Genomic DNA, 130,021 nt, shown 5'->3' on the forward strand with positions numbered 1-130,021 from the left:
TTTGCTGAGTTACAAGGCTTATCTGCCTTCTCTCAATGGGTCAATTGTATAGCTGATGGTCCTTAATGGGCCTCAAGCAGGCTAGGCAGAGCTAACACCAACTTGTCTGGGGTGTCACCCAGAAGCACAGCAAATTTGAAATAAAGACAGTATAGAGCCAATACTCATAACTTCAACTACAAAATGACACATGCACACAGACAGCATAATCATAACCAGCAACCCATAACCTGGTCTTAGACACCTTATATGACCCCCTTTTACATAAGATTTGGTGCCACTACAGGATCTTGGTTGCAACCATGTTCTATATGGTTCCAGATTATATCAATAATGTCACACCCTTATCTTTTCTCTGTATCTAATTTGTATAAGCATATGTAAATTAGACTTTCCAATCCATCATTCTGCCAATGCCTCATAGGTGCTCAGATACTACAGTTATAGGCAACCTTATAGAAACCTAGATGGATCTGTTATTCCATGAAGGTTTGGCAAGAATCTCAGCAGGTATGATAGAATGAGGAGGTAGCAATTCATACACAAAAAAGTAGTTGTAGAGTATGTGAAATCAACATTCAGGAGCTAGCTGCTATTTTTATTTTGAAGACAGAATCCCTCTTACTCAATGTGGTTTTTATTATTTAATTTCATCTTGACCCATCATTGCCATTTCTGTACATCATTAGCACAAAACATTATCAAGGAAAGCCCTAACGGGAGGGGAGGTGGGGAACACTTCAATAACATGAGCTCCCATGCAAGCATTTGATTGTCTGTCTGAGGATCCAATGGCCACCAGTTTCCGATTCTTGGCTTGGCCCTGCTTGCTATGAATCCATTACCCAGCAACAGCTCTAGCACAGAGTCTATGATGCTTTCTCTCTGTGCTTTCATCAGAAACTGTTGCTTTCAGTCCTTCATCCCCCTTTCAGTGACCAAACCATTCAACCAGTGCAGACTCAATGGACTCAGGTGGATTCTCATGCAAGGTTTTAACCCTCTAACTGCACTGTATCAAAGGTAGTGTAGAGATGGTGGGAGCCAGGGAGAAATTATATTTTCAGCATTAATTTGTTGGAGTAAATATATTACATCCTGGGTAGTAGCACTGAGGACAGGAGCATAGTGCAGAGAAGTGCAGCACGGCTCTACCCATGTACCTTGATCCTTGCTACTCCAGTCTTGGTCTCCCACTTACCTCTGCCAGTGCACCTTAATGCTGACATACCGTCCCTGGAGAGACTGCCAACTTTGTGGCTGTTTTGTTTTTATATAGACATATATTGTTTTCAGCCTGGAGGGTAAAGAGCATAATACACATAACTTCTATTGACAATGAGATAAATGCAGAACTGCTGTTAACTGAATGGGGACTTTTGGAAGCCTGGTGTAGCTTGTTACACAACAGGCTAAAAACAAATACCTATCTACATCTTAGATGTTTGTCAGGAGGCAAAGGATTGCATTAAAATCTCAATATTTCTCCTGGTTTAAATGACTTCTTTTCCATGCTGGAGGGGATGACTGGGGTTAATCTAATTTGAAATCTGTCCCAGCCTTGCTGCTTTGCATCAAAAGCATCTGCTGATCTCCTCCAGCCTTCTTTCTCATACCTCAACCCTCCAGAGGCCAAATGTGGGACCAATGTGACCCCTCAGGGAGGAACAGAACTCACTGGGCAACTCCCACCAGCCAGGAAGCCCTTCCTCTGAGGATCCAGGAACATGCCACCTTTTCTCCCCACCACAACCTTTAAAGTCATGCTCCCCAGTTCTTCGGAGATTTTAAAACAAAGGGAACAGAACAATGCCAAACCATGTGAGACAGGCAGTCAGAAATCTGATCCAAGCCTGTCGGCTTCAACGAGCTTCTCCAGCAAAGTTTCTGCTTCCAAGAGATTTCTCAGCCACGGTTCATGAGTAGGTGGAATTAGCCTCTTGGCATTGCAGGATGATGTCTCATGCCTGTGGTGTCCATGGAAAGTTCACTCATGGCCAACTCTACCTCCCTACAGTTCTCCCTCCACAGTCACCTTCTGTGTCCTTTAAGTTTCTCCTTGCTTTGGAAGGCCATCTTTCCCCCCTTTGGAGGGCTGTTGTACAGAATCATACGTCCATTCTGAAAAGATTTTGCGGTTCTAAAAGCTTTTGTTTTCTCCCACACACATGCAGCACAATGCTCAAGATACAGCCAACGGGTCAGAAAACAAGAGACAACCTGAGACTGTCAGCTGGTTATAAAACTAGATTTGTAGCTTTTGGGTACTGTGTCAGTTCTACATAAAAGCGTTGTCATTCGGACGGCTGTGCAGAGCTGTCCTCAGGCAGATCACATTAGAAGGAGGGATCTAAAAGTGAGAGGGAGAGAACATGAGGGTTGTCAATATTAGAATGGAGACCGTTTGGAAGGCATACAGAGAAGAGCAATCAAAAGTGTTAAGGGGCTGGAAGGAGTGATTTATGAGGAAAGATTACATTATCAAATGAGCCCAATTCTTTCCTGGTGTAATCTCACTGGAGGTGTGTTGAATTGCACCAGGCATGAATTTAACCCAGTACATATAGATTGGCTAAACGATGACTAAGGGGAAACATGATGATTAGAAAGTACAAGCTCCTCAGTGTATGTCTACACTGCAAGCAGGAAGTGTGACTGGATCACACATAGGCATATCCGAGCTAGCTTTGATCTTCTCCAGCCTTCTTTCTGGTACCTCTCAACTGGGATCAAGCCAGCTCGCTGAAAATTGCAGTGTAGTTGCAACAGCCTGGCTGCTGGCACAGGCCAGCTACTCATGTACAGACCCAGGCTCTGGGATAGGTTTGTACTTGGGCAGCCAGCCGGTGCTTCTCTGAGTGCCACCATCACTTCACTGCTGTTTTTTGTGAGCTAGCTCCATCAAAGCTAGCTCAGTGAAGACATACCCAAAAAGGAAGAGGCATTACTTAGGGTGTCACAAAGGAGCGTAAGTAGAAGTAACGGGATGAAATCAACAAAGGGAACATTTAGGCTGAATATGAGTGAGCTGTGCCAGAGCCTCCCAATGGAAGTGGTGAGAGATCTACCTGGGGCATTTATAATTACCTGGAGAATATACTGTAGAGAACAACCATGCACTGGCCCCTAGGGGCATGGCCTAGTTGTGACCTAATTGATCTTCTCATCTCCAGTTCTTCAGTCCTGTGAGAACAAAACTATGTTCTGGGAATACAGGTAGGGTATGCTCAAGGGCTCGCTTGACATTTGATATTCTTCATTCAACGTTAGTACTTTAAACCTGTGGCTCAGTGAAAAGTAAAAGCAGGCCAACTTCATCTCTGCTGTAAATCAGTGGAGTTGCACCGGAGAGGAATGAGTCAGTCTGTCCATACTGACAAGATTGGAACTTAGGAGGCTTTCCCAGCCCAGGATTTCTCTGTGACTGATGCAAGTAACCTCAAGGCTGTATAAAAGTGTTAGAAGCAGGTAGAAAATCCAATGATTTTCCCCAGGATCATTCTAGCCTCAAAAGTTTCTTATTTTATTTTGTGGAGTACACATATCGTGGCTGGGATGCTGAATATGCTTTGCAGAAGTAAAACAAAAGTGTCTCTCCAGAGATTTCTGGAGATAAAGAGTCTCTTGAGAGACTAATCTGTTCTGTGACCAGGGCACCTGGCCTAAATTTATGTATGACTCTTCCAATCTGTAAGAATGACTTGGATTAATTTCATACCTGTTGTGAGTTGTTGAATCATGTCATGGTACCATGAGCTATTATTCACAGCAGGCCAGATCCTGAGGTCTATTCATTCATTCTTTAGTCACCGATTTCAGTAAGAGCTCTGCCTGAATGCACACTGAGTTAGAAACGGAATAATGTGTGCTGAATGCTAGTGCCTTCCTTTTCCTACCCAGACATAATCCCTGCCTCATCATACCCATTCTCAAACAACTCCACTGGCTTTCTTCCATTTCCGATCTGGATTCTGAATTATCCCCTTGAGGAACTTACTCCAGCCTAGCTCATGTCCTTCCCTCTCTGTGCTCACCTTCTCAGCTGCTTTGTCCATCTAGCCCCAGTTTTCTCCCTATTGCTTCAGCCAATCTCACTATGGCTGGTGCAAGAGTCTTCTCTCCTACAGCTTCTGCCATCTGGCGGAGCTTCTCTGTGACTCAACCTCATTAGATCAACACTAGATGTCTCTTTCTAAAAAGATATGCTCTAGCCCAGCCAGGAGTTATGGGCTTGATACAGGCAACAGTGGCTGTGTAATGACCTGTGTTATGTGGGAGATCAGATTAGCTAATCATGATGGCCATTTCTAGCCTTGAAATCTATGAATCTCCATCTGTTTTCCAATCTCAGCTGAAAGCCTCTCTCCTCTGCTTCTTAATTTCTATTTCTCTCGGACTCTCTTGGTCTTTGTAGATGTATTATTGAACTCAGTAAAGCACTCTGGGTAAACACTACTCAATATAAAGTTGCACTGAACTGGCAAATAATGCCCCATGGTAGCCGGTTGCAAGATGCCCTGGTGGCAATGAAATGCTTTCTTACATCACACACACGGGTGGTGCACAGAAGATGATGTGCCAGGAGCCATCCATAGTGTCAGAAGGGACCACCAGATCATCTAGTCTGACCTCTGGCATATCATAGCCTGCTACCAGCACCCACACACTAGACCCAATAAGTGCTCTGAGTTTTCTAATAACCATGAGCAATCAGGACCTTGGTTTTCTCTCTCATCTTACAGCTGCATCTCCAGCATCACAGGCCCTCTAGCACAGCATTGGGGCATTGGGATCAGCACAGACTGAGTGTGCCCCCTACTGAGCCCACCACTCTGCTCCCTGTGGCACCTTGTTTATTCTTGGCGTCTCCCATCTGAATACGAACCATCCTTCAAAAGATTCCAAATTTGCCCCAACACCACGGCATCGGAGCTCTTCCCAATCTGTAGTATGTTTATCCTCACAACCTCTCTGTGAGGCATTATCTCCAATTTGACAGATGCAGACTGAGGCAGAGAGACTAAGAGACTTCACTTTACCTTTTATGATAAGCATGGCTTTGCTGACCGCATGGCCCAATCCATTGGTGGCTTCCACCTTGTATTCTCCTTCATCTCTCTTCGTGACACCTGGGATCACCAGGCAACAGACACCAAAGTCATTTGTGCTGAAGAAGCTGGGGTCTTCTGAGAGATTCCTGTTATCCTTGTACCAGGTGATCTTAGGTTTTGGGTAGCCACTCACTGCACAGCTCATGTGACAATCAAATGCTGTGGTCACCACATGGGGCTTCAATTGGACGAGGAATCTTGGGGGCATATTTTGATTCACCCTCCTGTATTTGGGTAGTCTGACTTTAAACTCATCTATAAGAGACAAATACACACTCAGCGACTGCTCCAGGGGACTAAAGGCTGGGTGCAGAAGCAGCCTCCAACCATCACACTTAATAATTGCATTTGGCATCCACCCTTCAAAATTGGCAGAGCCTGGCTCCCTAGGTCAGGGTTCATGGCTCCTTCTGTGAGTTGCTATGCAGTGGCCATATGTGTAGGGCCCTGGCTCTCTCTGCTGTATTATGACCCCAGTTACTGTTACTGGGAGATCCTTTAATCCAAGCATTGAGACTCAGTAAAAGGGGACAGAACTAAAAGCTTTGTTGATCCAGTCTGTGCTGCATGTAGCACCCAAAAGTCCTCTCCTAGAATGCAATAGGCTCAATATAAAGCCTGAGCTGTATTCTCTTAAGTTTTCCAAAGTCCCAATCAGGAATCTGGAGGGGATCATTAGGTCTTTGGCATATGGACAAGGCCATGGCTCCTTCTACAGATCATGAGGATTACACAGTACCAGTCTAGCTCCTGCAGGTCACCTGTCCTTCCCAAATGGCGTGGGGTCCTCAACTCCTGCAGGTTGGATTCTGTGGCTCCTTCTTAAAATTACCAAGTCTTCACCATTGAGGTCATAGCCCTTGGCTTCTGTAGAACTCATCGAATTTCAGAGTTTGCTAGGAATTAATTATCTTGGAAGCTCTTACCCATATGAGTAATATGAGCCGGTATACTGGTGGGAATGGAGAAGCCAAGCTTCACTGTTCCCACTGATCCGTAAACATTCATGTCCAGGAGGGGACATCTTTCCTTGCCCAACAGTATTTCTTGGGGATATCTCAGTGGGCTCTCATTTGGGCAGACAGCATACATATGGGGATTGGGACACACTGACAAGGATTTATTAATGGGATAGTTTGACTGAGACCCAACAACACAGGTGCACTGATAGATTTTTTAAAGGCCTTTTTACCCTTTTCCTTTTGCATGATCCAGGGCTGCACCGTTTCAGATGGATCACTGGTTCCCATGTAATTTTTGGCCACAACCCTAAAGTAATACCCCCGGCCAGGGATAAGTTTGGTGATGGTAAACTTGTTGGTGTAGATCAGGTCACCCACCACTTGCCATGAGCCCTTGTTGGAGTCACGTTTCATGACCACATAGTACAGGTTACTTTCCCACTTCTCTGTCGGCGAGGGCTCCCAGATCACTGTCACTGTATTAAGGATTTTCTCTTGCAGAAGAATAGGGCCGGGGGACTGTGGGATATCTGCAAAGTGAAGACAAATAGTATGGAGGCAGTAGAGAAAGTGGTAAGTTTAAGATGTTACAACAGTTCTGCAACCCCATAAACTTCATGGAGGTCAGATATTTTGAGCATTGTGGACAGCTAAACTTGATGATCTTTAGTGGGAAATGAACACTGATCCCTTTGCTCCAAATATACGGGTCCTCCCATTTGGATTAAGGGAAATCCAGCATTAACTGGACTGGCATTAGTGACACATCTCTTTCCCTTCTATTGGATAGCTGATACAGCTGTGTTTTTATAAACTGTTAGTGAAGGAGCTGAGAGGGCTATAGAGTTCTTATGGTTGGACATGGGTACTTTGTTCCATTTGCTAACTGACTTTCACAGAGCCCTGTCATGGACTGAGACACCTGGCTGTGCTATGGACTGTATAAATTGGCCCTCCGATAGCTTGTACTACCCTAGTCCTCCCAGAGAATACGGCTGTGTCTCTGTTGGTGGTACCTGGCTGGGTCTTGGATTGTAATTTAATCAATGGATGACAGTATTCTGTAGACCTGCCCTAGACTATACCACCTGGTCTTTGGACTGTGATCTCATGAAAGACTGTATTACCTAGCCCTTTCCTTGTCCACAGTGCTTAACCCCATCAAAACTCACACTCCTCTACTCAGTCATGGACTGGATCCTCTCCCTTAGCATTTTATTCTCCACCAAACCTGCTATGCATGTTACCTGCGACTTGGACTTGGAAGCTGAAGGATTCTTTTTTCTCCCACTCATTTTGAAGTATGATGGTATAGAGCCCACTGTCAGAAAACTCAGCTGATGGAATCAAGAGTTGGCTGAGGCCATCTCTGGTGCTCACTATGGCCCTGCTGGGTAGAGGAAGCCCATCTTTTAGCCAAATCACTTCTGGAGTTGGGGATGCCTATTAAAGATAAACACCAGTTATAAATCAATCTGCTTTGCCTTTGTATTTGTATCCTGTGGTAGCTTCCTTGCTTTGTCCTCAAATGTTTCCTTAGCTCTAACTTGTTTCTTTGCCCCTGGAACCATGGCCAACAAAGGGTGTGTTGCCCTAAGCTGTTTCAGTATCACTAAGTCAGAAAATAATTATTAGCTCACAAGTTGTAGTTGACAGATAGGCAAGAGTAGCCCTATTAAAAGCATCTGCTGCTTTTTGGAGGGAAGACGACTCCTGTCTGGATGATTGTTCCATTTTTCCTTCTGGTCCCCTGCCCTCCTGATGTCACATTGCAGTGACTTTCTTTCAGCCTAGGTGAACTGGATGCAGCTCCCTGTAGAGCTCATCAATGCCACCTTGAGATCAGCCAGAAGGTTTGCTCCCCTTCTCTTCAGTAGGGACCAAACACCGGATCTCACCCATAGTGCTCCCAGCCTTTGCCAACCTGTAAGAGTCAGAGGCTAGATCTTGGAATCAAACCTGTGCCTTTCACATGATACAACCAAGCTGCACCACTCCTTTTGCTGTTTAGTTGGATGAACATACTCAGCAGGGCCTTGTTAATTCTCCTACCTTCAGTCCTCACAAGGAAAGCAAGGGATGGGCGGGAGGAGTGATTAGTTGACACATTAAAATCTGAGAAGTTGGTGCTAATTTTACACTTTTTGGTGCCTTCCATCATCAAGGATCTAAAGTGTTTTACTTTACACACCTTAATGAATTATCTGAACTTCACAACTCCCCTTCCCCATGAAGGGAACCATTACTATCCTGATTGTACAAATGGGGAATGTATAGAAGATGCAAACCAATTAGATGACTTGCCTAAGGTCATATGAAAATTCTGCAGCAGAATGAAGAACAGAACCTCAGTTATTGTAGTTATTTTTACAACATGGAATCGTATGGAGGACATCTTACAAACATGCTTCAATGCTTACTTCAAAGGGCATGTGCACTCGGATACAACTTCCCGCTTTTATAATCATAAAGTTTTTCATAGTGTCATCTCTTAGGAACTTGGGATTAACTGGAATGCAAAAAATAGTGAACACAATTAAAAGCCACATCTTGTTACAAGGTTGCTGACAGATTTTAAATCACCTACATTCAAAATAGCATCTCCCGTGTTCTAAAGTTCTCTCCTCCTGCTGGCTTCCTGACATATCTCTGGCAGCATGATGTCAATGGAGCTCTTTCACTGAGTGAAAAAGTGCCAGAGCACTTGCTGAGCATCATCTTTCTGTATTTACATAGTGCTGATGACTTAAAAGGGAAATACTGCAAAAAAAGGTATTCACAAATGTTTGTTTGAATAGAAACCATGAAATCTCCTCTACATCTGTGACCCCTCTGACTCAGTTTTCACAATCATGCAAATTAACTTTTGTTCACAGTAATGTTTGTGGAAAAGGAAAGTGTTGTGAACAGTCTGTTCACAAGAGCATTGACTTCAGTATTCATCTGGACAGCTCTTTGAGGGCTTGGGAGTCAGCCAGTCAGCTAAAACAATATCATGCGACCTGGATGTCCAACAACACACTGCAAATAGTGCATTAGAAACAGTGAATAGTCAAAGCGACAGCCACAGGAACCAAGTTCTGAGTGACCCGTGGGCTGAAGCATGTTCTCAGAAACCATTGTTGAATCATTTCAAACAGCAAACAAGTTCATACAAAATCAAAGACAGTTTGCCGATAATTTATGAACAGAAAAGGAGTGAAATTCACTGTTTATATTGTTTGCTGCCCTCCTGAGCATGAAACCCCATTGCTGTCTCTGCAGCAGGAGGAAGAGAAATAGCTACTCAAGTACAGACCCACTTTCCCCACATCTCCTAGTATGTGGCACAGGGGCTGAGTCACTGAATCATTTTGAAGAGCTTTAGTCCATTATGTCAGAGTGAAACTCCTTGCCTCCCCTTTTTCCTGGCTCATTATTTTCTCATTTTTTGTTTATATTGTGGAGGTACAACTGAGACTGGGGCTTCATTGTGCTAGGTGCTGCACATACACATAGATCCCGCCCCTAAGAGCTTGCTGTCTAGATAAGTCAGACCAAGAGTAGGAGGGGAAAGGGAGGCATAAAGAACTGAAATGATTTACAGCAGGTGGAAAAAAAGCCCAGGTCTTTTGGCTCCCAGCTCAGTGTCCTGGACCGGATCACACTCCCTCATTAAAAACATATATAAAAACTTTTCCATTTGTCTGAGGTTTTTTTCTTTTAAAGGCTCTGAGTGTATGGTAGATCCAGCCTTTTAATGACAGACAACTGAAAGTGCCACCTATAGCTGGCTGACTGGCAAAGACATTACAAAAAATGTGACTCTTTTATTGAAAGTTTCCCAGCGCCAGGCTAAAAATTGGAATGAACATGGGATCTGGCATATGAGATCATGTCACCGGTCCATCTGATCTGATATCCCTGCTTTGGCAGGGGCCAATGGTTGATGCCTCAGATAAAGGTTAAAAACCTCTGTAATATGTTTGACCAATGCTGAACACAAGGTGAAAAATGTCACAGCCTGTGCAATGTAATTAAGCCAACCTAAGCCCCGGTGTAGACACTGCTCAGTCAATGGGAGAATTCTTCTGTCAGCCTCTCGGAGAGATTGGTTTACTACAGCAATGGGAGAACACCTTCCGTCCCTGTCATCTACACTACGGTGGTGCAGCTGTAGTGCTGCATCTGTGCTGCTGTAGAATTTCTACTGCAGATGTACCCTAAATATCTGAAAAGGGATAATATTTGAGATGCTAGAATCACAGTGAGCTTCCAACATGAGCTGTGGTCATCTCAAATGGAACCCTCAATTTTCCTGATTCAATAAGGAATATAGGAGCGAAATTATCTGTGTCTGCCGCCTACAGCCTGAGATAATCATCTACAACAGGCTCCTGTGCCCTACAATCCACAGATTGACTGGCCTCAGCTCAAGGTTCAATTTGAATCTCCAACAGTCAAAGGTGCCTTTGGATGGAGAGCCCATGATTTGTACTTGCAGGACTATGACATCTTTTTAGGGGCAGCACATTTTGACTCACCAATGGGAGGCGCGGCTTGGATGCAAGTGTCCAGTGCTAGGGCTTCCCCTAGGCCTCCCTCATTGATGGCCCTCACGCGGAGGAAGTACATCGCTCTGGCTTGCAGACCTTTAACTGTACAGGTTGTCAAGCCTATGGGGACAGTGTTACAATGGGTCCACTTGAGGCTGTCAGAGGATCGCTTCTCCACCTTGTAGCCCTTGGCAGACCCCCCTTCCTTTGAATCAGGTTTCATCCATGCCAGAGTGATGCTGGTGTAGTCAGTATTGGTCACCTTAAGGTCCCTCACTCTACCAGGAGGCTCTGGAAAGGGAAAGTTTATTTAGACTTCATTGTCCTAGGATTCCTGCCCCCACCATCAGTGCACTGCATAATCCATCCCCAACATGCTTGCATTGGGTATCCATTCAGTCAGGCTCCTTGCAGTGTAGAATCATCGAATCATAGACTTTAAGGTCAGAAGGGACCATTATGATCAACTAGTCTGACCTGCACAATGCAGGCTACAGAATCTCACCCACCCACTCCTGTATCAAACCTGTGTTTGAGCCATTGAAGTCCTCAAATCATGGTTTAAAGACTTCAAGATGCAGAGAATCTTCCAGCAAGTGACCCGTGCCCCACGCTGCAGAGGAAGGCAAAAAAACCCCAGGGCTTCTGCCAATCTGCCCTGGAGGAAAATTCCTTCCCGACTCCAAATATGGCAATCAGCTAAACCCTGAGCATGTGGGCAAGACTCACCAGCCAGACACCCAGGAAAGAATTCTCTGTAGTAACTCAGATCCCACCCCATCTAACGTCCCATCACAAGCCATTGGGCATATTTACCACTAATAGTCAAAGACCAATTAATTGCCAAAATTAGGCTATCCCATCATATCATCCCCTCCATAAACTTATCAAGCTTAGTCTTGAAGCCAGATATGTCTTTTGCCCCCGCTACTCCCCTTGGAAGGCTGTTCCAGAACTTCACTCCTCTAATGGTTAGAAACCTTCATCTAATTTCAAGTCTAAACTTCCTGAGAGCCAGTTTATATCCATTTGTTCTTATGTCCACATTGGTACTGAGCTTTAATAATTCCTCTCCCTCCCTGGTATTTATCCCTCTGATATATTTATAGAGAGCAATCATATCTCCCCTCAGCCTTCTTTTGGTTAGGCTAAACAAGCCAAGCTCTTTGAGTCTCCTTTCATAAGACAGGTTTTCCATTCCTCAGATCATCCTAGTAACCCTTCTCTGTACCTGTTCCAGTTTGAATTCATCCTTCTTAAACATGGGAGACCAGAACTGCACACAGTATTTCAGATGAGGTCTCGCCAGTGCCTTGTATAACGGTACTAACACCTCCTTATCTCTACTGGAAATACCTCGCATGATGCATCCTAAGACCGCATTAGTTTTTTTCACAGCCATATCACATTGGTGGCTCATAGTCATCCTGTGATCAACCAATACTCTGAGATACTTCTCCTCCTCTGTTACTTCCAACTGATGCCTCCCCAGCTTATAACAATAATTCTTGTTATTAATCCCTAAATGCATGACCTTGCACTTTTCACTATTAAATTTCATCCTGTTACTATTACTCCAGTTTACAAGGTCATCCAGATCTTCCTGTATGATATCCCAGTTCCTCTCTGTATTGGCAATACCTCCCAGCTTCATGTCATCCGCAAACTTTATTAGCACATTCCCACTTTTTATGCCAAGGTCAGTAATAAAAAGATTAAATAAGGTTGGTCCCAAAACCGATCCCTGAGGAACTCCACTAGTAACCTCCCTCCAGCCTAACAGTTCACCTTTCAGTACGACCCGTTGTAGTCTCCCCTTTAACCACCTTTCCATTTTCATATTGATTCCCATCTTTTCCAATTTAGCTAATAATTCCCCATGTGGAACCATATCAAATGCATTACTGAAATCAAGGTAAATTAGATCCACTGCATTTCCTTTGTCTAAAAAATCTGTTACCTTCTCAAAGAAGGAGATCAGGCTGGTTTGGCACGATCTACCTTTTGTAAAACCATGTTGTATTTTGTCCCAATTACCATTGACCTCAATGTCCTTGACTTTCTCCTTCAAAATTTTTTCCAAGACCTTGCATACTACAGATGTCAAACTGACAGGCCTGTAGTTTCCCGGATCACTTTTTTCCCCTTTCTTAAAGATAGGAACTATGTTAGCAATTCTCCAGTCATACAGTACAACCACTGAGTTTACAGATTCATTAAAAATTCTTGCTAATGGGCTTGCAATTTCATGTGCCCGTTCCTTTAATATTCTTGGATGACGATTATCTGGGCCCCCCAATTTAGTCCCATTAAGCTGTTCGAGTTTGGCTTCTACCTCGGATGTGGTAATATCTACCACCATATCCTCATTCCTATTTGTCATCCTACTATTATCCCTAAGCTCCTCATTAGCCTCATTAAAGACTGAGGCAAAGTATTTGTTTAGATATTGGTCCATGCCTAGATTATCCTTAACCTCCACTCCATCCTCAGTGTTTAGCAGTCCCACTTCTTTCTTTGTTTTCTTCTTATTCATATGGCTATAGAACCTTTTACTTTTGGTTTTAATTCCCTTTGCAAGGTCCAACTCTACGTGGCTTGTGGCCTTTCTCACTTTATCCCTACATGTTCTGACCTCAATAAAGTAGCTTTCCTTGCTGATCCCTCCCATCTTCCACTCCTTGTAGGCTTTCTGCTTTTTCTTAATCACCTCTCTGAGATGCTTGCTCATCCAGCTTGGTCTACAACTCCTGCCTATGGATTTTTTCCCCTTTCTTGGGATGCAGGTTTCTGAGAGTTTCTGCAACTTTGACTTGAAGTAATTCCAGGCTTCGTCCACCTGTAGATCCCCAAGTTCTTCAGTCCAATCCACTTCTCTAACTAATTTCCTTAATTTTTTTAAGTTAGCCCTTTTTAAATAAAAAACCCTAGTCACAGATCTATTGTTGTTTATCCTTCCATTTAGTTTAAACTGAATTAGCTCATGATCGCTCAAACCAAGGTTGTCCCCTACAACCATTTCTTCTATGAGGTCCTCACTATTCACCAAAACCAAATCTAAAATGGCATCCCCCCTTGTTGGTTCAGTAACTACTTGGTGAACGAATCCATCAGCTATCGCATCTAGGAAAATCTGAGCCCTATTATTATTACTAGCACTTGTCCTCCAGTCTATATCTGGGAAATTAAAGTCTCCCATGAACACACAATTCCCATTAGTACTTACTTCATTAAAAACATTAAAAAGGTCTCTATCCGTATCCAAATCGGATCCCGGTGGTCTGTAGCACACCCCAAGGGAGCCTCTAGTAGCTTTCTTTCCCAACGTGATTTTTGCCCAGATAGACTCTGTCTTATCCATTCCATCCCTTCTTATTTCTCTACAGTCTACCTCATCATTGATATACAATGCTACTCCACCACCTTTGCCTTTATTTCTGTCTTTCCTAAACAGCACATACCCTTCAATACCTGTACTCCAGTCATGACTACTAGTCCACCATATTTCTGTTATTCCTGTAATATCTGGTCTCACTTCCTGCACCAGTAACTCTAGTTCCTCCATTTTGTTACCTAGGCTCCTCGCATTGGTGTACAAACATCTTAATTTTTGCTGTTTGGCTTCACTGACATTCTTTACCCAATTAGGCACAGACATTCTACCACCAGTATCACCTATTAGACTGGTATCTACACTACCCTTCCTCCCTATGTCCATTCTCTTACCCATGGCTGTATCCTTTCTTTCTTCGTTTTCCTCCCTCTCAATGTTAAAATTGGCGTGGAGATTACCTGGACATCTCCCAACCATCTCCCCCCCAATTCCTAGTTTAAAGCTCTCTTAATCAGTTATGCCAGCCTCCATCCTAGAAGTCTATTTTCCTCCCTACTCAGGTGAAGTCCACCCCAAGAGAACAGTCCTCTGTCCATGAATGCTTCCCAGTGGCTGTACATCCCAAAGCCCTCCTTATAGCACCACTGCCTGAGCCATCTGTTGATCGCCATAATCTTGTCACACCTTTGTTGCCCTTCTCTAGGAACAGGCAGAATCCCACTGAAGATCACCCGAGCCTCAATTTCTTTAAGAGTCTTCCCCAGCCTGGGGCATAATCTCCCTTGATACGTTCCAGCGAGAATCTAGCCGTATCATTCATTCCCACATGAAGGACAATCAGCAGATTCTTTCCCGTTCCCGTTAGGATCCTCTTCAGCCTCAGGTCCACATCCCATATCTTAGCACCCGGCAGACAGCACACCTTTCTGTTCTCTGGATCATCTCTGGTTACAGGCCTGTCTATTCTTCTCAGTAAGGAGTCCCCAATCACGTAGAGCTGCCTTTTCCTGGTGACAGTGCGATTCTCCGGTCTATCCCCTGTTCCCTCTGGCTGCAAGTCCTCTCGATTCCTATTCACCCTTGCAATCCTCCACAACCCATTCCGTATCCTCCTGAGGCTCATGTTTGGTGTCATCTCCATTGACTCTTCCTCTCTTCTTATAGGACTAGCTGCTCTTCTCTTCTTCCTTGCTCTCTCACCTTCCGCGACCACCTGCTGTCCCCCTTCTTTATTTTCCAACTCCGCAAACCTGTTCCTGAGCTCTATTTCTCCTTCACTAGCCCGTCTTTTCCTCTGCCTGGTTCTCTTAGTCACATGCTTCCACCATCCACTTTCCTCACCCAGCAGCCTCCACTCAGAGTTCTTTGGTCCTGCTTCCACCTGCAAGTCTGAGCTTCTCCCTTTAGCCTCCTCATGTCTTTGCTCCATCATCCGCTCAAACCCCCTTCTAAACTCAACCAGAGTTTCCACCTGCATCTCCAATCCTCAGATCTTTTCTTCCATCAGCTCTATCAGGCGGCACTTCATGCAGACGAAATTTTCTAGTACCCCCTCCAGGATCATGTACATGCCACAGCTTCCACATCCAGTCATCTTCATTGTGTCTTCCACTGCTTGGGTCACAACAACTGCTGCCTCTGTATCTGTCATATGCTTCCCACCTAAATCCCGTAAATCTGGGAAACACAAACCAAACCAAAACACCACAACCCACAGCAAAACAAACCCCCAATAAGCACCAAACCACTGCTAGAACACCGCACACTCCCTTCAGTGGCCTGTCTGTTCCTCTGCCTGCCTCTCTTAGTCTTCCCCCAAACTCCCCCTGCAAACTCCCACTCAGACTCCCATTTATAGCTCTGTTTGCTGGCTCCTGTGCCGCTGCAGCTGTCCCCATTCCTCTGAATTGTACTGGGAATCCTGCTCCCATCCCTTCTGCAACACACTGGGAAGCCCACTCCATGTTCCATGCAGCGCAGGGAAATCTCGCCCCCAACCCCTGCAGCACGTTGAGGTGCCTGCCCCATATCACCCTCCTCAGCATATTGAGAATACCATCCCACTCCCTGCAGTGAATTCCTGATTTTTTAATATTATTCAAGTATTTTATTCTCCCACACATACTTTACAGATGCTCCCTGAGTTACGTAGACCCAACATACGCAAATCCGAGTTTACGGAAAAAGTTCCGTAAGCTAGAAATAGGAAAGTTGGGGCGGGGGGTTGTGTAATGGTCATAGATAAGTTTCCGACGTATGCAAAATTTGAGTTATGCAAGGTGTTCCGGAATGGAACGCTTGCATAAGTCGGGGAGTGTCTTGTATACACATTGCTTCCTGGATTCACATACTTCCCCAGATTCACCTTCTTGTCCAGTTACCCCTCTCTCCACAACCCACACCCAATGGGACAAGTGGACAACCCACTTACTTATGGGATCTCGAGCAAAGACAGCATCTGATGGTGCACTGGCCTCGCCCACCCCTGTGGCATTGACAGCAGCCACGCGGAATTCATACTGCAGTCCCTCCTTCAGATTAGTCACCATCCACTTCCTGTCTGTGGAAGGAAAAGATAAGGTTCCTCAGTGAGCTCAGGCTCAGATCTGCAGTCCCCTCAGTAGGATACATTGGGACTATAGTTCGGTACATTAATTATACCACATGGAATTGCACAGTATACCTACCTAGAGGAACACATATGGAGTACCCAAATGCTGTCCCTTTTTCTCCTGTCCTTCCCCACCATTAGCACAAGTCTCTCCCATTGTACTCCTTCCTCCCTTTCAAATTAAATGCCATTTGAGATACTGAGGAAGTCATAGAAAGAGCAAATAATGCTTTCCTCGCAATGGCAGCCCTTCTAATACAGAAGATAAGAAGATCTTGGGTGGATCTGAAAAGATCATTGACATCTATAGGTGAACACAATTTTGAAGCCCTCAGAGATATCAGTTCCATCTCTTTATCTTCCTTGTCCCTGGAATGTCCCCCTGTATGCCCAGTTCCCAGCTCCATAAGCTAAGAAAGCAGTTCCACAACTGAAGTGCAAGGTGCCAGATTGCTGGCCCTCAGTTTATACACAGAACAGCACAGCCAGGCAGCAACAATGCAAATTTCTCCATTCTTTTGCAGCAGATTTTTATTTACAACCTGAAAAGGAACCACCTCTGGAAATAAGAAGAAAGTCCCACCCCAGTGGTTTATTCAATATTTTGGCATTCTGCTGAGATACCCAACAATGGTGCCAATTGTGATTTTTGTACCAGCAACTAGGAGCTGGACTGAGATCACTGATTTGTGTCACCACACAGAAGTCACCCAACATCCATCAGACAGTGAAAACTTTTGGTCACTACCAAACTAAACCATATTTGAAGCAGTGACCTAGAGATGAAAGAGTCAGCATCTCGTTATGCCTTGAGCCATCTAGTCTTCTTGCCTTCTTAGAGTCTTTCAGCCTGTTCCAAGCTTTCAGCTGCGTACCGGTTATTGGCAGGTCAGTGATAGGTGTCCAGATGTTGCTGCCTTTCTTGCGTTTCTCAACAATATACCCTAGGATTCTGGAATTGCCCGTTTTGGGAGGTGCTTTCCAGGAGAGCGTTATGGACTCTTTGTTGGCATTGACAATCTGAGGAGGCGCAGGAGGGTCAGGGAAAGCTAGGAAAAGATTAGCCCTTCGTTATTAACAGGTATTTCTTTTCCATCATGTGACAAGAATGGGTTCTCAAGGGTTATTTCTTCCAGGATTCCCCAAATGTGTGTTCAGATAAGACACCTTTTGAAGGTAGATGTGAGATCTATGACTCAGTCTTTTACTCTCCAGTACAGCTACATGCTGGGAGCCTAGAGGGGGAGCATGTCCACACTAAGGGTCAAGATATTATGCATCTTTCATGAATGAGCCCCTCTTGCCAATGCTGAGAATGACGTTGACAGTCTGCAAAGGGAGGCATGTGCCCAATCTTCTTACAGGGAGAGAAAGCCACTGTTCCTTCTATTGTTCCTGAGGGTTGAAACAGGAGTCTTGATTGGCTTCTACTTCCCTCTGCTCCACCCATTATTGGAGGATGTAACAAGGTGTGTGATGAGTCAGGAGCTGACTCAACACCCTGTCCATCCAATCCCCATCAGTACATTAACTGGGACCTGAATGAAAGTTAGGCCGTTCAGAGAGGGTGCCAATTTTTTGAGTAGAGACACAACTGAAGGGCTAATTGGGTGGCAGTAACCCCAGCAGCTGAGCCTATATAAGCAGACAGGAAGGAAGTGCTAAGGAGAAGAGTAGAGAGCCTGAAGAAAAGCAGGACTGGGTGCCGCTAATATCCTGTCTGTTCCCGAGAAGCAAGTGGGGGAAGCGGGCTATTGACTGTACACTATGAATAACATTCCAGGCTGTGGCTTGCTGAAGGGATATAATAAAGCACAGTGGTGCTTGAGACTGCTGGGAGATACGGTGATCAGCTACTACGGTAGAAAAGACTCTCAGGGGACCACCCCATGACAGAGGGCAAAACAATCATCCATTAATACAAAAAAATGTTTTAAAAGTATCTTGGCACAAAATGCGATTAAAAGGGTGAATAAAAAGGAAGGACAGAGAGAGGGGTGCTGGGGTGGATGTGAGGAAGGAAGGAAGGATGTGGAGGGAGGGATAGCTCAGTGATTTGAGCATTTGCCTGCTAAACCCAGGATTGTGAGTTCAATCCTTCAGGGGGCCATTTAGGGATCTGGGGCAAAAATCTGTCTGGGAGTTGGTCCTGCTTTGAGCAGGAGGTTGGACTAAACCTCCTGAGGTCCCTTCTAACCCTGATATTCTATGATTCTAAGGCAAAATGAATTAAATGTTTTCTCTGGTTGTACTTTCATGTTTGTGCCAAAAGCAGTCTCTAGTACTTGGGTCCACCAGCAGGGTTATAGAGTAGAATGGCTGCTCTGTACTTAAGGAAATGAAAGGATACTACTGAATAGACACAATCAATGAATGTCCCCTTGGGAGACTCATTTACCTATGGAGTAAATTAAGGTAAAAGCTTAGCAGGTTCTCTTTGCAGTGACATGTGGGAACCTTTTCTTTGGCTTCAGTCCATGCATGGTTTCCACTGTGGATGTTGCTTCGAGGTTTAGACTGGATTGTACCCAAAAAACTCAAAGCAGATCGCACTCAGAATCACCAAAACTCACAAGAAACTTGTGGTCTCGACCTAAAACCTTAAATTGGCCCCAGATTCATATGACACCATGTTCACGTTCGCTTGACAATTGAGTCAGGCTTGCAAACCTTCTGTTCAAACTGGACAAAAGTACAGATTTGTAACAAAACCCAAAATGAGAGTTTCACTTGATTTCAGCTTTCATAATAGAAGTCTCACATGGCTATAAGATGTGTTTACACAAAGCTCTTCCTCTTACCTTTGGGTGCAGCCATCACCTCATCTGATTCCAGTGCCTTGCTCTTTCCCTCAGCGTTCACTGCTCGCACCCTGAAGCGATAGCTTTTGTCTTGCCTCACTTTGCTGGTCGTGAAAGTGCTGTTGTTTCTGCTGGTTTCTCCCAATGTTACCCAGGTTTTTCTGCCCACCTGCTGCTTCTCTATGATGTAATTCTGCACTGGTGTGCCCCCATCATCCTTTGGGGGCTTCCATCGAATGGTTATGCCAGTTGTGGAACTATCCACCACCTCTATGGGTCCAATGGGTTTCTGTGGCTTGTCTGAAAGGAGGAGAAAAACAGGGAGCAAAAGGTCCCACATCTGTTCTTGATATCAGAGGGGTCACTATCTCTCACTACTCAAGATAGGCAACTCAGTCTCCGTTGGTATAGTACTTACAGGGTAGAGCAGCAGAATTAACGCTAGCAAGATTGCTTGAGTAAACATCCATTCATCTACTGATCTATGAGAGTGGTGCAAGAGGAAAACACTTGGCTCATCCAATCTGTCCTTCCTATAGTTCTGGGATGGTCAAACTTACTGACCCTCCAAGCTGCATACGAAAATCTTCAGAAGTTCTTAGAGCCACAAGACACACACAACCTGCCCCGCAGAGTGGCGCCTGCTGGGGCGCAGGGCTTTTGCCTCAATGCAAGCCCATGGGGCTAAAGCCCCAAGACCCCCCTTCTCTCAGGGCAGAAGCCCCTAGTCCCACCAGCTCGAGCTCTCGCCCCCATCCAGTCTGGTAGGCTGAGAAAGGAGGAGGAATGGGGGGCACCACGAGGCACATTTTAACTTTTAAAGAGCCACATGTGACTCACAAGCCCTAGTTTGGTCACCGCCTGCTATAGTTGATCATTCCCATGAATACTGCATCAAAGTCAGACCTGGATGCAACTTTCATTGACTTCCCATCTCCTTTAGGAGTACTGATGGTTCCATACTGGAACCATTTATTAACCTCACCCCAAACCTGAGGTGTTCAGGCAAGATGAGACCTGGACCCGATTTACTTCCACGTTTGGTTTGCAAAAAAACAAAACCCAATGGAGACTCTTCCAAACCAAAGCCAAACACACCCTTGTTGAGTCCCATTTTTTAATCAAATACAAATGGATGAAACCCAGAACCAGGTACTCAACAGTCCTCTCTGCCACCCTAAATGTAGGTGGTATGGATTAAATGGGATCCAAATATAAACTAACCTGATTCTGAATTTTGGGTTTCTCCATCTTTGTTTGGGAATCTATCCCACTTTCTGTGCACATCCACCTTACACAGATATGCCATATGGCACCATATTGCAGCTGGGAAGTTAACTTGGGCCTATTATTATTGTGAATAGAATGGCAAGATTCCCCTGACAACTTTAACATTAAATTGCTTTTGTGATCAATAGAGCAGGTTGTACAAGTCAGATATTGAGCTCCATCAGCTCAGAACGAAATGGCTTTTGCAGAATAATTTACTCTATAATGAGCCATGTGATCACGACAAACCAGGATCACAAAACCAGAGGAGAAGGACAGGGGAAGGAATATGAGACAAACTAATTATTTATCTTACTGATTTATTACCCTAGTGTAATTATTTGGACTTTAATAGGTGCATTTGAGCTAGTTTGCATCTTTAGTTAGTGTTTTTCTTCTTGGAGAAATGTTTGTTCTTCATTTGACTTTTATATTTAAATTCCTGCAGCTCTCAAGGAGCTGTGTTTCAGTGCAAAAAGATGGATGCGCAAGTAAACTGTTTAATTTGGAAAATGAGGGAGATTATCTTTATTTGGCTACTCCACCTGGAAGTCTTTAATCTTCTGTTAATCACTAGGAACGACAAAGCTAAGTCAAGTGATGTAGCATTGTCCTTCCCCAGCAGACCACACTTCTGGTCTCATCAAACTGTTGCTCAGTTGGGAACAAATCCTGCCCCTTTTTCACAGCTGCAGAGAACTCCAGTTGAAGCTAAACCAGTGCAGATCTGCTGTGCATGGTTTTCAGGTTTCAGACCCCACATAGGTAAATCAGGAGACAGGCCGGGGTGAGCCAATAAAGGAGCAAGGATAGGACTAGTAGATTTACAACCATGTGGATCCTTTTGCCATTTGAGCCTGGAAGTCACTGAGCAGCTCCTGAAGGTGCCAAGTGGCTCATGTCTCATTAAAGTCCATGGGAGCTGCAGGCATTCAGCACTTCTGGGAGTTGCTCAGCACCTTGTCTCCTTTTAGTTTATTGTGGATGAGATGGGAAAGAGTGAGCCCAGCCAGCTCTCAGATATTCTTACGAGCAGTGTTCTGTAAAAGCACCAATGAAGAGCTGCTTGTGTGTGCGCCATGGCTCTAAACTAGGGATCTCTGGAGAATCAGGAAGAGAGATACCAAAAACAACTTACAAGGACTTCCCACTGTGCCCAAAGTGATGGACTGATATCATGAGGTTCTCACCTATCACCTCCAGCTTTAGGTTGGCTTCTAGGGTTCCATTCTCATTCTTCAGCTTCACTTTGTAATCCCCACAGTCTCTCCTGTTGGTGCTGGAGATCGAAAGCCGGGTGAAGTTGTCCGCCTTGTCGATATGGATCCTGGCATCATTCAGGAGCTCATCCCCGTCCCTTAACCATGTTGCTCTGACTGGCTTCCGGCCCTCAAATGGGATTTTGACCATGGCATTCTGCCCTGCCTTGACTATCACAGGCTCCTTCATCAGCTTTTCCAGAAGAGCCTTGTCAACATTTGGAGGATCTAAACATAAAAACTAAGCCATTCATAAATAGAATTGAAAGAGAAAAAGCTTACTTTGAGAGCAGGGCTGCTCAGGGCTGCTGGGGTGGGGGGGCAGTGGGGCAATTTGCCTCAGGGGCCCCCACGAGAATATTCTATAGTATTGCAACTTTTTTTTTTTATGGAATGGGCCCCCGAAATTGCTTTGCCCCAGGCCCCCTGAATCCTCTGGGTGGCCCTGGGGCTGCTCTGAATTAACTGCTCCTGAATAGTTTCAACATTATTTAACCTGGTACTATTGGGCCCAATCCTAACAAAAATCACTGGATCTTAACATGTGGCAGGTGGGGCTCAGGATCTCACAGGATCTTCGATTGTAGCTGCATATTTACCGTATGCTGTGTATGCATACATGCACTGCAGGGTAATTCACCCTGTACAGAACAGGCACCAGGCCCCACTTACGCCCTCGAAACATAACATAAGTGAGGCCTAGACTTTGTTCTTGCCCCTGCACTGGGGTGAATTTCATCCGACATGCATAAATTCATTTGGAATTCAGTAAGCATACATGTGAACTAAGGCAGTTTTTAATTAAATCAGCTGGTCAAACCTTTGAGATAATGATACAGCACACTTAGAGATGCGTATATTATAGAGATGTATTTGCTTGTTTGAGAGTGACATCTTCAATTCTTATGAGGTCTTTTGGGTATAAAATTATTCACTTTGCAATGGCTAAATCTACCGCTAGCGAGTGCCTGTCATCTTTTTTTTCCCCCCATTTCCCTGTTTTTCTTTATAGTTTCCGCCTTTTTTTCCACCCACCTCCTCATTTCTTTACAAACTAAAACCTGAGATATTAAATGCAATAAAAACTTTGTTCATGCAAGATTAAGGCTTCACTATAGATTTGCAATTAGCTAGGAAATGCACCATCTCCTTCACAAAAATCGGGGTTACAGCCAAGAATCAAACCCACATCTCTTACAATCCCCTTCATTTCTTTAACCACAAGGCCAGCCTTCTAACCAAAATACTGCATTGTAAGATAATGCATTACATCAGCGGTTCTCAAACTTCAGCAACTCGAGGGCCCCCATTTTGATTTAAAATGAGAGAGCCCTTAAAGAGACAACACCTCTTTCCGTCCAGATAGCTGGACAAAGAGTTTCCCCTTTCTTTACTTCTGACCAGGGATTTCCCTACCCCGCCCCCATGAATTTCCTCAACACCCCCCCCCCCAGTTTTGTGAACTAGTTACATGCCAATTTAGTGATTGTTTGGAAATCTGAATTGAAATATTAATACACACTTTAAAAGCATATACAGTGTATGATAAAATATGTGTATCTGAAAAAGTATAATAGATTTGAAAAGTATGAACATAGACTAGATTCCTTATACAGCTGTTGTTTTTTATGACAATGTCAGTGCATTCATTTCGGTGATGTTGGCCAATGTAATAATTTCAAATGATGATTTGTAAGCAAGGTTTAAATGAGCTCTCCCTGACAGCTAGTGATGAGCTGGGGGAAAAGGCTTCAGGACCAGATTGTATTTACATTCACACCTAATCTACCTGGGTATCCAGCAAACAGAGCTGTGTTGCCCAAGTGATAGATTTTGGCTGGGGTTGGGTTACAAATCATTTGAATGTGGGGGGAATGTTGTTGTTCTTATTGTATGAGTAAAGGGCAGTAGAACTGTACTTAACCAGTACTGATTGAGGGCATCAAGAGAGAGGGTGGGGACAGGTGTTTTGCTTGATGGTCTGTCTGAGTCCTGCCCCTCACCACTGTTTAAAGACAGAGCTGATTAGGCTCCATAGATAGTCTTTTGTTTTGTTAAGTGACCACTACAGCTGAAATCACTGATAATCAGGTCTAAGTGCTTAGTCCTCCTGTGGGGACAATGTTCCTGTGGGTACAGTGTTTTTGTGTGAGAGACAGTCCAGTCATCTGAAATCACTGAGAGCTGGGTGGAACCTCAAGAGACCAACTCGCAGAGGTCACAGTGGCAGGTGGCAGCAGAAGGTGACGGCGCAGGGCCATTGGCAACAAAGCGATGGAGTGAACGGTGGCACAATGAACAACAGTGGCCAGAGCGAACAGTGAGCAGCTGGAGGAACAAGCAAGGTGCCTTCTTACCCCCCCCCCCCACCTGGAAGGTGAACTCACATGAAACCACCTCTGAACTCTGAGTCTCCACTGACCAAGGACAACACCGGCAAGTGGGGTGCAGTGGAGGAAAAAGTGAAGGGCACGTTAAATAAACATTTGTTTCTTGGACGATATTTTAATAACTTTTCTCCAGAATGCTAGATTTATGACTGGGAATGGAAACTTACATAAATGTGTTCCTAGTAGGCCAAGATTTTTAAAATGCGTTATTTCCCAAGGTTGTGTGACAAAGTTCCTCCTCTGCCTTGGTGAGTCCTGTGTTTTTTGGTGGATTTGCTCACCTCAGAGGTTCAAGGCAGCCCTCAGTTTGGCTGCTTCTGCTAGAGGCTCAAACCTGCTGTTCACTCAGCTAACCTCTTCGCTGGCCAGCATGGGGGAAATAGAGAACAATCCCAGCAGTCTCTGTGTCCCACCTAGTGGGTCAGGGACAGGCCAGATTCTCTTTCCAAATTAGACCTTCCCTTCCGGTGTTTCTCACAGACCAGGTCAACTCCTCCTATGTCTGATCAGGGGATGGGGGGAACCTGGGCCCATCCTCTACACTGGGTTCCAGCCCAGGGCCCTATGGATAGCAGCTGTCTACAGTGTTTCCTGTATCAGCTGCGTGACAGCTACGACTCCCTGGGCTACTTCCCCATGGCCTTCCCCAACACCTTCTTTATCCTCACTGCAGGATCTTCCTCCTGAAGCCTGATCATGCTTGTATTCCTCAGCCCTCCAGCAGCTTCTCACTCCCTGCTCCTTGAGCGCCCTCCACTAACCGATGGGAGGTCCTTTTTAAACCAGGTGTCCTGATTAGCCTGCCTGCCATAATTGATTCTAGTAAGTTCTTAACTGGCTCCAGGTGTCTCAGTTAGCCTGCCGGTCTTAACTGGTTCTAGCAGGTTCCTGATTGCTCTAGGGCAGCCCCTGCTCTGGTCACTCAGGGAACAGAAAACTACTCATCCAGTGGCCAGTATATTTGCCTTCGACCAGACTCCTGTACCCCACTGGTCTGGGTCTGTCACAGTTGTTATCTCACATCATTGCTATCTTAAGAGGTCATTATGTTGGGGAGTTTCTGTACTAAACATTTTTATTATAATTAATTTTTCATAAGAATGGTTATACTGGGTCAGAGCAGTGGTCCATCTAGCCCAGTATCCTGTCTTCCAACAGTGGTCAAGGCCAGGTGCTTCAGAGGGAGTGAACAGAACAGGGAATCATCAAGTGATCCATCCCCTGTTGCCCCTTCCCAGTTTCTGGCAACAGGCTAGGGACACTCAGAGCATGATACTGCATCCCTCCCCATCCTGGCTAATAGCCACTGATGGACCTATTCTCCAGGAATTTATCTAGTTCTTTTTTTAATCCTGTTATAGTTTTGGTCTTCACAACATCCCCGGCAAAGAGTTCCACGGGTTGACTTTATGTTGTGTGAAGAAATACTTCCTTTTGTTTTTTTTAAAACCTGCTGCCTATTAATTTCATTGGGTGACTGCTAGTTCTTGTGTTATGTGAAGGATTAAATAACATTTCCTTATTCACTTTCTTCACAACAGTCAAGATTTTATAGACGCCCTATCATAATCCCCCCTTAGTCATCTCTTTTCTAAACTGAAAATTCCCAGCTATTTTAATCTATTCTCTAGTTTCATACCCCTAATCATTTTAGTTGCTGTTAAGAATGCTGGAGACACACAGTTCATGCGAACAAACATGGCTGTGGCATCATACTTTCTATTTAAGCAAGAGATAACATTGGCCTCCAGTTTGTAATGTGTAGTAAGTGCATTGTCACTTGTTCATCCTGAAGTTGAACTCTGGTTCTGAACAAGACCAGCAAATGCTCACTATCTTTTTGCAAGAAACTCAACTGATGGGCTAGAAGCATGTGGTGCAACAGTGAAAGACAACAGTTGAAAAAGTGAAGAACTCTCTCACCACATTCAAAAAAAATTGCATACATGGCTGATAAATGCACCAATGCAAATGGGCATCAAGTATTAAGTCATTGTGTATGTTATCTTGATGTCAGTGGTAGGCCAGTAGATGAATTTCTAGATGTTCAAGTTATAGAAAACACATCGGCTGCATCTGTGACAAGCCACATCTTAGAAGAGTTAAATGCTTGTCAATTGGACCCCAAACAGATGGTTGCTTGTGCATTTGATGGATCTTCAAACTTCTCTGGAAGACATGGTGGAGTACAAGCTTTGATCAGAGAAAAGTGTAACCCTAATCTCTCCTATACACACTGCAGTAGTACTAGCTGCAGAATCCAACTAGCACTAGTACGAGCTGCAGAATCTTCAAAAGACATTAAAAAAGCTATAAATTTAATGTCTTCATTATATTCTTTTTTCAGCAAGAGTCCAAAAAGACTGAATATCTTGGAAAATATAGAAGATACACTGGGACTGAAGTTCAAATTAGTCCAACCTGGGAAAACTCACTGGCTTTCTCTTGAGCGATCCTTGGCTGTTGTCTTAAAATTACTCCAGCCATTATTACTGGCTTTGGAAAGTATCTACCAAGATGGGATGGATCTAAGTAGTGAGGCTGGTGAACTACTTTTGCTACTACGTTCAGAGAAGACTATTGCCATTCTCTCTCTCGTAAATCTACTGTTGAAAACACTTGGGTCAGTAAACAATGCCATCCAGGCATCTGCTACAACAGTAGTAGATCTTTGTCCAGCAATAGAAGCTACATTTGGATCAATCAGAGCTATTCATTGAAAAAGTACTGGAAGAAGCAAAGATTTCAGTCCAGAAGTTGACTAATGAAGGCATTTATATTGAATCCTTAAGAGAAGAGGACAAGAAGTGTTTGTTAAGACAACTGAAAAAGTACACAGACTTGATTCTTAAAAATCTACAACAGCGATTCTACTCAACCTCTAAGTAGCTTTTACAGATGCCTGTGACCTGTCCTATAAAACACCAACAGTTGAGTGGAGTGAGGCACTACCAGCAATGGAGCTGCCATGTGCTCAGGACAGAATAGAGAATTTAAACAGAGTGGAATATCATACGATGAATGAATGAAGATTTGACTTCAACTTCTTTTTTTTTTTTTTTATCATCACTAGTGGCTCGACCGGCTCTTTGTGCTATGTTTCCTGGGATGAAAGAAGTAGGAATTCATCTCTTGCTACTCCCAGTCACAACAGCTACAGCTGAGCGTTCTTTCAGAACACAATATTCTATTCAATGATGAAAAAGAAGTCGCCTTCCACCTGATCATGTGAATGAACTACTGAGCATATAAACTGAAGGAATAAAAGTACCGGACACATGAGAAGCCACCGAAGATGAATGCATTGCATTCGAGAAGCTCATTAACAGAGTTGTGCAAAATTATAACAAGAAACCAAGAAGGATGTAGACAAAGTGCTTCATAGAATGCTTGAGTAGCCAACTTTAATTTGTGTGATTTTAAAACATGAGATAAATCTAATAAAATGATCATGAAACATTTTTCAGCTTTTACGATGGTGCCATACAACCTACCTTCACCCTCACGTTTTCACCCCTCTTCGGCCCTGACATACACACCCCTGTAAATTCAAACACCACCCCCTAATTTCAATTCCTGGGGAAAACACTGCTTCTGACTATCTGAAGAACTAGTTTTAAGAGAACCCTCCAGCAAAATCAGTACCTTAGTAAGATATAAAATCCTTTGTTATGCCTAAAATCTTTGGAAACATATTTTATAAAGTTGCTGAAATTTCATAAACCTGTCTATTGTTATGGCAATCACACTAAGTAAATTAGTGTTCCCTTTATTCTAAAAGCAATGACACTAAACCTCTGTGACTGATAATTCAAAATAACGTCTTTGTTTCAGTGAGTTAAATATGTAGTAATCTGGAATGATTACTTTACGAAGGCTTAAGAGTACATTTAAAATATAAAATCAGCTTAGAAATACTGATTAAGAAAATGTAAAACAGAGAAGAGCTGCATCATGTATTCCATTATATTTAATGTTGTATTCAGCAGGACAGCTGACTCACACTTACTACAAAGTTTTTGCAAATAAATCTCTGACAAACTTCAGGGCATATCAAAAAACCTGAGACTGACATTTTTTATTCCCAAGTTTAGTGCTTTTAATTAGGTACCTTCTGCATGTCCATTCTGCATGAGGGAGCGGATACATGGGTCTCTGCAGGGAACTGTAACTCTCCACCACCATGAGGCGGACCACGTCTCACTGTCCTTTGCTCCCTCACTCCCCCTGCCCCGCCCCTCTAGGCTGCGAGCCCGGGCTGCCTTCGGGCATAGGGGCACCAGTTTAATACTACTACATAGGGCACCATAAATCTTAAGGACAGCTCTGCCCCCCCGGAGTACCCTTGTGGCCCCCCCAGGGGTCCGTGGACCCCAGTTTGAGAAACTCTGCACTATATGTCAAGCACATGCAGGCTAATACATTGCATTAGGAACAGGAGCATACATACTGCCTTTTTAACATCTAGGCAATGAAGCAATTTGAACAGACTTGCCTTCAACCAAAATAGATGCTTCAGTTTTGACACCTTCAGCTTCAAACTTGTATTTTCCAGCATGACTATCTTCTACTGTGTCTATCAGTTTGTGGACCAGGCCATATTTTTCAGAAGAGACTTCATCCAGGCCTGTTAGCTGCTGTGTAAAGGACAGAGAGACATTTTTTCTTTACAGGAACTATCAAATAGTTTGGCAGGACAAATGTCAGATGGGACTTTCTGGTTTATTAATATGGCTATTAAAAAGAAAGACTGGCAAACCAAGAAGATAACACACTAGAGCTGTTTGGAAAATGACTGTTCAACTGAAGAGAAATTTTCACACACACACACACACACACACACACACACACACACCCCTTTTCATCAAAAAATTTTGGTTTGTTTTTTTTTGCAGAGTGGAGGAAAAGAAAATTTGGTCAACATTTTTAATAAAAAAAAATCATTTTCCATGAAAAATGTTGAACACATTTTCTTCAGAAAACTGAAAATCCAAACTTTTTTATGAAAATTGATTTTTTGTTTTTGTTTTTTTTTGTTTTTGGTGAAAATTTCCCTTCAGTTGAACTGTCATTTTCCATAAAAAAAAATTTGAATGGAATTTTTTTATCATCACTATAAAACACTCCCACAGATATTTGGGACTATTTAGAAAAGCTGGACGAGCACAAGTCCATGGGGCCAGATGCACTGCATCCGAGGGTGCTAAAGGAGTTGGTGGATGTGATTGCAGAGCCATTGGCCACTATCACTAAAAACTCATGGCGATCAGGGGAGGTCCCAGATGACTGGAAAAAGGCTACTGTAGTGCCCATCTTTAAAAAAGGGAAGAAGGAGGATCCAGGGAACTACAGGCCAGTCAGCCTCACCTCAGTCCCTGGAAAAATCATGGAGCAGGTCCTCAAGGAATCAATTCTGAAGAACTTAGAGGAGAGGAAAGTGATCAGGAACAGTCAGCATGGATTCACCAAGGACAAGTCATGCCTGACTAACCTAATTGCCTTCTATGAGGAGATAACTGGGTCTGTGGATGAGGGAAAAGCAGTGGATGTGTTATTCCTTGACTTTAGCAAACCTTTTGATACGGTCTCCCACAGTATTCTTGCCGGCAAGTTAAAGAAGTATGGGCTGGATGAATGGACTATAAAGTGGATAGAAAGATGGCTCAACAAGTAGTGATCAATGGCTCCATGTCTAGTTGGCAGCTGGTATCAAGTGGAGTGCCCCAAGGGTCGGTGCTGGGGCCGGTTTTGTTCAATATCTTCATTAATGATCTGGAGGATGGCGTGGACTGCACTCTCAGCAAGTTTGCAGATGAAGCTAAACTTGGAGGAGTGGTAGATACGCTGGAGGGTAGGGATCGGATACAGAGGGACCTAGACAAATTAGAGGATTGGCACAAAAGAAACCTGATGAGGTTCAACAAGGACAAGTGCAGAGTCCTGCACTTAGGACGGAAGAATCCCATGCACTGCTACAGACTAGGGACCAAGCGGCTAGGCAGCAGTTCTGCAGAAAAGGACCTAGGGGTTACAGTGGACAAGAAGTTGGATATGAGTCAATAGTGTGCCCTTGTTGCCAAGAAGGCTAATGGCATTTTGGGCTGTATAAGTACGGGCATTGCCAGCAGATCGAGGGACGTGATCATTCCCCTCTATTCAGCATTGGTGAGGCCTTATCTGGAGTACTGTGTCCAGTTTTGGGCCCCACACTACAGGAAGGATGTGGAAAAATTGGAAAGAATCCAGCGGAGGGCAACAAAAATGATTGGGGGCTGGAGCACATGACTTATGAGTAGAGGCTGAGGGAACTGAGATTGTTTAGTCTGCAGAAGAGAAGAATGAGGGGGGATTTGATAGTTGAAAGCTGTTACCTGAAAGGGGGTTCCAAAGAGGATGGATCTAGACTGTTCTCAGTGGTACCAGATGACAGAACAAGGAGTAATGTCTCAAATTGCAGTGGGGGAGGTTTAGGTTGGATATTAGGAAAAACATTTTCATTAGGACGGTGGTGAAGCACTGGAATGGGTTACCTAGGGAGGTGGTGGAATCCCCTTCCTTAGAGTTTTTTAAGGTCAGGCTTGACAAAGCCCTGGCTGGGATGATTTAGTTGGGGATTGGTCCTGCTTTGAGCAGGGGGTTGGACTAGATGACCTCCTGAGGTCCCTTCCAACCCTGATATTCTATGATTCTATGATATCACAAACCTGCTAATTTTTCTGCCTGGCCAAAGCAAATATTGTGGTCTTCTTAGCTTGCTTGCAATCTTTTCTCCTGGAAGCCAGGTAGCACACCAAACATAGCAGCCAAATATAATGAAAGTGCAAAATTTCAAAGTATTTGGATGATCAAGTGCAGTTCAAAATATTAACAAAAGATACAAGGAAACATTTGATTTTTTTTAACTTGGGAATTGGACTTGGGAAATAAGAATGTTTGATGTGTCAGATGAAACCAAATACAAAATCCAGGTGTGACAAAGTGGGAATTTTCTGTAGTATTTTTATGATGCCTGTGTGTGCCTCAGTTTCCCCCTACATAGCTTTTCTACCGAGTGTGCGAAAAATGATTAAGTTTGCTATTGGTGCAGGCAAAGAGATATGAGGGGGTGGGGGTGTGCCACTTGGCTGTCTGAGTGGACTGAATGGGTCATCAGAAGGACTGGTCAAGGTCAACCTTTATCAAAAATCTGAGAAGAATATAGAAAACCCCAAAGACCATATCACTGACACCTAGCAATCAACAAACCAGAGGAAATAGTTTTCCCCCACCTCTCACCCCTGGGTTTGAACTCAGCATGGACCTACCTGGAAAACAAAGGACTGGGAGGTGACCAAAAGAGAATAAAGAGTTGGTTTCTGGAAGAGGCTGAAAGCTCTCTACTGGGACTGACTAAGGAAGTCAACAGAGTCTGAAAAGGGAGTTAACTATAGCTTGGCTAGTGAATTACTCTGGCTTGACTAGAATGGACTATGCTTTAACCTTCGTTTCTCTGTGCTAACCTAAGGACTTCCAGAGCTGTGTTCCAGTTGACTAATATATCCTGCTCTGTTTTGAAAACTCTGCTTGAGTGTCACCCCAAATACTTGCTGGGGTGCATTAGTTCCTGAAGTGTGTACAAGTCTCTAACTAGGAGTGCACTTCAGTGGGACTCGCTGAGGAGAGCTCACAGGAGTGCTGAAACTCAGAGGCTCCAATCTAGGAGGCGGTGAGGCAGCAGGGCCTACCCTGAAGGACAAGTGGGACTCCTTGAAGGTCTGCCACACTGCCACACTGACTGGGTTACCCCAAAAGATTGTCTAAAAGCTGAGGTGTAGCACAGATCCTCTGTAGCAACAAGCAGCTCAAAACAGGGCATTTCCTCAGCTGTGTCCACCATAGCTCATCATTAATCCCCAGGTAAGAGCCTATGTCTTGATCACTATAGCTTAATTACTATGATATTCTTTGATTATTTAACTAGTAACCCTTTATGTAAGCACTGATGGACCAATATATGCCCTACTAAGGGCCTGATCCGAAGTCCATTAAAGTCAATATGCGTCTTTCCATTGACCTCAGTGGGCTTTGGATCAGGCCCTAATATATCTAAGCTGTCTCCATTCCTCTCCATCCCTACTCCTAAAACCTGGTTCCATGCCTGGTTCATTTCTCATCTGGACTCTCATCCTCAGTGGCCTTGTGACCCAAACCATTCTCCTGCATTGTATTGAGACATTGCATCTAATTTGTCTGATCTTAAGTGGTGCTGAGCATTGATTTCAATGAGCGCTGTGGATGGTCCACACCACACCTGAACTTCCTTGGAGAAGGCACCTTGGTTTTCTTTGTGTTTCTGAATGCACCTAGTACGTCTATACATTCTAACTAATCAGTAGTGGGAAGAAGAGAGGAGGCTCTTCCCTTCCCTGCCCATGTCAAAGAAAATGAGATGGGAAAAAACCTCACAATACCCTCCGAGTGTAGATGTAAGAATGCAAATGACCCTGCAGTGGGATTGGGGAGGAATCCTGCCCAATTCCCCATGGGAGGCTTGAGCCAAACAGGATCGGGTGCAGTCCCACATAGGTCAGACTCAGTGGCCAGGGAGACTAGTCTGCTGCCTTTCCTTACAGTGGAAACTGGGGCACCACTGCACAGGACCCTGATTCTCAGCCACAAGAAAGTGGGGCAGAGTGAGGAAACACCTTGCCATAATATTGCATGAAAGTTGTAGCCAGCGAGTGAAATAAGTCCTTGGTGTCCCAGGAAAACAGTGAGCTATTGCACCCTTACCTTGAATTCATCTTTAAACGAGGTTCCCTCCACCTGATCGTTATTGAGGCTGCAAGACAGCACAGCGGGGTTCCCTTTCTGGGCACTGACATCAGACAAACCTTTGTCGAAATGGCAATGTGATTCTGAACATACAGAGAGGAAAAGAGCCCACATTTGAAATGCACTGATCATTTGTTACACAAGACAACATACTGGGGGAGTAACATCTGAGCACAAAAATGCCTGTGCAGATGGGAAGAACAGGCACCACTCTTATAAAAAGAAGTTCTACAGTAATAATCCCAAAATTCTATTGGGCCGGATCCTCAGATGGTGTAAACTGACACTGACTTAATTGGGATCATGCTGATATACATCAACTGAGGATCAGCCAACATTCTGCATGCAAGTCAAGTCAATATAATGGACAAGTAGACACACTACAAGCCTGATTTCAAGTGTATGGTATTTAAGTGATCACATGTATCCCAATCCCTCATTCCCATAAGAAACTCAGCACAAAACCAGAAATATCTGGCATTATAGGCCTGATCCATACTCAGTTAAGTAGTCTTTATTTTCATGAGCAGCCTCATTGACTTCAGTGGTGTTAATCAGATAAGGCCAACTAACATGAGTTAGAGTTTTCTGCATTGGATTTTATGTGCATTTTCATATAACAGAAAATTTGGCACTGAATGGGTCTCAGGGCTGTGGAAAATGGAGATATTTGCACTGGACATTATTAGAAACAATAAAGTAAAAGGGTCTGTTTTGAACTACTGGGAGATGGTAAAGAAATATGGACACCTTACTTGAAAAGATATGGAAACTAATTTTTTTTGTGAACTGGATAATGTCTATTCCTTGTGAGCTTTTAGTCTGTTTATTTCATAGGAAGGAGTTAGAAGGGCTTAGAGGGGGTTCCAGAGAGATGTCACAATTATTCTAACAGCTATCATTAATATATACCAGTTCTATCACAAGGATCTCAAGGCACTTTAACAGACAATTATAAATCTCGTCCCAACCTCCTGGAAGCGGTGAAGTTACTATCTCCATTTAAAGATATGGAAGCTGAGACAAACATTTTCAAGTCTCCCCTTCCAGAGGTGTTGAGCACATGCAGCTCCATTGACTTCAGCTACAAGTTGGGAGCATCAGCACTTCTGTAAATCAGATCCAAGTTAGGCACCCAAAACAGGAGAAACCCAAAATCAGTGATCACTTTAAAAAATCTGGGCCTGAGATTTACTTAAGATCACAAAGGAAATTTGTGGCACAGTCACAGATAGAACAAGTATCAGAGGGGTAGCCGTGTTAGTCTGGATCTGTAAAAAGCGACAAAGAGTCCTGTGGCACCTGATAGACTAACAGACATATTGGAGCATGAGCTTTTGTGGGTGAATACCCAATTCATCTGACAAAGTGGGTATTCACCCACAAATGCTTATGCTCCAATACATCTGTTAGTCTATCAGGTGCCACAGGACTCTTTGTCGCTTTTTACAGATAGAACAGAAAGCCTCCAAGTTCTCAGGCCTAAGACTCAACCACAAGATTATCCTTCTTCTCTAAAATACTAGAGCAATAGTACCATAAAAACCTCAATGACAAGTGAATACCTCTTGCTTCATCTTGGAGAAAACCTCCTCTTCTTTTCCAGTCTCTGTTTTTCAAGGTTTCTTCTGCACTTAGTCCCATGGCATTAAGGCCTGGCATCTGTCCTCTTCTGGCATCAGCCTGGACTCCACCATGATGGCCTGACATCTGATCATAACCCAGTGACCCTTCACCATGAACACCTGGCATTCTCCCATCAATGGAGCCATCCTGTAATTTGCCTCCTGCACCAACAGCTGCTCCACCAAGGGCAGGATCCCTGCCATAAAGGGAACCCAAATGTCCTAAACCACCATTATCACCACTGGCAACTGCTCCACCTAAGATAGAATCTCTGCTGTCAAGTGAACCTATGCCCCAAGCTCCTATGAATGCACCACCAGTGCCAGGCCCTGCCCCACCTAGCACTAAACCTTTGCTATGTATGGAATCCAACACACCTGCCCCACCTACTCCAGCACCAGGACTGGTGCCACCAAACATACCATCCTTATCATAGAAAGACTCCATGCCTTCTGCACCAGGCCCTGCTCTACTTACCTTACCATCCTTACCATAGAGAGACCCTATGCCTCCTGCACCTGCTGCTACACTTAGCATAGAATCCTTGCCATCAAGAACACCCATTCCACCTGCAACACCAGCACCAGCTCCACCTAACATACCATCTTTGCCATAGCAAGAACCTGCACCACCTAAGCCAGCACCAATCCCGGCACTACCAGTGCCAGCTCCCTGTAGCATAGCATGTCTGACCCCAGCACCATCTAGTCCACATCCAGCACCAGCTCTACCTAGCATAGCATCCTTGCCAGAGAGAGAACCCATGCTTCCTGTCCCTGCTAATCCAGCACCAGCATGACCAACACCATGTCCACCTAAAATAGGATCCTTACCATAGAGAGAGCCCATCCTGCCTGCATTAGCTAAACCAGTACCAGCTCCATCTAGCATACCATCCTTACCACAGAGATAGCCCTCACCCCTTGAATCACCTAGACCAGCACTGTGCATACCATTCTTGCCATAGAGAGAACCTGTCAGACCCCCTGCTCCTCCTAATCCAGCATCAGCTCCACCAGGTATAGCATCCTTTCCAGAAAGAGTTCCCATCCTCCCTGGGCTACTTACACAAGCACCAGAACCAACAGCCCTGGAGCCAGTTCCACCTATCATTCCATTCTCACCATAGAGAGACACCATGCCCCCTGCACTACCAAAACCACTATCAGCCCCAGCAGCACCTGCTCCACCTACCGTACCATCAATACCATAGAGAGACCCCATTGACCCTGGACTACCTAAATCATCACCACCAACACCAGTACCAGCCCCATCTCCACCTAGCATACCATCCTTACCATAGGGAGACCTAAATCCTCCTGCACCACCAAAACCAGCACTAGCACCACCAATCTCAGCCTCATCTCCACCAGCCACAGCCCCAGCAGCATCTCTCATACTGTCCTTACCATAGAGAGACTTCACGCCACATGCATCACCTAGACCAGCATCACGAGCACCAGCCCCAGCAAGCATATCATCCTTATCATACAAAGACCTTATGCCTCCTGCACCTGTTGATCCAGCACTGGTTCCACCTTTCATACCATCCTTACCACAGAGGGAGCCCATGCTCCCTGCACCACCTGAGCCAGCACCATCAACATCAAATGCACCTAGGATAGCAGATCTGCCACCAGGTGTACCCATGCCTCCAGCACCATCTAGTCCAATACCAACACCAGCTCCACATAGCATAACATCCTTGCCATCGAGGAAGCCTGCACCTTCTGCACCACCTAGACCAGCGAGACCAGCACTAGCTCCCCCTAGCATACCATCCTTACCATAGAGAGAACCCATGCCCCCTGCACCACCTAGTCCAGCACCAGAATCACCAGCTCCCCCTAGCATGCCATCCTTACCATAGAGAGAACCCATGCCCCTTGCACTACCTAGTCCAGCACCAGAACCACCAGCTCCCCCTAGTATAGCATCTCTGTCACCAAGAGCACCCATGTTTCCAGCACCATCTAGTCCAATACCAACACTGGCTCCACATAGCATAACATCCTTGCCATAGAGGGAGCCTGCATCCCCTGTACCACCAAGGCCAGTGCCAGAACCACCCGCTCTCCCTAGCGTACCATCCTTGCCATAGAGGAATCCTATACCCCCTGCTCCTCCTAATCCAGCACCACCAGTGTCAGCACCACCTTCCATGCTATGGAGAGATCCCAACTCTCCTGAGCTTCCTAACCTAGCACCAGCACCACCAAGCACGGAATCTCTACCACCTAAAGAACCCAACCCTCCTGCTCCTCCTAATCGACCACCAGAACCAGCTCCACCCAGCATAGAATCCTCACCATAAAAAGAACGCAGATCCCATTCTTCTATTGCACCACCCATACCAGCTCCACCTAACTTCAAGTCCTGGCCATGAATCTTTCCCACACGTCCACCTTCATTACTAGCCAAACCAAATTTATTCCCATTTGCCACTGAAACTCCATCTGTCCCTGCTTCAGAAAACTGGCTTTTCCCCATCCTTCCATCCTTCCCCACCCTTCCAGTTAGCCCATCTTGTCCCAAAGAGCCATGTCGCCAATCAACATCCACTGAGGAGCCATAAAGTTCTCCACTACCGTCTTGGTTACTTCCATACTGTCCATCTTTGCCCGTTCTGGTGCTTTTAAGGTGATTTTGATTCCCAAGGCCTTCTCCCTGTAGAAGTTCCTTGGCACCTTCTTCATCTGGCAACATAGACTTATCTGTCTGCCATCCATTTTTATCTGTTCTGTCTCCTTCAGTTTGTCTGCTCTTTCCTCTGGCAGCTGCATTGTAGATGCATTGTTTGTTGATTGGAGAAGAAGCCATTCACAGGAAAGAAAAGACAAAAGCAATAGGAAAACTGTGAATAAAAATCTCACATGACGCTGCAGCCACCAAATGAAATATCATGCCATTGTAGTGAGAAATGCATGAAAGGGATGAAAATGAGAGCATTCAATTTTGCACCACGATTTTTATGATTTCATTCCAGGACATTTCAAGTACAGAAATTTAATTTTTTGCATAAAGGACATTTTCACACCCAGAATATATAAAACTCTTGCATGTTTTCAATGGAAGTTTCAGTCAGAATTTTATGTTTCTCAGTCAAAAACCAACATTTTAAGTAGAAATGGGTTTGTTTTCACTCCAAAAAGGGAATTAAAGCTGACATGAAAGACAGTGCAACTTTTGCAGCTCCATTTTGTAAATTTCAAAATGAAATGGTAGTTTACAGAGTTTTGTTTAAATTATTTTACCCACCCAGCTTTTATTTACTCATTTAGTTAAATGCATAAAAAGGGTGCCTAACTTATATGCACTAGGCACCCCTGATAAAACTTATATAGAATCATAGAATCTCAGGGTTGGAAGGGACCTCAGGAGGTCATCTAGTCCAACCCCCTGCTCAAAACAGGACCAAACCCAACTAAATCATCCCAGCCAGGGCTTTGTCAAGCCTGACCTTAAAAACCTCTAAGGAAGGAGATTCCACTACCTCCCTAGGTAACCCATTCCAGTTCTTCACCACCCTCCTAGTGAAAAAGTTTTTCCTAATGTCCAACCTAAACCTCCCCCTCTGCAACTTGAGACCATTACTCCTTGTTCTGTCATCTTCTACCACTGAGAACAGTCTAGATCCATCCTCTTTGGAACCCCCTTTCAGGTAGTTGAAAGCAGCTATCAAATCCCCCCTCATTCTTCTCTTCTGCAGACTAAACAATCCCAGTTCCCTCAGCCTCTCCTCATAAATCATGTGCTCCAGCCCCCTAATCATTTTTGATCGCCATAGTCCTACTGAAGAGGAAGGCTGAAGTTACTTTCTAATCTGCTTCCCACTTTCCCAGATAGCACTCCAGAGCCCCCAGCCTAACAATCAACTCCTAACAGCAATCCATGTCTAACCTCCCCTTCAAACAATGCGATACCCTCACAATCACAATTCCTTCCCATTTTCATATGTACCCTGATGCTCATCAGATTCAGATTAGTTTGCACCACGGGAAGAGTAGAAGGCCCTGAGAGCAATAGTCTCTCAACATTTTATTTTTGGGGTGAAGCGGTGTTTAGCCTAAGGATGGGCAGACCCAAAGCCCCATCTAGCTTTTCATCCGCTGGGGGATGCTGTGGTTTTCAGAGGTACAGAGATAGCTACTGCTGAGAGGAAAAGGGGCCTGTTGGAAGTAAATAAGAAAGTCCGTTATGGCAGATGGAGACGAACATTTAATGCTCCTCCCCACATTCCACACCCAGCTCTCCCAACTCCCCTCTGCTGAGCAGCAGAGACCTCCTCAGGGGACTTACACAGGGGAGTCTAAACACACCAGTGGGACAGCCAGTAAATGGAGACAATCAGAGGCCTCTCAGAGGAGTTTGCATGGAGCCAGCAGCCAAGGATAGTGGGCCAGCACAGACTCACAGAGATCTCTGGGTGTCTCTTGGTCAACACTGGATACCAGCAATAGCTAGCAGACATCTTAGACCACACAGGGGTTGACAGCAAACCTGATTGATCCTAAAGACATTTTAGGGAGGCCCTGTCTCAGTAGCTCCATGGGGCTAGGGTGAAAGGCCACTTCTGGCTGAACGTGTATCTCTGGCAAGTTTAACAGGAAGCCTTCCCTGCAGACTAACCCCTGGCCCTCTGCTGGAGGGGTTTGTCCATCATCACTCAACAAGATGAGCTGCTTTGAGGGAGGTCTAAGTAAAATAGCTGAAAACACTATCCAGGTATCCTGAAGTAGCTTTAAACCTTGAAGAGGCCTGGCTCTGAACCTACCAGATTAGGAAGGATCAGTCAACCCCACAGTTCCTGTCATGAGAGGTTGAGGGGATACCATGGACTCAAAGGCAACGTCTCTCTTGTACCTAGCCCTCTCCTGCATTCACCAAAAAGATGATGTACTCAGTGGCTAACAATCCCCACCATACTCCAAAGCACAGGGCCTACTAGTTGAACTGCAGGTTTGGGGCCCTGCCCCTCTAAGTCACCCACCCAAGGAGTAAAGACTCCAGTCCTATATATAGGTTCATATTTACCTAAATTTTAGTTGTTCCTTAGGTGAGTTAAATAAGGATGTACACTACCAATTGTAAATATGGTTAACAGGTCAGAGATCTGGGGGTTCAAGTTTCCTCATCTGGTCCCAGTTGGGTTGAAGGTCAGCAACTTAATGAAGACAACAGATAGTTGATTTGGGTATCCTAATTAGGAGGACTCTACTTTAGAAATAGCAGCACTTGGATAGGAATAGTAGATTTTCAGGTCAGAAAGGATAATTGTCATCATCTTGTCTGATCTGTTGTGTAATCCAGGCCAGAGATTTTCACCCTGTAATTTCTTCATCAAGCTCCTATCTTGCAGTGGAATTGGGGTGTATTTTTAAGAGAGATCCAGTCTTGATTTAAAGTCTCCAAGCGATGGAGAATCCACTACATTGTAACAAATGAGTCTTATGGTAATAGGGAAAATGAGAGCTTGCAGGTTTTGTCAGTGTTCATAAGAAGGGGAGTTATTCTCTGATCGCCATAGTCCTACTGAAGAGGAAGGCTGAAGTTACTTTCTAATCTGCTTCCCACTTTCCCAGATAGCACTCCAGAGCCCCCAGCCTAACAATCAACTCCTAACAGCAATCCATGTCTAATGGGAGGCCACCTGGTGTCAAAGTTAGGTCCACCATAAGAAAGCAAAACCAAAGCTAAGGGAAGAATAGAGTGTTACTCACGTTCCACCTCAAGCCATGCACTAGAGGAGCAGATTCTGATATCGAGGGTGTAAGTCCCTTTGTCAGTGAGCTGTGTGTTTTTAATCACCAGCTGGTGGGTCAGGCCATCAGGAGAGATGGAGATTTTGTACTTGTCATTCTCCTCAATGGGATGTTTTCTATATAGCCACACGGCATCATAGCAGGGGCTGTATAGGCTGCATTCAAAGATGGCATTTCCTTGCTCATGGCAGTGCACTTCACTAAGCAAGTGTCGGAATCCCACAGGAATGACTGCAATGGCAAATCAAGGGCTATCAGTCGTGTAACATATTCTCCATGACAGGCAGCTCAGGTCTTTCAGGGAGAAAAGCTATGCTGGAGCCTAGGGAAGTCTCCTACACTCTGGGAGGCTGTGGGAAGAGTGTGTTACATGCCCCCCAAAACGACTCTCCCTTCTATTATATTTTATACAGGAGATATACAAAACATATCTTGAAGCAAAATAATGTTGTTTCCCTCCTATTGGAGGCCACTATGGAAAGTTACAGTGGGACAGCTGCCACCTCCAGTCCCTCTGCAAGTCTTGGATGGGATGGCTCATTTCCCTTACAAGGACCAAAAAGGAACAGCCCACTTCTACATCCAATGACCAGGGTAGGATAGTGCCCATTCCCTTGTAAGGACTCAGTTGGGACCCCCAAGGAATGGTCTCTCCAAGTTAGGGTTGAGACCTATTGTCAGGAAAGTGTGGGTGAAGGGGTTGCTTGACTCACTAAGACTAAACACGGATGGATGGATGCATGGATGGACGAAAGAAGAAAGAAGGAAAGAAAAAGAATTTGAAGCCAGTGAGCTTTTGCTCAGGCAGAAAGAACAACTACCCTGAGATGTGCACCTTAGTCTACTTCTGAGTGGTACAGGAATATATTTGTTTTTTTATCTAACTAGATACCTATATCTCATCACTGTGGTGTCTGAGCAGTTCACAGTCATTCGTGGACTTTTAGCCTTACAACATCCCTTTGAGGACGGGGATTATTATCCCCATTTTACAGAAGGGGAATTGAGGCACAGGGTAAATTAAGTGTCAAGCCTAAAGTCATTCAAGAAGTCTGTGCTGAACTGAGAATTGAACCCATTCATCCTAAAACCTAATCCAGTGCCCAATCCACGTGACCACCTTTCCTACCCTTTCTGTCTTTATCACAAGCGTATTATTAGAGAGTAAGCGCCTTTGCCTGCATAGACTTCAGTGGCTATTGGTTTCCACTGATGAGTTTGGAATTTAGTCCCAGATTAGATTTCCCATCTGAAATGGGTTCTTTACACATCCTGGCAAAGTGCATGTTTATAAAGCTCAGGTTCCTACAGTCAGCTTCTAACTCAGTTGAGAAGACATCCACATCCTCCACTTTGATCTGGTACACGCCGGCATCTTCCAGCTGCAGGTGGTTGATGGTGAAGTTGTACTTTTTCCCTGCCTGCCTCAGACAGTGCTTTACTTTGTCATCATTGAATCCATAATTGATCAGCTGGCCATCCTAAAGGGAGAAAAGAGGCAATTTGCTGAGTTAGAGCAATGCACTTGTTTAAATAGAAAGACATTAAATGGGTTTAAAGCACCAACTCAAGACAACATATTGCATTTAGGAATTCAGGTAAAGTGTGAAAACTTGATTTCTAGCATATGGAAGCCCCAGAGGTCCAAATCCCTTCAAACACATTACACCAAATTCATCCATGGTATAACTCCATTGATGTCAATGAGTTATACTGGGGATGGCTAAGAACATAAGAATGGCCATATTGGGTCAGAGCAATGGTTCATCTAGCACAGTATCCTGTCTCCCAACAGTGGCTAATGTTTCAAAGGCAATGAATAGAAGAGGGCAATCGTCAAGTAATCCATCCCGTTGTCCATTTCCAGCATCTCGCAGTCAGAGGTTTATGAACATCCAGAACATGGTGTTGCATCCCTGACCATCTTGGCTAATAGCCACTGATGGACCTAACTTCCAGGAACTTATCTAATTTTGTATTGAATCCAGTTATAGTTTTGGCCTTCACACATCCCTTGGCAATGAGTTCCACCGGTTGACTGTACATTGTGTGAAGAAGTACTTCCTTTTGTTTATTTTAAACTGGCTGCCTATTAGTTTCATTGGGTGACCCCCTGGTTCTTGTGTTATGTGAAGGGGTAAATAACACTTCCCTAGTCACTGTCTCAACACCATTCATGATTTTATAGACCTCTATCATATCCCCCCTTAGTTGTCTCTTTTCCAAACTGAATTGTCCCCGTCTTTTTAATCTCTTCTCATATTGAAGCTGTTCCATATCCTTAATCATTTTTCTGTTCTTCTCTATACCTTTTCCATTTCTAATAAATCTTTTTTGAGATGGGGTAAGCAGAACTTCACACAGTACTCAAGGTGTGGGTGTATCATGGATTTATATAGTGGCATTATGGTATTTACTGTCTTCTTATCTATCCCTTTCCTAACAGTTCCTAACATTCTGTTAGATTTTTTTAATTGCCGCTGCACATTGAATGGATATTTTCAGAGAATTATCTGAAATGACTCCAAGATTTTTTTCTTGACGGGTAATTGCTAATTTAGACCCCCATCATTTTGTATGTATAGTTTGTATGTATAGTAATACATATTACTTTAAGTTTGCATTTATCAACACTGAATTTCATCTGCCATTTTGTTGCCTGGTCACCCAGTTTAGTGAGATCCCTTTGTAACTCTTTACCGTCAGCTTTGGATTTAACGATTTTGAGTAATTTTGTATCATCTGCAAATTTTGCCATCTCACTGTTTATCCCTTTTCCAGATCATTTATGAATATGTTGAACAGCACTTAGTCCTAGTACATATCCCTAGGGAATACAGCTGTTTACCTCTCTTCATTCTGAAAACTGACAATTTATTCCTACCCTTCCTTCCCCACCAGCTTTTAACCAGTTACTGATCTATGAGAGGACCCTCCGTCTTATCCCAGGACTGCTTGGTTTGCTTAAGAGCATTTGGTGAGGCACCTTGTCAAAGTTTTTTTGGAAAGTCCTAGTACACTATATCCACTGGATCACCTTTGTCCACATGTTTGTTGGCCCTATAGCAGGGGTCGGCAACCTTTGGCACGCAGCTCACCAGCGTAAGCACCCTGGCGGGCTGGGCCAGTTTGTTTACCTGCTGGGTCCGCAGATTCGGCTGATCGCGGCTCTCACTGGCTGCGGTTCACTGTCCCAGGCCAATGGGGGCGGTGGGAAGCGGCGGCCAGCACATCCCTCAGCCCGCACTGCTTCCTGCCGCCTCCATTGGCCTGGGACGGCGAACCATGGCCAGTGGGAGCCACGATCAGTCGAACCTGTGGATGCGGCAAGTAAACAAACCAGCCCAGCCCGCCAGGGTGCTTACCCTGGTAAGCTGCATGCCAAAGGTTGCCGACCCCTGCCCTATAGCCTATTATTGCTGATAATGGGCAGTTGCTGCTCATTGCTTATGAAAACTGAGTTCACAATGAACCCTGTACAGAATTCTCTTAAATGAGGAAAAAATATTTATTTGCCTGATTCACATGGCATTTTGAGGCTTAATTAATTAGTTTCTTATTGTAGCTTTGAAGATGTAAATGCTCAGGGTGCTTAGACTCTCTCCTAATGTGGATGGAATAGCTTGTGATCAAACTGCCCTCCAATTTGTGATTTTACTCACAATCTCTGCTACCACTTGTGGCTGCCTGGACCACTTCCTCACCCATTTGTTTCATAGCTTCACATAGCTTAAGGGCAGAAGGGACCATTAGATCATCTAGTCTGACTTCCTCTATAACACAGGCCGGAGAATTTCCCACAGTTATCGCTGTGTCGAGTCCAGTAACTTGTGTTTGGCTAAAGCATATCTTCCAGAAAGACATGCAGTCTTGATCTGAAGACTTCAAGAAATGGAGAATCCACCACTTCCTTTGGCAATTTGTTCCAATTGTTAATCATGCTCACTGTTAAAAATGTGTACAGTATACAGAGGTAAACCCACCTTGCTACTACTGCTCACTACTCCTTGTTCATACAGCCAAAGATCCTGTTATCTCTTTTTGATACACGTTGCACTGAGAGTTCATTTGGCACTGCATAAATGTCTCTAAAACAGCTATAAAAACTGCATACATAGGAAAGGCATATTAGGAAAATATTTAATGTATTTTTAGCTGTTTCTGAATGCAATGTAGCAGCAGGAAATGAGGAAGAGGACTCAGCACCATGTGATCATCCTGTTGTTCATAAATCACCTGCACCACCAGTGATCTAATGACCATGTCTGTGAACTTCTGTAACTAGGTCTAATTTTTTATTTCCTTGAGAGTCCTCTTTGAAAGACGACAGGGACACAATGCCCATCAAAATGAATTAGACTAGTTTGAATTTGCTGATTTGAGACTGCAGGCATCAATTTATTGACTGTGGGTTTCTTGAATTTCCATGGAGGACCCTGATGGACTTGAATCTTTATTGTAACCCCTTCATCTTCTGCGCTTCAGGTCTCATGCCACATCCACCAGCAGAGGACGACTGGATGGGACTCCCACTTCAATTATGCTCCTTAATCAACCAAAGGGGTTGCTATTGAGAGACACATTATAAAGCAATTCTTACACACACAGGTGCTGCACAGGGAAATGGGCATGTTATGAGTCAGATCTAAGAGACCACTGAAATCTCAACATGGCTTGATCTAGCCACTCCATCTCCCACCTTACCTTGTACAGGTAAATTCTGCTCTCAGGATTTTTCAGGTCCATCTCTAGATGGAATGTAGCATTCCCCTCCTTATTGACCTTGATGTGTTTGAGGTTTGTGACACTGTAGATATACTGTGAAGGACAGACACAAGCACATGGTATATGATAGGGCTGGCTTTGGTAGATCTTCCATTAGATTGTCAAAATGATGTGGAATGGTGTAGCAAAAGGAACAGCACTAGCCCTCCACTTTTTGCTGCTTTAGGCAAGCTGGATAGTACTGTCACTCATACACAAAGCAACCACCATTGGTCCAATTTTCAAATATGGTTGCCGGTATTGGTTGACCTAATTCTACATTTGAGTGTGTAAATCAGCACTTAGGTGCACAAGTATCTGTCACAGGCACCCAAATACAAAATTCAGCACCCAGGTTTTAAAAAATGGGCTCCCTGGTACCAATTTCACCAATACCTTGCAAAGTGAAGTCCACTGAAATTACAGGAGTTACACACAGGTCAGGCTGGAATCGAGCCTTCTTTGTTGTATTGCCACTAATGTTTTGATGCCCTTGGGTAAAATGTTCAAAAGCATCTAAGTGACTTAAGAGCTTAAATCCCATTTTCTAAAGTGATTTAGGCCCATAGGAGCTTAAGTCTCATTGAAATCCAATGGTTTTCAAGGTTTGTCTTACCTGTTGTTGCTTGTCCTCTCTGTCCTTCTTCATCTGCTGAAGCTTCCTCAGCATCCCACGGAAGTCAACAATCCCATGCTTTAAACAGATTTTCTCATAATCCTTCCTATCAGCATTCAGCAGCAACTGCCAGACCTGTTCCATGTCAACTTCCTTCTTCTGTGCAGGTAGTGGAGTTCTAAGGAACAGTCACAGGAGGAGAAGCTGGGAGTTTAGATAGGCAACAGGGAGCACCTCTTTCCTCTTATAGAATCATAGAATATCAGGGTTGGAAGGGACCTCAGGAGGTATCTAGTCCAACCCCCTGCTCAAAGCAGGACCAATCCCCAACTAAATCATCCCAGCCAGGGCTTTGTCAAGCCAGACCTTAAAAACCTCTGAGGAAGGAATTTCCACCACTTCCTTAGGTAACCCATTCCAGTGCTTCACCACCCTCCTAGTGAAAAAGTTTTTCCTAATATCCAACCTAAACCTCCCCCACTGCAGCTTGAGACCAATACTCCTTGTTCTGTCATCTGGTACCACTGAGAACAGTCTAGATCCATCCTCTTTGGAACCCCCTTTCAGGCAGTTGAAAGCAGCTATCAAATTCCCCCTCATTCTTCTCTTCTGTAGACTAAACAATCCCAGTTCCCTCAGCCTCTCCTCATAAGTCATGTGCACCAGCCCCCTAATAATTTTTGTTGCCCTCCGCAACTTAATTTACCCCTCTTTCATTCTTCATCCCCACCCTTTCTGGAGGTCATATCCACCAGCAGATGAAGACTAGACAGGATGGGACTCTTTCTGAGACACATTGATGCTGCTCCTTAATTGGCCAGAGGTGTTACTGTTGAGATACATGCCACATGTCTCTGTACCCTTTTTCAGCCATTTCCCCAATAAGTTCAGTGTGAGCTAAAATTCAGGAACAGAAGAGACACAGATCCCTTAAGGCAAACTTTGTGATACAAGACAGTATCAGCAGCACAACCTTGTAGATGCCTCCTACTGGAGAGTGCTGGCACCTCAGCCCCAGAGCCAGTCGCAGAGCACCTTCCACGTGGTGACTCCAAGCAAGCAGAAGCAGGTAGTGTTGCCTGGATGGTCTGTGAAGGGTGGATAGTCACCCCTGCCACAAAGGCTAAACAAGTCTCTTTTATGACACTGTTCCTGCCCCAGGGCCACTCACCGCTTCCTTAACATTTTCCTGTAGTCCTGCAACTCTTTCTTCAGGTCTGTAAGAAAAAGAAATGGCAGGATGTGAAAATGGAATCACCCAACAGGACATAACACAGAACCAAAAAGAGCTTTAGAAAAATGAAGGCCACCATGATGCCTCCACTAATAGGTGTCCAAATTGATAAATCTTAGGCCACTTCTGAAAATTTATCTGAAAACGCACTCTTGCGGCTAAATGGCGAGCTGTGTTTTAGATCCCTTTTAGTCCCTCTAGGGCACCCTTTAGGTGACAGGCCTGTCTTCCTCTCACCTTTCCCGCTGGGACTGGATCTCTGGGTGGCAGCCCCCTTATTTCCCAACCACATTAACACAACAGGTCCAACTGGGCTTGGCACCTGTAAACCATTTTTCTCCAGGGGCTTGTGAGTGACTCAGAAACGGCTTCTTCAGAAACAAAGCATTATTTATTCACCCAAAGGTACATAACAAGCAGAGAAAAGGGATAAAACAACAAAAGGCCGATACACCTGGATCTTACCTAAACTTTATTCTTTTCTTGTAAGTTTTGGCTAAGTTCCACTCAGCTCAGACACCCCTTTTCCTGAGAAAGACAGACAGCTCCTGAAGCATTCTCTGTCTCTCTCTGTCAAAGGTCCATCTCTAGCCTCTACTGCCTGCTCATCCCCCTTCCTTTCTAGGCCAGAGACTTTAATAGTTTAATATCCCCTTTGATCCCAGATGTGGGTCTGAGAAAAATAAATCTTGCTAGCTGAGTTGGAGCCAGACGGGTGGACATTCTCTTATTATTAGCTTCCCCACTGTTTCTCTCTGATGGTACCTTTTCTTTGCCATTGTTCTATTTCTTGTTTGTTTCCCCTAACAATCTCCTTTGATTCTGCTTCTTGCAGCCAGGCTGGATAATATCAAGCAGGTTAACTGAAGTGCCTATGATATTCATAGAACATAATACAGATAGCTCTCCTGTTCTCCACACTTACCCTCCTGAGACTCAGTGGGGAATGGTTTTGTTGTTTTCTTGAAACTAACTGATGAGTTGGGAGAGGAAATAGAGTAAAGAAAGAAAAGGAAAAAAAATCATTAGGTAACAGAGTCACCATAATAATAATACTAACAAGCCTTAATACTTATACAAGTGTCTTCCATCCCAGAATCTCTAATCTGTGAAAGTCAAAGGGAAAAATCCCAGCCTGGATTTGTGTGTCCAGGTGTCATGGATTCCCAATAACTCCCAGTTATTAGTAAATATTTAGACTCATAGACTTTAAGATCAGAAGGGACCATTATGATCTTCTAGTCTGACCTCCTGCACAATGCAGGCCACAGAATCTCACCCACCCACTCCTGTAACAAACCCCTGACCTATGTCTGAGCTATTCAAGTCCTCAACTTGTGCTTTAAAGACTTCAAGGTGCAGAGAATCCTCCAGCAAGTGACCCGTGCCCCATGCTGCAGAGGAAGGCAAACCCCCTCCAGGGCCTCTGCCAATCTGCCCTGGAGGAAAATTCCTTCCAGACTCCAAATATGGTGATCAGCTAAACCCGGAGCATGTGAGCAAGACTCACCAGCCAGACAGCCAGGAAAGAATTCTCTGTAGTAACTCAGATCCCACCCCATCTAACATCTCATCACAGGCCATTGGGCATATTTACCGCTAATAGTCAAAGATCAATTAATTGCCAAAATTAGGCTATCCCATCATATCATCCCCTCCATAAACTTATCAAGCTTAGTCTTGAAGCCAGATATGTCTTTTGCCCCCACTTCTCCCCTTGGAAGGCTATTCCAGAACTTCACTCCTCGGATGGTTAGAAACCTTCATCTAGTTTCAAGTCTAAACTTCCTGAGAGCCAGTTTATATCCATTTGTTCTTGTGTCCACATTGGTACTGAACTTAAATAATTCCTCTCCCTCCCTGGTATTTATCCCTCTGATATATTTATAGAGAGCAATCATATCTCCCCTCAGCCTTCTTTTGGTTAGGCTAAACAAGCCAAGCTCTTCGAGTCTTCTGTCATAAGACAGGATTTCCATTCCTCAGATCATCCTAGTAGCCCGTCTCTGTACCTGTTCCAGTTTGAATTCATCCTTCTTAAACATGGGAGACCAGAACTGCACACAGTATTCCAGATGAGGTCTCACCAGTGCCTTGTATAACGGTACTAACACCTCCTTATCTCTACTGGAAATACCTCGCATGATGCATCCTAAGACCGCATTAGTTTTTTTCACAGCCATATCACATTGGTGGCTCATAGTCATCCTGTGATCAACCAATACTCTGAGATACTTCTCCTCCTCTGTTACTTCCAACTGATGCCTCCCCAGCTTATAACAATAATGCTTGTTATTAATCCCTAAATGCATGACCTTGCACTTTTCACTATTAAATTTCATTCTATTACTATTACTCCAGTTTACAAGGTCATCCAGATCTTCCTGTAGGATATCCTGGTCCTTTTCTGAATTGGCAATACCTCCCAGCTTTGTGTCAGCCACAAACTTTATTAGCACATTCCCACTTTTTGTGCCAAGGTCAATAATAAAAAGATTAAATAAGATTGGTCCCAAAACCAATCCCTGAGGAACTCCACTAGTAACCTCCCTCCAGCTTGACAGTTCACCTTTCAGTACGACCCATTGTTGTCTCCCCTTTAACCAGTTCCTTATCCACCTTTCAATTTTTATATTGCTACCCATCTTTTCCAATTTAGCTAATAATTCCCCATGTGGAACCGTATCAAATGCCTTACTGAAACTGAGGTAAATTAGATCTACTGCGTTTCCTTTGTCTAAGAAATCTGTTACCTTCTCAAAGAAGGAGATCAGGTTGGTTTGGCATGATCTACCTTTTGTAAAACCATGTTGTATTTTGCCCCAATTACCATTGACCTCAATGTCCTTAACTACTTTCTCCTTCAAACATTTTTCCAAGACCTTGCATACTACAGATGTCAAACTGACAGGCCTGTAGTTACCCAGATCACTTTTTTTCCCTTTCTTAAAAACAGGAACTTGTAGCGAGGAGGCCTGGTTCCCAGCTGCCCCAGAGGGGGACGAGCCCCTCCGGACGCCAAAGTGGGCAAAGCCAGTGGAGCTTGCACCTGGCCCCCAGAGGGCAGGGTGCAGAACAGGAAGTACAAAAGCCCAACCCCAGAGCTCACTAGGGCCCCGGCCGCCAGAGAAGCCAGATGCCTGTGGCCTAGCTCCCTGTGGTGAGACTCCTACAGTCTGCGATCGACCCAAGGACTGGCCAGATCAGCCAAGGCCTGATGCCAACCAGACCCCACAGAAGCAGTTAAGCCTGCTGGTGGCAAGCTACGCAGAGGAGCTACAAAGCCTACTGCTTGCTGAGTACCCCGAGGAGCCCATCGTGCTTGATTCTATGGAGGACACCATCACGATGCAGGTACCTCTAGAGGGGGAGGTAGGAAGTAGCCCGGGGGCAGCTGACCCTAGTCTGGCTGCATCACACCCAGAGCCAATGTCAGTGTGTTGCGGTCAGGATCCCCACTGACACTGCAGCAGGTCTTCAGCCACTGCTAGGGCCTCGGGCTGGGATGCAGTGGAGTGGGTGGGCCTGCGTCCCCCCTGCCACCCAACGTGCGGGTGGCAGTCTCCCCCTCTCCCTGGTCCTTCGAAGCTAGGACCTGGGCGTCCTGAACCTATTTGTTTGCTCAGCCTCTGCTTGAGGGCCTGAGCTCCTTACTGTTTGCTGCCCTGCCCTGACCCAGGGCCTGGGCTTGTTACTGAATTGTTTGCTCAGTCTCTGCTTGAGGGCCTGAGTTCTTGACTGTTAGCTGCCCTGCCAGGCTAATTCCCTGATTAACCGGACTTAAGTCCAAGGCGGCCTGGTTCCCAGCCGCCCCGGAGGGGGACGAGCCCTGGACGAACCCCTCTACAGAACTATGTTAGCAATTCTCTAGTCATATGGTACAACCCCTGAGTTTACAGATTCATTAAAAATTCTTGCTAATGGGCTTGCAATTTCATGTGCCAGTTTCTTTAATTTGTATTATAGCAGAACCTAGAAGCTCCAACCAAGATCAGAACCCCTTTGAGCTAGCTGTACATACACATGGGAAGAGGCTGTCCCTGCCCCAAAGATCTTATAATCTAAATTGATAAAGGAAATATTACCACCCCCATTTCACAGATGGGGAGCCTAGGCACAAGAAGACTAAAAGTCTTGCCCAGGGTCACACAGGAAAACTGCAGTAGAACCAGACACTGAACTTGGGGCTTTTGAGTCGCAGGCCAATACAAAAACCACACGACCAATCTTTGTCTGTCTGTTATAACAGGTGACTTCTATCCATCACCAAAGTAGGAGGAGCGACTGAAGAAGTCCAATCTCCTGTGTGTACAATACTCCCTCTCCTAGAGAAAGGAAACCTGGACAATGCTTTCAGCAACCACCAGCATAGACTGTTCTCTGTGAAAGTCAAATCAGAACATTTTCACACAGGACCCAGCCAGTCCTACCTTGAATGACCTTGAGGCCAGCAGCGCATGCAGCTTCCCCATACTCATTCACAGCAGAGCAATGGTACAAATCAGTATCTTCTGCAGTGAGTTTGTTTATCTTAAAAAGAAGAAGATAGTATGAGCTGGCAGCAGTGGTGAATGAGGAATCTCTCCCAGATGCTCATCTCCTTATGAAGTAGCTGCAAAGTATCATCCTTGGTCCTCTTTCTGTTCCCAGGAGATTCCTAAAAGCTTTGTTTTCTTTAGTGCCATGTGTTATTGCAGATTCAATGCCACCCATACTCACTTCCAACCATGATCCATCTAGACAACTGTGCTCCTCTGGGACAATTCAGTTTACAAAGCCCATGGTGAAGTTCCTTTAACTTGACTCTATACAGATCCTCCAATGCACCCCAGTCCTGACCTCCTAGTCCAGTCCTGAGTTCCTTGTACAGAGATCTGCTGATCCCTTCAATCCTGAGCTGCACTACTTTCTGCTATTCTTGTCCTGGGTTCCCCACACACCTCTGTTGATATCCACAGCCCCCCTGCTATCCCAGCCTGGGTTTCTCTCTTCCTATCTCTTTCTCTCTGCTATGTTGGGCCCAGTATGCCATAGCTGACCCTTACCTGCAGGATGAACTCATTTGTAATGCCATTGAAGGACATTTGGTATTTGTCAGGATTGTTCATTTCTTTTTTGCTCCGCTTCCATATCACCTTGGGTGGGGGTTCACCCTTAACCACAGCCCTGAATATGGCATTTTTACCTTTCAAAAGAGGCAAAATATTAGTCACTTAGGGGAGGAGGCAGGAGCTTGGATAAAATAGGACCAAGCAACAGCTGAGCTGCCTGCTTTTCAAAAAGCTGACTTGAAAAGTATCTTTCAGACTCATCCACTGACCAATATGATTTCTTCCCTGAATTTTTATTTCTAGGCAGAAAATGCATTTTTTGTAGGACTGATTTTAATCCTAAAAATTCAGATCTAGATCTGGAGTCAACCACACCAACATTTGTGGGGTGTGGAGTGGATTTGGAGTTCCACTTCAGGCCCAACTTGATTTTTTTCCACATGTTAATGTTAAAAAAACCTTAATGTTCTGTTTAAAAAGTTTGTTGGGGAGGGGGAGAGAGTACATAATCTATTAAAGATGTTGCATATGAATTTTAGGGATCTCAGTTCAAAACCTTGTCTCACACACACACACACCCCCTACTGATGAGAGCTCTGCTATTTAGCCATGTCTGGCAACCAGTCTGGCAGATGCACCACCATCAGGAAATAGCACCAGTGATTCCAGTCATCAGTGGCTATAAAGGGAAAGGACAATTTTAAAGAAGAGAGAGATCCCTAATCCAGCACAAAAACTCTATTCAGTATTTGGAATGTATGTTCTCTTAACAGAGAAATTTTCATTAACCCTTTATGAGCAATCAGGCCCTATCCTCAGCGCACAAGAGTTATGCCACATTCCCTGCATCGTCTCAGCATCTTGTCCATTTGGCTTCTGCTGACTCCACCCAGCTCCCTCCTTTTCTTTTCACCTTGAGAGACACATTGGTTACTTTTGCAATCTTCCCAACACACATGCAGTAAATTATCCCAAGCACAGACAGTAAATTTGTGACCACTAAATGTTAGTTTCTGAGAGTCCCTTTAGCGTAGTAGATGTGAGGACAATAGAGGTGGTCAGAAAATGTCTTTGTTTCCAGAGAAAAGTTAGATTTTTTTATTGAAAAAACAATTTTTCCAGCTTTCAGCCCCAAATAACCAGAAACTAGAAATTGTTTTCCAACAAAAAATGGAAACTTTTCATAGAAAGCAGCCCCTTCCCCATGAAAGTTTTCATTTTGTCCAAACTCCAATTTTCAGTTGGAAAAAAGTTTCAGTTGAAAAATATTGACTAGCCCTAAGCAGGGACCATCTTTTTGTTCTGTGTCCATACAGTGCATAGCACAACAAGGTCCTATAGTCCATGACTGGGGCCTCTGGCATTATGTAAATACAACTAAACATAATAATAAAGGACCATATTTATTGCGAGGTGGCTCTGGTAAAAATCTGGGGAACCACTAGAGGGCATTGCATCCCTCTATAAAATGCACAACAGTCTATGGACAAGTGACATGGTTGTATGGAAAGAGAGGAGAAAACTGAAAGCTGCAGGTGCTGGAAATCTATCCATCCTGCAGAGTTAGGGGCTTTACACAGGCTTTGCCACATTCTGCAGAATCCATACATACAATCTGAAACACTGCTCTAGGGCCCGATCCAAAGTCTATTGAAATCAATGGGAGTCTTTCCACAGATGTCAGTGGGCTTTGGATCAGGCCTTTGGTGATGATGAACTGGCCTTCCTGTAAATACCACACACTGCAACCCAGAGTCAGATTTACACCTGACGCGCTCCTAGGCAAAGCATGTTCAATGCTCCCCCTGCCAACAGTGGACATTCATGTTTTCCGTAAAAAATTAAACACAAAGAAATATAAATACAGCCTCCCTGGGAAGGCACGAGACCCTCCACCATGCACGTAGGGTTGCTAACTTTCTAATTGCACAAAACCGAACACCCTGCCCCGCCCCTGCCCTGAGGCCCTGCCCCTTCTCCCAGGCCTCAGCCCCTGCTTATAGACTCATAGACTTTAAGGTCAGAAGGGACCATTATGATCATCTAGTCTGACCTCCTCCACAACGCAGGCCACAGAATCTCACCCATCCACTTCTATAACAAACCCTGACCTATGCCTGAGCTATTGAAATCCTCAAATTGTGGTTTGAAGACTTCAAGCTGCAGAGAATCCTCCAGCAAGTGACCCGTGCCCCATGCTGCAGAGGAAGGTGAAAAACCTCCAGGGCCTCTGCCAATCTGCCCTGGAGGAAAATTCCTTCCCGACCCCGCTTGCTCTCTCCCATCCTCACTCAAACTGGGCTGGGGCAGGGGGTTGGGGTGCAGGAGCGGGGTAAGGGCTCGAGCTGGGGGTGCGGGCTCTGGTGTGGGGCCAGAAATGAGGGGTCTCATGGAATTAACTGTTTCAAAACTGACAATTAAATCAATAGTTTTCTCATGCAGGCAAGGCCTGAGATCAAGAATCTGGCTCTGTGAGATTAACTGTTTCTTAAGAGCATCTCACCTTCCTGTAATGTTAGGGTGATGGGTTTTCGCTCAAAGTCAGGCGTGCTACATCCTTTTGGAATAACTTCAACAAACTGCTTGATGGTCACCCCTGGGATGGCAGATTTCTTAGGAGGTTTCACTGGAGAAAAAAAAAATTAACATGAATTCAAGTTACATTGTGAACTCTTCAGGGCAGGGAGCGTCTCTTAATATGTGTATATATGATGCCCCATACAACGGGGCATAGCTCGTAGTTGGGATCTCTAAGCATAAGCACTACTGTAATACAAATTCATAATAAGAAATAGAGGTCTGAACAGCAACAGTCAGATGTGGATCTAGACATTCCTCAAGTTCTGGGTGTTTAGATCAGAGACTTTAATTTGACCCCTTGTAAATTAGTGGCCAGGCAGCTGGTTTAGGTACAAGGTTTTTGTCCAGGCATGCGTCTCCTCATAGACAAAGCAATTATGCCTACTGATCCTTTGGAGCTATTCAAGCTTTTGGACATTGTCAATCGTGGGGTGATTATTCAGAATTCCACATGCTGATCAGTTGGAGTTTTGAATCTAGGAAAGGATTGTGGCAGAGATGTACAAAACCTATTAGACCAGTGAGTCCATCCCATTGCAATGGCAAGATACAGTTCCCTGACGGAGGACACATCACATATTAAACGCAAGCTACAAGAAGGCAAGACTGGCTCATTTCTGATGAAGATCACAGGTTGAGTTCACAGTTTCTTGGTTTGTTGTTCTTTCTCACCTGCCCTACGGCTTTCCATTCTGAAGGTCAGCACTACAGCTTAGTGGATTCTCCTGCAAAATAGAAAATAGTTTCATTGCTTGGAGAGGTTCGTAACTCATGGGGTGTGTGGAAAGACCTAATGCCCAGAAGCTATTTAAAATCTTTTCCTTATTTTGCCTGCATCAGTTTGCCCCATCCTCAGTTGCTAGACCCCAGCACTCCAGAGGAGAAAGCCTAGTTCATTAGCATACCTCCACTGCTTATTCCTCAAAGAATCACCTCCAGGCATCAAACTCCACCTCCACCATCTTTGCTCTTTTCATTATTGCTTATAAACTATCAGTACGTTATGACTGAAGTAACCAAGCAGTTAGCAGGACTAAACCGGATTATTTATTCAAGCCAATTTACACATACAATAACATTCCACCATTGCATCTTCTGCCTCCATACTCCCTTGATTCCTTCCCCCAGATGCTGCCTAGTGTTCTCAGGTTGAAAGAACTGGGCACACTTAGTCTAAAGGAGAGAAGGTTGACAGAGAAACTTATAATAGTCTTCAAATATGTAAAAGACGGTTATAAAGGGGACAGTGTTCAATTGCTTTCCATATCCACCGAGTGGAGGGCAAGAAATAATTGGCTTGGTTTGCAGCAAGGGAGATTCAAGTTAGATATTAGGAAAAACATTCTAACTCCAGGATACTTGAGCACTGGAACAGATTATCAAGGGAGGGTGTGAAATCCTCATCATTGGAAGTTTCTAAGAACAAGTTAGACAAACACCTGTCACCAGGGATGGTCTGGCTTTACTTGGTCCTACCTCAGTGCAAGGGAATGGACTATGACCTCTGAAAGTCCCTTCCAGCCCTACGTTTCTATGATCCCCACGTGCCTCTCATAACTCATTGGGAAGAATAGCTTAATTTGGCTAGTAAAAATAATGGGGATGCTTAAATTTTGTTGTTTCACAATAAAATGCGAGATCCAGGTTGGGCTTGGACCTTCGCAAAAGCATCCTTCACCGCTCTGTGTTATGCTGAAGCTGTAATAATAAACTGACGGCAAGAGGTAAAGGGAATTCAGGAAGAGTCACTATACTATATGGGGCACCCTCACCTCTACAACCAAAAATACATTCTTCACTCTGGGCTTTTAGCTTCCAGCAAACTGAGTTAGGGTCTGATCTGGCTCCCGCTGGAGTCAATGCCAAAAAGCCCATTGATTTCAGTGGGATGAGGCATGAGGCCTAAAGCACCAGTTATGGCTTAAATTGTAATGCAAGACTGAGGTTTACTTTGAAGGGTGGAGGCCAGTCCATTTTCTCTCCCAATCTTTTACTCTCCACTCCACTTTTGTGCCTGGTTAGCAACCCTTTCTCCAGCCAAAGAGCTTGCATTGAGTAGGCCAATTCTGCTCCAACTGCTGGCTAGGAAGGCATCACTCAGGAGCAACAGAACCTCTGCAAGGCTCCCAGCCCAAGTGGAGCTGGGCAGTACAGGACTCAAGCCACCTCCTCATGGCAACACAATGCACAGAGAACCAAAGAGTCAAGCCAGCCCAGCTGGGGGTCCATCATTCATTCAACTCTGGATGGTAGCAATGTTAATTTTCTTTTCCTTTTGTGCTGCTTCCTTTAAAATAAAGTCCCCAGGAGGAGAAGCTCGCTCAGGCAGTTGGTAAGGTAAGGAGCCATTTACCTCTAGGTGGCTGAGTCCCCTTTGGTGGCCTATGTTAGAAGAGCTTGGTCAATCTCAGTTGAGTTTCAAGTGGGTGGGGAAGGGAGCACATGATAAAAATCCACCACTCCGGCTGACACTCGCACTGTAGAGACCAAAGACTGAAAGGGCCATGAACAGCAACCTTTCCTTTAGCCCCCAGATGGGTTTTCTCCAAGGCAGGGGTGAGGCACCCTGGCAGAGAAGTTTGCCCTGCCAGGGCCTCAGCAGCACCTCTTCTGGGGTAAATGGAGGCATTCCCCCTCCAGGGCCAGAGATCAGCACTTTCCTCAAATTATTTTGAAAAGACAAAGTGGAAAATGTGACCGTGAAATCCTAGCATCATTCTTCCCTCGTGCTCTAATTGGCCATGAGCATTAGCTGTGTCTGCTGACAGTATTTCTGTTTCCCTGGCTTACAATATAGGAAAACAATGGGGACAAAGAAGAAAATGAGGACATTATTTTCCCAGTTGGTGAGGCAAAAGGCTGCCAGTTTTCAGACTCTATGGACCGGACTCTGCATGTACAATGGTATAAATCGGGAGTAACTCCACCCAGGGACAGGGGAGTTACACTAGGGTATGTGAGAAGAGGATCAGGCCCTGTATATGCTGCTGGAAAATGTATCCTGTTTATCTCTTGGGAATAGGGATAAGGCTGTGTTCCAGCAGCCACTTCCATGGCCCTTTCTATACCTTTTTATTGCCCAGTCATCGTCTCTCAGCTTTCAGTATCAGTGGACATTGGCAGCCTAGCTACTTTTCTATGTTCATCTGCTGCCTTTACCCTTACAATGAATAACAACATCTGATGCCACACAAGCCCCTTCCACAGACCATGATTGTACATGTAAGCTGTGGAAGTTAGCTAGCTTTCCTTAACTCCGGCCCATACTTCCTCTCTAATGGGCTTTTACCCATTGCTGGAATTCAGCTGCATTACCCAGTGGGGGTAATCACTTTTATTTAGCACAGGCAGAGCCAGTGGAGCTAAGAGGTTCCTAGCACCCAGACCTAACAGGTTTTTAATTTGCCGGTAGATGCTTCCCCCATAAATGGTATGATTCCAGTTGAAAAGGGTCCTCCTGCTGCTATTTATTCCAAACTCCCATTACGAGTTATGGTAGGGAGTCTGCTTGAACTACCAGGGGGCTCTTTCATTTAGTCAGACAGTTGGTCATAAGAGGTGTCAATTTCCAGTCTTGGTTTTACCAGAGTTCTTTTGGGGGAAGGAATGGAGACAACATCTTCTGCAGATGGGCTGATAATTTAAAACCATCTGTGATGTAGCAAAACCCTCCAAGAGACTGACCTTCTTCCATTTCACAGCTTGTTTTCCACCCCCACCCCCCATAGTCTTGTTAACCCTTGCGGCTGAGGTGCTGGCATGCCACTGAAATGCCACAAAATGTCAGGGTGGTGTCTGGTGCATTCAGCAGCGGTCAGGGGTTTAAATGAGGAGAGGATGCATTCTCCATAGGAGCAAGTGCCCCCACCACAGCGAGAAGTGAGTGAAAGGACAAGGGAAAACAACTGCCCCAAGAGAGCATCTCATCCCCTGCATCATCTCAGGATTAAATGGAATGGAACATTTTAATTGGAGGTGAGATTCTTCTGGGTCCTCTATTTAGCCTGTAACTCCTTTCCCTTTCAAGAGCTCATCTTGAATTCATCAGCTCTTGCTGATGAGGGCCGGCCCGGACTCCTTCCAGAACACTGCGACAGCAGACCTAAACTGCCCAGAGAGGGTTGCGAGAAGTAATGCATAGAAACTTAGGAACTGATACTTCTGCAAGGCTCACAGCCCTGTCCATTGAACACGAGGCAAGGTGCATGACTTGCTCTCATGCCCCCCGCCTTGGCTGAGTGGGACCACACATTCAGGCTGTGGTTCTCTGGTGACAGACAGGGCCATATTCATCTCTGGATTACTGTGCTAGAAGACAATGTTACACCAGGGAGGACTGAAAAAACATTCAGAGTGGGATCTGCAAAGCCACCTAAGACATTTGGACAAACAATTAATGGGAACTAGGTGTCCAAATCCCCTAGATCACTTTCAATATCCCACCCTCAAAATCTGCCCAGACACTATAGTGATTAGAACCCCATAAATACAGATAGAAAATGAAAGAAAGAAACATATGTTTAAGGGCTATATGGAGTGGATATTTGCTAGATGCTCCTATTTACACAGAACCCTCCATCATAAGAACGGCCATACTGGGTCAGACCAATGGTCCATCTAGCCCAGTATCCTGTCTTGACAGTGACCAATGCCAGGTGCATCAGAGGGAATGAACAGAACAGGGCAATTATCAAGTGATCTCTCCCCTGTCATCCAGTCCCAGCATCTGGCTATCAGAGACTTAGGGACATCCAGAGCGTGGGGTTGCATCCCTGCTTATCTTGGCTAATAGCTATTGATGGACCCTTCCTCCATGAAATTATCTCATTCTTTTTTAACACAGTTATAGTTTTGGCCTTCACAACATCCCCTGGCAACAATTTCTACAGGCTGAGTGTGGGTTCCACTACGGTGAGTAGGGGGTCACCAAATGAAATTAATAGGCAGCAGGTTTAAAACAAACAAAAGCAAGTATTTCTTCATACAACGCACAGTCAATCTGTGGAACTCCTTGCCAGAGGATGTTGTGAAGGCCAAAACTATAACAGGGTTCAAAAAAGAACTAGATAAGTTCATGGAGGGTAGGTCCATCAATGGCTATTAGCCAGGATGGGCAGGGATGGTGTCCCTAGCCTCTGTTTGCCTGAAGCTGAGAATGGGTGACAGGGAATGGATCACTTGATGATTACCTGTTCTCTTCATTCCCTCTGGAGCAACTGGCATTGGCCACTGACAGAAGACAGGATACTGGGCTAGATGGACCTTTGGTCTGACCCAGTATGGCCATTCTTATGTGTTGTGTGAAGTACTTCTTTTTGTTTGTTTTAAACCAGATGCCTATTAATTTCATTGGGTGACCCCTGCTTCCTGTGTTATGTGAAGGGGTAAATAACACTTCCCTATTCACTTTCTTCACAACAGTCATAATTTTGTAGACCTCCATCTAACTAACCCCTTCAGTTGTCTCTTTTCCAAACTGAATAGTCCCAGTGTTTTTACTCTCTCCTCATAGGGAAGCTGTTCCATACCATAAATCATTTTTGTTGTCCTTTTCTGTACCTTTTCCATTTCTAATATATCTTTGAGACAGAGAAATATATTAGAACTGTATCACTTTAGGCTAAAGAGCACTGTGGGCCCTGAGACTAGGATAGGTTTCTTCTGTGTCACCAGCTCAAATCCAGCAATGGTTGCGTAATGACAAAGTCATTTTCCCTTGTGGCATTAACTAGTGTCTCAATCTTAGTCCCATTCCAGCTGGATAAGTGTCCTTTGCGTAAATTAGCGACCTGTTGGTAGTCTCCTTGCAGAGGCTGAGGATTGAATTGGCCATACAGACTGAATTTTACTTTCACCTTCAAGAGTTGCTTTTGAGAACATGGTATAGGGTGTGGGGTTTGAGGGACGCTTACCCTGTAGGCTCTTCATACTATACTGTACTCAGATTGTGGACAGAGGACTTCAGACCAACATTTTCAAAGCTGGGTGCCTAAAATTAGCCCCTTCATCCATAATATTTAGACACCTAAATAAGAGACTGATTTGCAGAAATGCCAACTACTTGTAGCTCCTGTTGATTTCAGTGGAGGATGCTCAGCCCCTCTGAATATTAGGTCTGGAATTCAGGTGTCTGAATATGGACTTAGAGGCCTAACTGAAGACACCAAAGTTTTACAATTTGACTCTCAGTCTGGCACTTTCACCAGCAATGGGCCAGATTCTGAACTCATCATAGTGCCATGGTTAGTCCGACTGCCATCAACTGATGAAGGTGCTGCTCAGCACGAGAAGGTTAGAATCAGACCTAGCGACTGCAAGGAGTAGCAGTACCCAGTTCTCATGCTGTAAATTAGCCCCTGCCCTTTCCACGATGTATAGAATCCCTGTTATTCCCTCGTTTAACACTGATTTGTTTTCATCCATGACTGACTGGGGATGTTTGTCAACTCCACCCATGATTTAGATGGGGCACTGGCTCCTTATCAATCTGGCACTCCTGCCTCACCCCTGTGATTGCTAACGCCCAGCCCCTGACCACTCCTGGCTGCGGCTGGCCAGCACTGGATCCCGCTTACCCTTTCCTTCCTTAACTTGGTCTCATCGGCGACGTAATTAATGAAACCTGACTCACCGTCAGAGCCGCCCTCCCCTTTCTCCCAGGCATGGTAAAGAAAATGACATTTTAACCCGCCTTGCACCTTAATGGACTTGGAAAATGCTTCCAGCACCACTGGTCCTGTATGGCCCTATATGGTCCTTGCTCTTCGTCAGAGGTCTTCTCACTCTAGCTAAAATTAGCATCAGGGCAACAGGCGTTCCCAACCACGCTGCATGCACTACTGCCAGGAACCCAGGGGGTTAATAAAACACAGCTGTTTATATTAAAATAATGTGGCATAAAATCCAGGTGCAATAAGGAATTCCTGATGTCAAAGACTGGGCTTTTCCCCATATTTTTCAATGCATTAACGGAAACCTTTACAACTACAACCACACCTCCCTGACCCACCCCCCAGTTTAGCATATTAAAAACAACTCCAGCTAAGGATCTTTCCCAACAACAAAATATGCAATAAAGTCCTTGCCTGAAAGGCTGCATTGTAACCTTCCTACCCCACCATGTTAAGAGTCCATGGCTGAAACAAATGCTGCAGATAATCACCTGGGATCCAGTTAATCCACAGTGATGTCCCATTTGTTTTCTCTTTCCCTGCATTTTGGATTAAATGTTATTTTCTACATCTTTCTAGGGCTGCGTTGTCTGAACTTGGCCTGGCCCAAACAGAGCCAGTATCCGCTATGAGCAGAAAAGTGCCAGAAGAATCCAGTCCCTGGGATTTCAAGTCCCACTCCTGCAATTTATATTTCCCCAGCAAAGTCCATCTTTAATCAGCATCCTAACAGAGGAATATAGCAGCCCTCATCCAAAGCCAGAACGTTACCCCAGCACCCACCTCAGAAATAACTGAGTAGGTTAGAAACAAATAAATCACCAGACAGTGAATCGTTCCCAACCACATGCCCATTGCACCCGACTTGCACCCTAGAAACCCCTGTGAACTTGGTGGCTTTACAAAGGGTATTTAGGAGTCCATGAGTTTTCTCCCTTAGTGTAAAGAGGAGGTTAGCAGAAGCTACCACCAGTTATCTTTCGTTCAATGTCAAGACAACTAGGAGTAACCCAGATCAATTGTTCCTACCATATGCAAGCAATCACAGTTCATTCTTCATCCTGCACCGGGTGCTTAGAACTCACCTGTGTATTGTGTCTTCCTCCTGCAGTTCTGTCTTCTTCTTGATTCCCTTCCTCCCCAGGATGCTGTGAAAGCTGCTGCTTGCAAGAGTTGTCTTTCCAGTCTAAGCTCAGATACCAAAGAGCAGCTTAGATCACTAAGAGCCTTTGCTGCTGCTCTCTCTGTGCTCTCACTTTCTCCCTCTCGCTGACCTACTCTCTCCCTTGCCCTCTCCTTTGGGAGGTGACAGCCTGTGATAAATCTAAACAATTTTTTATGGGAACCCAATGCACCAGTCTCCTGTTCATTATTATTTCAGTACATACCACTGACGACGCTGGACAAGTTTGAGATTAACTTAATTCTTTGACGTTTCTTAAATCAGTTTAGAGGGCTGGTTTTCTACAGATCTTCTTTCTTCTTCAAAGCATCACTTTGACAGCTTTTGTTCCACTAAACCTTTGAATAATCTAAGCAAAGTGCAGCATAATTGTCTGCTTTGAAAACAGTAAGATTAATTTGGGCCAGGCTTTCAGAGGTGCTGAGTACCTCACAATCCCAGGTGAAATCAGTGGCTGAGCTCTTCTGAAAATCAGGCCCATAGCACTTTGATTAATATTTCTACAGTCCTTTGAAGATAAAAAACTATATATAAATGCCAAATATTAGTATTAATATTTTATGGGCTAAGTCATAGACACTTCCTGAAATCCTTTTAATGTATTTTTAAGTGTTAAACTTTTTTTTTAAGCTTACTGTAGTTTTTCTTTTCTTAAAATGCAAGTAGATCAGGTAACAGTACAAGTATGATGTGGTGTTTCAGACACAAGTTACCACCTTTTTTGTGTGTGTGCTGCAAAACAATGATGTTTTCCCCAATCATCTCACATAAAAAAAAGAATATTGGAAGAGACAAGGTGGGTGACTTTTCCCACTCAGGACATGTCATGAAAGTTCATGCATCAGTCTGTGTGTTTGGTTAGCCAGGCAGGGTACAGCATATATTTACACATTGCTGTATGAATGGAAAATTTGCCTCTTTGCTATGAAATAAAACATATTGCAAACTTATAGAGCACATATAATTTGCTGCCTTGGTGTGGTGTCCTGAGTAGCTATGGATATTAAATCATCCTTATTTTTCCTAAAAGTGACAACTTATTTTACCTATAGCATACAAAGACTTATACCCAGGATAAAAATCCACAAAATAACTAATTTCAGAACACATGTAGATATAGTCAGTTTTGCTCAATGTGTAGACCTGATGCAGCAATCATTGCATGGGATTCTCCGGCCTGTGCCATGCAGGAGATCAGACTAGAGGATTAGAATGGTCTCTTCTGGTCTTAACAAGCATCTATTAACTCTGCCTGGGTTTAGTTCAACTGGTGCAAGTGCCTGTATGCCCACTCCTATTCCAGTTTAAGAGTGGCTTATTTCAAGCAAACTAAACCACAGTAAGCCTACTTACACCAAAATAAGTGTGTCTACACAGCCTTTTGTACTGATTTGACTAAATTACACCTTAGGTTGTTTCCATTTCACAGGGTTTGAAACTGAACATTTTCCATTTTTTCCCCCTCAAATATTTGAATTTTTGAAATTTCCTTTCCCCTTCTTGGCTCTCCCTTTCTTCCTTTATGCCACTCACTGCAATAAAATGAATAATGGCGAGGACTGAGGTTCCCTCCACCTCTCTTTTTTCTTTGCTCAATGTGTAGCTTTTCAAAATTTCTACTTTGGCCAAGTCAGACAAGCAGCAGAGTGACAGTTGCGTTTTCCTTTTGCCACTCAGTGATTTTCCCAGAGCTGATGATGATTTGAAAAGTCAGAGAACAGAAAAGTGCAAACAAGGACATTTTTAATTTTTTTCTGTTCTCAAAATTGTTTTGTTTCAAAATTTTCCATTGTTTGGATCAAAACCTGCCATTTTCCTGTGGGGAGAAACAATCATTTTCAACAAAACCCCATTTTTTCCAGGGGAAAATTTTCTGGTTCAGAAATTGCAACCAGCTGTTTCCACCACCCACAGGACTCCACCCACCCCCACACCAAACACCCTCCTCACTCCCTCCAACCTCCCAGCCTCTCCCCACAAAATGTCCCACCTCACACCAAACCCCCCACCCTGCCTAGACCCACAGCTCGCCTCCTCAAGGCTCCCTGCCGAGATTTTGTCCCTAGCTGTCCTTCCAAAAGCTCTCCCAAGCCTGTGTCCCCCAAGCTTCCCTCAGTGGCCAGGTCCCCATATTCCCCTCTCCAAGGCCTGGTCTTCCTAGCTCCTCTCCCTTATACCTCAACCTGGAAGGGGCCCAGTCTCCACTATGAGCTCAGCCTCCTCTGTGGCCAACTCGGATGCCCTCCTTTACCAAGAGAACTGAGAGGGGAGGATGGGAAGGGAGTGTCCCACTCAATGTTTGGATGGCGCCTCCTCCTGGTCATTCTGAGGAATAGCTCTCCAGATCAAGGCCCCTTCCTGCGGTTGCACGCCATCGCTCTGCCTCTCTCACTCCACGAGTTGCTGCTGCCTCTTGGTGACTTAGCCCTCCAGCCAGGTCACTATCCGCATCTTCCCCTTCTGGGGTTGGGAAGTCTTTCCTCGCCAGCAGTCCTAGGCAGGCGTCCCAGTCACTGCCTCCTAGTACCACTCCCTCAGTGGCTGGCAGAGGAACCAGGGCCTGCCCTCTATTCTGGGGACCCTCTAGCTGATAGCCAAGGCCTGTTCCCTTCTAGACCTTACTGGCTGTTTCTGAGCCCTCTCCTACCATCTAGAACTCCCCCCAGCTGGGTTTGCCAAGCGTGTCACTCCCTCCTCCCAGGGAATAACTTTGGGCTACTGTCCCTGTAGCCTCCAAACACTCCTCCCTTCTGCCAGGGAGGGACTGCAGACTTCCCCAGCAGCTCCTTTCTGCTGCCAATTTCCTGCCTTTATAGTCCTCAGCTGGGCCTCTTCATTCAACCAGGATTGCTTAGCCACCCGATTCCTCTCCACTGTGGCTTGTTGGGTTAATTAGCCCCCTTCTCAGTCTGCCTTAACCCTCTCAGGGCAACCTTCTCTGTGAACACCCTATCACAGAAGGAAGCAGGCTTGTTGGAATGGAGCCACCTCCAGGTTCTAGATGGCAGCCACCTGCCTGCTGAACTGAAGAGCTGGAGGAGGCCGGGAGAAATCGCTAAGTGTTTCTGCAATAAAGCAGCAGCCCCAGATTCCCCTCTGCTGCCATCCTTCCCTCCGAGGGGGGGTGGTGAAATTTGGAGGTAAATACGTTGTTGTCCATCCCGGGTTGAAAGTTGGGGAATAACCCTACTCCTGCCCCGCCCCCGCAAAAATTACATCCATTACTGCAGCTCTCCCAATCCCCTTGTGTCTTCAGCTATTGCATCCTGCAATTACAGTTCTTGCTGCACTAGACCCAGGGCCGCAGCAGCTCTCGTGATAGCAATCCCCTTCTGTACCCTAGTGTCTCTTGTGGAAAGGTCGCCAATGAAGAATGCACTTTATAAACATTACACTTACTCGATGCAAGAACCAGCCACATGTATTATTATTCCTCCAGGTGATCACTGGCATGGAATTTTATTTGTAACAATATTTTGAGATATCTGACATATTTTTCTTCTGCCTGTATTTCGCCCTTGCAAAATCTTACCTGTCCAAATTTTGGGCACATCCTAATTTCAAATATATCCTATTAGTATGGGCCAGATTATACTCTCACAGACATTCAAACAAAATCAATAATAAAGAAACTACAATCCTTCGAATTACATTGTTATGGAAGAATTCTGAAAACATCATGGACACACCACGTAACCAATGAAAAAGTATTGGAGATGATTGAACTCAGCAAACGATCAGAGATCTCATGAAAAGAAAGATTCAATTTGCAGGGCACATTTTAAGAGGTTCAGAGGGTGATGTATGTTTACAGAAGAAGGTCATCTTGGATGGACGAGGTGGTATTATAGGTGTATAAAAGGGACTATTTACCCACAAAGAAATTAGCAGAGGATTGAATAGAACTGACTATCATAGCTGCAAACCTCCATTACCCATGTAAGAAGACGACCTAACTTTTTGGAGACTATTTAACTGCCAAATTTCATCGGAGTCTGAATTTGTTATCTAAAATTAATCTCAGCTCTAGTTATTATGGAAATGACACTCGCAGTTCCATAGCTGCTGTGAGCTGAGTTTGGCATGCAAAGCATGGATTCAATCATTGTTACATGGGAACAATACAGTGAAAAGTGGAAGATGGCAGTCATATTTTGAAAAAGGGCAGTTCTTTGGGAGTTTCTGATTTTTATGCACCAGCCTCTGTTGACCGAAAACTTTCTGTTATGAAAAAGTGTGGCCAAAAAAGACCATTAATCCTAAATATTTCTCCTCAAAAGTCAGTCTTTGCAAAGATCTATTCAACAGAAGGGGTAGGAGGAAGAGGGGAAGTATATGTGTGTGTGTGCAGAGAAATATGGGGTACAAGAGGCTGGGGAAATTTGGAGGGCAGGAGGCAGAGTCAATCCGAGGTATACACTCTACCTTCTTTGCTCTGCTGTGGTAATGCAAAGCACCTATTTAGCGAGCCAGTAAATTCTGGCTGCTCTGTGCTGCTCCAGAGTGGCATAAAGCAGTCAGCGCGCACCAGTGAACATGACCTTAAAAGTTGCACAATTGGAAGATAACTTAAGGATGATTCTTCTTCTCTTTAGTAAGGGCCAGGTTTTCAGAAGCGGTCAGCACCCAACGTGTTCGGCTCTTTTGAAAAACCGGCCCCAATATTGGGCGCTGAGTTGTTTTGAAAAGTCTCACCTTAATCTCTCTGCATCTCAGGTTCCCCTCTGTAAAGCTGGGTTAATACTGAACTGCTTCACATGGAAATTCCAAGGGGTACGTTAATATCTGTGCAGCACTCACACACTCGCGTATTGGGGGCCATACAAGCATCTAGACAGAAACAGAACGGTGAGCAGCTAGACTACTTAATTACGTGCCCAAATATGAACATAAGTGCTTAACTTTAAGCAGCCCCAAGTCTGACATTTTGGCATTGACGCTTCATATAGAAGTGTTTCTAGGGCAGCTTTCAGCAGCAGAATGGAATTTCAGACACCATGGTCTAGAATGAATCAGATAACCTCCGAATTCACATCAAAGTCCCCTCTATATCATACTAAACTACTTAGCACTTGCACAGCACTTCACAGCCCCAAATTGCTGTGCTAATATTAATTTATTAATCCTCAGCTGAAAAGCCTGAGCCTATTTCCCAGCTGGCTGCCTGGCTGTTTGCTACATGGCTTTATGTGCCTCTTTAAGTGAAGACATACGTAAGAAACATTAGCAGAGGGTTATCCACCATTCAGGTCAGAGCTGGGCTGGAGAAGAGATGCATTAAAATGCAGACTAGGATCTGTGTATTGCCAGTGAATGATGAAGGAGTCCTCTGCCACCAGATGGTTTATCTGGAGTCACCGATGACATGGATAAATCATGGAGTGGATACTGGGGCCCAACTGGAACAAGTTGATGGCAAATCCCCCTGTCCGACAGGCTACTACAGAGACAGCTTCTTCAGGCTGTTGCAAGGGAGAGTCTTGTGCCCTCGCCCACTCCCAGCTCCCCAGTTAAACATGCTCTTTCGGCGGCTTCGCTGTCCAGTTCGCAGATCAGCACTGGAATGGCTCCATGACTCTGGATGACTATGTTAACCGCAGCCCGTAACTTCAGGGAGACTCCTCCGGTGGTATCGTGTGGCAGGGCAGATGTGAGCACAGGGGGGTCCATGCGTCCATCAGGGCTGACAGAAATGGAATCCACCAGCCTGGCACCTGTTTGGGAAAAGAGATAGGGCACGTATGTCAAAACTGACATAAAAATGCTGAAAGATGAGACAATTCTGTAGCACCAGCATTATGGAAGCCCATCCCAGATAGCACATGGCACATTCCAGTTCTACTGATCAAGAAGGGGAAATAGGAACAAGATACACTTCAACAACAGTTTGTTTCTGAACCTTATCACCCTGGGCCCATTTGCAAAAGGACCTGGGCTTGGTGCCCAATAGCACTACAAATGCCAGCCTGCACTGTGCTCTGGGCACACGACTGGTTACAGAATAGGTACAGCTGGAGCATATACAGACAAATCAATAGATTGCCGGCAGGGTTATGGTTTGACTTGTGCCCCGTGCAGAACTGACCTAACCCCACTGGGGAGTTCTTCCCTTCACCAAGATCCAGCCAATCCAATCCATCTCAATTCAGATTCACCAGATATGTAAGACTAGGCTTCTAGGTCTTCAACACTGCACTGGTCAACTGAAGTCTATCTGTGGGTTTATACCTTGCCTATAGTATATGAGAATCCTCACAATATGGAAGAAGGTTGGGACTGCCTCACCATCTGATAAGGCTAAATTCTATAGAGGAAAACAAAATTTTCCATTCGGCACTTCTCCAAATGTCTTGGATAGGAACTGCAGACAAGGCCAGATCTTCCCTTAGCGTTAACTGGAGCAGCTCCATTGAAATCACTGGGATTATGTTGATTTAAACCATCAAAGGTGACAGATCACAAAGGGATACAGTAGACACATTTACAGTAGAGTATAGCCATAGATAGCCAGTAAGGAGACAATACAGAGGGGTCTCAGCAAAACACTAAGCAACCAGCGCTGCAACTCTTGCAGCGCTGGCTAAAAACCCATCCCGGCAGGGCAGCGCTGGTGATCCAGCGCTGCTCAGCAGGTGTGGACACTCACCAGCGCTTTAATTGTCCTCCAGGGAATAAGGAGTTATCCCAGAATTCCTGTTCAGCCACTCTGCACATCAGTTTGCACTCTACTGATCTTGCCTCAGGTGACCCGCCTTTAAATGCCCCGGAAATTTAAAAATCTCCTTCCTGTTTGCTGCAGCCAGGTGTGGAGTGCAATCAGTTAATCAGTTACAGGTGACCATGCCCACGCGCGCAAAACGAGCCCCAGCATGGAGCACTGGTGAATTGCAGGACCTCATCAGTGTTTGGGGTGAGGAATCTGTTCAATATCTTTGAGCAGATATCAAGGGCCATGCTGGATAGGGGCCATGATCGACGCACTACAATGCAGGGTGAAAGTTAAAGAGAATCCCAGGATAACGATGGACACTTCTGAGCAGGCTGGGGACAGGAGGAGGAGGCGGAGGAGGCGGCGGGGGAGAGAACCGCGAGTGAAGCTCCTGGGATGGGGAAGACACCGCAGAGTCCCTGGAGGCATGCAGCCAGGAGCTCTTCTCAAGCCAGGAGGAAGTACCAATCGCAGCAGCCAGCAGTTGCAGAAGGACAAGCAGAGATTTTCTGGGTGAAAATGTTTCTGGAGAGGAAGGGGGTTATGGCTGCATGCATGCCAGCCTCTAGATGTAATCTGCTTCAGTTATCTCAGCAAAAGCTTCATCCAGAGCGTGGCAATATGCCTGCGCAGGTTTATAGGCAGAGCCACTGTGTCCCTTGTCCCAGCGCCACTCTGCTGCCAGTGGTGGGGACCATTTCTGAACACAGGCACGAAACATCTTCCAGGATTAAGTCCTGTGAAAAATGTTGGGAGACTCTTTAGTGAAGAGATAGGAGATAAGATCACCCTGCATCTGCATCTTCACTCAACCTCTAGCACTCCAGATTACCCAAGCAACCAGCTCCCTCTATCACTCAAGCACTGCACTCAAGCACCCTCACTCACCATTTCGTGGCTTCTGTTGTGTTATGCGTGTGGGGAAAAGAATGCTAAAGTGAGAACTCCTCAGTGTAACAATTCATGTCTGGAGATAGTGGATACAATGCTGCCGTGTTAAATGTTGTCATTTCTGTGTTTCTACAGTGACCTTGACTACTGGACTGCCCAGATGTTCAACATCACAGAGGCTTCAAAATTTGAGAAAAGAGCAAAGAGGACATGCTGAAAACTGTTCTTCATCACTCTGCTCGAGAGAGTAAAGACTTGAAGGAGTGGAGAGAGAAAGAAAGCAAGATCCGCCAGAGGAGAAAGCAGGCCAGCAGAAATGCAGTGGCCAAGAGGAAAGCACAGAGCGGCTGCTAAGCATCCTGTGCCTTGTGCCCCAATGTCAGCTCAAACCACCTTTCCCCAGCATCCAGGTTCTTACCACCACCAGCTGCCTCCAACACCTCACCAACCAGCCCTGATACCTACCACCCTTACCCTCTGCATTCAACCCCATCACCATGCAGTATATGCACCCTGAAGTGCAGGATTCATTAAACAGCAATCCAGACAGGACATATGCAAACTTGTGACTGTACAGTTCACCAACCCACACCCCTGCCCTCTTGTGTTCATGAAATGTTGTGTGTCTGTCTGTCTGTCAGGAAGTTTTTTCTTTTCAATAAAACAATTCTTGGCTTTGAAAACAGTCTTTATTATAGCAGATAGTGAAAGATACAGTAAAGAAAGAGGCACTGCAAATCATATTATTATTATGGATAATAGAATAACAGTGTAAGCAGTGCATTCACTCCCATGCAAGGCAGCAACATTACTGTTGGCTTTCAGCCTCAAATTCTTCCTCAAGGCATCCCTAATCCTTGTAGCCCTGTGCTGGGCCTCTATTAGCCCTGCTCTCTGGCTGTGCATATTCAGCCTCCAGGACTTGAACCTCGGTGGTCCATGCCTCACTGAATGTTTCACCCTTCCCTTCACAAATATTATGGAGGGTACAGCAAGCATATAAAACCGGGGATGCTGCTCCCCCAAGTCTAGCTTCCCATACAAACATCTCACAGTCATTCTGCACCGGCTCAGCCTGTAGTTGAACACATCCCCTACTGTGATCTTCCTGTCTGGGAAAATGCCTGCATCTTCCTGAACAGGCCACTGTTAGGCCAGCCTGTGTAAATGTGATCCACAAGTGCCTGTCCACAGTTAGGGAAACCCATTTGTGCAAAGCCATCCACAATGTCCTGCACGCTCCCCAGAGTCACGGTCTTTCTTAGCAGGATAGATTGCAATAGCCACCCGCTTTTCCACCATCAGGGCAGCTCTCAATCTTGTGTCCTCAGCACACAGTCCCATGAAAGTGGCTTTGTTCTGCAGCCACTGCTCGTCATCCCAGACTTCCATGACGATGTGATCCCACTCACTGTCACTTTGGAGCTGAAGGAATAGCTCGACTGCCAAATGTGTTGTGCTGGCGACACTCATCAGCACAGTCCTCAGCAGCTCGGGCTCCATTTGCCACAGAAATCGCGATTCACACAGAAAGTAAAACAGAAAGACACTCACAATGGCGCCAAACGCTGCCGGAAAGAGTGAATGCTGGATGGAAGGATGCCACCACGGGCGTTGGCACACAGGAAGCGGAATGACCTGCATGACCAGCGCTGTAACTCCCAGCGCTGCAAATTGTAAGTGTAGCCAAGCCCTAAGACTGTCTTAGAAAGCAGAAGCATTGGCAATCCAGGGTTGTAAATTAGAGGAATAGATTTGAAGGAACATCCCAGCTACTTAACCCTGAAAGCCCGAAGGGCGAGGTTATACAACTCCCTTTACTTTGCAATCCTTCCGACACCTCCCTTTCTTATAACCAACTGCAGTGTGTGCACGCCCAGGTATCCCTTTCCTTTCTGTAAGCCCCAGTCAAGATTATTTTTCTATCAGACGCACATGCAAGAATATGGGGAACCTACCAGATGCTAGGGATGGGCCTAGCACTAGAAACTTCAGAGCTCATACCACTCACATGTACACACATATTAAAGATGGGCCATTTGAAACCCTGGATCCAAAACACCACTATGGAATCCGATCCTGGTTCAGCATCCAAGTTGTGCAATGGGCCAAACTAAATGCTCAGATTCTCAAATCCCCCATCCTCTAGGTGTTCACAAAAGCAACTGCAATTTTGCAACTTGACCTCATCTCTATCTAAAATATCAATTCATGCATCATACACTGAATTATGTATGATAGTTATTAATAGATGAATATAAATACACCTCTACCTCGATATAGCACGACCCGATATAACACAAATTTGAATATAACGTGGTAAAGCCGTGCTCCAGCGGGGGTGGGGGCTGCGCACTCCGATGGATCAAAGCAAGTTTGATATAACACGGTTTCACCTATAACGCGGTAAGATTTTTTGGCTCCCGGGGACAGCGTTATATCGAGGTAGAGTCATATATGGAGATATACCTATCTCATAGAACTGGAAAGGACCTTGAAAGTCCAGTCCCCTGCCTTCACTAGCAGGACCAAGTACTGTCCCTTACTGTTTGTTGTTGTTGCCCCAGATCCCTAAATGGCCCCCTCAAGGATTGATCTCAAAACCCTGGGTTTAGCAAGCCAGTGCTCAAACCACTGAGCCATCCCTCCCTCCATAAGGAACCACTGTTTGCACATCATTTTTATCAGGTGTCATCTGGCTATGTCCAGCGTGGTCCATGGCTGGGGCTCCTAGGTGCTATGGTAATACAAATAAATAATAAATAATAATAATAATATACCTCAGGCCTAATTCTTTTTTGCTTTGCACTTATGTGTCATTAACATTTATGCAACATAGGTGGTAGCATTTCACATCCTCTTTGCACAGGTGCAAATGGCTACACATTGGACCAGTTGGTTCAATAAAAGATCTCACCTCACCCTCCTTATCTCTTTAATATCCTGGGATCAACATGGCTACAACCGCACTGCAAACACCGTTTAGAGGCAGTTACAGTTGAGGCTGTTTTTGTGAGACTGCACAATGCACATTAATCCATGTGCTTCAGTTCTGCTGCTACTTCTGTCCTTGACTCTCACACCACTTTGCTGCTGCCCCTCAATCTAGACCTGCAGCGCTCCGACATTCCAGTCCTGGGCCCCTAAACAGCTCTCCTGATATCCCTCAAATCCGATCTGCAGGCCCCACACCATCCCAATCCTTGCATTCATTTGGGTAGACACTAGCAATCCTGCCATATTCGTGTGATAAGCTCTAAATTATCCTGTAGAGATTGCGCTGTGACTACAAAACCCATGTGATTTGTGAGCCACACCAGGATAAAATACAGATGTGAATAGCTAGCATGTTAACCTACTGAACCCAACAAAAAAGCACAGAACATGAACAGATATTGGGGGAAGGACAGGAATAGACTCCACTTTTTCTTCTCAAGCCTTACACCATACCTGGAGTATCAGGTGGACGGTCATAGATTCCACTGACATCAGTCAAGAAAACCACTCGCTGGGGGGAGAATTCCCTGGACAGAACCTGCAAAATGAAAAACTGCAACAGAGGATCTAAAGTAACAGGTTCCCTGGAATCTCAGTAACAGTTCCAAAGCCAGGCTCTTGTGGGTGTTCTTCCCATTGCTTCCTCTTCCATGTATATATACAGGCACATAACTCAAAATCCTCTCCCCAGCTTCTGGCCTCCTTCCTATGTCCCTATTGCACAGTAAGGGATCAAGGCTGAATCCTGCCCCTGAACATGTGGGTGGGCAGAATGGACCCAACTGTGGTCACAACTGGGTTAGGTCACAAGTGCCTTCAGTCCTAGTCCCAATTGTAAATTTCAGAATAAGCCCATATTGGAGCTTTTGTGTTGGTTGGGCCTGTTCCCAATACACAAGCAGGGAAGCCATTAAAGGTCAAGTTGGGGGTCCAGTCACCTGTACACAGTCCACAGTCAGAGTGCATGAATAAGACGACATTCCCAGGAGATTCCCATATGGACTCTCAGGAGATCAGCTCTTTCAGAGATTCTCTGCACCGGTCAGAGGCCTGTCTATGATCATTCTAAGCTGAGAGCAGAGGAGGAAGGGATGGTATCACCAGCATTCAGCCCTACTGGTAGAGAGGGCACCCTTCAAAGACAAAGCCCAACCGTAACTATCCGTGGATGACAGTGAGAGATTCCACCACTTCCACTCCCACACCTGGGGAAGGCCGGACGTCTTACCTCGATGATAGCATCCCCAGATAAGATACAGCAGTGCTGTTCAGAGTCCAGAGCACAGTCCCCATGTACGACTGGGATGTAGCCAGCATCCAAGGCGTCCCTTATGGCAGAAATGCCAGCCTGGCTGACTTTCTTGCCTGCTGTCTTCCAGGCTCCAAAGGGCTGCAAGACAGGCACCATATTGGCCAATGGCTTATGTTGATCCCTGTCATGATCTGACAGCATCCCCAAGCTGTGTGCTTCTCCCCTCCCCCTAGTCAGAAACCTTGCAGGCATTCAACATGCAGAATCCACAGCTTCATTCTTAGGCCATGTTACACCTGTTAACCTCTAGATTCTCTGTGTTGTGTCTGATTACTAGGTGGCCAGACACCACAGAAGAATTAACCAGTTCTCAGAGTCTTCTATCCCGTGGCCAGACTCACAGTCTAAGTATGTCCTTCATGCTGCCCCTCCTGGGATTCAAATCAGGATCCTTACAGTTCACAGCCAGCAGCTCTACCTGCTGAGCCAAAAGGGACCCCTTCCACTAGCTGAGCCGGTAGGATGTATAAAGAGTTGGAAGTTGTTCTTTGCCTCTCTCATATCTACTGCTCCCACTGCACCAGGTATTGCACTAGTCCCTTTCCGCAGAGGGAGTGAGCCTCTAGAGAGCAGAGAAGGCAAATACGGGATACCCCTTACCGCAATGCCCACTGCGGGGACGCCGCACTTCACCAGCTGCTCCGTCACCAGGTGGTTCAGCTGTGGGACCAAACAAGCATCATTCCCATCAGAACAGCTTTTCTGTCTATGTGCCACCCCACACCACCTGCAGCATCGGTTCAATAACCCAGGGAGGGACGTGAGCCAAAGCAGCCCCCTGCATTTCTTAGAGCTATCGCACCAGGGCGGTAAGAGTCCAAACGGCAACATGTGGAGTCACCATATCTCCAGCCACCTCACCTTACTTACCAGAGGTACACTGCTGGTTCTAAGCTGCTCCTATTGCTATGCACCCAGATGACCGGGCTGCTGGTTGAGTGCATTGGCTCCCTTTCCATTAGTTCTTCCGTGGAGGATTTGTGGTTTGAAGCACAAATGGACTAGTCTGTAAAATGGTTGTGGTGCCTTGATTAGTTTTGCACTAGTTTCTAGGGAGACTTTCCGGGTTAAATTTTACACAGAGCCAGATTTTCAAAACTGGTCAGCACCCAAGGCGCTGGGCTCTTTGGGCAAACGGGCCTATACAGACTCCGATCTTGTGTTTATCATAGGCAGTGTACAGTGGGTAGAGAAGGGAATTGGGAGCCAGGACTCCTGCATTCTGTTCCCAATTCTGCCACTCTCTTGCTGTGAGACCTTCAGTGCCTTGGTTTCCCCATATATAAAATAGGGATAATAATACTGCGCTACTTCACAATGCAGGAGAGTGGCTGGAAGGCTGAATTAGTGAATGTTTGTAAAGTGCTTTTAGGTCCTTACTAGAAACTGGACCATGATCTAAAGTTCTGAAAAGTTCAGGTGTGCTTGGATCTTGGAATTTTGGCTCAGGCCCGATTATCGCTACTGAAATAGAGGCAGGTCCTGCTCCTGGCTACGCACTGGAGGGACAAGGAGGTTTCACTGCTGTCCCAAGTGATGCAATGAATCCCAGCAGGGAGGGGCAACAAGAATGGCAGTTCAGTCCCCAGTCCACTAGACCATGCTACCTCCCTCTCTTTTCTTGCATATCCTCTCCTACCTTCTCTTTTTCCTTCACGTTCCCTTTCTTCTGATATTCCACTGGTAAATGTAGTTTTTCTCCGTGTGTGTTATTACAGAAGTGACACTACGTGATTTACTATGGTTTAATCTTTACTTTCTTTGCCTGGAAATGCTGCACAGTGGACTCACCCGTTTTGCACCTTGCGAGTCATGTGCGGCTGTGCAAAGTGGGTATAAAATGCTAGCAAATCCGAATTCTTCACTCACTCCAGTGGAAACGTTTTACAGCTCCTTTGCACAGGAGCAAATCACTGCACAAGGTGCAAATCCATGGAGAAGCAGACCCAGTAGGTGGCTCCCTTCATGCTGAGTCAGGACTGAACCAGAATCCTTATACTGGAGCTGTAAGCTGCTAGGGGTGCCTCCTTCACACAAGGCTTAAATCTGAGAGGTCCTGACCATTTGTAGCCAGAGATTCCAACCATGGTACTCTTTACATAGATAGGGGTGCTAACCGTCTGCAGGGCATGTATTACGTCTGACCTTCTTGAATATCCACTTGCAATTTCCAATATTAACTTTTCCTATCCTAGATTTTAGTGTAGGGTAGGAAGATGGGGAACAGCTGTATTTCACCCTAGAGGTAGGTGGCTGTATTTCACCCTAGAGGTAGGATGAACTCATTCCCTGTGTTCAATTCATTAAGTTCTGCAAATGCTTTGGGATACTTCAGGAAAAAGCAGCTATATAAAGGTATTATTATTAAATTATATTATTTACATAATACATATGCAAGCTTAAGAATTGCAAATAGCTGAAAACCAGTCCCTCCTCTATTTACCTGCCAAGACCTGACAGTTCTGCATTTCTCTGTGATCATTCACACCTAAAACAGTGGAAGGCTATAGTTCTTCCAGGTGGCCCAGCTGCAAGGCCCCATGGGAAAGGCCTTAGCAGGTACATATGCATTTTCTTGTCTTACAATCTCAAGCATTTGTTTATTTTGTTGTCCTCGAGACTGTATCATTTATTCATAGGGAACTTCAGTGCAGACAGAAAAGATTCAGTTGAACAGAGCGGATACAAACTTTACACAGGCCCCATGATGGTCTAGGAAGCTGGAAAATTGGCTTCCCCAGGTCCCTCGGGATCCCGTGTGTGAGAGAGATTCCTGGGTTATTCTCACCCTCTGCTCCCCTTCTGATCCATAGGACTGGGATTAAGGGTGTGTGACCAGCGCACCCCCTACACCTTGGCAGTCCCTGACTGCTGCAACAGCCCCTCATAGCTGTGGGCAGCTAAGTGTAACTTAGGTCTACTCTAAGGCTTCTCTACGTTATACTGAGACACTAGTCTGACCACTAGGATGGTCCAAGACTGGGGGAATGAACAGGCTGTTTAAAACAATTGTTGTGCCCCCCTTTCTTGAGGTGTGGAAAGTGAAAGCCCAGGATCTGGCCCTTTGACACAGAAACTGTTCATGGGAAGAACTGGTGACAAGAAATCTCTTAATCGGGGAGGGAGGGAAGTTTCAAATTGTCAAAATATATATTTTTAAATATATATATATAATGCTCCCGTTTGACATTTGCAAAGTGAAAATTTCTTTTTATGGGTCAAAACAACTTTTTGTTTCAAAGTTTTAGTTAACTGATAGTAAACAAAGACACTGATTTTTTTTTTAAATGTCAAATGGGACACAAAACGTTTGGCCTGACCCAAACCAAATCACTGCTTGGTGAAAAGTTTTGAGATTTCGACTTTTTGTTCCAGTTCAGGACTGGAAAAAATTTCGGAACTCTCAAAAACACTTGTGCATGGGAAACACCTTTTCTGTCCAGCTCTACTCATGATGCTCCAGCCCCGGGGTAAGGGATGCCGGTTACCCGCTATTAAGGGAGGCATGGGGTGCTGCGTACCTTCGTAACGGAGAGCCTGGTCAGACACAGCCCTCGTCGCAGGGCCTCGCTCCCGGCCGAGCCCGCTGGCGATCCTGAGGCCACGCCATTTGCCTTCGCTTGGAAATGCCCAAAGGAGCTGGAATCGGGAAGCAATTGGTTATTAAAGTGAAGCCAATTCAACCTGGGCTCGCCGTTCCCTGTGGCTTCAGGGGGTCACAGGCTTTTAGTCCCACGCCCTCCTCGGAGAGGTGCTAAGATGAGGGGAAGATGCCAAGTGAATTTAAATTTCCATCCCTCACAGGCTCCCCTATTGCCTCAGCAGGAAACCTGCCTCACTCCCAGCTCCTGCTCTCTTCCCAGAGCCCTGCCCACTTCCCTACATTCCTCTGTCGCCCTTAATGAGCGCCAAAGGAGGCCTTCCCCTTACCCACATCCCTAGGTCTGGGTCTCCTCCCTAGTCCAGCTGGCCATGGTCTCTGTGCTTCCTTGTCAAGCCAATCTGTCCCTGCCTTCCCCAAACATGCCTCCTGCCCCAGCTGGTTGCTGGCTTGAGAGAGTGGACAGGACACAGCAATGGCAGGAGGCAATGGGGCAGCAGGAAGATAAACCACATGATTTCGGAGCCAATGTCGCAGGCCTCAGAATGGAGATTAATGCAAGAGGTGGAACTGGTGTCTCCTCAGGAAGAATTTCAGGGCCCAGATGTTTGATTTCACATCCTTTACTGCCTCTTAAGCCTCAAGATTTCAGTTCCTACCATGCCACTGTGACAAAGCCTACAGCAAAAATCCCAAGGGGTTGTTAATATAAAACACTGACTATCTGAGTCTGGGTGTTCTCTGGGTGTTGCAGTGCCTCCGATGATGCTAGCGTACCCAGAGGACAGACACAGAGGGCAGCATGTGAGGCAAAGCAGTCTGGGGTGTCCTGTCACAGACAGCCGGGAGGCAGAAAGACTGGCCAAGTCTGTTACAAAGACACACTTATAGGGTCAGCAAAGCACTGTGCTACACACCCACAATAGGATGACAACCATGGCTCCACCTAACCTGTTGGCAAGAGCAACACCTGGACAGCTGCCACGATTATTAACTAAATACTAACCACATCTGTGGGGATACAAATCAGGCCAATGACTGATTACAAATCTGCCTAAATATTATAGTGCAGCTTGCGCCTGAAAATCCAGTATCCCCCACACACCAGGTTCCCAGGGTTTTAAAATTACTTGGACCTATTACCTCTCACAGACCTTTACCCAGCACAGGTTTCTACCTAACAAAGAGCTAGGAAAGGTGGCTGCTAAGGTGGAGCCCCTTGACTGACAGACCTCCATGCGACTGTCTCTGATCATCTCCATGGACACACCTTATTACCACATGACCCATTTCCACCTGGACCAAACCTTTAGATGTCACAGGCATCAGACACAAGCTCCCTTTGGTTACAGTCAGGCAGACAGACAGGCTGTTGCAGGACAAAGGGCTGGAGGGAACACGATGGGCCAACTGATAGATGCTGTAGATGGATGCAGTAGAGGGATAGAAGGGTGGATGCGTGATTGGATGGATCCATGGAAGGATGAGCAAGCGAGATGGGATGGTGAGATAAATACTCTGGGTAGAAACGATGATGTGATCTACAGGGGAACAGGGGCCCTGGAGGGGCTTGTTCTGGCAGGGGTGGAGGCCACAGGTGGCTGCTGTGGTGGGGCCGGGAGGGAGGGAGAGAGGTAGGTAGGTGGGGGGGTGTGGGTGTGGGTGTGGGTGTGGGTGTGGAACTTGCAGTATAAATCCAGCAGTGAGTGACTGAAACAGAGCAGGGTGAGACTAGCCTGGTTTTCAATTCTGTAACTTCGAGGCAAAGATGATGGCCAGCAAATTGTTTTCCATCTGGGCATTAATGAAGCCCAGCAGGCTCCTGTCAATCTCTTTTACTGGCATATCAGGTGTCCCCAGACGGTCTGGGGCCATCTCTAACTCGTTGACATTCATGACAGAGAACGGCGAATCCCTCTTCCCCGTTGGCCAGTCATGTGTCGTTTTCAGGCATGTCTTGTTTTGTGCTCCATATCCTTTCGCTTCTCTCCTTTCACCCCCAACAGCTGTTTCTGTTTTGAAAGGAACTTAACCAATTTGTGTTCCAAAGGCGTCCTTCTCCTGGAGATACCTGCTCTGTGGAGCAAATCAGGCAGTGTTACAGTGGAGGCAGCCAGTCATGTTTATCAGCTGTGGGCCTGTCCTGAATCCAGCAACTCCCCCAGGAGCTTGGGCACTGACCTTTGCTCCCACAGGGCCTGTAGGTAAATAGGCCCAATGGTCTGTGATGGGATGTTGGATGGGGTGGGATCTGAGTTACTACAGAGAATTCTGGCTGGTGAGTCTTGCCCACATGCTCAGGGTTTAACTGATTGCCATATTTGGGGTCAGGAAGGAATTTTCCTCCAGGGAAGACTGACAGAGGCCCTGGAGGTTTTTCGCCTTCCTCTGCAGCATGGGGCATGGGTCACTTGCTGGAGGATTCTCTGCACCTTGAGGTCTTTAAACCATGATTTGAGGACTTCAATAACTCAGATATAGGTTAGGGGTTTGTTACAGGAGTGGGTGGGTGAGATTCTGTGGCCTGTGTTGTGCAGGAGGTCAGACTAGATGACCATAATGGTCTCTTCTGACCTTAAGTCTATGAATCTATGAATCATGGAAACAGCTTTGGGCACTGTCATTGGGAGGAAGATCTTTACATCATTAAAGAGAGACCACTCCTGGATGTTCTCATTAGCAGTGGGCTGGCAAGGAATTTCAATCCAGGCTCAAACTGGTGGCAGCAGCAAAGTGGGATCATTTAGGGAATATTAATAATATCTATTGCGTATATAGCGCTTTTTTATCAGTAGATCTCCAAGCACTTCACGTCTTGAATGTATTTATCCTCACAATGTGTTGATCCCCATTGTGCAGGTGTCAGAGGGGTAGCCGTGTTAGTCTGGATCTGTAAAAGCAACAAAGAATCCTGTGGCACCTTATAGACTAACAGACGTTCTGCAGCATGAGCTTTCGTGGGTGAATACCCACTTCTTCAGATGCAAGTGGTGGAAATTTCCAGGGGCAGGTTTATATATGCAAGCAAGAAGCAAGCTAGAGATAACGAGGTTAGTTCAATCAGGGAGGATGAGGCCCTGTTCTAGCAGTTGAGGTGTGAAAACCAAGGGAGGAGAAACTGGTTCTGTAGTTGGCAAGCCATTCACAGTCTTTGTTTAATCCTGAGCTGATGGTGTCAAATTTGCAGATGAACTGGAGCTCAGCAGTTTCTCTTTGAAGTCTGGTCCTGAAGTTTTTTTGCTGCAGGATGGCCACCTTAAGATCTGCTATTGTGTGGCCAGGGAGGTTGAAGTGTTCTCCTACAGGTTTTTGTATATTGCCATTCCTAATATCTGATTTGTGTCCATTTATCCTTTTCCTTAGAGACTGTCCAGTTTGGCCGATGTACATAGCAGAAGGGCATTGCTGGCATATGATGGCATATATTATATTGGTGGACGTGCAGGTGAATGAACCGGTGATGGTGTGGCTGATCTGGTTAGGTCCTGTGATGGTGTTGCTGGTGTAGATATGTGGGCAGAGTTGGCATCGAGGTTTGTTGCATGGGTTGGTTCCTGAGCTAGAGTTACTATGGTGCAGTGTGCAGTTACTGGTGAGAATATGCTTCAGGTTGGCAGGTTGTCTGTGGGCGAGGACTGGCCTGCCACCCAAGGCCTGTGAAAGTGTGGGATCATTCTCCAGGATGGGTTGTAGATCCCTGATGATGCGCTGGAGGGTTTTAGCTGGGGACTGTATGTGATGGCCAGTGGAGTCCTGTTGGTTTCTTTCTTGGGTTTGTCTTGCAGTAGGAGGCTTCTGGGTACATGTCTGGCTCTGTTGATCTGTCTCCTTATTTCCTCGTATGGTACTGTAGTTTTGAGAATGCTTGGTGGAGATTTTGTAGGTGTTGGTCTCTGTCTGTGGGGTTAGAGCAGATGCGGTTGTACCTCAGTGCTTGGCTGTAGACAATGGATCTTGTGGTGTGCCCGGGATGGAAGCTGGAGGCATGAAGGTAGGCATAGCGGTCAGTAGGTTTTCGGTATAGGGTGGTGTTAATGTGTCCATCAATTATTTGCACCGTAGTGTCTAGGAAGTGGACCTCCCGTGTAGATTGGTCCAGGCTGAGGTTGATGGTGGGGTGGAAGCTGTTGAAATCGTGGTGGAATTTTTCCAGAGTCTCTTTCCCATGGGTCCAGATGATGAAGATGTCATCAATGTAGCGTAGGTAGAGAAGGGGCGTAAGTAGACGGGAGCTGAGGAAGCGTTGTTCCAGGTCAGCCATAAAAATATTGGCATATTGTGGGGCCATGCGGGTGCCCATAGCGGTGCCACTGATCTGGAGATATATATTGTCATCAAATTTGAAATAGTTGTGTCTGAGGATAAAGGCACAGAGCTCAGCAACCAGTTGTGCTGTGGCATCATCAGGGATACTGTTCCTGACAGCTGGTGCAGGTGGGGAGCTGAGGCACAGAGAAGTTAAGTGATTTGCCCAGAGTCACATAGAAAGTCTGTGATGGAGCAGGGAACTGAACCCCCCAAGTCCCAGGCTACTGCCCTAACCACTGAGAAAGACTGGTACTGGGGGGAGAGGGGAAGTGAGGGTGTTTCCCCAAAATGCCAGGAGCCCAAAGAGCCAAAATAAAGAACTTTGAAGAGCCTGGGTCATGTAAATAAATAACGACAGCAAAGAACATGATGACAATGTTCCAGCCCCTCATGGTTATTAAAAATCCCATCGTGACAGTTCCAGCAAGAGCAGGGGTGCTCTGTGTCCCAGGGTCCTACCCAGCTTCCAACAGAAGTATTTCAATTCCATGTCCCTAAACCCCCCACTGGGACTTCCCTGGATACAGCATCTTCCTTCTTTTCCTTTCTAACATATCAACCTAACTTGGCCATTTTCCATTTCTCTCTCTCAGTCTACGCATCTTCCTTCTTTCCTCCGCTCTCCCTGTGCTTATCTTGGTATAATAATGGGAGTGCTCCTCTACAGCTCAAAGCACGTCATGCCATTTAACAAAAAGACCTACATCCACAGTCCCTCTTTGCAGGTGAGCTTTGGCCTCTTTCCTATCTCTCGAGGTGCACGTACAAAAACAGAACTCAACCATTGCTAACACGAGACAACATCACTTACAAAGAAACCTCCCTGAACCAGGCCACAATTCATCAGCCTCGCCACATGACATGAATGGGGGGAAATAAATGCCAGGGTCAAGGGCCCTCCGCTAACACTTCTCTGTCCCCAGCATGCAGTCATACAGATCCAGGGGCTGACAACGTAGTTATCTCAGCTGATCTCAAGTGCTGGGCTGGAGCCTGAAGAGAGAAGGTGTGTCTGAGGCAGCCAGGACCCTATCGATACAGGGCTCCAGGGCTAAGTGTCCTAGCAACAAACTGGAAGCCAAAGCAGACCATAAGGCACTGGGATATTATGTTCCCCATAAGAAGCGCTTGCTCATGAAACAATCAGCTGCATTCTGCACCAGACAAAGCTCCCAAGCGCCATTCCGGGATAGCTCCAAGGAAAGCCCATCAGATTAATCCAGTCTGGAGGTAAAAGAGACCAGGATTCCTGAGGTGGAGTCTGTAAGTGCAAATAAAAATATTAACTACTGCTGTGACCTGGGGACCCAGGAGCAGCTAAGGATCCCAAAGGGCCCTTTGAGTATTAACCTTATCAACAAGAGATGGGCAGACCCCCGAGTCAGAGACGCTGGTATTGTCTGCCCCATCACCTGTCTCCAACAACCTGCACAAGGCCACAGCTCTGATCCATGACTCTATCGTGGCTGGACAGCAGGAGAAGCCTGCCACACCATCTGAGGCAGATGGAACAGAGCTGTAGGGCTGAGTGTCTTCCACATGGTGATGGAAGTTCAGCCCAGACCATTCCACACTCTCCCTTCACATACGCACTGGGCAGGTGGGGTAAGAGTAGAACCCTGCAGTACCCTACGCAAGCAAACAGAAGAGTAATTGCCCAACCCCACTCCCTGGGATCACTTGGAGAGGAGAGATCAGAGGCAGTGCAACTCCATTTACCTTTGCCAGGGTCCACTGCCTTCACTTCCTGTCCTAATCTGTGGTGCAGTGTCATTGTGCCCAGAGACCCAGCTGCTGTGTTCTACCCCAGATGTGGGTGCATTTCTGTGGTGAAATAAGCTGTGACATTCTGTACCTTGGGGGAGCACCCTATAACCCCCATATTCCTCATTTATATAGGATTGTGATCTTGCATATAAAGCATGCCTTGTAAGGTATCAGGGAAAGGTTATGATTTGCTGAAAGTCATTTCTCTATCCATAGATGTGTATCATTAATGCATATGAAGTTATGAGAATTGTGTTGTATGGTGGTCACTAAAACATGCTGTAAATTGGGGATTCAGCCAGATATTAGCTCCCCAGAGGCAACAGCAAGGAAAGTAACCAATGCCCAGGCAGGGTATCAAACAACCCATCAACAGCCATTGTCCAGCCAGGGAGCTACAATGCAATGACTCACCTGCATGAGGCCACAGCAGGGGAATTGCTCAACCTTGCCTGGAGACTCAGCAATGCCCACCCAGGCATGCCTGGACTTGTGTTCTCCAAGCACATGGACTGAGCATAAAACAGAGTGGCCACATGCTGGGCCTTTCTCCTTCACCCACCTATGCTGAAAGCAACAAGGACACTCTGAAGACTCCAACTAAGGGGACTGGCCCAGATTTCAATGGTGAAATCTGTGTACTGTAAACTGCAATATCCAGTGGGGTGAGAAAAACTGCTTAATCTAGATGTTGCCCAGTGTAATAGGGTTGAGAGTTTAGACTGCATGGCTATATTTTCTTTTCTTTTGGTAACTAACTCTGACTTTTTGCCTATCACTTAAAATCTATCTTTTGTAGTCAATAAACTTCTTTTACTGTTTATCTTTACCAGCGAGTTTGCCTGAACTCTGTGGCAAATGTGCTCAGGTTTGCAAAGGCTGGTGTATGTCCACTTTCCATTGATGAAGTGGTGAACCAATTAATAAATCTGCACTGCTCATCTTGAGCAGTGCAAGACAGTTTATCCCTGAGGTACAGTGCTGGGAACTGGGGGGATTTGGCTCTGGTGCCTTTTTCTGTGTGATTCATGAGTGGCTCTGGGAACATTCATGCAATCTAGCTGGGTGTTGGGTCTCCACATGTGGTTGTGCTGAGATAACAGCACCTGGAGGGGTTCGCTGCTGGTCACTAGCAAGGCATTGTGAGAGACAGCCCAGGCAGAAGAGAGTTCGGGGGCACAGAGGTCCCATGGTCTCAGGCTGCACCTCGGAGATCTCATCACATAAGCAATTAAATAAAATGTAGTGACTCTATGGCCTCATCGCTCTAACATCCCCTGCCAAAATGATCCTGGTGGGTTGGGGCCAGGACTTGGTCAGAGTACCAGACCACGTCAGTCACCTGGCCAATGGGAGGCCACCTGGGCAGATGCTTTCTGGACCCTGTGGTCCAGCCACACTTGTGTAAGGACAGCCCACCGGACACATGAGCAATCCCCTCTGTCTTCACTTTCATGTGTCTGACAAGGCTGGGGCTCCAGGCAGCAGCTCATGCAGGGAAGGGTTCTCAGCCGTGAAGATGGAGGAGCAGGTGGTGTGACTGAGAAGAAGCTGGGATACAACTCCGCATTGCAGGTGATGTGAAAGCCAGGAGTAAGCCCAGACAGGAGCTCACAGAGGCAGCTCACTAGGCCTAAGTGGAGCAGAGAGCCAGAGAGTCCAAGCTAGGGAATGGAAAGGGGAAGGCAGGTGGTTGCACAAGCTACCAAAGGCCAGACGGGAATCTGGAATGCAGGGCCTCACATCCAGAAGAGCAGACTAGTAAAGTCAGAGGCTGAAGCAAGGAGCCAGAAGAGCAGAGCTGACTGCAGAGTCATGCAATAGAACTTGGGCTGTAGGAAGCTGGAGGCTTAGTGGAAGGGGAACTTGGGGAGGCAGCGATTTTGGTAATTCGGTCTAAGCATCAGGACCAACATCTGATTGTGGCTGCCTCTTATCTCAAATTGAGCCCCTTAAAATCAGTCGCTGCTTTGGAAAACACAGCTGTGATTGCTCGACAAGTCAGGCACTGAGTCAAGGACCGAGCTCAGCTCTCTGATTCCCAGCCTTGCCCTTTATCCAATACCTCATGCTTCCTGCCCTTTAGGTCACCCTCTGAAGCATTCAGCACCTACAAGTGAGAATGACTTGAATCTAAAGCCCATCACGGCCCCCCAGCTGCTCTGACACAGAGCCAACCTTAAAATAAACAAATACAAGTTTCAACAGGCCAACTCTACACATTCATAGTTTTTAAACTACCAAGAGTATTTCCTTCAAATCTGACTTATTTTGTAGATTTCAGTGAGTCTGAAAAATCAAGCCAAGTCTGAAGAATACATGTTCTATCATTCTACAATTTCTTGATCCTGATTTGCAACTACATTAGGGCCCCTTTGCACCATTCTGGAAGTATAAAGAGGCCTTAAAGTGTGAGTAAGTTACATTTATATCACCAGAATGGCGTGACAGGGCTGTAGTTTAAATGGAAATCAGACCTAGTGTCTATAAAACATATTATATTGCATAAGAAATTATAGATTGCATTATATCCCCTATGGTGCTAACTGGCAAGCCATTTATAATGAACTAAACAGAAATTGCATTTTAAAGTGTAAGCACAAGGGACCAGAGTTAAGGCTGAGATTGCATCCTTAACTCTGTATTTCCTGAATTTTAGCTGTGTAAATTTGCAACCTTAGTAGTGTATTGTCACTAATTTTGCATATACCCAGTACCTTTCCTGGTATGGACATGATATTAAGATGGAAGACCAATGAATTACAAAGTGTGTTTTCCAAGAAATGTTGCTACCTGGCCAGCGATCACGAGGTTGCCTAAAAGCTTCAGTGGCATGATAAGATCACCAATGATGGTCATAAACTGAATATCCAACTGGACTTAGTTAAAGATCAGTGCAGGTGGTGCTCGATCTACAAGGAGGCTCTATATTCCTTTGGGATTTGCCATGCTGCTGCTGTTCTCCAAATCCATAAACCAACACATGGCTGTATCTACAGCTATAAAATCTGCATTGGCCGGGAACGGCGAACCACAGCCACTGGGAGCTGCAGGGGGGCCGTGCCTGTGGACAGTCAACATCAGCAAAATACCTCCCGGCCCGCAATCAGATTACCCCGATGAGCCGCATGTGGCCCACAGACTGCCCACAACTGTTCTAAAGCCTCCGTGCTTTGGAGCAGGGACTTGAGATTTTGCAGGCAATTGGCCCTGGTATCAGGGATAAGCCTTCTGCTGACCTCTTGAAAATCTGCCCAAACTTGACCAACTAAGAAGTCTCTGAAAATCTCAGTTTGCACACGCTCAGTAGAGACAGAGTTTGGCAGCTAAATTCTTTGAAGTTTCCATCTGCACTGAGCATGCTCCACCCTGAGCTGAGCAGGACCTTCCCTGCAATTGCTCGTCCCACTTGCCAAGGAGATAGTTTCTCCTATGCCCTGAATACTTCCCGAGCCCTGCTAGAGCCTAGGCAGTGTGGAGGAGGAACAGCACAACTGGAATGCAGAGGGGTGAGGAGCAGAGGAGAGGACAAGGTTAGACTAAGAGGTGTAGGAGTCGTGGGAGTGGGAAATAGGAGAAGAGGAGGACAGAAGATGAGGTGGGGGAGGAAGGGAGAGACAGGAGCAGTGTGGGACAGGTGACAGGTACCTGAATGGAGGCAAAGGCAGAGATGACAGCAGAGGGGGACAGGCTGGAGGAACAGGGGTAAAAGGGTCTGTAACCACTACATACACCCACCCCCAGAATCTGGAATTAAACTCAGGAGACTTGGGTCTCACCATTCCTCTGCTGCCAGCAAATAGCTGTGAAATCCACTAAATGTCTTTATAAGTATGCCCCCTGGGGTCTGATTTGTAGAAGGGTTGGGTGCTCACAACTGCAACTGAAGTCAATTAGAGCTGCAACTCCGAACATATAATGTGCTATAAAAATGCTAAGTAACCCCCACTATTTGCCTGGTGGCAGCGCCAGTTGGGCATTTGACAATTTTGGCTTTAATCTCTCCGTGCCACTGTTCCCCATCTGAAAAATGGGGATGATCATCTCTCTCTCTCTCAAAGGGATGTTGTGAAGAGAAATTCATTAATGTTTGTGCCGCACTCAACTACTATAGTGATGAGCACGATAGAAAAGCCCATATAAATAAAGACTGTATCAAAAGGCCAAATTAAGGTTGCAGTGTTAGCCAATACATGTATGTTAGACATAGTATACATCACATTAGGTAGGTATTATGCACATAGTATTAACATACATTATAGATAGAAGGGATGGGAAGTTGTATTAACGGAATGTATTAGGCTCTTTCCACAATTCTGTTCACCCACGTCATGTATCCCACAACACTTTGCAAACCTAAAGTCAGCTTTGGCATTAAAAAACAGGAAGCCTGTTAAAGCCAAGATACATAAATGGTGTTTCCTAGCACAGGTTGGGAGGTACTTCTACACCCAACTAGTTTGGAATGTAGAAAGGTACCGAACAACAAGTTAAGGAATTGGTGGGTTGCTCTTAGATTACATATAAATTATTTTTAAATGGGAGCAGTCATGATATAAATATAGGTGGTTTGGGGGGGTGTATCTTTACTTTTCGTAGAAGATGTGCTTCAAACATGCTGCGAGATAAAAACTGCTTCTCAGGAGGAGGGCACGTATGTCTTCTTTTCATATTGTATATTTTGTCTTTAGACAATAACTGTGGCTGAGTTTGGGTATTTTGTCTCTTGAACATTCTTCATAATGAACCACAAGTCAATCGGTTGGCTATACTATTAGTAAACAACAGGCAACTTAATTTCTGGCTTTTTCTAACTTCTGAGAGCTTGATTTTGCAAACTTACTATTCTTTTAATGTAAGCTAGGGGGCTGTAATATAAATGTAGGATAATTATCACTTCCTACGGGTGATGGACAAAGGGGAAAAACTGTTTGTTCCTTTGTAATGTATAAAATTTTTGCTCCTTTGTAATGTATAAAGAAGGTCTGAACATTCTAGTTTTTTTGCTTGCTTTTTACATTAGAAATTCAGGTCTACACTTACCTTGCTTTTCCCTGGACAGTTAGGAAATAATAGGATTATGACTTCACAGACAGCAACAAAGTAAGCCCTGATACCTGAGAGGGGAATGGATTTATTCAGATTTTTAAGCACTATGTTTTGTCTTTTTCAGTAGCACCTATTTAACTCTAATGCCTGAGAAACAGCTGGGAGAAAAAAAAATCTGAGTTAAAGATCAAACACCTTGACCCCATTCAGTTGAGGGCTGAGAGAGCTGCTATTCTACATATCCGGGTCCTCCAGTGAAACCTCCAGCAAAACAGAGAAGACCAGAATGGACACTCCTGATATTCACAGGGTAAGAAACAATCTGGGGTTTTTTTTTCCAAATACAAGCCCCTTTCTGGCCTTCTTCATAAATTCTAAAGAAAGAGGAAAGCTTAAAAATCCAAATTTCCTTCCCCCCACCCCCCGATCCCTTTTAAAAGGATGTGGACCACAAGGCTGATCTGCCTTTAAAAAGACAGTGCTCCTATTATTACTTCTAGGATCCAGTTCCTGGTGCAGGGGTGGGGGAAGCACATGGAAGGGTGGAGAGCCAAGATCACAGGGAAGAAAAGCTCAGAGATGCCACACATGGGACCCCTTGGCAGCAGTACACCCAAGCCAGGGCTGGGAGTGCCTTGCCGTGCAGTTGACTCTGCAGTGCAGTACCCATAATAGCATCCTCCCACACTATCCATACTATAGTAAAGGGGAGAACTCGGAGCATGGCATAGCAAGAGGACAAGACAGAGCGCTTCAGTAAGACAACACAGCACCAAACCTGACAACTGACACAAGAGATGGTCCTGCCTGCAAACAACTCTGATGAACAAGGGAATCCATCTCTCTTCCACCAACCAGCCCTGATATCCTTTAGCTCAGGGGTGGGCAAACTTTTGGCCTGAGGGCCACATCTGGATATGGAAATTGTATGGCGGGCCATGAATGCTCATGAAATTGGGGGTTGGGGTGTGGGAGGGGGTGAGGGCTCCAGCTGGGGGGTGCGGGCTCTGGGGTGGGGCTGGGGATGAGGAGTTCAGGGTGCAGGAGGGGGCTCCGGGCTGAGGTAAGGGGTTGGGATGGGGGGGTGAGGGCTGAGGGTGTGGGCTCTGGGGTGGGGCTGGGGATGAGGGGTTTTGAGGACGGGACAGGGATCAGTGCTGGGGTAGGGGATTGGGGCCCGGAAGGGAGAAAGGGGTGCAGGCTCTGGGCGGCCCTTACCTCAAGCAGCTTCCGGAAGGAGTGGCATGTCCCCACTCCGGCTCCTACGCAGAGGCATGGCCAGGCAGCTTTGCACATTGCCCCGTCCTGGCCAATGGAAGCTGCGGGGGCCGCGCTTGGGGCAGGGGCAGCGTGCAGAGCCCCCTGGCTGCCCCTACATGTGGGAGCTGGAAGGGGGACATGTTGCTGCTTCCGGGAACCGCACGGAGCGGGGCCAACCCGTGACCCCGCTCCCCGGCTGGAGCATCGAGCAGGGCAAGCCCTGGACTCTGCTCCCCTGAGAGAGCTCAAGGGCCAGATTAAAATGTCTGAAGGGCCGGATGCGGCCAGTTTGTCCACCCCTGCTTTAGCTAGACATCTCACAGACTGCCCTCTCCTATAGTCTATATCCATTTGTGTGCCTATATCCATCACCTTTCCCCTCTGCCAGCCCTAGTGAAGATTCCTTTACCACGAGACGTGCGTGTGTGAGCATTTTGTAGGGTGCGATAGGGCCTAGTGTCTATGATGCTCGCCTTAGGGCTCACGGCACTGCAGACGCATCTGATCTGACAGGGAGCAGGGGATCCAGACTTCCTCCCTATGCATTTGGAGGAATGCCAGGGTTAGGAGAGTTAAAGTGGCTGTGGCGTGGGCGGAGAGCGTAAATTACCCCAAGTGAGTTTTAACACCTCTTTATATAGTAACTATCAAAAGCCCAGCCCCCCCTTGGCATCTGCTTTCTAGCAGTTCCACACGCTTGGCTGCCCAGAAAGATGTCGGCAATAGAGGGCTTCTCTACGCTGGCACTTTGCAGCGCGGCAGCTTTCTCGCTCGGGGGTGTGAAAAAACAGCCCCCTGAGCGCAGCAAGTTACAGCGCTGTAAAGCGCCAGTGTAGACAGTGCCCCAGTGCTTTAGCGGTGTCAGTGTAGACTAGCCCAGAGATATAAACCGACAGGAGACAGGAGTTTTGGAAGCTGCAATGGTCCCTCATGCTTAAGAAAGGCTGCGACGTGCAGAGAATGCAATGAGTGACCCTGCACATGCTCCCGGCCACCCATGGTTTGCCTCTATGGCAGGGCCCTGCTGACATGACTGAGAGGGGCCTTTACTAAGCATCGTTGCCACCGTTATTGAAATATTCACACAGAAGTTTTCATAGGAGAATCTCATCGTACTTTGCAGTGCGTGAATTACGCCTCAAAATACTCCTCCAAGGTCAGTATCATTATTCCCATTTGAAAGGTGGGGAAACTGAGGCAAAGACAGCAACAAAGTAAGGACTAGAATCCAGGAGTCAATTCCCAGGACCCTGTCAGGGTTTCTTCCCCACTGTGAACTCTGGGGTACAGATGTGGGGACCCACATGGAAGCCCCCTAAGCTTATTTCTACCAGCTTAGGTTAAAACCTGGTACACTGCCACCACCAAGTGACTTACAAGAAACAGGGAAAGGACCACTTGGAGTTCCTCTTCCCCCAAAATATCCCCCCAAACCCTTACACCCCCTTTCCTGGGGAGGCCAGAGAATAATCTCCTAACCAACTGGTTACAAAGTGATCTTTGGACAATGGAAAAATCAGTCAGGTTCTTAAAAGAAGGATTTTATTAAAAAGAAAATGTAAAAATCATCTCTGTAAAATCAGGATGGAAAATAACTTCACAGGGTAATCAGATTCAAAGAGCCCAGAGGAACCCCCTCTAGCCTTAGTTCAAAGTTACAACAAAACAGGGATAACCTCCCTCTAGCGAAAGTAAAATTCACCAGTTGAGAAAACAAAGATAAACTAATACGCCTTGCCTGGCTGTTACTTACAAGTTTGAAATATGAGAGACTGGTTCAGAAAGATTTGGAGAATATGGATTGATGTCTGGTCCCTCTTAGTCCCAAGAGCGAACAACCCCAAAACAAAGAGCACAAACAAAAGCCTCCCCCCTCCAGATTTGAAAGTATCTTGTCCCCTTACTGGTCCTTTGGGTCAGGTGTCAGCCAGGTTACCTGAGCTTCTTAACCCTTTCCAGGTAAAAGGATTTTGGTGCCTCTGGCCGGGAGGGATTTTATAGTATTATATACAGGACGGTTGTTACCCTTCCCTTTATAGTTATGACAACCCTGCTCTAACCACCAGACAACACTGCCACCTAGAGGTGGGAATAGAAGCAGGGGCCCTGACACACAACCCTTTGCTCTACTCACTAGAACACACTCCCTCCCAGAACCACAAATAGAACCCAAGGATCCAGAGTGCTGGGGCCCTGCTCTAACCACTAGGTCACCCTCTTTTCTAAAAGTTATAGGTAACAGTTAACTTCATTGAGCAGTCAAGTGACAGGCAGTGTCACAGTGCAGTATAGTCTCTAATGAAAAGCTTAGCTGGGAAAAAATAAATAAAAGGAAATAAAGTTCTCTCATGGGACCCCCTTCTCTGAGATTCCCAGTTCATCTTTCTGAAATGTACAGGAATCGGCTCTACCAAGATGAGCACCTTTACATTAATCTAAATGTACCCAGCCTACAGGACACTGATTTAACCGATATGGATAAGCTGGTATGGCCCAGGACTCGGTATTGCCAAAACTCATTAGCCAGGCCCCAAAAATCACGAGATTGCTTTTGTAAGGATTTCCTGATTTTTTTAAGCCTTTTCCTTTGCTGTTTGATTTCTGAACCTTTCTAGTGCACTTGGGCCACATTTGCAACCTTTTCTATGCAACCACAAGGGACAGAAATTCAATTTTTAACCAAAAGTGGAGATTCTCACATCATCACATGATACCAGGAGCTGGGCCTTTAAGAAAACTGCCCAAAAGCAAAAGACTTGCAGTAAAATTATGAGCGTCAACAACACTGAGGCCTCTGTGTCTGTCTTCTGGATAGTGAGCGCTTCAGAGCAGGGACCGTCATGCACAGCTCCAAGCATGTTATCGGTTGCTCAACCAAAAAATAATAATGCTGCCTTACTGTAAAACTACACTAGAAAAAGAGAGCTGGAAATGCTGCTCTGTGAGACTAGGACATAGCATGAGATGGTCTCGGCCTTCAAGCGCTTACAGTCTAAATAGACAAAGCAGACAAAACGTGGGAGAAAGGAGGTGGTATCATTCCCAGTTCCCACTAGAAAAGGAAACTGAGGTGCAGCCAGATTTAGTGACTTGCCCAAAGGCCATACAAGGAGCCTGGAAATGAACCTGTATCTCCTGAGTCCCAGTCCAGGACCTTACCCACCAGTATACTTCACCATAGCCTCAAAACTGCTCTAATATTACCGCAGGGCCAGGGCAGAACCAGCTCTGAGATCAGAGTCACAAATGGCTCCACAGGGACTCCACTACCTCCAATGGACCCTGTATCCACTGGGCCCTTCCCATAGCTGGACCCTGTATGCACTGGACACAACTGCAAATCTAGCCCCATGAATTTTAGAAAAAGTGGATTAGGAGGATGCATTAAGTGGATGCATATAGGACAAGGAGCCAAGAACTCCTAGGTTCTTAACACGTCTTTGCCACCAACTCCCTTTGTGGCAAGTGGACCAGGGATGATGTCACTTAATTCATTAGAGCCAAATTTCAAGAACAGTTCCGCATCCAGGAGTTCTCATTAAGATCAATGGAAAATCCCAAAACAATACCCCACACTGGAGAACAATGGAGAAGTCACACACACAATTGGGAACAATGAGGATGGCAGACTTGCAAATTTGGCCATTAATGTTGGAAGACACTAGGCTAGCAATATGCAAAGTGTGTTCTTCTTATCTATTAAAGCAATGGTAGAGCCAGAGCATAACACATTTGCTGAAGGATGAAAATCTCAAGAACAATTTTAGGAACATCAGAATCATCCTAAAGAAACAGCCCAATAGTCTACCTAGACTGTTATCCTGCTCCCAAACACGGCCAGCCTTGGATGCTCCAGCAAAACCCCTATAAAACGGCTGATCAGTTGTGTATTATGTAGTGCAGTAGGAAGTATTAGTTCCTGACCCCAGCTGCTGATTAGCATATGACCTGATGCATGATGATTGGCCATCCTTGAGGTTCTTATCCAAGCCAGTGTGCCCATAGATATTATTCATGCATTCAGAACCTACCTGAACTATTGGACTCAATGATATCCTGCTGCAGTGAGTTCCACAGGTCAGTTCTACTGTGGATTATCTCCTTTTCTCCATTTTAAATTTGATTCCCTTGAAGTTACTTGAGGAAGAAATTATTCTAAAAGAAGACAATGTTCCTGCCCTGCAGAGCCTGCAGTCTAAAGAGGGCACCCCTTTCTGTGAAATGGGCATATTACCCTTCCAAATTCTGCTGCAGAATTAGCTTCCCCAGGCAACTGCATCACACAACCCAGCCCTGGCAAACTGCACTTTCTTCCACCCCCCTCCTCATTGGGATGGTCCTCTCTTGCCATGTGTTTATCTTCTCAGCAGCAGCTTGATCAGGATTAAGTATCTTATGTTCTCCTAAACAAAACCTGGAAGGGATGGATGGCAGCAGGGGGAACAGGTTAAACAAACAGACTAAGCAATTTGATATGCATCATGATGTCTGGCTTGCCAGCGTTAGAGCAGTAACAGAGTCTGTGCCAGCCAGTTATGGTGGTGGAGGAGGGCAGGGAGATGAGGAACTGGGCTGAGATCTACTGAATTCATTTCACACCAATTCACTGAGCAGCCATCAGATGGGAAGGAGAACGAACAAAGCCAGTGACAAAACTCTCCATACCAACTTCTGGAGCCATCTAGTCCCAAAGGCTAAGCACAGCTGTATCTTTTCAGCTTAACCAAGTGGGAGAGAAAAGGTGGGTAAGGTGGTATCTGTATTTGGACCAACTTCTGTGGAAGAGACAAGTTCTTGAGCTCCAGAGAGCTCTTCTGCAGGTCTTGGCCTGTGTTCATCATGTCCTTACTCATGGAGCAAGTGGCCTCCAAGGTTTTTGTCCCCTTGCTGGTATCCATGCGAGGAATTAACACATCTAACAGGTTTGTGTTTTGAAGACTCAGGAAGGAAGCATGCCCCACCGAGCAGAGCAGCTTAATCTCAGGGACCCCAGTTTATGCCATTGCTTTTGCACAGGGTCCAAGAAAGGAAGTGACTTCCAAATCCTTTTGTTGCCTGCTGCTTGGAGACCGAATGATGACCTTTGCTCTCCCTGCTGATCTCAGTGATGGCTCCCCGGTGGCGCAGTTGCAGTGCATGGACTTGGCACGTGGAGGGGAGGGCAGGGGTAGTGAAAATGCTGGCTGGAGAGGACATCGTAAAATAACAATCTGGCACTTATTAGCAGCCAAGGCTTATGTCAGACTACTGCAAATATTCACCCCCGACCTTTTCAAGCATGTTTTCTGAGAGCCTACACTCATTAAGTGCTACTTGATCCTCTGCTAATGCAGCAATTACGAAAGGACCATGAGGGCTTGTCTGATCAACACCTTGACTGGGAATGGGGCTGCACACTCCCATTCTTCCCAGGGCTGCTTTTCCCCATTTGCCTGGGATGGTCATTAAACCAGCACACTTTTAGGATTCAGAGTGGTAGCCGTGTTAGTCTGTATCAGCAAAAAGAATGAGGAGTAATTGTGGCACCTTAGAGACTAACAAATTTATTTGGGCATAAGCTTTTGTGGGCTAAAACCCACTTCATCGGATGAATGCAGTGGAAAATACAGTACGAAGATATATGTACACAGAGAACATGAAAAAATGGATGTTGCCATACCAGCTATATTTTCGGGGGGGGGGGGGGGAGGGGAGGGAGGGGGGGGAGAGAGTGAGAGAGAGAGAGAGAGAGAGAGAGTGAGTGAGTGTGTGTGTCTTCATGCTGTACTTTCCACTGCATGCATCCGATGAAGCCCACGAAAGCTTATGCCCAAATAAATTTGTTAGTCTCTAAGGTGCCACAAGTACTCCTGTTCTTTTTACAGTTTTAGGAGGAATGGAAACCCAAGCCTGGTCCGGGGCATTTTGCTTTGCTATGGTTGCACAGGCTCAAGGAAGAACCTCAAAACTCCAGGCCTCAGCTCCTTCTGCCCGTCCAAGGAAGCATTGCCACGTGGTGTGAAGGTGATCACTGGGAGGCTCCATTGGCAAAGGACTCTCAGCTACCCAGCGTCTGCAGCAGGCTCCTGTCATCAGATCTCCCCATTGAGGGAGACAGTCTGTGGCAGAGGCAAGCCCAGATCAACCTCCGGAGACAATCACAACCCCAAACTCAGCTGAGATGGGCCCTCTCCATACTGGACTGAGCCAACCCCCCAATTCATACACCCCTAACATAAGTGAAATCCTGCTCAGCCTTCATCTAATCCAGAGGACCCCACTAGCTCAAAACCCTGTCTTCATGCGGAGCCCCACCACGGCCACTGTTCCTCCTGTGGGATTCAACCCAGTGACACCTCCCCAAACGTGAGCCAGAGGGTCACTAGAGTGAGGTTCCCTCAACCGTACTCATGGGCTGCCCCCTCCCCTGGGGTCCCAGCCCCAGCAGTGCAGACACAGCGCAGGACACTCCTTGGCACTGTCCTTATCATAACATTTTTTGAGTCTTTGTAGCTTAAAAGCCACAGAAAACCACAAACTCTGAACATCACACACATTCTGTTCTGTGGATGAGGGGAAAGCAGTGGATGTGCTATTTCTGGACTTTAGCAAAAGCTTTTGATACAGTCTCCCACAGTATTCTTGCCAGCAAGTTAAAGAAGTATGGGCTGGATGAATGGACAGTAAGGTGGATAGAAAACTGGCTAGATGGTCAGGCTCAACGGGTAATGATCAATGATTCCATGTCTAGTTGGCAGCCGGTATCAAGTGGAGTGCCCCAAGGGTCGGTGCTGGGGCCGGTTTTGTTCAATATCTTCATTAACGATCTGGAGGATGGTGTGGACTGCACCCTTAGCAAGTTTGCAGATGACAGTAAACTGGGAGGAGTGGTTGATACGCTGGAGGGTAGGGATAGGATACAGAAGGACCTAGACAAATTAGAGGATTGGGCCAAAAGAAATATGATGAGGTTCAACAAGGACAAGTGCAGAGTCCTGCACTTAGGACAGAAGAATCCCATGCACTGCTACAGACTAGGGACCGAATGGCTGGGCAGCAGTTCTGCAGAAAAGGACCTAGGGGTTACGGTGGACGAAAAGCTGAATATGAGTCAACAGGGTGCCCTTGTTGCCAAGAAGGCTAATGGCATTTTGGGTTGTATAAGTAGGGGCATTTCCAGCAGATCGAGGGATGTGATCATTCCCCTCTACTCAGCACTGGTGAGGCCTCATTTGGAGTACTGTGTCCAGTTTTGGGCCCCACACTACAAGAAGGATGTGGATAAATTGGAGAGAGTCCAGCGGAGGGCAACAAAAATGATTAGGGGGCTGGAGCACATGACTTATGAGGAGAGGCTGAGGGAACTGGGATTGTTTAGCCTGCAGAAGAGAAGAATGAGGGGGGATTTGATAGCTGCTTTCAACTACCTGAAAGGGGGTTCCAAAGAGGATGGATCTAGACTGTTCTCAGTGGTAGAAGATGACAGAACAAGGAGTAATGGTCTCAAGTTGCAGAGGGGGAGGTTTAGGTTGGACATTAGGAAAAACTTTTTCACTAGTAGGGTGGTGAAGAACTGGAATGGGTTACCTAGGGAGGTGGTGGAATCTCCTTCCTTAGAGGTTTTTAAGGTCAGGCTTGACAAAGCCCTGGCTGGGATGATTTAGTTGGGTTTGGTCCTGCTTTGAGCAGGGGGTTGGACTAGATGACCTCCTGAGGTCCCTTCCAACCCTGAGATTCTATGATTCTCAGACACAGCACGATAACAAATTGTTTTCCCCTTTATGCCTTAGAATTTAATTTAGCTTTGCCAAGAAAAGCTGGTGGAATGGCAGCAGCCCTGCCAGCTATAACCACACTCCAAGGCTGCCTCACTGAGTGCTGGTCATACATCTGAGCGCAATGGTCAGGGATTGCACTGGCCTTGGTTAGATGTGGGTCAGCGACAGCATGGGAGACATGGAATACAACGAGCACTGAGTTAGAACTGCTTCTCACCACAGGGGGTCTGCACACAACTCCTTCTATGCATAGCTAGAAACACCCTCCGTGTGGGCTAGCCCAGGTCACATCATGCGCTTCCCTGAAAACAACGGCCCCCATACTGAAAAAGCAGAGTGGCCAGTTGACGTAAACTGGCACAGCCTGCAGCATATTCAAAGCCATAGGCACCGACTCTGTGGGTGCTCCCAGAGCTGGAGCACCCACGGGGAAAAAATTGGTGGGTGCAGCAGCTCCCCCCCGCCCGGCCCAGATCACCTCCGCCTCCTCCCTTGAGGGCCCGGTGTCCCCGCTTCTCCCCCAAGCTCCCAGCGCTTGCTGCCGCGGAACAGCTGTTTCACGGCAGTGAGCGCTGGGAGAGGGGGAACACGGCACGCTCGGGGAAGAGGCGAGCCTGAGGCAGGGATTTGGGGAAGGGGTTGGAATGGGGGCAGGGCCGGAGGTATGTGGTGGGGGGGTCGAGCACCCACTGGCACTGCGAAAAGTTGGCACCTATGTTCAAAGCCTGTCATGCTGGAAGACGTCTAGATTTGCGTCACAAGCCACGTGAATGGGAGGACTCAGAAGTGCCATACTACATATTGTGACGCTCTTTACTAAGAGGGAACACCCTACACCCACATGTTCATCTTTAAAAAAAAAACGGTGTGGTATCTAATGCAAAGTTTGTCATGTTGGGTGTCTTCGGAAGGCTCATGATGCACTGAGCATTGTTGTTATAATGATGTTATAGTAATGGTTACAGTGAGGTTATAGGTTATAATTTCATGTATATAGTTATGAGGCTGAGAATGTGTCCTCATGGCTTAAAGCAAGCCCAGGCAAAAACCCCAAGAACAGAGAGGCAGTTCGCACTTTGTCAGGGCATGGATGGGACAAACCCAGCCCAGCCTCACAGGAACAATGGACACTGGCTTAGGCAGCAACAATCTGTTAGACCCTCGAGGGAGTCACCCCCCTTCCTTTGGTCAGTTTGGGACTGCAATGAGGTAATGCTCACCTGACTCTGAAGGGGAGGGGGGGGGCAAAGCCAGGAGGAAAGAAAGAACATGATAAAAGGGAGAAGCATTTTGCCATGCTCTCTCTCTCTTCCTCCTACATCTACAGACACCACCACCACCACCACTCGACTGAAGCGCTGATCAAAGGGGAGAGCCTGGCTGAAAAGTAACCAGCCAGCTTGTGGTGAGAAACATTTATGTTTGTAAGGGCACTGAAAGTGTTAAGAACAGCTTAGAATGCGTTTTGCTTTTATTTCATTTGATCAAATCTGACTTCTTGTGCTTTGACTTATTAACTATAAAGATAGATTTTAAGTGATTATAAATGTTTGTTTATTCTACCTGAAGCAGTGCGTTTGGTTTGCAGTGTGTCGGAGGTTCCCCTTGGGATAACAAGCCTGGTACATATCAATTTCTTTGTTAAACTGACAAACTTATATAAACTTGCAGCGTCCAGATAACTGGACACTGCAAGACGGGGGTTCCTAGGGTTGTGTCTGGGACCGGAGATATTGGCTAGTGCCATTCGCTTGCAAGTAGCTGGGAGCAGCTGACATGCCAGCGGCTGTGCGTTAACAGCCCAGGAGTGGGGGTTCTCACAGCAGAGCATGGTAAGGCTGGCTCCCAGAGTCAAGGATTGGAGTGACCTAGCAGATCCAGGTCCAGACAACACCAAAGGGGAATGTCACACATAGCAATTCACAGGTGTCAGAGATGGAAAGGGCCTGTCCACCTCCCCCTGGAGCCAGCACAGGATTGTTCCCTACAGGACAGTCCCTTAGGTTTGGTGTGGAATAGTTTTAAAGTCCCAAGCATTTGGGATTCCAGCACTTCCCGTGGAGTGGTCGATACATCTCATTGTCAGCCTAGATCTCCCAATAGTCAGCCTAAACATTCCCGATCGTACCATTATCCCATTATACTTAGTTATGCCCCCGTGACCCACCCTAAATCATTCCTCTCCTGCCCTGGTGTTAACACCTGCCAGGAATTCCTAGACTGCTGCCATAACCCCTGTATCACTGCTTACCGACAGTCAGCTCTTTTAACCTTTCATCATGAGTCGCTCTCTGCACTGCTGGCTCGTCCCTGAAGTCCACCATGAGGCTACTGTAGGAAGCCAAACTGGAACCTGGATTCAATCAGCTTCTAAACCAGGGGTAGGAAACCTATGGCATGTGTGCCGAAGGGGGCACGTGAGCTGATTTTCAGTGGCACTCACACTGCCTGGGGCCTGGCCACCAGTCTGGGGGGCTCTGCATTTTAATTTAATTTTAAATGAAGCTTCTTAAACGTTTTAAAAACCTTATTTACTTAAATAACTAAACTATCGTTGTATGTAATTATAGACTTAGAGAAAGAGACCTTCTAAAAACATTAAAATTATTACTGGCACGTGAAATCTTAAATTAGAGTGAATAAATGAAGACTCGGCACACCGCTTCTGAAAGGTTGCCGACCCCTGTTCTGAAACATCTTAATGTGATCTGGGGGCCATTCCTGTTCAGGGCCCAGTGGTGCACTGGTGGGAAGTGTCTAGGGACCTCTTGTTAAAATCCAGCCATCATTTTTGCAGGGAAGATTGGGCGATCACTTTACCAATGCTGGAGCCCCACCCCCTGGATGCTGCTAATTCATTCCTAGCAGGGATGGCTCGTCTCTGGGGCTCCTACCTGCATTTCCCCCACTCTGCCTTTGGAATGGAACTGATTGCAGGTGTCTAGTAATACCACTCTTTGTCCAGAGGACTGTCCTGTTCAGCTCCCCTACAATTTCATTGTTCCTCTTGCCTCATTTCCAGAGTGGAACACTATGCTATACTTGGAATATTTTCAGGTGCAAAACATTTATGGCCAAAAGACACTTACGAGTCTGTTAGCCAAGGGGTGACCTTTCTTCTCATTTTTGTTGATGGGGGCAATAAATAAATTCCCCTGGCAATCGCCCCCCTCCCCAATCCTTGGGGGTCTATCACTGGCTAAAGGGGAATATTTTTGTGGAAGCCTTATGTTAAAATACTGGCAGCTCAGGCTGCCTGATGTGCCTTATGAGCTCTATCCAGGAATCGCTTCCTTCCCCCACTGAAACGGGGCAGCAGTTTGGTACAGCACAGCAATACATCGGGACAGGACCGGGGAAGAAGTGAGGAAAAATCCTGTATGCAACTGAAACACACAGGAATTGTAGGGAGGCAGAATGCAACTTCCCAAGGTGGAATCTGGCCAGGACACCTGGCCTGACACCCTTACTCCTGCCAAAAGTGCTAAGGGGTCTGTAATGATCACAGGGGCTTTGGTTTTATAGTGCATCCAAAGGGCAGCACCCCCGGGGCATTGCTCCAGTCTTGGAACAAAAGGAAGGGTGCCCCCTACTGACTTAAAAGCATATTGGGTTTTCTTTGGTGGCCTCCCATCCAAGTACTAATCCAGCCCATCCCCACATAGCCTGCAAGGTTTCTGGATTGCAGCTTGAGGTTAAATGGCTGCAGGCCACTAAAAATGTGACCCTAAAATGTTCAGACCAAGATACACCTGGCCCGTTTGCTCAATTTATTCATTTCAATCCAGTTCCCTAGTGCGCAGTGCCCACGCCATCCTGCGATGAGCCTGCCAGACATCTGGCTGACTGGGCCTGGCACCCTCCCAGAGGCAGCTGCAGGATTTAGTCACTTCCGGCAGCTCCCTCCCCACTTGTGCCAAGTCAGATAGGAACATGCCGGATTCAGGGAGGTCAAAGAAGCAGAGTAGCGAGAAGGCCCAGGGTGAGGGGATAAGGGCAGGCAAGATCCCACTCAGTGCCACTAATTCCTCGACCCAGCATGCCCAGTGTGAGAAGATGCCCACACCTACACACATGGTGTACCATGGCTCATGTGGGCCAATAGCAGGAGGGTGTGCAAGTGCCCGGAGCCATTTCTGCCAGCAGCGCACAGGGGAGCTCCCAACCCACGGCAGTGCAGTAGATGCTGCTGGGTGAGCGGTCACCCTCCCAATGATCCAGAGATAAGCAGCCCTGACAAGCATGGGTAAGCCAGGCTCCAAGCACCCTTCTAGCCCCGATCTCATGGTGACTGACAGCCACTGGGCAGAGATGGATCCCCTCCCCCACGCTCACCTTGCAGCACTGCACTGCCGGCTATCTGGCATTGGGCAAGGGGTGCCATCTTCCTCTGGAAGATCAGGGACTAGCAGCTTGTGTAGCCAGCTTCCCAGAGCTTGGGGGTGGCTGACCAGGGCAGGATACAGGGCTAAGTGTTGCAGTTACCGAGTGCCTTACACACAGCTAGGCTCGCTAGACTCCTGGGCCCATCTACTATGACAGGAGGTGGGGTGAGAGCACACCATGTATGGGGCTTTGCAATGTCTATGTTTGCATTAGTGCCACAAGAACATATTGTCTTTGGTGGGAACACTGAGCAGAGCTGGAGGTTGCGTTCAGCGTATTGAGACTGCATCACCAGGGTTTGTCTGGAGGCTGCTATCACAGAGGTAACAGCCTCCATAGCCAGCAGCATCTGCAGAAGTTGCCCAATCTCACACCCGGTTCTCTAGCATTTAAGGCTTGCCTAAACAAACGTTCTTCATAGCAAGCTTAGGCTCGCTCATCCCACTGCTCCGCTGATGCCCCTCAACCTCGACCATGACCTCTAGATTCCTACCTCCAAGCCTCTTTTCACACTGCTCCTTATTCTTCGAACAGCCACCCTCATCTGAAAATCCCCTTCCTCTGCCCCCACGTCTCCTTATAACCAGACAGGGCACAACCCCAAACACCAGATCCAAACAACATCCATGTGCGAAAGCCACTCCCAGATCCTAATTTTGTGCCCATCTTTACTTCAGCCCCATCCCTCCCCTTCCACTCTCTGCTCCTACCCTTGGGTCCCATCCAAAGCTCCTTAAACCTGAGAGAACCACACCACAGTGACCTAACTCAGGGTATGTCAACACTGCACACTAAGCCCCAGCTCTGGTTCAGGGTGGAGCCCAGTCCCCCTTCCATCCACACACAAATTAGTCTGACTCAGGTCAGTAAGCACTCAGGACCCTGGTCCTAGAAGCTTGCTTCGGGGAGTGGTCAGAGTGAGAGTCCTGCTGTGCCTCAGGGCCAAGCCCTGTCATTTTGCAGTGTGGACATCGGTCAAACTGCAGACCCGAGTCACAAGATCTGCATAGCACAGTGTGGATGTGTTAGCACAGCTGCGAGACCCAGGCCCAGCAATTGTAAGCCCAGGTTTACAATGCAGTGTGGACGCTTGGAAACACGGACTCCACAAGCCTGGGTCCTGCAGACCCTGGGTTTACAATGAAGTGTGGACGCTTGGATAAGAACATAAGAACGGTTACACTGGGTAAGACCAAAGGCCCATCTAGCCCAGTATCCTGTCTTCTGACAGTGGACAATGCCAGGTGCCCCAGAGGGAATGAACAGAACAGGGAATCATCAAGTGATCCATCCCCCGTCACCCATTCCCAGCTTCTGGCAAACAGAAGCCAAGGACACCCTCCCTGCCATTGCATACAAACAACCTAAGATTGCACCACTAAAGTCTTATCGCTAATGATCCAAAGCAAGACAAATTTGAACCCAGGCCTCAAGACAGAAGGCCACTCTATTAATCCAATGTATTGTCTAGTCTGCTTATACTAGAATTTTTGTTTGTTTGGTTTGTTCTGAATGTAAACATGCTGACTTTCTTGGTCAGTATTTTGAAACAAGTGTACTCATTCTATTGGCTATCTGCATTATAATAAGGAAGGTGTGTGTTTATTTTCAATTTCTTCTTATTCTGTAGCCTAGCAAAGCTGGAAACGCTGCAGGGCTATGGTGCCGCATAACTAACCCCTCTTGCCAGTGAAGCAAGACTGACTCCAAAAGTCCTCTCGACCTGATTTTTGGTGAGATGGTGTTTTAAATTCTGGGAGGAATGTAAAGCGAAGAAGGTAAATCAGAAGGGAGTGGGAGACGGGTTTCAGGGCTCTGAATGGCAAATTAAGACACCCCCCCCCACCTCATAGAAACTAAGAGAAAGTTAAAAATCTCTAGCAGCTCCAGTCATAGCACATGTTCCAATAAAATAAGGCAAAGTGTCTAGTACTTAGATCATGGGACAAGGCATCAGGACTCTTGGGTTCGATACACAACTTACATGGATACACGTGTTTAGAGCAGTGTAACACTTGCCTCCCCAGGGACTGCAGTGAGATTGACCAAGGAACAGAGCCACTTCCCTCCTCTAGGGGCTCTCATTTCTCCTCATCCCGGCTGTTCCGGGATCAGCAATGGGGAGCCCCCTGTGTCCTTCACCCCGGGGCCTGAGCCCGAGCCTCGTTCCCTGGCTCGGATCCCCGCTGGGGGGTTGTGCCTTGGGAGAGCTGGAGTGGGTGGGAACAGGGCCGGGCGAGCTCCCCGGACGCCGGCAGGGCCGCCTCCTACCCTGCTCCGTGCACCACAATGCAGCTTCCGGCGCCAGCTCCGCACAGCCCCCGCACGATTCCCGCCGCTCGCCGCAGGGACTCGGCCCGCAGCGTCTCCAGCTGGTTCTTCTCCGTCAGCGCGCTGCCCCCCAGCTTCACGATGCAGCCCACTGCAGCCATGGGGCGCTCGCACCACACACTGCCACTCTGCCCCCGGCCCGCCCCCACAAACAGCCACTCCGCCCCCCGGCCCGCCCCCACATACAGCCACTCCCCCACCGCAACCACCCCCCACACAACCAACCCCCGCCCACGCACAGCCACTCCGCCCCTGGCCCGGCCCGGCCCGCCCCGCCCCACATACAGCCACTCCCCGGCCCGGCCCGCCCCCACAAACAGCCACCCCCCCCCCCCGCAACCACCCCACATACAACCAACCCCCCCCCCCCCCCACACACACAGCCACTCCCCCGCCGGGTGACATCATTTCCCTGCACCATTAACCCTTCGCACGCCCCCGCGGAAGCTTGCCTGGTGCTCGGAGAATCGGCCTCGCTCCCCTGGGAAGCGGGAGCCTCTACCCGCGGGTCCGCTCTAGCTTCTAGCCATCGCCCCCGCCTCCCAACTGTTTGAAGGGGAGTTGGAGGTTGCTGGGGGTTGCAGGCTTGGGGCGCATCTCTAGTTCAAGCTCGCACGTGTGTCAGCTCTATTGCAGCAACCCCCCCACCTCTGTCCCCCCGAGCCAGCAGCTGGGTGCGCCCCCCATCTCCCCCTCCCCCTCAGTCCAGGGGCCTCCATTCTCACTCTGTGCGCCTTCCCTTCTAGGCAACTAACAGACAGACCTTAGTTGGTCCCACCCCACTGCTGTGCCATGGCCACAGGGTGACAATGGGTTTGGTGGGGGTCAGTCCAATTCCTGGGAGGTGTGTATGTGGGGGGGATGGTGCTACATAAAACAGCCGCCTCACTTAGTGCCCTGGTTTAGCTACAGTGAAGAGGCCGGGAGCACCGTGGAGAGTGGGGCTTCCAAAGACACATGAGTTAAGACAGTGAGCCTAGCTCCCTGTGACTCTCCCTAGGATGGTGGGGGCTAACTCCCTTCGGCCCCTTGGAAACTACCAGCTGTCTCTCCTCCATCCTTCTGGGCCAGGGCTGAGGTGCACTGGTGGGGTGGGGAGGGGAGGGGACTCTACTAGTCCCTGTTCTGTGTGAGGGTTGGGAGGTGTCAGTCTCTGTACCTGTCAGCCAGCCCTTGCTCAAGCACTAAGGCCCAGATCCTCAAAGGTATTTAGGCACCTAACACCCATTGATTTCAGGCACCTAAATACCTTTGAGGAGCTGGGCTGAAAACTCTCCATTGCCACAGCCGGAAGCAGATTCTGCACCCATTTAAAGCAGGGCACCGATCACTTCACACACACTGCCCCCTGGGAGTAGCTCAGGATCAGTCTCCCCTTGTGCAGAGAGGGAAGTGAGGGGCAGTAACTTGCCCAAGGTTACACACAGAGTCCGTAGCAGAGCTGGGAGTAGAAGCCAGAAGCTCAAACAAGAATTAATCCAGGGAAGTTCCCTGGCCTCTGTTACATGCAAGATGATCACACAGGCCCTTGTGGCCTTAGAATCTATGAGTCACGACTAGACTTGCCACCTCTGAGGTACAAAATGCTGGGGCAGCAGGAAGGATCCTGAATCCATAGAGCCAGCCAGCTGACTGTGTAGAGCATCCTGACTGAGTTCCCAGGACAAGCTACCTCAAAAAAGGGATGAGCTGGGGAAACCTGGGCAGGTGGCGAGCCTCATCCTGGCTCCCATGCTGGTGCTTTAACAAGACCATCCTTTCCCCCTTACTTCATGCAACGATTCCCTGATGATTGTTCCTCCCTCCCCCACCATGTGGCATTTTGACATCACATTCACACCATGCTTTGCACTAGTGCTTCACATTTTGCAACTATTCCTTTTCTTGCCACACCAGGGTTGAGAAATGATCCATGGTCCCTTAGCTCAGCCCTAGGCCGGGACTTCTGGCTGGTAGCAGGTGATGTCTGTTACGACACAGACCAGAGAGTATCAGTGCAGGGAGCCAATCCGTGGTAAGGGAGTGTGGCTTCCATCATTGCTGGAGCTGCTGCTGGGGTGGGTATCAATTTGGCTGCAAGGTGAGTCTTATGATTCTAATTGTTTTTTTTTTTAAATGCAAACCAGACGTGTGTACAGCAGTTGGCATTTTGGTTTGCAATCCTTAATGCTGACTACTGGTTAGTGTAACTGCGTGCCTGCACTGTGGGATGTGCAGAGCCATCTGCGTACTGTCTGTTGGGATCCACAGAAAGACACAATGGATTCAAGCAGAATTTTAATCTGCACATTAAGTGCAAACTAATTAGCTTGAGTTGCTGCCTTTGTTAGGCACTGCACATCCTAGCCAGAAGTACAGCAGGTTAGGTCCTCCCTTAGCAGCGGAACCATGAGTCAAAGGCACAAGGATTGATAGTGGTTTCATACCTACCTAATGGCTCTAGAGCAGGCTCTGCACGGGATAGCTGTGGCTCATTATGTACAGCGTGGTCATTGCTCAGGTGAGTTTCTTGTTAGCTGTCACGTGGACTAGATTCTCAAGGCCTTCCTGAAAGCCCACGCAGCCTAGACAGTCTTCAGAGATGCAACACCACCTTGCTTGGTGATTTTTTTCCCAAAGCTGATTAGTGCTTTTTAGGATGAAGACTGCAATTTCCATAGGGTGAGGGAGGCCCCTTTTGTGATAAGATTGAAGGGGCATAATAGCCCCACAGCAACAAGACCTACATTTGAACAAGGAACAAAGGGTTCAGTTTCTAGGCTCTGGTCGTGCACTACAGCACCCTGTGCCTCTCGGCAGGAGGGTGCTCCTCTACCAATCTGTGTTAGACCTTATTGCTTGGGGAGGGCTATCCATTCAGCTGCAAGCTGATGGCTCCCTGGCCTGGCCCGGCCCATGCTGTGCAAGAGGTCAGACTGGATGATCCCAAGGGCCCCTTCTGGCCTCGGAAGCAATGGCTTCCTTGCTTCTGCTGTCTGTAAGGCTAGGACAACTCCTCACTTTATAGAGGGGGGAGGGCTGGTTTCCTGTCTGAGTAGGTGTGACCACATGGATACTCACCCCTTCCTTTGGCAGGTCTCACAGCATTTTATCAGGATGCTGTGCACCTGCTAATCAAAAGGGACAGAAAACTAAACATGTAACAGGCTAGAGATGCAAAACACTGCTCCAAGGTGGGTGGTTCCTCCATCCCTGGCATCTGCCTATCCCTAGCACAGACAGGCAGGGCCAAAGGCTGCTCCCAGCTGCTGTAAGCCAGCGCACAGCCTGGCACACACGGGTGCAGCCCCCAGGTTCCCATCTGGCAGGCTGAGTCACGAGCTTGGCCAGTGCCTGGTCTGGGGCCCCAGGGTGACAGCCATTGGCTCTTCCTGGAATGCTTCACAGCCGCCTCCTGTGTGTGTTAATGTTTCTAACTTGGCCATTTTGGGTCCACGTCATCCCTTCTAGAAAAGTCCTCCCCAGCAATAAGCAAGTACTGCATGGTCCATCCACACTGGTTGGTGGGATCTGTCTCCCCTACTAAATGGCCAGGGAGTTTGACATTCTAGGAAACACAAATGGGTCTTAAAGGAGAAACCAGAGACTAAGGAAAGTCAGGCCTGGTCATTACTTGGATGCACGATCTCCCAGGAAAGCTCAGCCATGTACCAAGCAGCGTGAGTAACTTAGCATCAAGCCCATCTCAGCGTGGAGCTGGTGGGTGCCCAGCTGCTGCCTCATGCCACAGGGGGGTGACTAACTTTCACAGGGGCATACGACTTTCAGTGTTACTTAAGCCGAGACCCAACACTAGCTGCATTGTGCAGTGACTATTGGAGGAGGAAGGGAAGTTGGTGGGTGATGGATCAGGGCTGTGGTACTAATTCACAGTGCTGTCTCCCTCCTGTGCTTCAGACCATGTTAAATGCAGTTCTGGGCTCCCAGAGGCCCTGATCCAAAGTCCAGCACCACCCAGGGAAAGGCTCCCTGTGGCTGTAATAGGGTTAGAGCAGGCCCACATCACTCACGGTGTCTGCTTGGCTAGCATAGGGGGTGCGTGTGTTATAAACTGTTCTGCTAAGCTATGCTATAGACATCACTAGTGCAAAGGGCACCTGGAATAGAGAGTCACGAGAAACAAGACAGCAAATTAAACACAGACAGAATCATGGTGACAAATCCAAGTGTCTGCTCTGGCGTATGAATCATCGTCACAGGACCTTGATTTAAGCAGAATAAATTCAGCTCTAGCTCTCATTAGCCATGTGATCAATGCAGTATGCTAGTAGGTCTCCCTCCTGCAATTGGATCTGCAGTCAAGGAGCCTAGTGGAAGGATTGGGGCCATATTTAACATTTCTAGTGCAGTAGCAGCTGGAGGGCACCCCATTGGAGTAGCTTATTTTATTCTGATTTCTTTGTCTTACGAGTCAGAGTCCAGTTCCCATTCCTGTGGGAAAGAGTCTCCACTCATGAAGCCACTGGTGACTGGTCATCACTGGGTTGATAATGCAAACTCTGCAGGGTTGCATTGTTTTTGCAGCCCTAAAACAAACCCCACAGACAACTCCTGTCAAGAAACTATGGAGTGAGTTTTGGAAGCAAGAACCTTCCTTGTCACAGGGAGTTGGGAGACACTTTGCAATTCCACAATGATGTCAGAGTGCCGAGAAGAGCAAGTCTTTAGACAGAAAGAAGTTCCTAGCCTTCACTAGAGCAGAGCTAGGACTCTGCTAGAGTTTACTGGCAACTAGGTCCCAATGGTTCCCAAGCCTGTGGCAGTTCAGATGTGGGGTTTTGACTCAGAGGAGCTAGTTCTGGGTTCCTGAACATCTCCTAGAAATGTGTGGCTTAGGGGAGGTAGTGAAGTCTCATGGGTAGGACACTAGACTGGGAGGCCAGAGACCCTGGGTTCCATTCCTCACCCTGCCAGTGGCCAGCAGGGCAACCTGGTCTGGTGCAGTCATTTCCAGTACCACCAATCACACGGTGAATGATTCCCCCTCACCCCAGAGCACTGCCTAGCAACAGGGCACTGTAACACCAGGGTTACCATCCCACACCCCCTTCTCAAGCCCCAGAGGACTCCACCACAGGCTTGCTTGCCCCAATTAATCTCTCTCTTTGGGACCAGTTTATTATGAACTACAGAGCAAGTTACAGTCCATTTATCATCTCTAGTGCATAGAGCCCTCAGAAACCCCACACCATCTTCCCGCAGCATAGCACATACCACACTCCAGCATCTTTCACCACACCTGGACTCATCTTCAGTCCTCTTTCTCCTTCCAGCTGGAATGTGCCCCATTCTTCCCAGCAGGAACCTGCTCCAGCCTCTCTGCTGGGAGTTTAGTTTCTCTAGGGGATCATCCCTCACTCCCCCTGTTCTGGGAAGCTCTTGCCTCCAACAGGAGACCCTGGTACTGTCCCTCAGCCTCCTCTAGCACAGAGATATTACTGGGTAACAAATCTGCTACTAGTCTGCCATCAAGTCAGGTCCTCTTATTGGTCTTCAACCCCTGGAACCTTCTCCCTTTCTGCCTCTCCCTGCTCCTTTATAGCCCAGGTGCTGCCCCCCCACCTTCTTAAGTGGCCAAACTACAGGAGCACTGGACCCGCTTCATTTAAAGGAACTAGCCAGCCAGTGACACAAGTGTTCAGAAATCACAAGTCAGGTCCCTCTGCCTCCATTCTCCCAAATGAGGTTGGCTTAAAATCGTGATGTTTTTTAAATTATTTTTTTGTTTTGTTTCTGGAGTTGGAGACTTTAGGGGGTCACGTTTTTGAGTTTTTCTGCACAAGCCCAAGGGCTAAGAACTTCCCTTTATAATAAAGGCAAACTGAGAGCCCCTCGTCATCCCAGGACTCCAGGAGCTGGGTCTGTAAGAAAAGCACCAAATATTGCAAGGCTTGGCACAGAGTCACAAAACTTGGGCACACTGCCCTGCCTCTGTTTCCCCTCCCATCCTTAGCCTGTCTTGTCTATTTGACATTGTAAAAGCTCTTCATGACGGTGCCTGTCTCTCTGTGTTGTGCCCTTAGCACAACGGGGCCCTGAGCTGGGTGCTACTGTAATTTAAATACGAATCTAGGGACATCCTGCAGTCTGGGAGGAGGGTGGAGAGACTGGGGAAGATGAGGGAGCTAAATACTGAAGCTTGGCTGGCCCCTTTCAGATGGGAATCCTTCCCCCGACACACTCTTTTATTTCCTTGTTTCAGGCTCCTGGGATGTTGACACAGCACAGCTGGGAAAATATGAAGATTTTGTGGCTGGTAGTGGTGGCGTGGTGTGTCCTAGCACCTCCAGCGCAGGCCAGCAAGGTGAGGGGCGGAGAGTGGGGAACAGCTACGGATGCAGTCACCAGCCTAAGGTGCCACATGCAACTGAGACAGGGATGATAGGGAGTGTGCTTTTTCATGGAAGTTTGCAAAGGTGATGGGTATTGTAGCAAATTGGCTTGGGGGGAGAGAGGGTGTATGGCACTGCCTTCTTCAGGATGAAATTGGAACTGCTCACCTTTTGTGTCATGTGCCCTATACTGCAAACAGCTAGTGAAGATTCTCCTTCAGTCTGTGCTTTTGGAGCTGGAGGATTTGAGTTCTAGCCCCACTATCAGTGAAGCTCTGAATGGCCAGGGTAGTGGGTGATTCAGTCCCTATAACAATCTGTTTGGAGAGTTCCTGCCATCTGGCTGAAAGATGTCATTGCTATGAAACAGGCAGAGCAGGAAGAAGAGACATGAAGGAAAGTTACCCCCCATTGGGGAACATCTTGCCCGTCTCACGCTATGTGGGGGAACTCGAACAGCTGCTCATGTGCCAATCACTAATGCCAACTCCTCTCCCTGTGCAGAGCTCGGAGGACATCCGCTGCAAGTGCATCTGCCCCCCATACCGGAACATCAGTGGGCACATTTACAAGAAGAATGTGTCACAGAAAGACTGGTGAGTTACCCTGTTATGGGAGGCTTGTGGAGTTCCCCTGTCAAAATAACGAGGGGCTTGACCCAGAAAGCCCAGACCTGGATCTGACACCCCTGAGAGGGTGTTGGGCTTGAAACTGGGTTCCATCCTTCTGCAATGGAAATAGGTCAGAGACCATGTGTAACAGATCGTGCTGGGTGGAGCTGCTTAGCTGAGCCCTTGCTAGCTATTTACACACCACCAGTCTCTGCACAGCATGGTGATGGGCACTCTGCTCATCTAGAGAGAGACAGGAGTCTGGCAGACAGGATTCCATGGCCCTGCACCCTCTGGAGAATCTAGTATCCTGTCGCCCTTGTGCTCTGAGGATGACAGCGGAAAGGCTTTAGTACCGTCTTAACCCCCCCCGAACAGCTGAGCTGTTAGTGTAGTTCTCAAAGCACTTTATAAAGTATCATTAGCCAGATATTGCAGATGGGGGAACTGAGGCATTAAGCTGGGGAGTGACTTGCCAATGTTACATAGCGAGTCAGTGGCAGAGCTGGGAACAGAACCCAGGAGTCGTGAGTCCTAATCCCCTGCATTGACCATTAAACCACCTTGTGTAATAAAGAATGAGAGGAGAATGAACCTAAACATGTGTGATGCATCCACCTGGTCGGTTTAAAATACCCACAGTGCACCACTGCAATAAGTGTATCTGTGCCATACCCTAAGGCCACAGGGCCTTTCCTTCTCTGGGTTGCTCTTTGGTTACTGAAGTTGGCAGCCTGGCCGTTTCCCCAGCAGCTCTGTCTTGCACAGCTGCAGCGCATTGTCCTGTGCACAGGGTGCACTCTACAGACAGGAGCAGAATCACCTCCCGTTTGAAGTCATCAGCTTTCTGTTGCAAACAGGAGGTGAAGTAGGGAAGCAAAGAACCAACTTCAGCTTCTTCATGGCATTGTGGTTAAGGCACCAGGCTGTGTGGTGGTTGGGGCTGTGCCTTGAAGGACTGGGAATGGGATGTTGAACAAAGCACGGCCCTTGCAAACACTTTAACCACTGGTGATCCCCAGGAGACCAGGGTTCAAGTCTCTGTTCTGCCCCGGACTCTCCTGGTGACCTTCAGCAAGTCACTTATCTCTCTGGGCCTTGGTTCCCCACCTGTACAATGAGGATAATATTTCCCTACCTGCAGGTTACAGTGGGGTTACATTCACCAGTGCGTGACAGATAGTGCAGTTGTGAGGATCCCATAAGTAGATAGAGAGATAAATTCATGGCTTTCAGGAGCAATTCACATTTGCCGCAAGCCTGGCTCTCTGCTCTGTAATACAGAGGTGGTAACTCCACTGACTTCAGTCACCCTGAGCAGAGAATCAGATCTGCTCCCTTGCTTATGTTCAGAATTAGTTATTTTCCTTGCAATCCATTTGTTCGGATTATGCACATCTGTGGGATGTGCAATCTCGCAATGGCCCATGATTGGCAAAGCAGGGGGGCTGTGGCCTGGGACACTGGCAGAGCTGGGAGTGGAAGAGGAAAAACCAGCTCAGTACCTAACCATCCCATACCTGCACTCTCAGCAAATCTGGAATTGGCTCGTTCCTGAGCACTAACGCCATTTGCCAAATCCCAGGCCTAAGAAGAAAGTGTCCGTGCTGCGGTGGTGTCCTCTGTGAGTGTCTGCACAGGGCCATGATCACTTTGAAGCTGCAACCTGGATTGAACAAAGGCCCTTGAGCATCAGTGAGCAGACTGTTCCTTATCTAATGACCTCTCTGTGCTTGTATTCAGGCTGGTTTACATAGCAGTCTATATTTCACACCCTCGGGGGCATGGGGTGAGATTTTATTCTGTTAAAATATGGGGCATTTTGCTGAATCATTTACAGGGAGGCGTTTTGCTGAATCATTTCCGGTGCCTTGTCATTCCATCGCCTTTGATTTCCAGCTTTATAACATGTTTCATACACATTCAAAAGGTGGGACTTTAATCTGTTCTCAAGGACCATTTTTCTTTGCTTATCTGTAAATGTTGTTTCTTATCAGTAAATATAAGTAAACATCAGTTTTGCCAGAGACACACAAGGCAAGGACAGAATATTTCCATCAATAGTAATCGAAATGTACAGACAGGCAAAGTAAGAAAAATGCTCCTTGAGCGCTCATTAAACTCCCACCTTTAAATGTGTTGTCAAGCTGGAGTTAGAGCAGGGTACCAGTTAGGTAGCTTTAACTTTTTGAATCTCAACATCTACTGTCATTAAATAATTATTGTCTGCCCCCCTCCAGGATTTCCCGCAACTGTGAACATTTAAATCACTAAAAAGTGAAAAAAGTGCTTCAGAACCAACATCGCTATTATTTGTCAAGATTATAAAAATTAAATGGTGCCAAGCCTAGGCACAGAGATCTGTTAGTTTATGTCAGGAGAGCGACAGGACTAGGGGGCTGAACATTACAATGATGGGCCATTAACTGAGTATGTTAGAGCTATTTAGCCTCATAATTTCTACTCATCAGGTCAGTGAAGCTAGTTTCTCACCAGGATCCTGTCTGTCTGCACCAGTTGTCTCTTGGCATAGGCCACTTCTACAGGTTTTTTTTTTCACTGAGTTGACTATTTCCACAAGGGGGAAGAGGGTGTTTTTCTCCAGGACTAGTTGAATCGGAGCAGCCCTGAGCGTAGACCCATCTATACTGCTGTACAGGTGCCTTTTACCTGGGTAGCTTCTTCCTTTTCTTGTAGGGGCATAACTATACTAATACAAGCACCTTGATACTGAGAGGGCTGCAGCCACCCGGGGTGAAATAGGAAGAAGCACAAGAGACCAAAACAAATGGTTCTGGGCCAGAGCCTCACCTGATGTAAATCATCATAGCTCTGTGGTGATCACCAGAGCTCTACTGATTTACACCCGCTGAGGGTCTGCCCCATGACTCTCCTCCTGGCAATGGGATTCTAATCTGTATGATACTGTCCAGCCACTAGGTGGCACAGTGCATAACATGACTTATGTAACCTAACCTCAGCCATGCTGGTGTGGCAGCCCTTGCACTGAACACAGCTGGTGGGGCTCTCTGAGGGTATGGCTACGCTTGCAGCAGTACAGCGCTGGGAGTTAAAGCTGTCTTCGTACAGCTGAGTAGGGAAAGAGCTACAGTCTGGCCACACTGACAGCTGCCAGCGCACTGTCGTGGCCACATTTGCAGCATCTGCAGCGGCATTGGGAGCGGTGCATTATGGGCAGCTACCCCAGCATTCAAGTGGCTGCAATGTGCTTTTCAAAAGGGGGGTGGAGTGTGACAGGGAGCGTGGGGGAGAGAGTGAGTGGATTTTTGGAGCCGACACTGTGTGAGCAGCTGCCTTGCAAGTTCCGACCCCCTCCCCCACCCCCTCTCACTCACTGAAAGCAAACAGCACCTCTTGGTTTTTTTTCCTCACAGACCAGATAAGCAGCCGCCCTGAAATGGACCCCCCCCCCCGCCTGCCCTTGCGCCATGCTGCTTCTCTCCTCAAGCCCCCTCCCTTCCCCTCTCTTCAAGCAAACACTAGCTGTGAGCGTTCCAAAGGCAGCTCCCTGCCTGTTTGCTCATTCACAGCAAACAGTAGCTGTGTTTGTTTTTTTGATAAGCAGCTCCGAAAGCCCCAAGTTCACAATGAAACAAACAGAGGCATCACAACAAAACAAAGAGCGGCACCTTCACTTAAAAGGATTATGGGAAGCTTCCGGAGGTCAGTTACAGCATAGTAAGATTATTCCCTGTTTACACTGGCACCCCAGCGCTGCAGCAGCAGCGCTGTTCTCTTTATTCCTCTCGTCGAGGTGGAGTACAAGCAGCTCTGTAGCCAGGGAGATACAGCGCTGTATGTGCCTTGCCAGTGTGGACAGGGAGTGAGTTACAGCGCTGTAAAGCCACCACCAGCGCTGTAATTCTCAAGTGTAGCCAAGGCCTGAGAAGGAACGGAAGCTCTGTAGCCAGTCCATATCTGGCACAGACTCAGAGCCTGACCTGCTAGGAGCAGCCCTGCAACCCACCATGTACAAGAAGTACGTGCTCCTCCCCAAATGCCAGGCTGCAGTGAACTCACACTGTCAAGGGTTTTCCTCCAGGTGTGTGTTTAGTGGTTTGTGGGAATCAGTGACAGTGACGAGCCAGGTTGTCGGCCTCCACTGTGTGCTGCTAACATAACCTGGGGCCACAGCTAGGCTTCAACATTTGCCTCCGAGGGAGCGCAGGGAGCAGCGTGTCCTGGACAGGCAGAGCTGGGGCTTGTTCCTGGCACGCGCTGCCAAAGCCGCTTCTCTCTTCCTGCAGTGCATGGGAACTGAATGCTTTTGAAAGGGGTGGGGTGTGGGAGCTACTGACAAGAGCAAGGCACAGAGCACCTGTCTGCATTGTGCCATACAGCTCTGCCAGTGTCCTTCAGTCCTGACCCGCAAGCCCCCTGCTAGCCCAGCCCTGGACTCTACCCCACTCCCCACACACATGGCTCTGCCCATGCCCCTCAGTCCTCACATAAGCTACGGTGCCAGGCCTTGTTCTCGCCCAAAAGACTGTCATGTCATGGTGCTGTGTCATGTGACCATACATCATTCACTGACTAGGCTGAGGCCAGAAAACTCATTGCACTTATGACCTAACCCAGAGTTTGCACCCAAGTGCTCCTGGGGGGTGCCTAGAAGCTGGAGCTGGCTCAGATCTCTGAGCAAGTGGAGCCAGTCACTTGGCTGAAAGTGGCTGGCCTGATTGGAGCCTGAGGGATCTGTTTAACCCCAGAGCAGGAACAGCAGCAGGGCAAGATTCCCCCCAAGCCACCCCTATGCCTCAGCCCTGCCCCTCTCTGGGGGAAATCAGCCTCCAGGGCCCATTCAGGCCTTAGCCTCTTTGCTCAGAGTGCTAATTAGCGTGGGGTGGCTTTAGAGGCACAGCCACTGACCCCAAGGCACTGGCTGAGGCCGTCCTCCTCCAGCCCCAGCTCTGGGGGCGAGTATCTGGGGCACCTAGAGCTTCAGCCAGCCCGCGGCCAACTCCTGTGTAAAGTGATCTGAGCAACTGCTGAGCTCTCCCAGCTGGACTGAGCACAAAGGGGGCTGCTGGACGCAGACAGGCCTGGTGGTTCTCTCTGGTTCTCCACCCAGCTATTGGCACTGCCTAGCATCACCACTAGGGTTCTCCATGATGTCTGGCCGCTCTCTGGGCCCTAGGATACAGGCACCTACCGGGAGCTCAGCCACCTGCCCCACCCCGCCGCTGACACCGTCTCCTTTGTGACGCAGCAACTGCCTGCACGTGGTGGAGCCGATGCCTGTGCCGGGGAACGATGTGGAAGCCTACTGCCTGCTGTGTGAGTGCAAGTACGAGGAGCGCAGCACCACCACCATCAAGGTAAAGACGGGCCGCTCGCGCCCCTGCACCACACGCCCCCGGGCAGACCCGCAGGGGCTGGACGTGGGACAAAGGAGATTGCTCTGGGGGCCTGATGCCTGTTCTCCATGCAATGGGGGAGGAAGGGATTCCTCGCTTGGATTCTTTCTTGTCCGCCAGCTTCAGGAGGGGCATAGTAAAGACTTTCCACACCCCTTCCCCACACCCCTTCTTCTTGTTGGCTCTGGTCTGGGGATGACAACACTGACCCCTCCCCTGAGTGAAGGGTGTCGACATTGGGAGATGGAGCAGGGTGCTCAGCTGCGGTTATTGTTGTGAGTAGCTGTGAGGTGGCTTGGGAGGCTGGCCAGGCTCCTCCCATGGCCCCCTTCCCCAAACACCGCATCATTCTCCTCCTCCTCCCTGCCGAGCCCTCCATGCAAAGCCCCCTGCCCCCCCGGTTCCTCTTTCCTCCCCGAAGAAATCAGCCCAGCCTCACTCTCCTCCACTCTTATCACCAGCCCGCTCCGGCCACCCCCAGGTGTCTGTTCTCAGGCCTGACAGCGGGTGCAGAGCACCCGCTAATTTTTCCCCATGGGTGCTTCAGCCCCAAAGCACCCACAGAGTCAGCACCTATGACTGGAAGAGAGGCTGGGATGGGAGCCCCAGTCCACCTCACTGAGGCTTTGCCAGACTGCAGCACAGCCTGGTACCAGGTACTAGCCTGGTACCTTGGCTCCAACAGTGCCCCTGCCCTCCATCCCGTGGATAGTTATGGCTGGGGGGGAATATTTCCTCCTGAGCCCATCAGTCAGTGGGTTGGCTTGGGGAGGAGGCTGGGTGTCCCCCAGCCCTGCAATCTCCACCGACAGCCCAGATCCCCTTTTGATGTGCCCACAGATCATCATCATCATCTACCTCTCAGTGGTGGGGGCGCTGCTGCTGTACATGGCCTTCCTCATGCTGGTTGACCCCTTGATCCGGAAGCCAGATGCCTACACCCAGCCCCTGCACAATGAAGAGGAGAACGAGGTCAGGGGGTTGCGGCAGGTGATATGGAGGGTGGTGGGCATGGTAGGAGAACCTAGAGGAGGAGAGAGAGCAGAGTTAGCTCCCGGGAACGAGGGCAGGCAGACACCAGGGATCGTTATAGCTGATGTTGCTCATCTCCCATCCCACCTGGGTCTTGCTGGGGCTGGCATTTTTTACATGCCAACTAGAAATGTAGAATTTTTCATTCTGTTTATTTTTAAAATCCTGGATCTTGGTCCACATGATGCTCTGAAATGTGAAGCCTGCAGCTGCAGGTTTCCCAGGGCCCAGAGTGGGCCTGCCCGGTGCGGTTAGCAGGGCAGTTTTGTGGTCCTGCCCATTTGCAAATTGGATTGATTTTCATTTGCTGAATTGTGGATCAGATCCAAACTGCTCCCATCTGTGTGCAGCCCTGGCGACCCCCACCTAGCAATACCCTTCTAGAGGGGTGCAGGAGGAGCGTCTTTTGGTGAAGGCCCAGACAGCGCTGGGAGGCAGGAGACAGGGGCGGCCACCCCAAGCACGGTGGCGCGCTGCAGGGGGCGCGCTGCCAGTCGCCAGTCCCACGGCTCCGGGGGACCTCTTGCAGACGTGCCTGCGGAGGGTGCGCTGGTCCCGCGGCTCCGGTGGAGCATCCGCAGGCACGCCTGTGGGAGGTCCACAAGAGCCGCGGGACCAGCGAACCCTCTGCAGTCATGCCTGCAGGAGGTCCACCAGAGCCGCAGGATGAGCGGACCCTCCGCAGTCATGCCTGCGGGAGGTCTGCTGGTCCCGCGGCTCCGGTGGACCTCCCGCAGGCATGACTGCGGAAGGTCCGCCGGAGCTGCCTGCCGCCCTCGTGGCAAAATGCTGCCCCAAGCGCGCGCTTGTTGCGCTGGGGTCTGGAGCTGGCCCTGGCAGGAGAGCTGCATAGAGGAGCTGACAAAGCTAGAGCTGGTGCCTTTTGACTCTGCAGGGGTGCCAAGGGCTGCACCCCAGACCCCCTACTCCAGGGGCCCCACCTGGACCAGGAGCTGCACTCAGGCCACACCCGCCTTTGACAGATCCCACTTGGTTGCATTTTAGGGATCAGCAGTTGATTGGGCCTTTGTGCTGATGGGCCTCGATTTGGCCATTGACTCTCCCTTAACATCCAGTCCCACCCTGCCTGCTTTCACTCACGCCTCAACCCGTCTCATGCCGGGGAGGGGGTTGGTGGTTTTCTATGCTGTCCCCACGGCCAGGCCCTGTAGTGTTTAATCTTTCCCCTGCTAGATCCCTGCGTCCATATAGGGCCCCCTGGGTGAGGGGATGCATGTGCCCCATTATTACAATTGTTTTTCCTTTTGGAGGTGACTTTCTAAGCCAGGGAATGCCCAGCCCTGAGCAGCTCTGACCACTGCCCTGCCCCTGTCTTGCTCACCATAAGCACAGGCTTGGTTTTCAAATCGGCTTGGGAAGTTTCCCCACGGTAACGTCCTGGCTTTGCATACGAGCCAGGGAATGATGTGAGGATAAAGGACCTGCTACTGCTAGTAGCTCAGGGAGATCTCCTTTAGCTCTGGTGGATTTTAGAGAACGATCAGCACGTGTGAGATTGGCAAACCGCTATCATGTCACACGTGGTCTTGCTGCCACACCTCTGTCCAAAAGCCACCGGTCCTCTCCTGAGCCCGGCTCTGGACTCAGACAACGCTTCCATTGACTTCCGTGGGGATTTTAGAGCAAGGGCACCAGGATTAGGCCCTGTATATCCTGCCTTGTCTGTCGCCCCCCCCAGCTCCCATTGCTTGAGCAGGGAGGCCACCACATCCCACCACCCAGAGGAAATGTAGATGAAGCTGGTTACTAGTGGGCGGTAATGGTAGTCCAGGTGGCAGGGGGAGTGGAGCTGATGCACACACAGTGATTAGCTGTAATGAGCTAATTGTAGCCCTGGCTCGTGCTATAACTGAGAGATGCAGGGGGCGGATTATGGGAGGTGGAACGAGCGGTTCTGGGACCCAGCATTTCCTACTGGTACCTCCTAGGGAAGCTCCTTCTTTAGCTCCAGTGCTGGAGGCCTGTGCTTTTAGCACGGATGGTCCCAGCTTCAAGCCCAGTTACACTGAGGACCTCCACCCCTCCAGTATGAGTCAGTGGGAGTTGGGCACCTCTGAAAATCAGGCCCTCTCTCTGCAAGGAAATCTCAGTCCCGAAATAGCTCTTCACGTAAAAGTGTCTCCCAACGCTGAGCGCTTTTTTCTGTATTAGAGATACCACTCCTCCATCCCACTCACCCCTTTGACCTCCTGGTTCCTTCTCTTTGCATTGCAGGAGGCCCGCTCATTGGCAGCAGCTCCCGCTCCCACCGGCGCCAGAGCCAACACGGTGCTGGAGAGGGTGGAAGGAGCCCAGCAGCGATGGAAGCGCCAAGTGCAGGAGCAGAGGAAGACGGTTTTTGACCGACACAAGATGCTGAGCTAGAGCAAGCCAGGCATGCAGTGACGGCCCGCTGGGGACAGGCAGCCGCAGCGTAGAGGGGATAGGCTGTGTCTATCTCACCCAATAGGACCCCCACATTGTTTGTTTTGAGCCCTGCAACCCATTCTCCCCAGTGTTTCATAGAGCAAACAAGGCCAAAGTGCCTGCCCATGACTGTGCCCTCTGCCCCCTTTGCAGCCTAAGCCAGAGGCACCCTGAGCTTTGCCCAGCTGAGGGCCCCATTGACAACTGCCCTCAAATGGCCCCAAAGGAATCCTGGTGCAGCCACTGTCATCCTTAATAAGGAGACTGGCAGAGACTACAGCTCCCAGCATGTACTGCTCCAGCTTGATTCCCCAGCGGTCATGACACAGAGTGCTGCGTGCTGGGACCTGTCGGCTGTACCTCGGTGTTAAAAGTTGCGGGCAAAGGTGGGACCCAGTTTTAGAACTCCCTTGCCTGCATTTGGCGCTTGGTGTGTGCCCCTCTCTGGAAGCATGTCACGTGGCATGAAATAGCCTTGAGCGAGGGCATTGTAATCACTGGGGAATCCCTGTCCCTCGCCTCTTCCTTTTAGCTGTTGTGTAACAATCTGCAGCCTGGAGAATTCAAAGAAAGCTATTTAATGAAACAAAGCTGGTTTCAGCCCATTCCTGGCTTACACAGGGAGACAGATACATCAGCACATGGCTTCTGCCAAACCTGTTTGGCCGCTGTGCTGTCAAGACACAGAGCCCACTGGCCTTAGCTGAGGGGCTGTGAACCCAGAGAAACCAACAAGGGAGGCAAGCTTGTGTTTGTGCTGGATGAAATAAGCCAGTTCTGTACATATGGGCGCTCAGATGCAGCTTGTCCTCCCATAGAGCTCATGTTCAATAGGAGGCGGGATTATTTATGGCTATTATTTACACTGCCTCACAGTTCTACTCCATGGCAGGGCACCAAACATTCTACCACGTACCACAGGGAGCCAGACTCTTCCCTGGGGTAAACGGGCATAGTTCCACTAAGGTCAGTAGAGCTACCTTCACTGACAGCAGCGGAAGATCTGGTCCCGGAGCCTTTTCTGTAAGGACGCCGCTCTGGACACAAGAGGCCTGGTTCTCCTCTCATGGGCACCAGTGTCAGGATTTGCACTGGTGTGAATGAGAGGAGAATCCAGGCCTTTGGATTCAGTTGCTGCTCTGATTTACTCTGGTGTAAATCTGCAGTAACTCCACTGACGTCAGTGGGGTCTCTCCAGATCTACACCAGCCAGAGTCTCGCACCTGAGCCTTCTGTCTAACTGAGCATTGTGAAAGAGTGTTGGGTACTAACAACCCAAGGGAGAGGGGGGGAGGCCTGATTCTCATTTACACTGAGGCCATTTTACTCCACTTTAGCCCTGCACAGTGGGGTAACACTTCGCTCCACTTTCAGGCCTGTTTACACTGGCAGAGCGAGGCACAGGGCCATTAGTGTCAATGAGACTTTAGAACAAAGGTTTCACTACGTTTAGCAGGTCTGGAACCTAAGCCCCTCTTGCTCTCTGGATCACAGAGCCCTGAACATTTACTAAAGATGCACTTTAGTTTCTGTAATGCATAGAAGAAACTGTCCGAGATCTTTGACTATGGTAAGTATTCCTGTGGTGTGTGTGAAAGCAGAGTAATTAATTGGTGTATTTATTCATCTGTTACTCCAATTTGTTTTCCCATCAAGAAAGTTTGCTAAGTGCTTGAGTTTTGTTAGCATTGCTTCTTTAAACAGAAACAGAGATTGCTTCTTTAAACAGAAACAAGAGAGTGTGTCACTTGAGTGGCTTTTTTTAACTGGATACTTTTGCTGTGTAGGAATTAAAATATTCTATGCTAGGCTGCAGATACCTGGTTTTCAGAGCAAAATTAATTGCGGACGGGGGAGAGGAGAAAGGGGAGCAATGGGTGCTGTTGGCGGCTGGGGGAAGGGAATATAAATATAACCCAAATTTCCCTGTGCTCTCCTAGCCTTATGTTAAACCTGTGCCCAGGCTCAGCTGATGTGCAGGGCTTACCCAGTCAGAGAATGGGATTCTCTGACCTGTGTTATGCAGGACGTCAGACTCAGTAATCAGAATAGCACCTTCTGACCTCAGCATCTAGGCTGTTAGCTAAGGACCTAATCCCAAAAGGTGCTGAGAAATTGCTTTGACTTCAGTGGTATCGGAGAGTACTTAGGGGTACTTAGGACTGGATCCTGCAGAGGGCTAACGAAATGTACGCTGTCAGCCAAAATATAAAGAGCCCTCCTGATTTATTTTGGGCCTGCATGCCTGGATATCCCACAAAAAACAAAGCAAAGGTCTCATCAGTGCTTTTCTGGGGACCAGGGGTGACGGGCAGCCATGGCTTGGGGTTACACCAGGGATAAATATGGCCCCATCCATTCAACAGGCTTTCATATCATCTTACTGTAAGGCTCAGGTGCACCTGTCTTTTACAAGGTAAATTTTTTCCCTGTATTTGCATTTGCCTGCTCAGCGTGAAATTCACCACCAATGCCCTGTGCCTGCTCCCTGAGGCTTGTCTGTCGCAGCAGCAAAATAAATCTATTTAAAATGTATAGATAGTCGTGAACAAATATCCTGGATCAGAACTCCCCCAGGTTTAGTGGCATGGTTCCAGCTAATGTTGTGGATCCAGCTAGTGGCCAGCTAGAGCCTTCTGCTGCTCTCCCTATGGCTCACATGTAGAAACATGTGCTCTAGTGCTGAAGCTCCAGGTTCACAGGCCACTGCCCGTCCAGGCTAGGTGTTTATTTCACTGCAGACTGCTGGGTGGCAAAACATGTAGCCATGCAGGAGGCCCTAAAATGTCCTGGCATCTCTTCTGGATGGGGAGCAATGCTTTCAGTGAACACCCCCGCTCCCCTAACATGCTTTGTGAGCATCGCAACAGCCGGACACTTCCTGCCCTCACCACGTACGGCCGCAATGCAGGGGACAATCCAAGGTGAATGGTGCCTCTGAAATTAAGGCTTTAAACAGTGGCATGTCCTGGCTCAGCCCTGGGGTGCAGCGGGAGCCAGAGCCTAGAGACAAGCAGCTGGAGATCCCGAAGGTTACAGGTGCAGCTGTGAAAATAAACAGGGGCCTGTGGTAATTGTGCTTCTTGACTTTACCAGTAATCTCAGCTGTACTCACACTTCGGTTCTAGTCTCAGGAGAAATCTGCTTTTGGCCAGAAGACCCCAGTCCTGTGGAGGCCTTGCAGATCTGAACGTTCAGAAGGTTTCCCCCACTCCCTGGCTTCAGGCAGCCTCAGCAGCTGTGTGGAATAAAAAGCACCATGGGAGATGGGTTGGGATTGGAACATGGGGCAGATCGGCGGGGAGGATGAGGACTTGGTTTAACCAGGGGAGAGACGCTCTGCAAGCTAATACTCAGGAGAACATTGAGTAACCGTATACGCCCCAGCTAAGCAGAACCCTGTGTTAACTGTCCCGCAGGGGTATAATGGGTGAGTTAACACCAGCCTACCCCAGGTCATGCACTAGGTCAGTGGCACAGTCAGGGTCTCCCAATTCCCACTCCAGGGGTCTAGTCGCTGGACCATCACACCCCTCACCTGGCTAGCGCGCTCTACCCTGGCTTCCCAGAGAACAAATCAATGTCAAGGGCTCAGTTCTTCCCTTCAAGGTGCTCAACAGCCTGGGTCCAAGCTCCCTAAAAGAGACTAAAGCTCCAGGATGAGCACAAAGGTCGACAGCTCTTCTCCTCCAACCGTCCACCACAAGGGACCACCACAAGCTAATCTGTGGAGGAGACAGAGCTTCCTTAGGGCCCCTCAGAGACTGTGGAACCCCCTTGTCCACGAGTAAAGACCATCACAGGCCTCCCCAGCTCCCACTCCCAGTGTCAGGCACACATCTTCAACTGGCCACCTCAAACATCGGCACAGAACAGTGTAGTTATTCAAGAACTCCAACCACCAACCAACTCTACCAAAACAAACCACTACACTGCACACCCAATCCTCCCCCGGGGAGACGCTGAGAGAACAAAACACATGCGAGTCACATTGCTTAACACATGGCTGCACAGTGCTCCGACACCACCAGGATGAGGGTGGGATAAGATGCCAACTAGATTCCCACAAGGCTGGGATGCCTGTAGATGACTGAGGCTGTCCCCTGCTTGGGGGTTAAGCTCTGCACATCGGTACATGGCTCTGCCAGCAGTACGAGGAAGAGTTCCTTGGAGCGGCTGTTGCTGGACAGAGATGGTGAGGACTTGACCCCATGATAAGGAAAATGTTGAGCTCAGCATCTTATGGCTGCCAAACACTTGCCAGCCAGCAGCACCTTTTGCTGTGGCTACAATGACTAAGTAGCTCAGGATATCAAGAGGCCATGGAGGCCAGTGGGGAGGGCGGAGGCTGGAGAGCTGGGTTCTGTTTCCTGTCCTCTTTAACTCCAGGCCAATACAAGAGGCTTGGAAGCAATCGACGGAAATTCCATCTAGCTCAGGGGTGGGCAAACTTTTTGGCCTGAGGGCCACATCTGGGTATGGAAATTGTATTGGGGGGCCATGAATGCTCACGAAATTGGGAGTTGAGATGCAGGAGGGGGTGAAGCCTCCAGCTGGGGGTGCAGGCTCTGGGGTGGGGCCAGAAATGAGGAGTTCAAGTGCTCCAGGCTGGGACCGAATGGTTCAGAGGGGGATCATGGCTGGGGCAGGAGGTTGGGGCCCGGGAGTGGGTCAGGGGTGCAGGCTCTGGGCGGCGCTTACATCAAGCAGTGGAGGCACGGCCAGGCGACTCTGCGCACTGCCCTGTCCGCAGGTGTCGCCCCTGCATCTCCGATTGGCCGTGGTTCCTGGCCAATGGGAGCTGTGGGGGCAGCATGAGGAGCCCCCTGGCTGCCCCTACGCATAGGAGCCAGAGGGGGGATGTGTCGATGCTTCTGGGAGCCATGCAGAGCAGGGAAAGCCCCAGACTCTGCTCCTCAGTGGGAGCTTGAGAGCCGGATTAAAACATCTGGAGGGCCAGATGCGGCCCTCAGGCCATAGTTTGCCCACCCCTGCTCTAGCTGTCCACACCTCAGGGAGCTGGGATTGCTGCTGGAGCTCCGTTACTGCTCGGGATCACTCAGACAAGTCGAGAAGCGAGATTTGTTTAGCCAACCATGAAGAGTAGCTACTGCAGATCACTAGTCAACAGGAGGACAATGGCTACCCACAGCTGCCTGCAACTGGCAATTTCCCCTTCTCATGGCCATTCCTCCTGCAGATACTTTGGCCAACATCCCTGTCTGGTTCCACCCCATCAACACTGACCCAGCCTATTATGACACTTATGTCGGTAGGTTCTCTTGGGTCCGTTTCCACAGGCATTTTGGGATCTGCAACAACCCCCTTTGAACCAACCATCAGGCAGAAGAGGAACGAGAGGGAGAGGCGAAGGGGGAAGTGCGTTAATGAAAGCTATGCCTGGCTCCAAGGCCACCTCCCATAGCAGAGAAACCTCAGTAAAGTCAAAACCTTATGAGCTGCCATCAGGTACATCAAATACCTCCAGGACCTTCTCAGCAGAACCTCCGAGAGAGCAGCTCCCAAAGCTAACAGCAGCCTCGCAGGCCATGCAACTCCCCACCAGACTGCAGCAGCAATGGGGAATCCAAGGTGACCTTTTCTTCGTATTCAGTACCTGCAGTCTCCTCTTCAGCACCTCTGTGCTGCAAGCCTGAAGGATCTAGCCAGAAGGATTGTGTTGCTACACTCTGGTGGTGCTCCCTTGGAGGCACATGGGTTATCCACAGTGTTTCCTAAGAAAAGAATCTGTGAACCTGAGTGTTAAACAGTCCTAGGATTTTTGGGCAACCCCAGTTTCTGCCAAAGTGCACTAGCTGGGAGTCATAGAATCTGCCACATGGCCGACATAATCGACCCATGACAAGTAGACAGGTGCAGACAAGCAGCGGGCCCCAAAAGCTCCAGGGCCATAGAAGTGCTTCCCTGGAGCCAAGAAACCTCCAAACCTGCCCTTCCCCTTCTGGGAATATGGCCCTCTGAAAGAACCTCTTCCCTGGCGGCTGGCTAAAACCAACCAGCCCATTGGCTGGATATACCATAATCAGCCCAACCCTATATCATCCATCTATATCATATCTTTATCATGCTTAATCTATACCATCATAGGTCCTTCCCCTGTACTTTCCCTCCTTTATTCCCTAAGTCCACTCAAACTTAGTTCCCTCCCCTCTTCTAATCACTGTTCGAAATTTGAATTTCCTGAGTTACAGTTTGGACAGTCCTTTCCCCCCGTGTCCACATCGACCTGAATCTCAAATTATTCCTCTGATTTATCCACATTCCTCTCTGATATATTTTTATCCCTCTGATATATTTATCCTATCTTCTATCATATTCCTTCTCCTAATTTTATTTCTCCTCACATCTCTTTTCTCCTTCTTCCCTTCCATTCCTCAATCCTTCTTTTAGGCCGGAAAATTCTAGTGTTCTTCTTCATTTCCTGTTCTTTCTTGAAACCTTCTTTCTTAAACATTCTAGACCAAAACTGCACACAATAATCCAAATGAGGTCTCACTAGCGCCTCATATAACGGGACTAACTACTAGATAGACCCCAACCGGCCTTAACACCGCCTTAAAGCCACATCCTCATCCATGCATAACCAGAATGCCCCTGCTTCCTCACTCCTATCTCTCCTCCAACTCTCTCGTTACCATCCTCTCCTCAACTCTGTCCCTCCTCCTCCAACGCCTAGCTTAGCTTCCTCCTAAGTACTTCTTACTACTAATCTAAATTCATCCTTTAACTTCTCACTATACACTTCTAACTAATTAATACTCCCATCTATCTACTCATCTAAATCTCAATTCAAACTCTCCCTCAAAGGTCCGAATCTCTCCAATTGTCATCCCCCTCTCACTTCCGGTTCCTTTAACAGGTCATCCAGCAATAAATAAATTGGACCCACAGCGAGCTCCTAAATGGAAAACGAGCAAAACCCCAATTGAATAAGAACTCCACTCAATACTTCCCCCCTCCAACTCTCCTTCCCCCTCTCCCTATCCACCTCTGCAGTCTCCCTTACCCCTTCCCCTCTTCTTTCTCCTTCATTTTGATTCCCATCCTTTCTTTTATTTTATCTTTTGTCATTCCTGAAATGAGATACCATCAAACTAATTCCAGGAAAAAAAGAACACTGAGATTTTCTCAGAAAAAAAGGAATTGTCTTGCACTCAAACGATCTACCTTTCTAATGCTCTCTCTCATGTAAAATCCATGCTTCATCATATCAAAGTTGCCATCCCCTCCCATTTGACCCATTTTCTCTTTTTAACATTTTTGCACTTAACAGGCTTAACAGATTTTAGACACTTTGGCCTATTTTTCTTCTTAGCTAATCTTCCTTCAGTCGGTAATCTCCAGTAATTAGGGATTCCCCGAATTTGAGACAATCCCCCGAATTTAGGATTTATTCAAGATAATCGCTTACTTAATAGCAATCCTTCAATTCCCCAATATATCTAGGAATGATTTTATCCGGCCTTCCGATACTCTCAGCTACCTAGCAGTTTGGCCGTTACTCTACCCCCTATATGGGTTCCTCCTCATATCTTCATTCCCATCTCATTAGCCTCTCATTAGCCTCATTAAAGACATTAGCCAATAGACCATTCGGCAAAGTATATCTTTCAGATCCTGTGCCAGATTCCATTATTCTCCCTAATCTCCTTCTTCTTTATCTTCTTTCTTTCCTTTTTTCTTCTTCTGGGTTCTTTCTATTTTATGCCCTTAAAAACTTTTTTTATTATTGTTTTGCGCTTTGCTTAGATCCATCTTCTCTGCCTTCTCCCTCCTCACAGCTTCTCTGCCCCTCTGACCCTCACAAGGTAGGTTTCTGCTGTGATTCCTTTTTTTCCACTCTCACGCTTTCTGCTTTTCTTAATAACCACTCTCCCTCTTGCTCTCTCATCCAGGCAGCAAAAAACTGCTCCTATGAGCCGCTTTCCCTACATGGGATACATGCCTTCTCCAACTTCTGCAACTTTCAAATGAAGTAACCCAGTCCCCTATATGTTAGCCCATAAATCTTTTAGCCCAGTCACGCCTAGTCCCTACTATTCGCCTAATTAAAATATAATAAAAAAATCATACACCACCCTTCAGATGCCATATTGATATATTAATTATTATCTCATTTTATTTGAAACGATTAGCTCATGATCACGAGACAACACCTACAACAATGTCCTCACAAGGTCAACTAAAAATCAAAAATAAAATCTAAAAATCTAAAAACCAATTGATGAAACAACCACTTGATGAAGGAATTCATTAGAAAGCTGAGTCTAGAAAACTATTATTTATAGCATTTGTTTATTATGTTTCCCAATCTCCTATCCGGAAAGTTAAAGTCCCCCATGATCAAGTGTTTCCCTCCTTAAAAACATTAAAAAAATTAAACATTATCTCCTATCCATCTCTAAGCTAGATAGATCGTCCTAAGCACAATCCCAATCACTATCCTGGATGAGGCTCTGTTTTTTTTCCCCAATGTGATGACCTTGCCCCAAAACTTGCATTATATTCCATTGCAGCGCTAGTATCTCATTACATTTTTATTATATATATACATATATACAGCTACTCCCACCTTACCCTTTGCATCGGTCTTAACAGCACATACCCTTCCCCTCCCATACTCCAGTCATGGCTACCGTTCCTGTCCATTCCTGTTTATCCTATCCTATTTCCCTCCCCGTCCCCGAGCTTCACCCATTCCCTCCTGTATTTTTTTTTTGTTACCTAAAACATTGGAATTTGAACATCCATCCTTTTCCTGTTTTTCCTCTTCTCCTTCTTTTCACCACTCGACTTTCACAGTACTTCAGTATGTAGATGACTTGTAGATCCCCTCTTCCTCCCCTCTCTTCCTCTGCCCCTATCCCCCTCTGGCTATATCTGTTATCTTACTGTCAATGTGAAAATTGGTGAAAGGTGAGGACCTGCACCTGACCCGACCCTCTCCCCAGTATCAGTATTTAGCTCTTTCTTTTAATCAGATGAGCCAGCCTCCTCTAGTCTACTCCCTTCTTTTCCCTAGGAGAGTGGAGCCCATCCACATGTCTGTCCCCCCAAAAGCCTCCCAGTGCCCATACATCCCAAAGCCCTCCCCCCCTTAACACACACACCTCAGCCAACTATTAATCATCACGATCCACCCTCACCCCCGCCCTTCCTAGGGAGGGGTAGATCCTGAAGAGAAGACCTGCCTCTCAATTTCCTTGAGCGTCTTACCCAACCTGGCATAGTCTCCCTTGATCCTCTCTAGCGAGAATCTAGAGTCAAAAGACCCTTGCC

The 130,021-nt window shown here is 47.1% G+C and overlaps 3 protein-coding genes across 9 annotated transcripts; 1 reads left to right on the forward strand and 2 right to left on the reverse strand.

The window, feature by feature from the left end:
• Positions 1-266: 266 nt before the first annotated feature.
• Positions 267-62,526, reverse strand: IGFN1 (immunoglobulin like and fibronectin type III domain containing 1). The gene is made up of 23 exons (XM_039536016.1): positions 62,476-62,526; positions 55,392-55,444; positions 54,643-54,765; positions 52,134-52,273; positions 51,519-51,618; positions 48,014-48,061; positions 47,026-47,071; positions 45,855-46,032; positions 45,179-45,292; positions 41,784-41,955; positions 40,433-40,705; positions 33,045-33,169; positions 28,768-28,909; positions 21,814-22,110; positions 19,355-19,654; positions 17,429-17,602; positions 16,374-16,502; positions 10,597-10,899; positions 8,494-8,582; positions 7,321-7,516; positions 6,304-6,603; positions 5,040-5,366; positions 267-2,350 (listed from the first exon to the last, which is right to left on the reverse strand). Exons 2-23 carry the CDS (start codon positions 55,408-55,410, stop codon positions 2,337-2,339), a joined length of 3,609 nt encoding a protein of 1,202 aa, XP_039391950.1. The 5' UTR covers positions 55,411-55,444; positions 62,476-62,526; the 3' UTR covers positions 267-2,336.
• A 3,458-nt stretch (positions 62,527-65,984) lies between these two features.
• Positions 65,985-110,436, reverse strand: LOC120404739 (isopentenyl phosphate kinase-like). 3 transcript variants are annotated; one of them, XM_039537693.1, is made up of 6 exons: positions 104,882-105,075; positions 78,004-78,121; positions 75,083-75,142; positions 74,399-74,560; positions 73,624-73,708; positions 65,985-68,287 (listed from the first exon to the last, which is right to left on the reverse strand). In XM_039537693.1, exons 1-6 carry the CDS (start codon positions 105,040-105,042, stop codon positions 68,031-68,033), a joined length of 843 nt encoding a protein of 280 aa, XP_039393627.1. In that variant the 5' UTR covers positions 105,043-105,075; the 3' UTR covers positions 65,985-68,030. The 3 variants fall into 3 exon arrangements, with proteins under 3 accessions (XP_039393627.1, XP_039393628.1, XP_039393629.1); XM_039537694.1 differs by lacking the exon at positions 104,882-105,075 and adding an exon at positions 84,573-84,710; XM_039537695.1 differs by lacking the exon at positions 104,882-105,075 and adding an exon at positions 110,156-110,436 and having other exon boundaries at positions 65,986-68,287.
• On the forward strand, positions 105,331-123,217 carry TMEM9 (transmembrane protein 9). Of its 5 annotated transcripts, none has more exons than XM_039537705.1 (7): positions 105,331-105,449; positions 106,838-106,998; positions 111,144-111,245; positions 111,778-111,869; positions 117,115-117,223; positions 118,103-118,234; positions 120,530-123,217. In XM_039537705.1, the coding sequence occupies exons 3-7, from the start codon at positions 111,153-111,155 to the stop codon at positions 120,677-120,679; spliced, it is 576 nt and encodes a 191-aa protein (XP_039393639.1). In that variant the 5' UTR covers positions 105,331-105,449; positions 106,838-106,998; positions 111,144-111,152; the 3' UTR covers positions 120,680-123,217. The 5 variants fall into 5 exon arrangements, with proteins under 5 accessions (XP_039393639.1, XP_039393638.1, XP_039393637.1 ...); XM_039537704.1 differs by having other exon boundaries at positions 105,338-105,449; positions 106,838-107,021; positions 120,530-123,216; XM_039537703.1 differs by lacking the exons at positions 105,331-105,449; positions 106,838-106,998 and adding an exon at positions 107,138-107,441.
• Positions 123,218-130,021: the final 6,804 nt, after the last annotated feature.

Source organism: Mauremys reevesii, linkage group 4 (assembly GCF_016161935.1).
Source record: "Mauremys reevesii isolate NIE-2019 linkage group 4, ASM1616193v1, whole genome shotgun sequence".
NCBI lineage: Eukaryota > Metazoa > Chordata > Testudines > Geoemydidae > Mauremys > Mauremys reevesii.

Bases quoted from the DNA above. Each gene is read 5' to 3' on its own strand.
- IGFN1 (XM_039536016.1), bottom strand. The intron at 45,293-45,854 runs GTAAGACAAACC...TGTCCTTCACAG, and splicing joins GAGAGGACAAGCAACAACAG to TATATCTACAGTGTCACAAA. The intron at 19,655-21,813 runs GTGAGAACCTCA...TCCTCCTTTCAG, and splicing joins CCTAAAGCTGGAGGTGATAG to ACAAGCCACAGAAACCCATT.
- LOC120404739 (XM_039537693.1), bottom strand. From the start codon at position 105,042: ATGGCTGCAGTGGGCTGCATCGTGAAGCTGGGGGGCAGCGCGCTGACG. The intron at 74,561-75,082 runs GTAAGGGGTATC...CCTGTCTTGCAG, and splicing joins TCCCCGCAGTGGGCATTGCG to CCCTTTGGAGCCTGGAAGAC. The intron at 68,288-73,623 runs GTATGGTGTAAG...TTTCCCAAACAG, and splicing joins CCGTCCACCTGATACTCCAG to GTGCCAGGCTGGTGGATTCC.
- TMEM9 (XM_039537703.1), top strand. From the start codon at position 107,418: ATGTACAGCGTGGTCATTGCTCAG. The intron at 111,246-111,777 runs GTGAGGGGCGGA...CTCCCTGTGCAG, and splicing joins CTCCAGCGCAGGCCAGCAAG to AGCTCGGAGGACATCCGCTG. The intron at 117,224-118,102 runs GTAAAGACGGGC...ATGTGCCCACAG, and splicing joins GCAGCACCACCACCATCAAG to ATCATCATCATCATCTACCT.